This window comes from Battus philenor, unplaced genomic scaffold, assembly GCF_028537555.1.
Source record: "Battus philenor isolate CCGP_79_NKW_IND1 unplaced genomic scaffold, ilBatPhil1.0.hap1 SCAF_12, whole genome shotgun sequence".
Taxonomy (NCBI): Eukaryota; Metazoa; Arthropoda; class Insecta; order Lepidoptera; family Papilionidae; genus Battus; species Battus philenor.
In genome coordinates this window covers 742,960-858,088 of record NW_027181674.1, presented here as the reverse complement: position 1 = coordinate 858,088, position 115,129 = coordinate 742,960, and the positions used below count along the sequence as shown (strand labels likewise).

General features: G+C 33.9%; 5 protein-coding genes across 7 annotated transcripts; 2 read left to right on the top strand and 3 right to left on the bottom strand.

Annotated features, from left to right (window-relative positions):
* The first annotated feature begins 24,491 nt into the window (after positions 1–24,491).
* On the top strand, positions 24,492–34,567 carry wap (DDB1 and CUL4 associated factor wap). The gene is made up of 7 exons (XM_068776438.1): positions 24,492–24,626; positions 25,003–25,105; positions 26,192–26,327; positions 27,758–28,008; positions 29,047–29,172; positions 31,315–31,496; positions 33,412–34,567. Exons 1-7 carry the CDS (start codon positions 24,562–24,564, stop codon positions 33,608–33,610), a joined length of 1,062 nt encoding a protein of 353 aa, XP_068632539.1. The 5' UTR covers positions 24,492–24,561; the 3' UTR covers positions 33,611–34,567.
* Positions 34,568–39,805: 5,238 nt separating this feature from the next.
* LOC137932800 (ATPase family gene 2 protein homolog A) lies at positions 39,806–43,834 on the bottom strand. The gene is made up of 2 exons (XM_068776476.1): positions 43,412–43,834; positions 39,806–41,722 (listed from the first exon to the last, which is right to left on the bottom strand). The coding sequence occupies exons 1-2, from the start codon at positions 43,758–43,760 to the stop codon at positions 39,834–39,836; spliced, it is 2,238 nt and encodes a 745-aa protein (XP_068632577.1). The 5' UTR covers positions 43,761–43,834; the 3' UTR covers positions 39,806–39,833.
* A 409-nt stretch (positions 43,835–44,243) lies between these two features.
* aph-1 (gamma-secretase subunit Aph-1) lies at positions 44,244–46,649 on the top strand. The gene is made up of 3 exons (XM_068776684.1): positions 44,244–44,608; positions 45,033–45,206; positions 46,252–46,649. Exons 1-3 carry the CDS (start codon positions 44,387–44,389, stop codon positions 46,576–46,578), a joined length of 723 nt encoding a protein of 240 aa, XP_068632785.1. The 5' UTR covers positions 44,244–44,386; the 3' UTR covers positions 46,579–46,649.
* Positions 46,650–49,957: 3,308 nt separating this feature from the next.
* LOC137933028 (uncharacterized) lies at positions 49,958–52,334 on the bottom strand. Its single transcript, XM_068776764.1, has 3 exons — positions 52,216–52,334; positions 51,822–51,932; positions 49,958–50,273 (listed from the first exon to the last, which is right to left on the bottom strand). The coding sequence occupies exons 1-3, from the start codon at positions 52,293–52,295 to the stop codon at positions 50,066–50,068; spliced, it is 399 nt and encodes a 132-aa protein (XP_068632865.1). The 5' UTR covers positions 52,296–52,334; the 3' UTR covers positions 49,958–50,065.
* Positions 52,335–56,290: 3,956 nt separating this feature from the next.
* Positions 56,291–114,620, bottom strand: LOC137933069 (embryonic polarity protein dorsal-like). 3 transcript variants are annotated; one of them, XM_068776822.1, is made up of 13 exons: positions 114,154–114,620; positions 94,505–94,579; positions 82,662–82,827; positions 78,883–79,035; positions 77,066–77,250; positions 72,963–73,192; positions 71,230–71,385; positions 68,043–68,118; positions 65,474–65,524; positions 60,541–60,588; positions 59,031–59,098; positions 57,517–57,984; positions 56,291–56,651 (listed from the first exon to the last, which is right to left on the bottom strand). In XM_068776822.1, the coding sequence occupies exons 1-13, from the start codon at positions 114,167–114,169 to the stop codon at positions 56,460–56,462; spliced, it is 1,884 nt and encodes a 627-aa protein (XP_068632923.1). In that variant the 5' UTR covers positions 114,170–114,620; the 3' UTR covers positions 56,291–56,459. The 3 variants fall into 3 exon arrangements, with proteins under 3 accessions (XP_068632923.1, XP_068632922.1, XP_068632924.1); XM_068776821.1 differs by lacking the exons at positions 56,291–56,651; positions 57,517–57,984; positions 59,031–59,098; positions 60,541–60,588; positions 65,474–65,524 and having other exon boundaries at positions 66,854–68,118; XM_068776823.1 differs by lacking the exons at positions 56,291–56,651; positions 57,517–57,984; positions 59,031–59,098; positions 60,541–60,588; positions 65,474–65,524 and having other exon boundaries at positions 66,854–68,118; positions 114,374–114,384.
* Positions 114,621–115,129: the final 509 nt, after the last annotated feature.

Here is a 115,129-nt window from a genome sequence, read left to right as displayed (position 1 = left end):
TTTTTAAAAAACCTCTAGTAAATTTTGACAGATGACAGTTATTGTTGTAATTAAAAGGAATTTTTAAGCAGTTGTATCAATTTAAATTCTAGCGTTTTTTCATTGAGAATCTCACATATATGTATATATGTCATACCATTCATCGCCCCCTTATAAAAAAGATACCAACTGTGGCAGAGGTCGCCAAGCTCCGTGACAGTTGAAGCCATTGTTCGAAATTTGAAATTTTTTGCAAACCACAAATTAATACGCATTTAAAACACGCAAACCAATATTTTTTTAAAAAACTTATATTTATTGAAATTATACAACAAAAGTACAAAATATGTGTATTGAAATTAGATATAACATGACAGCGCTCCTAATAATACTTAAGACACCGTTTAGTTAATTATGATCTCTGTTTGGATTTAGCTAATTTTATATATATTAAATCTAATATTCAAATTCAAAATATCTTTATTCAAGTAGGTATTTACATGCGCTTTTGAGTCGTTGATTATTTTATCATTATAAGCAATAAGAACGCTGTTCTGGTAAACGCCGGGCGGAAACTCAACAGTTGCCATTTCAAAATAAAATTTTACAATTTTTTATATGTTCATTATAACATCAACCATGTAAATACGTCAAGAAACCAAGTTCCACACATTTACATCAACTAAAAACTCTTCAATGCTATAATGAGATTTATTTAAATATATACTTTTAATTTTAGATTTATTACTAATTAACGGAAGGTCAGAGATATCTAATGTAGTTTATATATGCGTACACAAATCCAATGATAATTTATTAACCTTTTTAAAACAAAATTTTAGGCGTAATGAGTTCATTTTTTATTCTTGTATTTATCATGTGTATCTCACTCTATAAGATTTTAAATAATGATGCGTAAATAATATATTATTATAAACATATTTCAAAGCAAACGTTAGAATACCAAAGAATTTAAAAATATTTTAGGGAATCTCTAACTTTTAATAATTTAAGTTATAAATAGTCCGTACTGTTCTTTTCTGTAAAAATAAATATAGAATTAATATTTGCGGCACTGCCATTAAATATCTTCAAAGATGGCGCAATGAAAATAACTAGAATATACGAGTCGAGATGTATTTAAAGTTAATTTTTACATTTTTAATTCGAAAACCTGCTCCACTGAGTTTAATAATAATAATAAATAAAATGCTAATGATAATAATAATAGTGTTGGTAATAGTAGTAGTAATAATTATTATTACAATAATAATAACAGTATTAGTAGTAGTAGAAGTAACAATACTAATGATGGTGGTAGTGACGGTGATGATGATGATGATGATGACGGTGATGATGGTAGTGGTGGTGGTGGTGATCGTGATGATGGTGGCAGTGATAATGGTGGTGGCGATGATGGTGGCAGTGATAATGGTGGTGGTGATGATGGCAGTGGTGGCGATGATGATGATGGTGATGGTGGTAGTGATGGTGATGGTGGTGATGGTGTTGGTGGTGGTGATAGTGGTGGTGATAGTGGTGGTGATGGTGATGATGGTGGTGGTGGTGGTGATGATGGTGGTGGTGGTGGTGGTGATGATGATGATAATCATGACTATAAAATAATGGTAATAATAATGTTAATGGTAATAATAATTATAATAATAATAGTAGTAGTAATAATAATCATGATAATAATATATATAATAAAGCAATTTTATTTTATTTTATTTAAACAACTTAAAATAAGTTATTTTGAACTTTATATAATACTTTTAATAACTTTGTACTATGTTTGTATGGACCCCCTCAGGGTAAAAGCCTCCTCCAAAGCTTTCCATTTTTCTCTATCTTTGGCAACTTGAGCCACCCGTGACCTGCCGCAGCCACGATCTCGTCAGCCCATCTGGCATTAGGTCTACCTCTCGCTCTGGTACCTCGTGGTCCCGTCCATCTTATAACCCTCCTGTCCACCTGTTATCACCGTACCTCACCACATGACCTGCCCAGCTCCTCTTTTTTTGGAGGGAATAGGTGATGAATCTGTTAAACACGATTTTTGCGGATGGATGTGTTTCTCATTTTGTTTTTTTATTTGATATCCAAGTAGCTTCTCTGCATTCTTCTCTGAGTGGAGAAGAGTTCACCCTCCGAACTTTTACAGTTTACAATTTTACTAACATTTTTTTATTTATATGGTCCCTGTTTCAAATTTTCTGATAAGGAAATTTACATTTTATTCACATATTATTCTTTTCGCATACTTTTAAATTCCTTTACTCTTCTATTATTTTTCATATAATCTAACTTTCCTCTTCTTTCTTTATAATTCTCTAGCATTATTATACTAATTTCCTTTTAATGCATCGTCTCTCTTACTTCACATCGTTTTTCGTTTACATATATAAGTGAAAACTGAATGCATTTGTGTTTCTACGCATTTGATTTGTTTGTCGCTGACTTCTCTCTGTACCGGACGTATTTAAAACCTTCACAGACATGTAATAAAAATGAATAAAGGATGCCATTATTGGAGAACGATTTGAATTTAGTTTCTATCAGATTGTCGTTTTCCTGCATTCAAAACATCCGTTTTTTCTTTTTTTTATTAACATGTATCAAAAACTAAACATTGTAACCTGCCAATACGTTAACAATGTAATTTTATAATCATTTTATTATTTTATTAATGAATGGAAACGTAAAAGAGGAAATTGAGACTTTTATTAAATAAATATAGTGTATTAAACAATATTTTGTAAAAACAAACTCACTTTTTGATCTAAACTTTTGATCGTTTTAAGTTATATCTTCATTTCAGTCCATATCTCTGGGGATATATACTGTAATAAGAAAAGGACCAATATTTAGCCACTTCCACACATGCAGTGGTAGTCGTGCAACAAAGTGCACCGCCCGCCAGCACGCTGATAAATACACACTGCCGCTGTTAAACCACTCAACACGTGTTTCACACCTCCACGGGGCATCTTCAGGAGTTATGTTACACCGATTAGTGCCAAGAACAGAGTCATCAGACTCTGTTCTTGGCGGTGCACTTTGTTGCACGACTACCACTGCATGTGCTGAAGTGGCTAAATATTGGTCCTTTTCTTAATATATGTTTCATTTAATCCGGCTAAATATAAACCCGATCATAATATAAATGACCACAACACGCTGTAATGTTTACGAAATAACTTTAATTATTCAATGAATGATTTCTCCACATCAAAAGATAAATTTAAAATAACATGATAAGACATTTATCACGTTCAATCTATGTACAAGTAAACTGTTCTATAATTACGCATTATAACGATTAGGAGGTAGGCAGAATGGGCACAGAATTGTATTACGAAACGCAAAACATTGCACGTTGTTCGTTATTCATTCAGAACGCCGAAGCGCCTACTTCGGTGGTGAGATGTCTGTTAAATATATTAGGCGTGTGAGACCTCGTGGGAAGCTAGCTAACGTTACCTGCATACTGTGTGGGCTGGTGACCTGATGGTTCAGGAGTTAGTTGCCAAGAATGCTCAGGGTTCTATACCAGACACATCCCTCGCCATTTTATTCATGTAAACGCAGGTTTTCTATCAGTCAAAGAGGTACATACATAAATAGTAGATAGGTGTGTCAAATTTATTTAATTACGTAATACTAAATACATGATAATGTATATATATATAATTAAACTATTTGTCGATGCCATGACAACCTCTGTGACGTTTTGTCAGTCGTTGTATATCGTGCGACAGAGATAACGCTCTACGAAGTCGATGTGCCATATTTATAGCCGGGTACTGTAAGTAGTAATATGCTTTATTAAGTAAAGAAATAATTAGCGTAATTAATTTAAAGTGTTAATAGAATTTAAACTTTATATGTATATATATATATATAAATATAAATATATATATATATATATATATATATATATATATATATATATATATATATGCTTAGCACAAGAACAAGGGTCACTGGCATAGCTCGCCCGAATTGAATTAGCTAAACTTTCCATAGGCTTAAACAGTAGACTAGGCGAACAGGAAATAGATTCATTTTAACGTCCAAAGAGGTTTAATACATCTCAATTTGAAATAAGAATTTTCGAAACTTAAAAGCATTGTACGTATTTATGGAACGCGTATATAATTACGGTATATAAATCTTGTTACAATTCCACAGTAACCGGATACATTAGCAACATTGCCACCCCATACATAACGTCCATTGGCTTCGTGCCTCACTTTCACGGCACAAGGTCAAGTTACAGCTGACAGCATTTTCGGTTCGCGGACTCTATGAAATGTATTTGTAATTCATAACCCGGTTTTATTTTTAGCTACGCAACAATAAGAGAGTCAAGTTAAAAAAATTATTGTTATCATATTTAACAATAGATACTTCTTGGTATATTTCAACTCTGTACTACAGTCTATTCCAGTGGTGTTCAAACTTTTTGATATTTCTAGATTGTTTATAAAGTTAAAATTATTTTTATGAGCCGCAATTGAATAAGCACTTCAAAGTTATGCAAAATTTTATTTTTTTAATTTAATTTAAATATTAAATAGTTCTTTAAAATTTGATGAATGATTGGTGAAAGAGTGTGAAAGTGAATATTGATAAGCCAAAAAATAATCATTCAATCAGCCGTCACGGCATGTTGGCGTCACCTGGTTCATTCGTTGAATTTATTAAAAAAAAACTTTTAACCCTTTTCTTGATAATGTATCTGTAGAGATACATAAGAATTAAAAAAAATAGTGGCATCAATTTTGAACGCAAAGTAATCATTTCTATGTAAATGTTTAGGTAATTTCTTAATTTTCGAACGCTTGTTCAGTTTTTTCTGTTGATATCCTTGGGTCTTAAAAGTCAAGTGGTATGAATATTAATGTAACATTTAAAAAAATCTGCGAAGTTAAGGGATAATAATAGATACATAACCAGAAATAATAAACATTTTTCAAGCTGTTAAATAATAATTCTACTATTGTAAAATAGGTAATTTGACGAAAGCAACCGACATAAGCAAAATAACAACCCGATATTGACAAAGTACTATAATCAATATTTTATATTAATTTGCTGTCTAGAAAGTGACACTTTGGAATTTATTAACAAGCGGTCAATTGTTCAACGACTCATGGAAAGCTATGCTCGGAATCCCTCTAAAATATAGATTCAGGAATATGGAGACGTAAACAAACCAGACTGGCAAGTTCAAGCCACAAATTTAATGGTAACATTGAGTGAGATTAACAATAGCTGCGTTGGCAACATTGTTAATTTTAAAAATCATCAAATATGATATAATACATGGTGCAGCTTGTCTTTTTTACACTTTTTGTCGCTCATAATTTTTGTAGACATTTCTTTTGAAGAAAACACCCACTTTGAAGATTCTTTTGAAATTCAAAATATAAACAGCCTATGAGTGGAATAATCTGCTGGCGTCATTATTTCCAGAAAATTATAATTAAGGAGTCTTTAAAACAAGATTAAATAGATTTCTTCTAGGCAAGCATGTAGCATCGAAGATCGTCATCGCTGACGTGAGGTCTAATGTTTCGCCTTTAAATGAAACAAAAATGTTTTGTAACATATTACAATATCAAATAAAACATTTCGGGCACCATTGCCGAATTTATATATCATTTTATGTTATTAATGCGAAGGCGTTTTGGAATTTCTGTCAAAATATCAAGTATTCATCTAGCATAATACTCCTAAATCCTAAATGATGGTAAAAATGTTATATTTTAGTGATTAATACCAATGACCAAGCTTTTCAGAATTTACTGGAATAAAAAGCTCATGTCAAACAATATATGCTGCACAACTTCAGTGCTTGTTTAAGAGGTATCTGTTGAATGACGTCTTTCACGCAAATGCAGCACAGATATGGTACGATTGCGTTTGAACAACGTAAACCAGTTGTAAATAGCAAGATTTATGTCTGAAACCCCAACGAAAATCATAAATATTATAAAAAGAAATTGTTTTCATGTTTAATCTATAATGACGTCGACACGTTTGCCGCCATTTTGTGAAAATAAATAAGAGAATGACGTATGTAAGTAATGTCATGCGTTTTTAAAATTAAAAAAAAACTGTCCATTTTTAAATTTTATTGTAAGTTTAATTATTTATCCATTATTATCAATAATTTAAACCTAGATTGAATACTAATATGAGAACATAAACATAAGAAAGCGAAATATTTATACATGTTAAATTCATAATGTCGTTGAAACGTTATTTAATTTTGCCGCCATTTTGTGAAAATAAATGACAGATGGACGTACATATATGTATGCTGTCAACCAATTCCAAATTTTACAAAGAAAATCTATTTTTACTCGACATTTTTAAGTTTCATTCTTTATGTAATAATATGGGAACTTAAATGTAATAAAACGTAATATCTCCATATCTTAATTTCATAATTTTTAATTTGCCGCCATTTTGTGAACATATGTGACAGAATGACGTAATGTATTGTTAAAAAGATTTCTAGAATGTTCTATATTCGAATTTTAAATTTATCTCTTTCATATTATTTAACTAGCCAGCTTTTAAAACTTTCAATGTGGCCATTAAAATATTATATATTAAATTGTTTTCTGAAGAAGGGGGTATTAGAATTACATGATCAAGAATTAAAAATAAGTTAATTAAATAAACGTTAATTAATTTTTAACAAGTTCATAATAATACAAAATATTTAATACAATATTTTACATATCGTACACTATTGAATACATAGATTAGGTTGTAAACGTTATTTGACATATTCCTCTAGTCTTCCTTTCCTCTCTGTTTAAAGCAATTCTTCTTTCGATTGAATAATATACATATATAAAAAATATTTCTACAGGATATTTAAGTTTGTAGATATACATGAAACCTATTTCGAGTTACAAAGCTAATAATATTTCTTCGCAGGTTTTGTTTGCGTACGATCTGCAAGGACGTGGTAAATTACCATACAAAGCAAGGCCGTCTTCGTGTCGCGTTGTCCGGTTCACCGTCCGGTCCTGTAAGACCGTCCGGCTGTGTATATATGACTCACAATATACGTAGACCAACCCTGTTCCGTAGCAAATCGTATTTCTTCGTCGTATAAAATGTATTTTTAAGGTTGTAAATGTAATCACTGTAAAAAAACGCATTTGGAATGGCTAGAATGCTCCTAAGCAGACATTCTATAATGGCCCCTGTTTTTGGGGCCTATCGTTCCCTCTATCTAGCTTATAGTTATAATAGGGTTGGTGCGGAATTTTTTTATTCAACTTTTATTATTAGTCCTTCAAATTCTCTTTCATTCTATCAAATATTACATTTTCTTACATTCTCTTTTCATTCATTCACAATTCTTACATATATCGTCTCTTTCTTCGCCACTATCTTACGTTTTAAAATGTTTTACAATTTTCTGTACTCTTTTTTCATTTTTATCTTATCTGTATTTCTATTCGTATGTCTATTTTAGGGTAAATTTTTAGTTTAACGTTTATTTTACTTTTATCTATCCAACCTTTTTCAGTTTTTGTGTTTTTGTTTTATTTACGAATTCTTCTATTATTTTTTGGTTAAGCTGTCTTCTTTTTAAGCAGATTATCCTATACTTCTGGCAGCCGGCCCGCCATCAGTTCATGATTTGCCCGAGTGGCCTCTAGTCTTAATAAGTCCGTGCAACCATGGCCTATACCAACATCCCCTGACCTTGACGAGGTCATCTGTTCACCTTGGACGTGGACGTCTTACGCTGTGCCTGTGGTCTCCACTCATAGTACTATAACATCGATTAATATAAATATTTTTACACAGTGATATTTTTATTCTGTGATATTTTTACACTGTGGTATTTTTACACTATCATATTTTTACACTGTGATATTTTTATACTGTGATATTTTATACTGTGATGTTTTCATACTGTGAATTTTTATACTGTGATATTCTTATGACCGTTTTTATTTTAACTAACCAAAAATAACTAGGCTATGGCATAGTAATTTTTTTTTAATAATTCCGATAGTTAAATTCTTCTTAACACAATGAAAGCTTTATAAAGTCGGTGATATATTCATTCTGTGATATTTTTACATGGTGATATTTTTATTCTGTAATATTTTTCCACTGTGATATTTTTATAGTATGATATTTTATACTGTGATGTTTTCATACTGTGAATTTTTATACTGTGGTATTCTGATGCCCGTTTTTATTTTAACTAACCAAAAATAACTATGCTATTGCATAGTAACTCTCTTTAATAATTCCGATAGTTAAATTCTTCTTAACATAATGAAAGCTTTATAAAGTCGGTGGTATATTTATTCTGTGATATTTTTAAACAGTGATATTTCTATTCTGTGATATTTTTACACTGTCATATTTTTACACTGTGATATTTTTATACTGTGATATTCTGATGCCCGTTTTTATTTTAACTGACCAAAAATAACTAGGCAATTGCAGGTAACTCTCATTAATAATTACGATAGTTAATTTCTTCTGAACACAATAAAAGCTATATAAACTCGTTTTAGAAGCTGCACGTGGGAAAACTTTTTTTTTTATTATTAAAAGCGCTTTGACTTTAATTGCAGTCACCTTGACTCTGACGGATCTTTCACTCACGGTTTTCGTGAGTTCCCTTGCAACCGGATGCAGGTCACAGTTGAAACTAGATCTAAATAACTGTATATTAAATCATTAAAGATAACTAAAAGAAGTGAAAGATGTACATGCAAGAAGATATATAAGAATGGTTTAATTTGTTAGTTTATTTATTTTCAAACATGCGCGTTTCTATCGTTCTTCCCCTTTCTTGGGTTCACATGGAATATTTTTACAAAAAAAATTGTCATATTATTTGCGTCACGTTTTTTACTTCTCAATGTCATTTATTTACCCATCTTTCATTATTGACTAATTAATCATTATTTCCTAATTATTTTATTCGTCACCTCACTTTTCGTTTCCACCAGAATAATACAGGTTTGTCGTAGTTGTTTGATACAGCTAGTGCAAGACAGGTCATATTTGGAAACCTATGTCATGCAGTTGGCGTCTATCGATTAGTTTTTTAAGACGTCGTGTATTATTGTATTGATTTAATTTAGGCTATATCTGATAAAGTGTATATGTATACATATGTGTTAAACTTTATTAACCCTTTCCACTCCAAGGCTGTTATGTAGCATCGATAAAATTTAATTGAATTATAGTATCTTGCGATTCTAGAATATGTTTCATTCATTCGTGATTCAAACATTTTAGTAACAAAAATCTTTCCCGTTTTAAAATTTTCCGCGAAAAGAAGTATTACACCATGTCGAGTATCACTCGACAGTGGAGCTTGTGGAACAAAATCAGTGTCGAGTGACACTCGACTCGACATTGGAGTGGAAAGGGTTAAAAGAAATATGTTGTTGTTGAGTTTCTTCCTGCTTCTTATTCACAACTATAACACACTGCGAAGCAGAGTAGAGTAAAAAATAAAATAGATTAAATAAATAAATACATAATAAGTTGACGATCAATAAGGGTTGTTAAAAGTATTAATGTTGAAATCAAAATGCAACAATATATTTCACAGTTTAAAAATCTTACATAATTTGTTATTTAAACTATACTTTTAACTATAACAGAAGCGGTATACTATTAACATGTATACAATTGTTTCCGTAATGGCGTTTCATCCGTTTTTTTACCTTTAAACCTAAATTTAAAATTATATTCATAAATAAATCTTATTATAGCATATAAGAGTTTTTAGTTAATTTCATTATGCTATACTTGGTTTGTTGAATCATTTACATAGTTAATATTATAATGTACACATCAAATAGTGTTACATTTCATTAAAATCGAGCAATTGTTGAATATGTAGTAATTTATTGCTTATAATGTTTAAATAATTGACAATTCAAAATTGCGTTGTAAATGTTTACTTCAATAAAGATATTTTGAATTTCGAATACAGTTTTAAAATGAATTTGTGTCAAAAAACAAATCTTACGAAAATTTATTTCTCAATTGTTAAATTTTAACATTGTTTCATAAATGTCATTTTTAGATTTATCTTTCTGACGAATCTTTGACACGTAAAATTCTAAATACTCTCTTGCAACAAACCAAAAAGTTTTCTATGACAAATAGACAAGAATAAAAACGCAATTTAATAAGACTGCAATCTAGGACTTTCTACGAGATATTAAAGTCAACGGAATTCGTTGGAAACAGGCCGCTTTGTCCAGCTGTGGATGTCGTATAATGAAAATTATGGTGATACTGACATACATCACACATACAGGATGATTGTTTATATGCGTAAAAGCTATAAAAGGATAAATATATAACTCATTTGTCTGTTATCTATAAATATATAGTGCAACATATCCAAAAAAATTATTATGATAATATACTAATAAAAAGTGCTTTCAATATTCGAATTTTTACAAAAATAAAATTTTATTATTATTTATTATCTGTTCCTGTATACTTTGTACTAGCTGAAGTTATTGACATGTCGTCATTACAAAAAAAATAAGTTAATGTATTTCTAAGTCATCACTTTATAAAGGACGTTTTGAATTAGATGTAGTATATATATATATATATATATATATATATATATATATATATATATGTGTGTGTGTGTGTGTGTGTGTATGTGTGTGTGTATATATATATAGATTTAGCTTTTACACTTTAACCAATCACCCTGTATATGTAATATAAAATATACCATTTGTAACATGAGGTATACATATGTACAATATAATTCTACAAACAATTTCAGATCTGCCACTGGAGAGATTTAAAACCGATATTAAAAAAAATATTATTGAAAAAAGTATATCATTCTATCCAAGAATACTATACTGATGTTAATGCGTGGAATTAAATGTTGATGCTCACTCGGGAAGCTAGTTATTGTCGCGCGCTCTTTATAAAACTATATTTGTAAAGAGCAACTGTTGAGTTTCCTGTAGCTGCAGCAGAACTGCCTTCCGAACAGAGCAGCTTCCTGTAATGACAACAATGCCTATTTACGATGACGAAAGTACCTGTAACATAATAAAGGGTGTTTAAATCAGAATACCGTGCTGCAGTTTGATCCAATTACTAAAATATTTTGAGGCGGGGCGAAACAATAGGTGAAGGTTCGTTATTCGTGTCAAGAATTTATGCCTTTGTCCAGTTCACATAATGCCAGTGTCTAGTGTTGTATAAAAAAAAATAAAGTCAGACCACGCCCTCTATCGAAAAAAGATACACTTGTTACATCTCAATGCGTCCACTATCGTCTTCTAGCCGGCTTAATTATGTCATATGTCCACTTGGTCGTCACTCGAGTGCCTTTTTCCCACTTTATAATAGCAATGGATAATAACTATTGTTTCTATCTATGAATATTAACAAGAAAAAATTGCAAAGAAATAAGGTATAGCGCATGCCTACCGCCTATCACGCCCCACCGCCTTTATGATCGCCATGAACCAGCGACGTCTCACAACCTACACTACGTTGGCGATCTACCTAAATCACTTAATCACGCTATATCCATTGGCTCATATTTGCCATTCCAGAACCTTCGAACCCCAACAGCCTGTGTACCACAATGCCACTTAAAACGAGCAATTCTTCGAGCTAAGTCCTTACTTTTTCTAATGCTCATTTCTTAACTGATCTCGCAGCGAAACTCTAAGCATAGCCATCTCTGTTGCTTTATTTAATATATTGTCAGTAAGAAAAGGACCAATATAAAGCCACTTCCGCACATGCAGTGGTAGTCGTGCAACAAAGTGCACCGCCCGTCAGCTTGCTGATAATTGCGCATGCGGCAAACCGATTAGAGCCACTAACCGGTGTAACATAACTCCTGAAGATGCCCCGTTGAGGGGTGAAACACGTGTTCAGTGATTTAACGGTGGCAGTTGTGTAATTCGCATTGTTTGCCGCATGCGCATTTATCAGCGGGCGGTGCACTTTGTTGCATGACGACCACTGCATGTGCGGAAGTGGCTAAATATTGGTCCTTTTCTTACTGACAATATATCAAATCTGAACGTCACCACAGGCAATATATACGTATTAAAGACCTTCGTTATTAAACATTGCACTATTTTGGAGAAGGTATTTGAGAGCTTTTCGAACGCTGCCATTCCGAGAAATGGAACTTGATATATTGACTCATTTACATGTTTAATATTATAATGTTCGCATTAAAAATAGTTAAATTTCATTTAAAAGAGCAAATGTTGAGTTTCCACCAGAACAACGTTCCGAGATGATGGTAACTTACTGCTTAGAATGTTAAAAATATAGAAGATTATAAAGTGCGTGTTCAAAAGAATTCATCGTAAACATGACATACATTAAACAAATTAAATTACTGGCCAAAATACTTCAACCATAAACTTCCATGCACTTAAGGTCTAGATGAGTACGTGCATCGAAAAAAAAAGTAAATTTGCAAAACAGTCCTTGACATATCTAGTACAGAAACTCGATGTTGCAATACGAACGCATGTCCTAAACAAACAGACCTACGGTTCATTAACAATAGCTCTTAACTCAACGACATAAAGACGAAATTATAAAATGGAGATGTAAATATATAAATTTGTTTTGTTTTACTTACGATGCGGCCCGCGGCAAAGTTATTCGTCGCGGTTTCCGAACGTCTCGTAACGAACCTACTGGCTGAATAATCAATGCATTTGCCTCGACGATATGTCAGATTGACATATGTCAAATGCTAACCATTGTTGCCCGCCAATTTGTAAACAGTACAATTTAGCAATTCATATATTGTTATAATATTTCGAGACTGTTTCGTTACATTTAACTGGAATGTATTTTACAATTTAAACAATTAACTGGCGTTTATTACAGACGTGTTAATAACATTAATATGTTGCATTATCTTAACCTTAACATAAATAGTTAAGTAAAATGACAAAATAAAACTTTCATTAAATGGTAACGATATCGATAAGTTTCATATACAGGTGTTTGGATAGATTTAAAAGCTTTAAAAATTTAATGTCTGTTACCAAATACCCTGTACATCATCACTCTAAAATATGTTACATTAATATATTTTCTGTTTGGAATTCGATAGGCCAATAGCTTATGTCAATACAAAGACTGCAGCAACAGACAGTAAACAATAATTAAAATGTCGTAATCATATTTTTATATATTAATATATACGTATACATTATTTGACAGCTAATTAATAAGTTATGCAATAACCTCTTTAAAGTTTTTACACCTGTAACAAATTGCCATATATGTATCATATATTTTAAGATGAGGGGGAGTATGGTTCCTTGGTAATTTGAATTTTGAAACCAATTTTTCATACTTTTTGATACTCCTGATTTTTACTGTAAATTCACCCCTTTACAACCTTTACATCTATAATTAATCAACCTGTATAAATATACAGATTATTTCTAAATCAAATTTTAAAAAGAGTTTTTTTGTCATTATTTGTCTATGGTAAAGTATAATTGGTGTAGAAAAATAAACGTATTTAAAAAAAAACTAATCGTTTCACGTCAAAACTGTGTCAAATATAAAACAAACATGGACGTGTGAAGATGTGAAAAATTAATTGTATTTCATACCAAATACAACCACAAACATGTCACAGATTTTGAAATGTTTATAATGAAACGCAAGAATCCATTACAGCAATAATAACATTGATCGAATTTCAACAAAATATACGTACACAACCTAACCTTCGTTTTGAAACTGAAATGTATTAGAAGAAATCCGAAGAAATAACGCATCAAATCAATGGAGAAATAATTAAAACAAATCAATTTTTAAAATATTTAATAACAAGATAACAAGAATATATCGATAAAATAAAAAAATTCTGTCACAGAAGATAAACAGATTAAAAAAATACAAACTAATCTGACATAACAGATTAAAAATATAAAAGGATATAAACTTATTCAATGAACAAACAGATTTCTTTCTATTTTAATGAAGTGATTAGTTGTTTTAACAGATTAAAATTATCTAAACCTTCGCAAATGGCACCGACAATCCACATGAAGGAACTACGTCAGATACATTACAAGGCACGTTTTGCGTTTTACTTAACATTGGTCGTGTTATTCGTGTTTATTTTAAAAACTGCATACAGGACTATCGTGAAGAATATATCGAGAGTGTATCTGGATCCTTATAACCGTTCGATCTGTGATTTGAGACGGTAACAACATTTCATAACAAAATATAACCTATTTTAATACGTAATCTTTTTTTCATTAAAACCATAAACATCATTTCAACGGTAGAACTTCCCCAGCTGGACAGTGGGCTCCCTTATAGATTACTACAACCGCTTATAACTTAACTTGCTTTAAGCGTCATCCAACGACCTTAATAATTTCTATTTAATGGAATCAGGCGTTACCTTGCGGAAGTCCATCCTAAGTAAGAAAAGGACCAATGCGAATTACACAACTGCCACCGTCAAATCACTCAACACGTGTTTTACCCCTCCACGGGGCATCTTTAGGAGTTATGTTACACCGATGAGTGCCAAACATAGAGTCTAATTTGTTTCTCTTCTTGCATTGTTTGCCGCATACGCATTTAACAGCGGGCTGTCGGGCGGTGGACTTTGTTGCACGACTACCACTGCATGTGCGGAAGTGGCTAAATATTGGTCCTTTTCTTACTTAATAATTTCGTCTAATGTCTTTGTGGGTTGTAGTTTATACGCCCTACGCTGGGCTTGCAGCCTGCTGCCACTTTAAGCTACCCATCTGAGCTGTATCTGTTAATTGTGTTCGTCTATAGATGTCGTTCCAGATTACATCTCTCAGACAAATCCCGTGGCTCGTTGAGAGACTTGCACGAAGAGAGATCACGTTTCACTGCCATGGGTCATAATTGGCAACACAAATTAATCATAGACTTTATTTATAAGACGCGGATGGAGTAGATGGGAAGACGTTCCATAGTTTTCCGAACGCTGACCATCTAAGTTTGATTCAACGTTCGACCTCGTTGAAAAGATCTACCTAACTCAAATGTTAAATATAGGCCATCCCCACAGATATCTTAGGGGAGACATACCGTAATCGCCACTCTTGGCAGGGCGGTTTGTGACTGCAATCTGGTATCACAGTCCTCTGGAAGCTTATTTGTGAGCAGTGGGTAATGGGTTGGAGATTGCAATCTAGTATCACAGTCCTCTGGAAGCTTATTTGTGAGCAGTGGGTAATCCTATGTAGTTTAAGTACAAAGTGTGAATTATTTAAGAATTTTTCCCAGGAATAGAAGCCAAAACCTATCGGAAGTCTCAGTCCTAACCGCATTTCTCACATTTACAGTCCATTTCTGCATCTAATGTTTGCGGACCGACCTCAAAATTCTTAATAATATATATGTATGTATATAGACAAATTTTTACATTTATATATGTATGTAAACAAAAATAATGTACAAAAATGTTGATACTGATAAAATATACTATTATTATCTCATACAATACTTAGAATAAATTAAAACATTTGTCACTAGCTGTCAAGCATTTTACAACAATCAAAATCAAAAATGGCACATTAGAATGCTATAAAACGAAAATTATTGCTGCTATATGTAACATAAAGCATTACATTAAAAATCAAAAATATAATCATAACTAATATCTTGCGTGTGAAAAATCTTGATTTTGTATGTACTCTCTGTAAGTTATTAAGACAATAATTATATAAATATAATAATCATTCTGAATCAATATTTTTATTGAACTGCGACAAGCTAATAATATTTGGACAGTATGAAAACAGCAGCTAGTTTTTCCTTTTAGGTCTTTATTAATACTTCTTAATAGAGCATTATTGAGGACCCAATTTTACATGCGTATATAACAGAATTTTTACGGCATGTCCTCTTTCGGAATGACGTTTACGTCCAATAACACAACTCAACACTATTTTTTAAATTTATTTGCGGAAACTAATTAAGGATGCATAAGTCGGAAATAACTAATAAAGCAGCCATAATAAATTAGAAATGATTAAGCAACATAAAATTTTATAAAGTTCAAGGTATTGATATTTTTATTTGAATATTCTAAATTATAATTCTATTTTACATAGATAATTTTAAAAGAGCAAAACCATATCAAGAACGGTGAAAAAAATTGCCGATAGCTCCTTGTGTCTTACTATTATATGGCTAATATCACAACTACTGCGTCGTAAAGCGTTAGCGCTTGAAGAAGTTGTAGAAGAAACTCCAGCACAGATTAGCAAGTTGAAATGAAAGTACTCCATATAGCAGAACCAAATGCCGCTGGGGTTTTTTGGTTCTAGAGGACCAACTACGGAATGGTAAGACCATAATATTATGTTCACTCACAAGACAGACAGACGAACTTTTAAATTCATCAGAAGAAGCTGAATAATGGTGATATCGATTTTATTCCAAATCTAAGGGAAGCCTTATTAGCAGGTTTTAAAATCCTAATTCTTTTTTTTTCTGAATGCATGGCATGGGTGTTCACCTTGCGCTGCCTACATCTAGTGACTTCTCGCAACATTAACTATATCGTCGGTCCTCCAAGAAATCTTGCAGTTGTAATTTAATAGTAATTTCGTCAAAATAAGCATGATGTAATAGTATTTCGTATGAAACAGTAACACAACAATATTCTATTTCTGTAGAGATATAGAACCTCGTTTTGCGTCTAAAATTACTATTCATGTTTTTACAATGAAAAAATACAATATGATCTAACTAAACTTTTTTTTCTCTGAACGATTCGTTGTTTTTGACGACGATTTCGAATTTAAAAAGAAATATGTAGTGTCAGATTCAGAACGTATCGTATTGCCACAATTCGTTCTTTAAAATGATTCTTGCGCGTTGATTTGAATTCAACCACCGCCAATGCTTCACAATCACCAATCACCTGTCAATGGCTAATTTTTGAGGAAATAAGTGTACGGAAAAAAAATAGACAAAAAATGTATAAGATTAGTCAAGATTATTTATCTTGACTACCTAAATCTGTGATAAATGTAAAGAAAATAAGAAAGTTTTAATGAAATTATAGAGGAATATAAATGTAAAAAAAACCTAAATAGAACATAATGTAAACCTATAGAATTCTGGTGAGAAGGTGAAGAGATAGAAGATGAATGTAAGAATTAGATAAATATGAAAGGAACGAAAGATTTTGTGAAGAATAATATATGACTCAAATAAAATCTGACTCAATTTTGAAGTAGAGAAAGATAAAAACACCCGCTAAAGGCGTAGGGATCCTTTGAATTTACCGCGTAATATCGTAAGTAGATTTTGTAAGGATTTCTCTCGTGTCTGGATCTGATACGCCCACGCCTTTGCCCATTACCCAGTCCACATAAAACACGGCCCTCAATAACCTCACTACAGTGTCCACAAATATGTATTTTTAAACGGTTTTATTTATTTCGACCCGTACGGAATTTGTTTGGGTCAAAATTAGAAATTGAAATTTAAGCACATTCCCGTTGTCAGATTGATCTGAAATTTGGTACGCACATTTAATTTAGATGACAATACAATATTATAAAATCAATAACATTATAAATCTAAGATGGCCGTCGATACAAAATGGCGGATTACATATTTTTCCTTAACCCCCTCAATATGGGTATCAAATGAAAGTGCTACACTAGTAAAACACGATGATTATGTCAAAATTTAAAATTCAAGATGGACGCCGTTCCAATATGGCTGACTAGGTACATATTTTTCCACAACCACCACAATATGGGTATCAAATAAAACCGTTTAAAAAACCGTTTAACTTAAAAGTTTTTTTACCGATTTTAAATTACATTTAGACGTGCTCTGATAATAGCCTGGTGGTACAGGACTGTGACTTGCGATTGTAGTTCGCTAGTTCAATTCCCGGGATACAAGATTATATAATTCACATTTTCTACATTAATTATATAGGATTAACATTGCTAAGAAATAAGTTTCCAGAGGATGGACAGCATCGTCCTCTGCGTACCATAATACCACACGATCTCCAACCCGCTTGTCAAATGTATCTATTATTGTATATCCTTTCATAGATATCTTTGGAGAAAGCCTTTTCAGCGACATACTAACGACAGTTTTGATGCCTGAAACATAAACTAATTAAAAAAAACTAGAAATGTTTTTATTCAATGATCTTCCCCAAAGATATGTATAATAATATATCGAGTACAGACAGACAGACATTATTTTATTTTTTGTAGCTAGCTGTACCCCACGACCGTCCGAAAAATTTATTAAATAAAATATATATTTTTATTCCGTTTTTATTTTAATTATATAAGCCCGGCCTGAATTTCAAAATTTACGTAAATACTTACATCACCCACAACTCCAAACGTCCTCATTTGCTGTTTTCGTTTCAATTCAAATCAACATGATCTGTCACGGCGATATATGAAATTCATTGGAATGACAGTGGCGACATCTGTCGAAAATTTGTTATACCAACTTAGAAACCTTTGTGGGTTCATATAGAACAACTTTGCTAAAGATAATTACATTATCAAATGCATAGTATATATACATATTCTTGAAGATGTTACTCAAGACTTTCAAAATTATTAAAGTATGAAAAGGACCAATATTTAGCCACTTCCGCACATACAGTGGTAGTCGTGCAACAAAGTGCACCGTCCACCAGCCCGCTGATTAATGCGTATGCGGCAAACAATGCGAATTACACAACCGCCACCGCCACTCAACACGTGTGTCATCCACGGGGCATCTTCAGGAGCTATGTTACACCGATTAATGCCAAACACAGAGTCTAAATTACTTAACACTCATTTAAGTATTTCTATATATTGTATCCAAAATCAACAAAGGATAATTGTTGTAAAAGATAATCCTCGTCAATAACAGAAAAATATGGTCAACCCACTCGCAATTGGTCAGCCTTTCATCTCGCCGTAATTGTTTTAGCGCCAAACCAAAGGCCGCCGGTTCAAGGTTCGAGTCCGACAGTCGCCTAGCATTGTCTTCCATTACAATCTGATCTCTTGGAGGTCATTTCCCGTAGCGGCAGCTGGGTTATTGAAGCCATTTATGAGTATCCAATTACCTCAATAGTTCGCCTCTGAATTTTTTAAAAATATATATCTATATATCAGTATTTTTAATATATATGTACACATTAAACTGCCCTCTTCTTCATATCTCGCATCTCCATCAAAAGGTTGTCTGGAAAAAATCGCCTCAAGCGATAAGACTGCCTCTTGTACCTCTGTATAAATTGTTCCTTTTTTAGATATTATCTATGATTTTCAATAAATTGTACCTGGCCACCTAGGAAGGCGATGAAAGCAAGAAGGAATGAAAGACCAAAAAAAATTGCAAGATACTGTGAAGGATAAAAGGAAAGAATAAAAGAAATTGAGAAGAATGAAAGTGAGTGTAGAATAAAGATAAAACTTTGAAAAAATTATTTGTAAATAAAGTCCCTGTCCCAAATAAAATAGGGATACGAGAGGCTCCTAATAGCGGGGGCCATTTAAAAAAAAAAGTAAATATACCTCTAGAATTAACTTTAAAAAGTAATATTCATACAGACATTCATACAACATATCAATACATATATATATATATATTAAAAATGTAATACAGTAATCTCTTCCATCAATTCAGTCGTAAGATGTCCACAGATAGACATAAACCTCGCCATAGATTTTCAATATGACCGCTTGACACCATCCTGCAATGTATCCAATGAAGTACTAAAGATAAATAAATAATTAGAGCTTATCAATTATATCATCAGTTCATAAACGAATATTTAAGTGATAAAAATCCTTGGCTATATCTGATAAAGTGTATATGCATAGATCTGTGTTAAACTTTATTAAAAAATTTGTTGTTGTGCAGTTTCTTCCTGCTTTTTCTCCACTATAACACCTTGCGAAACAGAGTAGAGACATAAATAAAATAGATAAAAAAAATGATAAATTCACGATCAATAAGAGTTCTGTTAAAAGTTCATCTTTTTATCTGTTATATAGTATCAGTATAAACATAGACATATATTAATTAATGTTTATCTGCACTAAATACTTTGAATAAATAAGAAAAGATCATTGATAAATTTCCTCCTTATCACAACGAAATTCGAAAGTAACAGAAACAGATATTTTTTTGGACAGACAGATCACCAGAGTTCCGAAGGTCGGACATCTTTTTTACCAACAAATAAAATACGTAGTTAGGTTAGAATAATCTTTTAATAAATTTTAACTATTATTTACAGACGAATTAAAATATAAAGATAACATTTATTTTAAAAAAAATTACTTTTAAAATGTCATTTCAGTTTTATTTATCCAAGTAATATTTCTATATATATTCAATTTTATCACATTTATAGAAAATAAAATCCAAAACGTTGCAAATAACGTTTTTAATTGCTACACAATCAAAATATCCGTATCCGTGAGATATTTTTTATAATCTATTAAACCGCTAACCTTTTAAAATTGAAGCTGTCAAAATTTGACAGATGGAGAACCGCCACGGACAATAGGCGCGAACCCACCTTGACCTAGCAAACAGCAACGCCCTCTTATTATTCTAACATTAAACAATATATTATATTGTGGTCATGTGTTGACGTGATGCATTAACAATAACCCACATTGTAATGTTACCCCAGCACGAGATAAACCGGTTACTAATCGGATACGCGAATCGATAACATGTAAAAAAATTACAGATTATTTATTAATAAATATTCGTCGTAATTTAGATTGCGATTTAAATTTGGAATAAAAATATTTTGATTTTATTTTTGATGGTGGCCTATGTTCACCATTAGATTTACGGCTATAATGATGATGATATTGTATCTGCCGCTTGCACCTTCATATTTTATTGGCCATTGTTAAACGATGTATCCCGACGGACGTCAAATAAATCGTTTTTTTTTAAAAGACGATTGAACAAAGGCTTAAATGCAACAGGACTATAAAATAACCATGTTTTTATTTCTGCCCATAGACAACCCTTCCAGGCATAAGCCTTCCCCTGAGATACATATAAGGAGATATAACATTTTCGCCGCGATTGGCGGACGGGTTGGCGACCTATCTCTTGAATCATAAGGTTGAGAAACTAGAAATCGAAAAAGAAAATTATTTATGTCAAGTAAAAATTAGGTAAGATGGAAATTTTCGAAATTCAAACAAGAGGTGTTAAGTGAGGTACATTGAAAATAAAATGTACGTCGTCAAACTATATTATTACTATACTACGGTAAACGCTCTATGGAGTGACAAAGCTTGAGGGTCCCCACGGGCAGACCTGGGCTGTGGATGTCACTCGGCGCCAGGGAGGGCTTTCTCTCCTCGGTTTGGCAGGTAATTATTGCCTGACTAATATCACTACTACCACTTCCAGAACGCTTCTGTCAAATATGATCGGGAATTGGCGTCCCCTGTGTTGTTTTGTAACGATCCAACCTCGTTTCCGATGTGACGAATTGGTTATGAATGGCGAACATGACGATGTACAGTGTACCTGTCTTGTCTTGTTGTTGTCGCGTCGTCTGAAAACTTGATTATGTATCTCGTACCGAACTAAAATCATTTTCAACCGATGTTCTCAATGTAACAATATGATAAGCAAGTTCCGAGAACGTAGCATTTAAAATACTTAATCCATTAGTTAATAAACTAAGCATTATTTATTGCTTAGTGTACACGTTAATCTCTAAAAATCGATCTTTGCTTTTATAACCAATTATTTCATATGTATTTAATGTCCTTTTATCAAACAATGATTATTCACAAAAAAAATTATATTCATGTCAAATATTTGACAGCGCGGGAAATTTGTTTTATTTTTATCTGTGCTTTTTATGTGAAATTTGTTTTTAAAGAAATTTTCGGATTAGTTTTTTATTAGAAACTTATTCATATCTTAATGATAATAATTACTGAAAAAACAATATCTGTTTAGTATACTCGAAATTTTCGTATTAAAAACTGCTCATACAGTAACCTGTGGTAACCATAATAAAAAAAATATTACATTAGTTTTTAATTTACAGCAAAAAGTTTTTATTTAATGTGTCAAAGTTATACTTTTCGCACGTAGATGATATTTGTTCGACAATGGCAATATGCCAGAAGTCAAATCGAACACAAGTGGTATCAAAACATTGTGTAACGCGGGCAAAGTAATACTGTCGGAATTTACGCAATGTGTATCATTTGTCCCTATACGAGAGGCCGCAAAAGAAAGCGGCGTCCTTATACGCTAGCGGCGCCTGATCCGAATCTATAAGTTCTACTGCCGAATATGTCTTGTAAGAATTGGAATGTGGGTTGCCATTATTCAAAAATTACGTCACCTGTTAAAACGTATTATATCTAGTTATGTCAATAGGTTATGCGTTTAAGTTTTAACATTACCTTATAACATCATCAAGTGTTATTATTTATATTTTATACTTTTCTAGTATTGTCACAAACATACAAAAAATAGAAATTAACTAATTCCAATAAAAATACATGCCTACTCTCAGAAATTAGCGTGTGATATTTCTAGCAGGCTTGGTGACTGACAGATGTCAAATATCTTTTTGGACTTATTATATACCAATTCACACGTTTCTCGTAAACATTCGTGAACAGTGGCAATATTTAATATAACATAGTTATGACAAGAAAACTCTAGGTGTAAAAAGAGGTTCTCTATCCTACATAAAATTAAAAACGAGTGTCAAGTAAATTGCATGTTTCTTCCATGCATATTTTGATAGAATGCTTTATTTAACAATGCTACATAGCTATTTATATAGCTACATAGCTATTTCTACAGCTACATAGCCATTTATATATATTTTACATCATACCTGCTTAAATAATATCATGAAGGGTAAATATGACGTTAGTCAGGATTCACAGTTTATCAAAACCTTATATAAGTCTGTAAGTCTAGTGTTGCAACTACCCGCATGTTAATATTGGAACCTTTTTTACATTTTTAATGTATATATTTTACTATTGCCATAAACACAGCTAAGGCTGTATTGTGCGTTTTTACAAGGAAAAAAAAATTACATAAATCTATGTATGTATACATAAGAAATGTTTATTAAAAAACAGAATTTTTATTATATTTTCAGAGAGCGATTTCACTCATATGTATAGAATAGTAATTCCTTTTGGTTTATGATTTTCGCTTCGCGCGTTTACGATACTTAACGTTGTATAAAATTATCTATACAAATAGATAAAATTGAAATACCTATTTGTATTATTAAAATTACCACATATTTCTATATGGATTTGAATAAACATATGGTACGTACTATACTAAGATGCAATCCTTGTTAAACATTTGTCTGTCTGTTTGTCCCAGCTAATTTTTGAAATTGCTGGACCCATTTTGAGAGGACTTCTACTAGTAGGTAAGTGATGTAAGAGGGAGTAACTTTGCCTACTTTTATTTAAAAAAAACTCTTAAAATTATTTAACGAAAAAAAACTAAATAAAGTATTATCTTTGTTAAGTTCATAAATTTATGTATAGTACAAAATTTTGTGCGAAACCTGTCCTCACATGTATATATGGTATTTAAAAACATGTTTTACTCGCACATATCTATACCAAAATGTGTGCATCCAAGACAATTCTGTTATATATTACATACCTCTACTATTATTATTTATTATATAATTAACTTTCCTGTTATAGTACCGAAAGCATAAAGGAAATATGCTAGCGTAACCGAAAGTATAAAACAAAATCTTTGAAAACATAAAATCACACGTACTAAATTCTTTAAATTATAAATTTGCGCAAAATTGATAATAAAAGAAATACCATTAGTAATAACAACAAAATATGTATATTTCCATTCTTAGGTTCTAAATTCAATTAGGTTAGGCTCATGTAATAAATAATTTTGTTTTACTGCCATCTCTTGGTTAGCAAATAAACTATAATTAACAAGTATAAAATTTATAAATTTATTTAATAGAAAAATTATATATTAATGCTAGTTAATATCAATTAATATTTTTAATAAAATTACAATTTTATATAATAATTTAGAATTTTAGCATTAACAATCTCCATTAATAGTAATTATAGTTTTGAAATGTCACTCATGTCATTACACATGTCAAAGTCTGTACATCGATTCGAAATGATGCTTTGCATGTGTTTAATATTGAAATAGAATTTTATATAAATAATAACAACAGGGAAGTTTTTAAAATAAATCATATTAGATAATTACATAAGATCTATTGACTGTGTTCTTTCACAATTGCTTGCGATACGGGTTATTTTTACGGTACATTGGATTATTTAATTGATTTTGAACCAGGAAAACAAAATTGTGGTCTGCATTTTAAAGTCTTGTTTCTTTCTAGTGTGAATAATTACAAGTAATTAATATATGCCATTATAAGTACGCATGTGTATTAAATAATCGAATATTGTTTTAATAGTTCCAAGTGTTAAAAGAGATCGTACAATGTCGATGCCACATAGCAGTTCTAGTACCACCAGCTCTAGTACAAAACGCAAAGAGATTTACAAGTAAGTTACTTTTAATTTTCACAATAATTCTTATGACATATGTTTTGTGTATGGTAATCTCGAATGGTTTTGTGATTAAGTATTGAAATACAAATATTTATTTTATCCTTTCCCGTTTTATAAATTCTGAAAAAGGGAAAATACGCCAAATAATCAACACTGCACTTCTTCTTTCATCTTTCTTCAAAGTTTCTGTCTTGCGGTCTATACATTATTTGTAATTTAAACATTTATATCTTGCATAAACTTAATTGGATAAAATGTAATAAATTTTGCATATTTTTCTTAGATTTAAAAATGTTGTGGGTAAAAATAAATAGTGTTTGTAGCAAATATTATTGTCTTAGGACTAAATAAAATGTGCTTATACCTCTAGATATCAAGCACCATGGCCACTGTACTCCATGAACTGGTCAGTGCGACCAGATAAAAGATTCCGGCTGGCGCTAGGGAGTTTTGTTGAAGAATACAACAATAAGGTAGATTTTTATAACTATTTATAAAAAGTAGGTAGGTTTAAAAAATAAAAATAATAATATAATTTCATGTAGAAATAGTCAACAAAGGTTCTTAAGTCGCAACCACTAGCTGGTAGACAAGGTTTGGGTTTACCAACCACTAGATCTGTTTCCAAACTTTTTGGTACATGCTCCACCTTAAAATTCTTATGCCTACCTATGTACCATAATTTTTATATTAAAGCGAAAGGATTAAATTCATGTCCAGTCCGCTTTCCAAAAGTCTTCCTTAACAATTAAAATGCCCCCTGTGATGCATAAGCCCCACTTTGGAAAACACCCCACTAGTTGTGCCTATTCCTTGCAGTGGATATTTATCTACTCACATAAATGATTGAATCTATAAAGGTGATGGTACCTGGATATAGAATCATCTTCACCCTCTCCAATATATGAAAAATACTCAGACATTGAACAGCAGCATCTGGACACTTAAAATATTTAATAAAAACTACATTAGCCTGCATGTTAAGCAAGGCAAGAATTACAAATACCCTCTTTATAAGTAAATCTTTGAGAAGAGGCATAAGTTTTACTCAATGATGATGAATTGAATAAGGCAGCCTATCACAGCTCCAATCAATTGAATTATGTTATTCCTCTAACAAAGAGAAACTAGGATCAAATCTGGTTCAAAGGTAAAAAAGAAATTGTTTTGTGCACTATGGAATATATATTCTCTTATAAGAGATTTATTAACAGTTGTAATGAAACATTATTTGCAACTACCCTTACTTACTCCTCTGGCTCAGTGACCCAAAGTGGGTCTTGGCCTCCGAAGCGAGAGACTTCCACTTTCCTCTATCGTGCGCCATCATCTGCCATTGGTTGACATTCAATTCGCGCAAGTCTGCCTCGATGCGATCGATCTAGCGATACCTGGGTCTACCTACTGGTCTTCGACCCCTCGGTTTTTCCAGGTATGCTACCTTCACACTCCGATCCGATCCCATTCCCTCCAAGTGACCAAGCCAGCGGATTCATTGAGCTTTATATTCGCCAATGACAATGCAACTACCCTATATTTATATATATATTTTTTACTAGGTGCAAATTATATCACTTGATGAGGAGACAAGCGAATTCAGTGCCAAAAGCACCTTTGACCATCCATACCCCACCACCAAGATCATGTGGATACCGGACAGTAAGGGTGTATATCCTGACCTGTTAGCCACTAGCGGTAAGTTATTCATTTTTACATTTGCAACACAGAAATTTCAAGTGCTAAGCAGTTAGAGCAGTGGTAACTTAGTAGAAGACTGAGAATTGTGATTGCAGGCTGTAAGTTCAATTCCAAGGATAAAATCTTATGTAACTCACACTTTGTCTATTGTCTCATGTGAAGTTTTTGCTGTTAATCTTGCGGCTTTTACAGTTTCATCGGAAACAAGTTCATGGAATGGTCACACTTTGTGCATTAATTATATACCTTTGCCACTGTCCATAAACAAAGTTTCTAAAGGATGGACAACAGCATCCTCTGGATACCATAACACCACACTGCATTGTCTGCAAAGCATGGCGATTATGGTATCCATGATTGTGGAATTTGCTCGGAATTTTTCTGGAATATGTTTTTCACCAAATATTACCCCCAAAAGGGGTGTTCCTTAAAAAAAAATCCATTTTTTAGTATGTTATAGATTACTCCCAAGTGACTGCAAGTATATGTACTACTGTGATCAAAAAGTAAGATGAAATTGTCATTTAAAACGCTTGGGTATTAGGGATGCAGTTAAAAATTTTTACTAGATTGGTAGGACTGTCTATAATATTTGCCGAGTTTTTCAAAGGACTGTTTCCGACTGTTTGTCAAAAGTTGGAATATCATTTGGCCCAGCACAAACTACTGATCATATCACTATCACTATCACAACTATTCATCATCATATGATCAAGATTTTCTCGATTGGTCAATGTCACACTTCATTGGTTGTTCAAAAACTCTACTCATATCATTCTGCAACCACCATATTTGCCTGATTTGGCTCCGTCTGACTTCTGGCCATTCAGCAAACTCAAAAGGCCAATATGGGGATGCCGTTGTGATACGTTTGAAAGTATGGCAACTGAATCAAAGAAAATCGTGAAGGCTATAGGAAATATAAATAGGAAAGATTGTTCTGATTGTTTTGAGAACTTGAAAAATTGTTGGCAGAAGTGTGTTTTATTGGACAGGGATTATAAAGAATTTACATTTTATGAACATTACTTTTTGATTACAGTATTATATCTAATATATAAAATTCTTGTGTCACGGTGTTCGAACTTGAACTCCTCTGAAACGGCTTGACTGATTTTTACCAAATTTTACATGCGTATTCAGTATGTCTGAGAATCGGCTACTATCTATTTTCCATACCCCTAAGTGATAAGGGTGGTCTACCCCTAAATTTTATTTTTAATTTTTTAGACATTTTTTTTGGTTTTTATTTTATTATGATACAGCTTACAAAAATACATACAATCCTAAATTTTCACACCTCTACGATCAACCCTTATCTTACATTTGTTAATTAAAATTGGTTAATTGTTTGCGGGATCAGCTAGTCTACTAATAAAGGAACCTTATTAAAAATTTCTAGAGTATAAGACAATATTTATTTGCAGGTGATTATCTACGCATTTGGCGAGCAGGTGAACCCTATACGCTGTTCGAATGTGTATTGAACAACAATAAGAACTCAGACTTCTGCGCTCCGCTCACTTCGTTCGACTGGAACGAAGTCGACCCAAACTTAATCGGCACCAGCAGCATTGACACCACCTGCACCATCTGGGGACTTGAGACCGGACAAGTGCTGGGCAGGGTGAACGACGTATCTGGACATGTGAAGACTCAATTGATCGCTCATGATAAGGTGAAATTAGTTATTAAATAAATATCTGTTCCTTACTAAGTACACCGAAGACATGATTATGATAACATGCCTGCCAAGTTTGGCAATTAAGGTATATCTCTCCGTAGATATATTTGGAGGAGACCTATACCTTGCACATATCATTTTTTTTATGCCCCCGCTATTGGGGACCTCTCCTTCCACCCCCTATTTTATTGGGAACAGGGTTTTGTATTTCTTAATATTTTATTTCACTACAATTTTTATTTTCTTTTTTGTCTTCCATAGTACACAATATCTTTTTTCCTCCTTCTATCATTCTACAATTCCATCTTCCTTTCTCAATCATTCCATTCCTTTCGTACATCCTCAAACACTTCAGTTATCCATTTCTATTACTGTATCACAGTTTTAATTGGTTTTAATTCAATTTTACAACTTTTTTTTTAATCGACAATATGGTTAGGCACTCTACTAGGAAGACCGAAAACATAATCTTGATCTCGAGAAGTCGCTAGACTGGTCATCATAGTGATCTTTGGGGACTATCATGTGTCTATCATTTCCTCTCTCCGTCTTTCCCTTTCTCTTACCGTCTGTGCAAAGGTGATCAGAGGAAGGATCAGTGGCCTTCGAGCTGAATAAAACTCAAGTTTTATACTGACTATCACACAACAATCACATATCTGGTTACATTTGTTAGTTGTAGTATAACTTGTGGAACTAAATTATAGAAATTTAGGTCCTATGAAACTGATAAAATCTCTGGACTAACAGCATGTACCTCATGAGATACAATAAGCCTAACCTATAGCTTTTCAATGGGACTGGTTGATACTAGCATGCTACCACAGTCTTCTACCAGCCTTAACGAAATGGACTGTTCACCGGTTTTGTAAATCTTTGGAAGTGATCCAGTGATGAATGTTCTATAACTCAAATAATGATAGATCATTAAATTAATCAGATATATAAAATTTAATAATGTATTAAGTTATATTGTTAATGTAATAATAACATTCAGGTTCGGATAGTTCTAGAATGTTCTTGAATTTTCAGGAAGTATACGATATAGCGTTCAGCCGGGCCGGCGGTGGACGGGACATGTTTGCGTCGGTTGGCGCAGATGGCTCAGTTCGTATGTTCGACCTGCGCCACCTGGAACACTCCACCATTATATACGAGGTGTGTACAATATACTTTGATCCAGTGAAACTGTAATATGTAACGGCTATAGCCAAATATCTCAGGAAGCTGTCAAGGCCTCAAGCCATTTGCTGCCTTAAAAGGTTTTAGTTTGTAAAAAAAATATCACTGAAATGTTCTGAAATAAAAAAAAAATTAAGAAATGTGTCAGATAACTTATGCATTAAATAAATAACAACTTAAAAAGTGATTATATCACCAGGGCAAGAAAAAAAGGAGGATTTATAATTATAATTGGTCAATACAGCCTATAGATGCATATTGCAAGGCATATAGGCCTCTCCCAAAGATATATGTGGAGGGGAGATATACAATAATCGCAGTGATGTGCTATAGTATGCAGAAGATGCCCCTCTGGAAACTTGTTTGCGAACTCTGTGTTTGGCACTAATTGGTGTAAAATAACTCTTGAAGATGCCCCGTGGAGGGGTGAAACATGTGTTGAGTGATTTAGCGGTGGCAGTTGTGTAATTCGCATTGTTTGCCGCATTTATCAGCGGGCTAGCGGGCGGTGCATTTTATTGCACGACTACGACTGCATGTGCGGAAGTGGCTGTATATTGGTCCTTTTCCTATGTAGCAATCATATGTAATTAATGTACAGAGTATGAATTATATAAGATTATATCCCGGGTATATCTCAGTCCTCTACCACAGGGCTACTTCTGTTAATGTATAGATACTACCAATTTTTACGAGCATGGAATTAAAAAAATATATCTTACCGTTGAAGCCACTAATTGGCGTCAGCCAGTGTGTAAAAAAAGTGATGGCAGACCACATAAAGTGAAAGATGGAATAGAATGGAAGGAATTGAAGAACCCTGAGAGGCATCCAGGATACAGGATACACCACATATATCTAACACATAAATTAATTAATTAAAAAAGCTTTATTATACTGTTGAAATAAAATAGTACAGTAGCTGGCGATAAATATTACACATCGACCTTAGGAAAGAGACAGTCGGCTAATTTCGGCTTCGTAGAGCACCATCTCTGTCCCACACTACCTATGTGACGTTTTGTGAGTCGTTGTATTTTGTGCGACAGAGATAACGAAGCCGAAATTAGCCGATTGTCTCTTTCCTAAGGTCGATGTGCAATATTTATGTCCGGGTACTGTAGTTGTTGACTTTAAAAACACTTTTTCTTACTTCAATACATTATTTATTATTTCTGAAACCATTGATTTATGGAAAGAGTGTACCATATAACAAGGGAAAGACAGTCTTCGCACGGCTCCGTTCTGTACGGCAATCACAGAAGCTGACTAGGAGAGTTAAGCTCAAAATATTCCGGTCCAATGTGAAAACCGTTTTGCTATATGGATGGGAGACGTGGAAGGTTACCAAAGATATCACGCTTCGGCTCCAAATCTTCGTTAACTGTCTTCGACGTATTCTCTGTATATACTGGCCTGAGAAAATCTCCAACGTAGACCTCTGGAAACGCTGCGGTGATATACCGATCTACCAGCATATCACACGTTGCAAGTGGAACTGTATAGACCACACGTTCCAAAGGGACCCTGATCACATACCGAGACAAGCTCTAGAATGGAATCCTCAAGGAAAGCCAAGACGTGGATGACCAGAGCAAACCTGGCGGAGGAAGATCACTGCAGAAGTGAAGGCAGTTGGAATAACGTGGAGCGAAGTAAAGCGCGAGGTTCAAGACCTCTCGGGATCTAGGAATAAATAATGTAATATGTATTTATTGACAGAAAATCTAATATATAAAATTCTCGTGTCATGGTGTTCGAACTTGAACTCCTCCGAAACGGCTTGACCGATTTTTACCAAATTTTACATGCGTATTCCATACCCCTACGTGATAAGGGTGGTCCACCCCTAAATTTTTTTTTTAATTTTTTAGACAATTTTTTTGGTTTTTATTTTATTATGATACAGCATACAAAAATACATACAAACCTAAATTTTCACCCCTCTACGATCAACCCTTATCTTACATTTGTTAATTAAAAACTTTAATTTTTTTTTTTGCAAAACAACGTTTGCGGGATCAGCTAGTTGACTATAAATTCCGTTTAAACCTTTGTGCACTCATATTTAACTTTCTGTTTGTAAAACTAAATATGAATAATCTCTTATCAAACCAGGACCCGCAACACACTCCGTTGCTGCGTTTGGCATGGAACAAACAAGATCCTAATTACTTAGCCACGGTTGCCATGGACGCGTGCGAGGTGATCATCCTGGATGTGAGGGTGCCGTGCACGCCCGTCGCGCGGCTCAACAATCACCGCGCCTGCGTCAACGGCATTGCCTGGGCACCGCACAGGTACCAGTTCCAAACACCTCCGACTACAACTACCTGATTATCTCTTACTCTGTGTTTGGCACTAATCGGTGTAACATAACTCCTGAAGATGCCCCGTGGACGGGTGAAACACGTGTTGAGTGATTCGGTGGTGGCGGTTGTGTGATTCGCATTGTTTGCCGCATACGCATTTATCAGCGGGCTGGCGGGCGGTGCATTTCATTGCACGACTACTACTGCATGTGCGGAAGTGGCTAAATATTGGTCCTTTTCTTACTTAGGATGGACTTCCGCGAGGTAACGCCTGATTCCATTAAATACTTGCCTTATATCGCCACTCGGTCACAGCCAGGACAATCACACTTCAAGGTCTGAACCACTCGACACCACAGTATCTGAAGCACATTGCTGAAGACCGGCATAGTTGGGGTAACATAGTGTACTACAAAGTTTCCAGGGTCACGACCATGCCCATAGATTACCTGATTCCATTAAATACCTGATTATCCTTCAGTTTTTACAGTATACTCATGATAATGACGGCACAGGATGTCCACTGCTGGGCTTTACCTCCTCTATAAATTAACCTTTTGCACACAAGGATGTATATGGATGGAATACTTTTGATGAAACCACTACTTCCATTGTAAAATAATTACACACCCAATATTTCTGTATTGTTACACAGCACGAGTTACAGAACCCTCTATAATAGAGTTCCCCAAACTTTTCTGTGTCGTAGACCCCTTGCCATGTTTTTCCGTGTTGGGCCTACTTACCTGATATTGATTTCCTGTAAATTTCTAACTGTAGTGAAGTTTAGTGTTAAAAACTGTAAGTAAAAACACATGTTTATTTATACATTTATTAATTGAATTTAAATTAAAACTACTAATCCTACAACTTGCACAATTTTATAAACATATATTATAACTTTTTTACTTCATAGGTACTTTTATAAATAATGTAAATGTTTTGATATTATAAGATAGTATGATGTAAGTAAATAGGTACTATCAGTGTATGTGTTGAGATCCACTATCGTGGACCCCCATTTTAATTTCATGGACACCAAAAATTTTTTTCTCTGACGTTGTCCCCATGCAGGTTGCCATAGACCCCTAGGGGTCGATATAGACGACCTTGGGCATCACTGCTCTAAACAATAAACACGGAACCCTAGGATCAGGAAGAACGATAGAAGAGCGCTAAAATAAAAATATAACATTAAAAATTATTAAATAAAAATAAAGTCCCTGTCCCACAATAGATGGCGGTACGAGGTGTCCCAATAGTGGGGGCAAATAAAAAAAACCCTAGGATCAAGAAGTGTTGTAAACACGCGAGAGCTTGAAGTTATTTATAGATTTCTGTGTACGGTTCTCGGAAATTCTAACCGTGTACGAGTACTATCTCGAACTTACTAGAACCTTTCCGTAGTATAAATAGATGTACTCCCCATGTCGACGGCTCAGTGTTGTTTTTCGAGTTATAAGATTAAGATCTACGATCAGTGATACAGAGTGACTATTTGGTAAGTTATTTGGACAGTGATTTTTTGAGCGAAAGTATACTTTGTGTTAAAGTAGGGTGACCATCTGATTTGTGAATAAAGGGCTCCTTGTGAAACAGTGGTGTTTCATTTCGAGTCAGAATCCACAGTGCGTAACAATATTTTAGTATCTTGACATCTTTTTGTACATAATTTCTTAAGCATTAGTCTTTGTATGATATTTTATATAACAATTGTCGAGATGTATATGTATATCCAGGTTTTCAGTATAAATATTACAGTAATATGCTGTTTGATGAAGAAAAGTAAATATTTAAGCAAAATTTTATTTTTTCTCTTGAAAACTGCACCAAAATAAATAATTTAATAGATACAAGTGATGAGAGTGAGGTTCAGGCTATTGATGAGAATTTAAATTTCCAGCTCATGCCACATCTGCACCGCTGGCGACGACCACCAAGCACTTATCTGGGACATCCAACAGATGCCACGCGCTATCGAGGACCCTATCCTCGCGTACACGGCTGCTGAAGGCGAAGTAAATCAGATCCAGTGGGGGGCGACGCAGCCCGACTGGATCGCCATTTGTTATAACCGACACACGGAGATATTGCGCGTCTAAACCAACGTAACACACCTGAACATCACGGTGAGGGCCAAAACTAAATCATCATAATATTGACTGATTCATCACCTAGCTAATTGAACAACTAGATCACAGTATACACAAGTCCTGGTCAATGTGAATACAGCTTTCTTACTATGAACCAATTGATCAAGCGTAACTGTGTGATAAATATTAAACACTGATATCCAGTCTTTAAATTCGAAAAGACTGTACAGCACCATCACCTAGCTAATTAAACAACTAGATCACAGTATAGACAAGTCCTGGTCAATGTGAACACAGCTTTCTTACTATGAACCTATTGATCAAGCGTAACTGTATGACAAATATTAAACACTAATCTCCAGTCTTTAAATTCGAAAAGACTATATACAGCACCCGACGATAAATATTGCGTATCAAAATTTGGAAAGAGACAATCGGCTTATTTCGGTTTCGTAGAGCGTTATCTCTGTCGCACGAAATACCTGACTAAACGTCACATAGGTAGTGTGGGACAGAGATAGTGCTCTACGAAGCCGAAATTAGCCGATTGTCTCTTTCCAAAGATCGATGTGCAATATTTATCGTCGGGTACTGTACTTTAGTGTTTTTTTTTTTAATTTAAGTGTATAAAACAGTGATGGCGAATTTTTGATACGACAATATCACAAAATCTTCGGTGATATTGTCACAGATTAAAAATATATATCCATATATCTGTCAATTTCCAAAATTATTTAATATATTGTGAAACCAACAGAATCTATTAACAAATGTGACAAAAGGACTTTTAGGTCGTGTAATATATCTAATATAAAGCACAAAATCACAAATGTTTCACGTAAATCTTACATTGTTTTTATATTTTAGTTTTCTTATAACATATGTTTCTAGGCTCTTCGGTCTAAATTACTGTTGGTTTGGTTTGGACGAGAAACAATAATGCGCTACCATTTATAAATTATTCTTATTAAATAAGATATCTAATAATTATCATTTTATAAATTGTCATTAAATCATTGGTCGTATCTTGATTTATGAAATGTTAACATATATATTAACCGAAATGTCTATATGTTTTGTTACGTTAAAAGACAATGGATAAATAAAACAGATTTAAAACAAAAGATTCGCCATCACTGATATGCATTTTAAAAAATAAAATATCTCATAATTTTTCTATCTAGCGGACTGTTGGCAATTTCTTTACCTATGTATAACTATAATTTTGTCTAAGCAGTATCTTTTGGTTACATACGAGTATTAGATCGTACAAGGAATGTTATCGATGGCATTTGTACGAATGAATAATGACACAAAAAAGCAAAAAAAATCAGCATTAAAAATTTAATAATTATAAAGGATTTAATGCACTGGTCGTATTTTTTTTTTTAATAAAAAAATCGATATTTTCAAAGTATCCACAGTTATGTGAGATTGCTACCCATTAAAATTATTTTATATATTCCAAAACCACTATAGCATTTGTGTTGAAAGATTATTGAAATTTGAATTTTATATGGTACAGAAATAACTTTTTTCTAGTACTGGTGTGACCAATTCATATCTCTGGCCTGAAAAAAAAAAACAAATCTTCAAACCAGATGATATATTAGGGGAACCGGAAAGTAATGTAGTTTCTATCGACATATTTTACAGAAGGATTGATTTGTTACCGCTCCGGCATTGATTTTGTATACTAGATGGCAAAAGGTTGTTGATAACGAAGGTTAATATATTGTTGATTAGAAATAAAAACTTGTTAAAAACTTAGTCGTGTGAGTTTAACTTAAGAAAATATGCAAAGATTTTTTTTAATTTAAAACTAATTTTGCGATCCATTATTCGGTACATATCAGAATGATCACTTTATTTAATGATTAAATTTCCTAAAAATACACAATGTTTACTTATAAAAATAAAAGTAACATTTATGGTAGATTATATTTTTTGTTTGACATCCTTACTAATTTGACAGATGACAGACATGTATTTTTGTTTAATCTGTGGTTTATATGAGAAACATTTTTTATATTGTTATTCGAATTTTTAAAAAAAAAAACCTTTCTAGGGCCTTGACCAAAATATTTAAAAAAAAGCCTTGATCAAACCATTTTAGACTTTTATGTTCAACATAACTTTAATTTGTTATATAAAAGTGAAATGTTTCAAGTAAATAATTAATTTCTGCCATCTTTGTACTTAGGGTTGTCAGTCACATCAGGTATATTAGTTATGGATGTAATAAAAAAAATGCATTTTTAATTTCATTTTTTTCATTCAATTTAATAATCAAAGACTGATTTGGAATATATCTATTCATTTCTAACATTAATATAATTGTAAATTGGATTGGAAATTTAAATAAGCTTTATTACTATGGAGCCTTTGTTTTGGTATACATAGACAAGACCAAATGTTAGCTTTTTCGCTAACCTGGTCTCAATTTAAATCAACAGTTAATCTCTTGTTAATCTTTGTTTAAAGCTATTTGGTTTGCTAGAAACAATTATTTGCGATTAATCACTGATCAATTAAAAATCTAGTTTCTCAAAGCATTTCATTGATTAACAAGTTGTTAGATTTTTTGATTAGGGAGAATAAAATTAAAAATTTTCAACTACGTACTTCTTCGCTATAGATAATGTAAAAACACTTGGTGATTTTAACTTGACGAGAAGATTTATGTGCAATGAATCTCTAAACTACTATAATAAACCTTTACCTTCCAAAATTCGAATGATTTCCACCATGACAGATGACAGATAATTCTGAAGTATACCCACACTCATATATATATATATATATATACACCGAAACCTTGCTTCGCGTCGTTACGTTTTGCATTTTTTTTAAATTAGTACACATTTTCAATGTGCATTGTTAGATTTTTGGGTTCGACTCTAGTTTTTGATTAAAAATAAAAGGCTGTTAAGCATACATTGGACAAATTTTATTATGAAAGAAAGCCTTACGACAACAGCCACTGTGGACTCAACAGACAGTGATTTATTTTAATTTTGTTTCATAAATTAATTGAGTATTTTGTGTAATATTTACGTTGTTCAATTTTCTTTTTAAAAAGTAATATTTTCGTTACCCTGGAACCTATCTATGATCTTACATGGCTAGCTGTATAAAATTTTAATTCAATTTCCGTCGTGTTTTTTTAGAACGTAACCAAGACGCAGAGGTATTGGTGTATATATTAAAGACCTTTTTGTCCCTTCATTTTTGGGGGGTAAGTTAATTTTCGAAAGTTGTATCCATCTTTTTCTGATTCCATCACCAAATAATTTGTTTTTTTCGTTTAAAAACAAAAGTCTTTTGAAAAAATATTAAATACCTTTATTTTCATTATGTTTTTCAATGTTTTTTAGTTTTTATGACAACTTTTCGAGAATTTTCTTGTCCCAAACAAAATTCCTTATAAATATGTGTGTGTAAAGGAGTGTAACTTCCATGTTTGTATATGTAATATATATTAATCCGTTTTGCATTTACATATAGGAAAGTAGATATATCCCATTATTTAATTTCCTTGTTTGTAGGGCTGTTATATTGGAACTAAGCAATAATTATAATTTGTATTCCGGAGTGATGGTAGAATTAGTGTGACATTCTTTATTTGTATGTTCCGTGTGGAATTGTGTAGAATACATTTGTGCTGTAATTGACATATGGATATGGCATTGTAACTGGAAACTATATATACAGGGTGATTGTTTATAGGTTTAGAAACTTTAAAGGGGGTGAATTATTTGGTGCCAATATATGTCCAACAATAATGGTTTCAGAAATAATAGTGTAATAGTATAGTACGGAATTTTTTCATAGGGATTCCTGGGTCTTGAACAACACAAAGCCTGAAATAGAAGTGTGTATATTCATTCCAACTTTTCCTGTATTTATATAGACATAAATGTACAATTATATTTCTGTGGGATTCCCCTTTTCGATGCGCCGCTAAGGATGATGTAATGTTACCTTTACAATTGTAAAATAAAGCGTTTTCAAAATTCATATCAATATATATTAAAGTTAATTATTGTTTACTATGTGTGCAGAGTATACTGCCAGAAGTTATTTTCACATTTTATTAAATAAAAAAAATTCAGAGTGATTTTCACCTCTTACAGCTTTTATATCTATGATCAGTCATCCTGTATAAGTACATCCATCTAGAATGTTCTAGACGAAGTAACAAAGCACAAAGTTTTCTGCAAAGTAATACATAAAAATATTTCACAGTAGATGCGTGTATCCGTAGAATTGAAATTGGATAGTTATATGTGATAATTAAGAACTAGATTTTTTATTTAATTTATAATTGTATTATATAAGCTTCTTAAATTTGTAATAAACTATTTGGGAACACGTTCATTTTTATTTATTTACTTCTCCTTATATATGTATGCTGTCATAGATTACCCGGCGAGAAATATTGCACATCGGCCTTTGGAAAGAGACAATCGGCTAATTTCGGCTTCGTAGAGCGTTATCTCTGTCGAACAAAATATAAACAGTCCGGTATCTATTAGCTTTTTACTTTTTTTATGGCCTTCCTTTTTTTGGAACCTCCCGTTCCCCCTGTAATGTGTGGTGCAGGGGCCTTATTACTAAAGTAAATACTTTTTTTATTTCAATCTTTTTTATTTTACTTTCATCCTTCACAATCCGTTTCTTTACATTCAAATCGTCTCCCGTTCCGTTCGTTGCATCAGGTTTTGAGATTGACACACCTGGTGTATTTCATTATTAAACTAGAAGAGCCCAGATTAATCGAAAATAGATTTAGACTTAAGTCCTCTAAGCATCCTTCAACTAAAACCTTCAAAGGATCCAAACAGGTCCTGATGAAGAGTCCATAATAAAAGACTTCCTTTTGATCACTTTTAAGAACCATCATATTAGATTTTTTTCATCATTTATATTCATGATATTTTGTGTCGAGATTTGCTTTAATATAACTAACCCAACTCCTCAAAGAGTCACAGCAGATCCTTGAAATAGCCAGCTATAGTGAGGGTGGCACTCCTATGGATCAAGGTGGGTCGTATATTACCATACGCTGGACTAGTTAGATACAGAGGACTGTCTGTAACATCTTAAAATAATGAATATGAAGAAAGATAGAGATTGTGAGGGAGAGGGAAATTGTACTATAAAATGGAAAAATATTTACTCCATGACAGGAAGGAACGAGGTTCCCTAAAAGAAGGGTAATTTAAAACAGAAGTTCCTAAAAAATACCATTACCAGTTAGGATCCTTGGCACCAGCTGCAGTTGAGGTCACGACAGCCGGAGCAGGATTTTGAAGAGCCGGCAACTTATGGAAAGTATGGTCACCTTAGAAGAATAGAGAAAGATTCTCTATCCTAATTAAAATAAAAGATTGTTGTGTGAAGTAAACCCCATGACTGTTCCATACGGAACACCATAAAGAAATGCTTGTATTAATGAAATTATATACTTATTTATACACCTGCGGGAATTACATGTTGAACTTTGATCGTTACTCGAAGTCAAAACGAGATTCTTTTAGCGCAGTGACTCTTGGGATAGAACACGGCCAATAAAATATGAAGGTTCAAGTGACAGTTACACCTTAACTTGACGGCATTCTTAATTTGTACATTGTATCAAGAGGGTAGATCCAAAAATGGGCGGATAATATGGATGCAATAGGATGAAGGAGAGGCCGTCTTTGAAAGGGTCCAATGCTATCATAATTCAAATTTTGAATTACAAAATTCATCAAAAAAATTTCGAACCTTTGTCTAATACAGAGTAGTAAAAATATATGCTAACATTATATAGCCTATAGTTATTTTAGCCGGTTCATTGTAACCAAACAAGTAAAGGTTTAGTACTATGGCGCGCTTGAATCAGAATGCTAGCTTAGCCCAGCCCCACCTTTGGGCTCGTAAAGATAGTCACTCCATAGAACGGCCACCAATCCGGTGACACTATTGTAGGAATCCGAGTTGTGGCCCCAGAACTTCACAACCTCAAAGAAATGGGTGTCTTCTGCATCCTACCTCCATGAACCCGCGGAATATACAAATGCCACTTGCAATGTAAGCCACATAAAGCAAGACTTTATTTCATTTTTATTACACCTGTACAAATATAATAATAACTAAATATAAAATATACAAAATCCTGATATAGGCATATTTTTTTGTAAAAACATGTATTTACATAAAACATTACACTTATTAAGCACTACATTCAACCAGATCTCTGGCCTAACGCGAACTCTTCATATACTTTCAACAGAGATGGTGGAGTCCTCGGTTTAAAGTCCCTGAGAACATGCTCAAAGTGCTCCATGGTGACCTCCGGACAGTTGATGTCTTTCTCTAAAGCCCTCAATGCTGCCTCGTGGCACAGTGCATGGAGCTCTGCACCTGAATACCCCTCGGTCCTGACCGCCATGATGTCAGGGTTCACATCATCGCTGACACTCATTTTAGATAGCTTTAACTCTATGATCTGCAATCTGGTTTCCAAGTCTGGAAGAGGGACATAAATAAGTCTATCCAGTCGCCCGGGTCTTAATAGAGCTCTATCCATTCTATCAGGTCGATTGGTCGCAGCTAGAATCGTTACAGAGTTCAAAGGCACCACACCATCCAGCTCAGTAAGGAGTTGGGCAAGTACTCGTTCATGTACCCCTCCTTCGCCACCCCCTCTTTCGCCCCCAATGGCATCCATTTCATCAAAGAAAATTATTGATGGTGCCACCTGACGGGCCTTAGTAAATAAATTTCTCACAGCCTTCTCCGACTCTCCCACCCATTTTGAGAATAGTTCAGGTCCTTTAATAGATAAGAAATTCAGGCCACTTTCAGTTGCTAGAGCCTTTGCTATCATGGTCTTTGAGCATCCTGGAGGACCATAGAGTAACACTCCGCTTGGAGGGCGAATACCTAGGCGTTTGAAGCTTTCAGAGTGCTTCAGAGGCCATTCAACAGCTTGTCTTAGCTTTAGCTTCAAATTATCTTGTCCACCAATGTCTGACCACCTGACATTGGGGACTTCTATTAAAAGTTCTCTCATAGCACTAGGTCGGACAATAGTTAAAGCTCCCATTAGATCCTCCTTCTCGATAAATTCACTTTTTCTTTTTATACACTTCAATGATGCCTGTGTACATAGGTTTACAATATCAGCTGGGACATAGCCATGGGCTAAGTCAGAAATTGCATCAATGTCCTGTGAAGATATTTTGCTCGGTAAACTCTTTAATAAAGCATAGAGTATATCTTTACGTTTACATTTATCAGGAACTGGTACTTCTATTTCTTTGTCCAGTCTACCGAACCTTCTTAACATTGGATCAATAGCATCAGGTTTTCTCGTAGTCGCTAAGATAAAAACTTGGTTACTCTCCTCGTGAAGGCTGTCCAAGAGTGAAACGAAAGCTGATGTAACTCTTCTTTCTTGTTCTGTGCTGCCAGATGTTCGTCGCGGACATATTGTCTCAATCTCATCGACGAGAATTATAGAAGGTTTATTGTCTATTGCTTTAGAGAATAGACTTTTCATTGTGGATTCAGTTTCTCCAAAATATTTGCTAAATATAGATGGACCTTTTAGTTCTACACAGTGACAGTTTAAGTTATCAATTATATATTTGCAGATTGCTGTTTTGCCTATACCTGAATGACCATAGAGAAGTAGACCTCTCGTAGGTTGAAAATTGCCAAAGGAACCATCGACATTAAATGAAATATCTATTAAGGTTTTAATCTCATCTACAATGTCATCAACACCGCCTAATATAACAGGTTTCTTCTTAGTTTCGGCAACCAATTTCTCTTGTTCCCAAACAGTAGTATCGTTCAATATGTACCATACCTTATTATTCAATTCCGCATCCTCTGAATTAATTCTTTTTACAACAATTTCAAGTTTCTTACCAAAGTAATAATATATAAAAACGCTTCCAATTGAAGCAATGCTATTGTCAAATTGATGTTTTATAATCTTACTAATGTCTGTATCAACTTTATTGTTTCTGATCTCGTATAGAATGTGGCTTGCCACATTCACATCTTGCTTTAGTAAAGACACTGTAACATTATGGCTTCCTTCACTCCATGACTTTGTTAAATCTGAAAAAATAAAAACTATGGTTTTTTATACAATTTTACATAAATTAAGCTTAATGTTAATTTGAGCACTGGTAGTTGAGTGGCATAGAACATAGACTTGCTATTGTAGGTTGCAGGTTTGATTCCCAAGACACAGTCATATATATACATTAATTATATAAGATTGACTCAACTCAGATATAAGTTTCCAGAGGATTTGCAGCAGTGTCCTCTGCATATCATAATACCATACTGCAATCTCCAACCAGCCTGCGAAGCATGGCAATTATAGTATAACCCCCCTCAGATATCTTTGTCGGAAGGATACACAGTGAGCGTTAAAGGGCAGAAATTATGAAATTTAATATTATTATTGGATATTTTTTACTTATGAAACATGAAGAAAATATTGTAAACAATAAAATTCCACCAGATAAGTTTGATTTTTCTTTATTTAATCTTTTTAGAGCCGGGAACCGCTATAACGGCTCCTGCTACACTGGTGAAAAGTGCCAGAGCCGATATATTGAACCATGCTTCGCAGCGCTTTACTATTCGCATTGCAGAAGAACTTAATTTCAAAATAAATTGGTAATACGTTACAAATGATCTAATTTAATTAAGAGAATTAAAAAATATAGTCTTTCATTTTAACTCTGTGGAAGAAGACCGAATATGGAGGTACCAAAATCTAACATAAACACCAATGGTTGCCTCTCCAGCGACATACAAGCTACGGTGTCATTTGCTGTGGCTTTGGGCTCTTATTGAACCATTTCCAGATATACTTTATATTAATTAGTCCATACTAAATTATGATGAAAAAATGATGGCTTACACAACCTATTTGCATATAAAAATAGGTTGTGTAAGACAGAACTCAACTTTTCCTATTTGTATAGTTATTTATACCTTTTCCATTTACAGAATTTTTAATGCGTAGGGAAAAACCAGTCAATGTTTTGTTCTCTACTTTATCCAAAGTACATTGCTTTTGAATCATGTAAATATTGTTTCTTCTTAGGTTTTTATGTGCATTTTTCCAAACCCTAGTAAAACTATGAAATTCAATTGGTTATTTACACATAGGCACATCTTTTTCACCCAACTGTAAATGGGTTAAACTATAATTAAAACAGACTAAAAGGGCGCTTTCAAAGTAATTCAACAAGAGCATTAAAATATACAAGTATTAATTTCATGTCCATCAAATTTTTCTGTAAGCCACCCAAAAATATTAAGAATACTAAAAAAAATTAATCACTCTGGAACTCTTCAAACATTATTACAATAGTAATTTAATAAATAGGGTACTACATCAATATACTATATTTAAAAAAAGAATACTTTTAGTTCAAGATTAGGAAATAGTGCGAAAGACTAGAATAACTTAGTTCGAAAACATTGTAGCATGCAGAAATGTGAGCAAAAATAGATACAGAACTATTAATTGTAAAAACCATGGATGCCGGACATAATCCGTGGAATATTAATTAAATAAAAAAACATAAGAAATACAGAACATACATTTTCTGTTCATGAGATTTTATTATGAAATGCCTTGAATTGGCTTGTCCATCTATATAACAACTTACACACTTGATTCTAATATTTGATGCTAAACGAGTCGATAATTTGTGGCATAGATATTATGAAGAGTTGGCGGTTTTGTACATTTTTTGAAGAGTAAACAATAGATAAATAATGTACCTGCGGCAGGCAAGATAATAGCCGCTGGAGCTGATGACTTAGACGGCCACATGCGTTTCACCAGTTTCGGGGCGCCTTTCCTTGAAAGTTCAACAGGTGCTCCAATAACTGCGCCGATTAGGGCGCCGGCTGAAGGGTGAATGAGGACTGCGTCTCGAGGAGCACCATCCGGTGGCGTACCAGCTCTTTGTAACCATGTGAACAACTTGCCGTCCTCCACATATGGACATCTTACTTGATCTTTCGCACAATTCAATTCTACATGCACATTTCTGTCGTTAGAGGTTATGATGCAACGGCAAAGTTCGCACTCTACCCAGAGTGTCTTCTTAACTTGTTTTGGTGGCATTTTATAAAATACCTAAATAACTTTAATTGATATATATCTTTATAAATAACATTTGTAAAAACTTAAATGGTTATTTTCACTGACATATGTCAAGTAATATTTTCGCTACACGCATATATTTGCCTTACTAAAGGTCAAAATTACTATTTTGGATATCCAAATAAATAAAAACAAATTCTTTGCTTTTGAGGACGGTACTGATATAGTAATTTATTAAACCTAATGGTTATATGGGTTCACATAATTAATAAAAAAATTGAAATTAATTTTTTTGCTTGGGTATTTAGAATATTTATTAACCACATTAAAGTAAAAAACAATTACCTAAATTATTATGTTAAAAATCTTTTTCCTGTATTATATTTTCTACTAATTTCTCCAGACTGCCGGTTTAACATACTTTGTCTCAAAATTGAAAAAATAAAATAAAATTGACATTCTATTATGACTTATTTTCTTTGAAATTGTCACTTCCTTGTCATAACTGTTGTATTTTTCAAGTGGATTAAAGTTTTTCTGATGAAGAGTCTATCGCATATAGACCAATAACTAATATAGTACAATTACGAACGATATATATGAAGAAATAAAAAAAATAAGTTATTTAGTAACGTAATCTTGTCAAAATGACGCTAGCAGAATTCTTTGGTTGCTCACTCCTTGCCTTTGGGGCCCCGGTGGTAATGTTTGCGCTGACGGTTGCCAACGATCCAGTTCGTATAATCATCATGATAGCGGCAGCGTTTGGATGGCTGCTATCCGTGTGCGTTTCGTCGCTGGTGTGGTACGCGGTGGTGCCGCTGCGTTCGTACTTGGCATTTGGTATGGTGTTTGCAGTTATCATTCAAGTAAGCTTAGTATTATGTACCTTAATGAAACAATTCACGATGATCATCATTGTAACAGTCGATAGACTTCTGCTACAAGGAACAGACCTATCCTAAAGACAGCCATGATGATCAGTTTTGTGCTGGCTGCTTCCAGCTTACTTCCTTAATAGAGGTGCTACTCACACCTCATCTACCAACTCTTAATCGCCACTGGAAAACCTTTAACCTCAACAATTATACAATTGTTTTACTATGGCTCATGGATTTAGCTCAAATAAATGTAAACAAAATTCAAATCTCAACCACAGACCTTTAAGAAAATTGAAAAGAGTGGTAGCATAACATGCTAGAATATATGCTGTGATAATCTTTGATGTTCAATTTTTTCAGTTTAATTTGATTTTTGACTTAAATATTTGAGGAATTATTATTTCTTCTGCAGGAGGCGTTCCGTTATGGCATCTACCATTTACTGAGGAAAACTGAGGTAGGACTCAAAGAGATCTCGGAAAACCATGACATTGGCACTAACAAGTTGGAGATGGCTTATGTTTCTGGACTAGGATTTGGGACCATGAGCGGAGCATTTGCTATGTTCAATGTACTTGCAGATTCGGTAAGTTTATTGTATATTCTACTACTATTGGTCCAGACAGACTGTACTACCTGAAGGTAATGGTTTATTGAGTTTCGCATGTTATAACTTCTACCTAGTTCTCGCCTTATATACTTTAGTTATAACAAGTTTTTTTATTAACCATTTGAGTGTAATGTGGGTCAAAAGTTCTGCATTATTTTGTCTCAAAAACCACATCACAACACCCTGTGAGTTTTAGTATTTTTGCTGCTCTATGGGGAGTAGTATAAAGATGATAACATTGTTGTAACTCATTAAAAAGTTTCCAAGTCAAAAAAAATATTACAATTTATTGTAATTTGTCTAAATGAGAGATGGTTTATTGACTACATCAAGAAAAGGAGGGAAGGGAAGAAGGGAAATGTTCATGCGATCTTGCAATATATACTTAGTAGTCAAATGGTTAAACAAATCTTATACTATTCAGGACTTCTTAGATATTTGAAACATGTGACACTTGTTATAAGAAAATTGTTAAGTTTGATCTAAAAAGAGCATCTGTTGAGATTCTGGCTTGCTCTTAGCATGTCAGCATTGGAACCAGTGGTAACTTACTAAATATAATATTAAAATAATTGACATTACAAAAGTGCATGTAAATGCCCATTTGCATAAAGATATTTTAAATGAAAAAAATATATATATAATATACCATAGACACCATGTGATGACTTAAGAATGCAAAACTTCACTTATGATGTACATGTGAATGTGTGTATATGCTTTAATATGTGAATGTGCCCTTAACATACGTAAAACTGTTACATAGTTACATTAGCGTAATGTCAATGGCATTCCAGGCCAAATAGGACTCAATCATGTGAAGATATAGGGCTGACTTTCTGTTTATGACCCTAATAATATTCACATCTGCCTTTTAAAACATAGTTTTAAAACACCCTCTATATAATTAAAATATTAATTACTTTGAAAGAAATTTATCATTTTGTCGATGTCTTTTCTGGGTCGCCAATGTAAAGACCAAAGGCATAAAGAAATAAAATATTTTCATTCTTTGTTTCAGGCCGGACCTGGAACCTTAGGCCTGTATAAAGGAAGCGAATTCTTTTTTGTATCAAGTGCCTCAATGACATTATGTATGATATTGCTTAATACATTTTGGAGCATTATATTCTTTAGTGGTCTAGACGAGAAGGACTACAAGAAAATAATTTGGGTTATCGCTTCACATTTCTTTGTCTCTGGATTGAGTCTACTGAACCGCAATCAGCTATACGCAGCAACTATTCTGCCATCTTATATAGTTTTAGTTGTAACCGCTATCATAGCATTCAAGTCAGCGGGTGGTTCGACAAAGGGATTAATACAAACACTCGCTCCTAGTTCATAACTTATTTTTTTATTGTAATATAAAAACATGACATGTAATTGATTACTTTGCAGAATAGATAATCCTTGTTTTTTGAGTTCACGTGGTCACGTGGGTTTTTTATATTCTAAAAACTTTGCTTTTTGCTAAAAAGTTTTGAAGGTCTATTAGACGATGCCTTTTGCCTATTCATTTCATGGAGTGTTCGCTTATGCAATCTAAGTCCGCAATGGCCTCTATCTGGGTAAAATGTAGTTACCCATGCTGTGGATCCTCAAGAAGCTTTGTTACCTTAAGAGGTTTAGGGTTCATTGCTTTCTGCATGCCATCAAACCAGTATTTTCGCTGATTGATAGCCGAAGCTGAAGTACCCCATAAGGAGCCTTTAAGGTTTAGTCATTCCATGAAGAATCTGCCTAAGTCATGTAATAAATGTGCGGTTTGTCAATCCGGTGAACTTGCATGTAGCTAGCCCAGCCGAGGACTCTCAAGGAGTCAGCAAGCTTCGAACTTGTAGAACTTGCAAATACCACTCGAATAGTACAATACCACTGGACCAAAAAACCGCTAAAAGGAAATTTGCGGAATCAATATTTATGGTATAAATGATGTAAATGAAGGTATTTCTACAAAGAGATTTCTACCCTCAAAAATCTGAACAGTGATCATTCTTACTACTTTAAAAATGCTCCAAGATCTCATACAGCGTGAACTTTGATATGATTAATAATTTTAATTAAAACATTAGAATATTTTAATTATTATATTTATCATTATACATTGTAATTTTCATGCAAAGCAAATATTAATAAAGGAAAGATTATTTGATTATACTGTGACATTGGATGTCTAAATGATAGGCCAAGACATCTAATATATTATTTTATAAAGGAGGAGGAAGAAATATAATGTCCAATGCTGGGCAAGTGGTATACTGAGCTGCAAAGCAAAATGGTAGTGGACGAGCGTGGCGCAGAGAGGCACGAAGACATACTCAAGTCTGTACTTTGGACCATGGAATGCAGATAGTTCCATGCCGGAGCAGAAACTTGGTCTCTCATTTAGACATCCAATGTCACAATATAGCTCCATGAACTGCAGGTATGATAGGATTAGTTATTCTGCAAAATTTTCTTTATTTTCCATTAGTTTAAGAAATTTTTAACAAATGATTAACTTATTAAAAATTTATGTTGTAAGTTGTTTGTTTTTGTTAATGCTGATTAAAAAAATGCTTCATATGTCTCTAAAAGACTATATCTGATGCTCTTACTATTCCTTATACAAGAATTCATAAATTATAGGCAAAAGATATATAAACTGCGGTCTTACAGTTAATGGCAATTTCATGCAGACAATAATTAGATAAATTTATTTACTAAGGCAAAATGGGGTAGGTGATCAAGTGTCAGAAGGTAATAGGGATTTAAAGCAAGTATTAAATGAACAGGGACCCAATAATACATTTATTACGAAAACACCTACACTATTATGCACACTACAAAGTTGAAATTTAATATACAGGATGATTAGTTAGAGATTTAAAAGCTACAGACACATACCATGTGCAGTCATCTTATTTCTACAAAGGCATTTACAAAGCGACTGGCTTCATTTACCAATATGTTTTTAGCTGTCAAAAATGGTCAATATAAAGCAAACAAAAATTTCGGATTCTGGGGATGGTCTCCAAAAATAAATTCTGTCTCAATGGGTTAAGGGTAAAAAAAGTTAAACCGTATAAAGTGGTCACTCTGATATATATTTTAATACCCGGCGATAAATATTTCACATCGACTTTTGGAAAGAGACAATCGGCTATTTTCAAGTTAGTAGAGCATTATCTCTGTCCCACACTACCTATGTGAAGTTTTGTCAGTCGTGCGACAGAGATAACGCTCTATGGAGCCGAATTTGCTGTACATATGTCATGTTTTTTATTTCTATTAGCGAGAGACCAATAAATCCTGGCAGCGAAAATTGTGCAGAGACAGATTGTAAACTATTGTTTACAATCTGTCTCTGCACAATTTTTAATTGTAATAATTTTTCAATTTTTAATTTTAATTAAATATTTTTAATTGTAATAATAATCCAAATTTTATGACGCTTTTTCTTACTTCTTACTTCTTTTTGTTTAAAGGGTGTACCTTAAACAAAATTGACAGCAAATGGCCACCTAAAACTTTTACACATATAATGAATCACCTGTATACATATGTTCACCAATAAGCAAAAGTATATGTCTACTTATCACAGTATCTCATTGTACTATGACTTTATGGGTTATTTTAACCCACACTATACATTGGTTAAACAATGAAGATGAAGTACATACCATTCTTATATAAACATCTTGTTACTCTAAAATTTAAAACATGTTATTGTGGTCATCCTTAGTGTATATATATTACCAAAAGATAACAAAGAAACAGAAAGAAGGATAGTAAACAGTTGGAAAAGGTCTTTTAGACCCCAATGCCCAAAGAAAGTGATGAAAGGCTATTTATAATGTCCGCCATCCAGCTAATCTTAATAAAATTTGGATTCTAACAGAAAAGACAACTAAGAGAAATGTGTGGCGTTTATTAGAACGCGCCCCTACTCACTATTTAAGAACGCATCTATTTTCCTATTCTCTCTGTGTACTCTATGTATATCTCTATCTATCTCTGTCTCCCTCTGGCACGCAGCCTTGATGGCTAGACGCGTTGGCGAATGTACTTACATTTGTATGCAACAATGTCAATAGATTTAATAAGTCAAGTGAACAAGGACAGTAGGACAAATAAATAAAAAAATCACAATAAAAGTTTTGTTACCCTTTTTAATAATTGTACTAATTTAATTATTTCCTTAAAATAAAGTTTTATTAATAAAGAATAAATTTTAATTTGATTGTATTATTATTTACAATTATGTTTGTCGTATGCCAAATATGTTGTTTATTTGTGTAATTGTTGCTAACCAAACCAGATCGCTGTCCCCAATTCTTACATCGACAAATTACGCTAAACGCCTGAAAAAGCACGATATCCTGAAGCTGCATGAATGGATGTAGTTCTGTTTGAAATGGGAGTATCTTTTCTGGTAGCTACCATTATCCTGACACATTACACAAAACTTTCGTTTATTAGTCATCCTGCTGATTGTGAATAAGCATAGTGAAAAAAATATAACAGGTTTAAGGATTTTATTGCCTCTTTGTTATGACAATAAATATTAAATGATCTTACCAATGCTACTTTTGAAGTCCATCCCATGAATGTGGTGATGTTCTCTCTTGATAGGTTTCTTAATGGGAGGAGGGGATCTCAATGGGGTCTCATTGCATATCCATGGATGATGTGTGGGTGATGTTCTCAGGCGAGTAAATACCCAGTATTATGCGAATAGTGGTTGATGAAGACTTGTAGTCGACACATGATAGCAATATATGCTAAATAAATAAATATAAAAGTTGAATTACCCATTTCCCATCTTAAACAATTTAATATTTTTATTGCCTTTAATTACTGGATCCATTATTTTCAACACCTGCTAATTCACTGAGCAGTGACTCCACAGTCCACACGGTGTCGGCAACATCTGACTCTTCCTGGGGTATATATGACATCAACACATTCAGTACGGCCTCTACACCTTCAGTTGAACCACCGATACCACTGCCGACTTCGGCTAATGTGTTCACAGTTTCCACATCATTTTGATCAGGGCTAAAAGATGCAATAATCAATGTAGTTTATATTAAAGAAAATTTTACATAGAAATGAATCATCTAGGTGTCACCCATTGATAGCACTGATAACAAATTTATTGCAAAATAAATAATAATTTACGATTGAAAAAAATAATCTTGTTGAAAAAAAAAACTTCACTGAGTTTCTTATTGCTTCTTTTCACAAGGTGGCACATTAGGAACAAAAATAAATGTAATTTTAAACTGTATTAATGATCTTATGAAGATGTTTTGACTTTTGAAATAGTTTAATTTGGTTCTACATTGTCTTGAAATAGTTAAGTTTTTAATGTTTCTTTGTAGATTTTGTTTTTGATTACCTTTTTTCTTTATTTCATATGACCAAATGTTTAATTAAGTATCCAGAAATTTTTATATCCTGTTTCTACCCTAATGGCATGGATTGAGTGGTGTTAGACCTGGGTTAGTTTTTTAAAAGACGCCTGGTTCCATTAAATTTTTAAAAGACCATTGCAAATGTATGTATATGTTTTTGAACACATCTGGCAATATGTCAGAGAGCTGTGAAAAAGTATTCTATGGATAAAAGTAATAGACAAATTATTAAATAGAGGCATATTGAAAAGAACAAAGCTAATGGGCATTGTTACAAGAATCAATCGACAAAAATGAAGGCTGACTGGCTATATGCTCAGAAGCAAAAAAAGCCAGAAGATGGAGAGACAAACTAAGAATGGTGGTGAGCTCCATATAGGCCAAGGTAGCAACTGCTTCGAGGCAATGTAGAATGTAGAAGGAGGCCATTGCCCTAAGGCACATCGAAATCAGAGATTACATTAAATAACCTAAATTTGTTGGAAAAAATATAATTAACACTACTATGGTTCTAAATTAATTAATTAAATGAAAATGAAATATGTAAATTCTATTATATTATGAAATGAGGCTACTTATTTGCAGCTATTATTCTTTGTGAGGCAATGTTGAAGAAAGTGCCTGTCTTCATAAATCCATAAGCAGGCATAGCCTCTGTCATCTCTTTCTTCAACATTTTTGCTGTTAATTAAAACTCAAAAACACTGAAGTTATTATTAAAATAAACTGAACATTTTGCCGAATCCATCAATTTTTTAATTACAGTTTGCTAAACATGTGTCTTTTTATATAATTTAAACTAGCTGATCCCGCAAACGTTGTTTTGCAAAAAAAATTAAAGTTTTTAATTAACAAATGTAAGATAAGGGTTGATCGTAGAGGGGTGAAAATTTAGGTTTGTATGTATTTTTGTATGCTGTATCATAATAAAATTAAAACCAAAAAAATTGTCTAAAAAATTAAAAATAAAATTTAGGGGTGGACCACCCTTATCACTTAGGGGTATGGAAAATAGATAGTAGCCGATTCTCAGACATACTGAATACACATGTAAAATTTGGTAAAAATTGGTCAAGCCGTTTCGGAGGAGTTCAAGTTCGAACACTGTGACACGAGAATTTTATATATTAGATAGATATGTCGATTTAAAATCTTTTTAAAAAAGATTCTACAACTAATTATTACTCACAAAGGGGGCTTGGAGATTTCCTTGTCGAACATATCTTGTACATCATCTAAGTCAGGTATTGTTGGAATATCGTCAACAGATTCAGGTGATTTCTTCGGTATTATAAACTCTCTGAAATATAAATTCAGATTAAGCTATACTAAATGTTTAAATATGATGGTTAGTGGGATGGTGAATTTTGACAAGAGCTTGTTATTTTTAATAAATACTTTATCTATAATATATTGTCAGCCGATAGACGCAAACTACAAGGCATAGGCCTCCCCCATAGGTCTCCACGATCTTGCGCTACTCGCATTTGGCGACTTTGCCTATGTCGTCGATCCATATAGTGGGAAAGCCGCCCACGCCGCATCTATCGGCTTACTTATGATATATTTTTTAATCTTATTACTTCGCTTCTATATGCGTCCCTTCGGCCCAGACACCTACTTTTCTAGGTTCCGGAATACTTGAATTTAAAGCTTCAGCCATATTTTTAAACAAATTTATTATAAAAACCCAGCTCGAAGAACTTAGGTTGCTAAGCGGCGCGAAGTAAACAAACAGAATTTGACATATTGTTATTTTTTTTCTCATTAGAGACGTAGATAACAAAGGTCTATGATATTGTGAGAAAATATTTTGAAATATTTTTAATAGATTTCATTCCTTTATTAATTTATCAAGAAGCATACCATTATTTTATTCGAAAGAATAATGTTAGCATTATTGAAACAAATAATTGAAATTTTCACCATAGCTACTGCAAAATTGTATTACCGATATATGAAAATATTTTAAGAATATGAGTAACATTAGATTGATCACACGAGATGTGCTAGATTAATAAGCTGCATGAAATATTTAATATTCTCGCAAATATATATTTTCATTAAGTTCGAAGATTTTAACACTTGTTACTCGTAAGTCAAATTAATGTACAAGGTAATTTTGTCCCGGTCGGCAAACGCGTAACTGTATTATTTTGTTTGCTTAAATCGATCGGTCATTTGACATAGTATTTTTATTCAATACGTGTATTAATAAATACTGGGCGATTGGTTATAGATGTAAAAGCGTTTGAAGTTGTAAAATTAAAGAATGAAAACTTATAGGCATACCTTGTCCAAAAATCAATAATTTCAAAAATAATAACACTGTAAGAAAGAGAGTTTTTAAAATTCGGATTACTGCATACTCAAGTTACTGTTATCTGTTCCCGCATACAGGAACGGAATTAGGTATGAGCAACGTAGGCCCAGGCCTAGATGGCAAATATTTAAAGCTTGTTGAAAATTTCTTTAAAAATTATGCACAATTATTGTTTTTACTTTGATTTATATACTTATTAAAACTATAAAATTATACTATAAAACTTATTAAAACTATAAAAATATAAAATTTCAAATAGATTTTTTATACATTACATAATTTATACAAGAGTTAACTATTAGCGTAGGAATTAGTCGTCCAAATTAGTAAATCCAGATCTGCCTGCAGATTCTGTACTGTCAGAAGTTATTGCCCTGTTGCAATAGAAAAAAAAAATTATCATATTTCAGAGTGATTACATTATAGTGTGTTTACAAATAGTTGCAAAACCATTAAAGCTCTTTGCTAACAACTGAGCTATACACTTAACGCCCTTAAAGCTTTTACTCCTATATCCAGCCTGTACATTGTATGTACTAACATGGAAATTGCGATTTTAAGTTTAAAACATTTTTTTTCGACATGGTTTTCTAGTAATAATTACAGGGCTTCTGATCAATGTTTTTTTTTCTATCACATGTGAATAAGTAAACAAAGTTGAAAAAGCGGTTACGTATATACGTAATCTCTTTTTTAACCGCGCTCAAATTGGAAGGGCCTGGATATAATTTCTTTTTCATTAAATAGTTTTTTGTAGATTTTATAATAAAAGGTAAACATTTTTAAAGGACATATTTTTATTTCTATTATTTTTAATCTGTATTAAATTTGTGTATATTGAAACAAATTGGCGCCAAATTTGGTTATGCTGTCACCCCATTTCTTTCACACTAGATTCAGTATTAATATTTATAGGAATATACAATAAAATAAACATTGATCTTTAAAATAAATCTTTATTTTTACACTATAAAAATGATAACACAAAAACAAAGCACATTTTCAATGCACTAAAATCCACGTTTGACGCAACAACAGTGATGTATAGAAATATTAAACTTAGGCTTATTTTACATTTCATTTAATTAAATTCATTTTATTTCCGAAAGACATTTCCAAAATAATATGTACGCTTTTTAAGCGAGATTTGGTAACCACATTTTTAAAACTAAAAACCAGTTATTTTTAGCTGTCAATGTTGGGTATACAGCAGGCAGTCCATATTGGCCAATGTCTTCTAATTATTGAGTTTTAGTTTATAGCACCAGTTCTCAACGTGGTTCAAATGGATCTTCAGGGATCCATGGAAGACTTGATGGAGATGTATGTTGGCGTGACAAAAAAATGGGGGATCACAATTAATAAAAATGAGTCCAGGAAAATTAATCTGATCGATAGTGAAGGAATGAAATGTTGGTTTGATTTCACTTTTTAATGGCAGATGAAATTTTAAAAACTACTTAACAGTCCCTGGGCGAAAAAAAATTGTATATTTTTGAAAATTATTTTGATTTTGTATTTGGAACTCAGCCGCTACTCAAATTTTCATAGTTTAGATCTAGTCTTCACAAATTTTTATCTTGTCTGGAATATGGTGTAATTGTAGCTTCAGGAGATCCACTGGAACCAGTAACAATTTTTAAAGTGGTTTCTAAGAAAAAAAAGTCTGGCAACATCGAGCTTAAAGTTTACATGTAAAAAACCGTTTGGATGAGAGCTGATAAATCTTTAACCTTAATTCTATTAAAACAATTACAAATTACTGTTTATACAAGTCACTATTATAATCATTTGAAACATGTTGTATAGTGTTATAACACTACGTTTACAATAGTAAATTCGTATTATAAATATATAAAAATTAATCACAATTAAATCGTAATACTTCTACTGAAATAAAAGATAAAGTTGAATTTTATAAAAATGACATTAGAAAATCCTATATATAACAAATCTCAATAATTTAAAAGAAAATCTCAATGCAATCAAATTAATATCATATATCAATATAAAAATATCAATTACGACTTTAATATATTGCACACATATGTGTGGGATATGGCTGAATGATCAGTTACTTTTCTTTTTTTAATTTTAGGCGCGCTTTTATGACAGATGTCAAATGAGAAGTTAAAAAGATGACGTATTTTTTGTTGTAAAGACATTTTTATTATTAATAATCGAATGATTAATCGCCTATAGTTTTAAAATCGGCCTTCCCGCATAAATATAAATAACGTAAAAAGTAAGCACCAATATATAATCTATATATGAAGTGATGTAATAGCAATTATTTGAAATGTTTTGCGATAACAATAAAATATTTAGTCTTTTCTTGATGTCAATGTTAATATATGAAAATTAACCTATTCACGTATATTTTTTTTATTTTTGTATTTTCTACAGTAACAATCACCTAATTATAGAAAACAATAATACAATAGTCATTTCTATTCTTGTAGAAATGGTATTGTAATTCTATTGTTAACATTATTTTATGTACGAATGGCTTTCACTTAATTTTAAGTGATATGACCGTAATAGTGTTGCTATAATTTTTATCTCAAATTATACATACATCTGTGTTATTCAAATTTTAATTGTTATATGATAGTAGTTACCTGTATATCATTATCATGGTATAGCTATATATATCCTTGTTGTTGTTTATCATACTCTTCGAATATATGTATGAAGAGATATATCATAAATATATTTAAGTCAAATAATAATAAAAATACCAAATTTAAAGGCACTTGGGATGGTTTTATATATTTAAAATCAAGTAATTATGTTTTTTTATTTTATGACAGTAAACGGTGCTTCTGGCAGAAATTTTCTTTCTGTATTGCTTTTATGAGTGTAGTGTTAAATAACATGTTCGAATCACAGTAATTATTGAAGTTAATGTGAAAATTATTATTTAAAATTTAAAATAATATTACTTACTATGCAACATATGAATGATTAATATCATAGTACAGGATGTTTTCTAGAATACCTGTATAATGCTAATTTACTTACCTAGAATTTTAAATCAAATCAAATTTGACTTTAAACACTAACTTAATATAAGCTCGAAAGTTATATCTAACTAGGACTTAATGTAGCCACGAAGCTTTCGTGAAGCTGTCTTAGACTATGTACAGAGCTGATGTTGATGGCCAAAAAACTTCCATCCTGTCTTATTGACAAGGAGGATAAAACGTGTAAATATCGTCTACAAATAATTGTAAAAAACCGAGACATTTTATAAGCAAAAGAAAAGTTAATTTCAACTTGTGATTGCTATAATCGATTTTTCGAAACTCGATATATCGATTTTGTATATGAGTAATGTTCATCTTGTATAATCTGTGATAATTAAAAATCACTAGATCATTACCGCTCCCTTATATATTGTAAATTCAGACAAATAAAGTTTAAATTTAGAGAAATATCACTTATATGTCTTTATACCACTGCACTTTGTCACAAGTTGGTTCCCGAACCAGTCTGTGTGGTTTAACCACCACCATGCGATGGCCATTCGGTGTTGTTCAGCAAGTCTTTGGTGGAGAGCTCCCGCAGGCTGTCACTAAGGTCAGCACCGCACAGCGGGAAGGACAGGTCTGTGCTGATCCTCATCTCCTCGCCCTGACCTTGTTCGAGCAGCTTGGAGATCGATGGAGTGCTGTTGGATGTCACATCCAAATCCTGTTGGGAGACAGAATTTCTATATATTATAATAACAATCATTGCCATTGTTTCTGGACAATAACATCTGTTATATATAAGTCTCCAACATATATTTTTAGTATGACCCGTTGAAAGTGATCTTCATCTTGTAAAGATCATTGGAAGACACTATTCATAGTATATTTGTATGTGATGGCAGTAGCAGCTCTAGAGGTATAACAGAACTCTCTCTATAACCTGCCAAAGGTTTATTAAGTGCAAATACAAGATCATTTCTATAACGGACATCTAAAGTAGCATTTGAAGCTAAGCATATCTAAAGTAGCATTTGAAGCTAAGCTAAGCAATCAGCATGTCATTAGCCCCGAGTACAGTACCAAGACTCTTCCTATAACGCGATACATTCAGGCCACACATGCTTAATCATGAAATACTAAGTAATATCCCATGTTATTCGTTTATTATTATTTTACTTGAAAAATTCCAGTGGAGCCCAATTTGATAGAAACTATAATGAAATTTAGCTCTTCCTGTAATGGAATTCCAGATTGATATTTACGACGGCTTACAGGACCTGATCTAAGAAGACCTCACACCAGGCTAAAGGGTTTTGTGTTTGTGATAATTTTAATCATTATACAGAGAGATTTGTTTTAGGCGTCAAAAGTTATACATCAAAAATCAATGGTTTCAGAAACAATAAATAAAGCATAAGAAAAAGCATTTTAAAAATTGAGATCAATACGTAATATTTAATTAATGTTTACTATCTTTACCTTTGGCCTTTCGCATTGCAATAAAAAAATTATTAATGTAACATATTTTATAGCTTTTACACCTAAAACCAAACATCCTGTATACAAAAAAAATATAACACACTTACCTGGATAAGACTTTGTTGTCCGAGATTTTGGATGTATTGCCCTTGGCCGTGATTCAGACCAGGGGACACATGGCCCATGCCTGGTGACCCATGACCCATACCTGGCGACACGTGACCCATGCCAGGCGACACGTGACCCATGCCGGGCGACACGTGACCCATTGCCGGCGACATCTGACCCATTGCGGGGGAGACGTGACCCATGCCGGGGGATATGTGGCCCATTGCTGGCGACGGATGGCCCATGCCGAGCTGCTGGTGGGTCATACCAGGAGACAAGGGGGCGTGGCCAATCGGCGAATGGGACATGTGCGGCGACAGGGGCTGCATGCTGGGGGAGTTGGGCTGTAAGTGTTGGTTGGGTTGAAGGTAGTTCTGGTCCATCCAGCTCATGCCTTGCTGGTGGTACTGCTGCACCTGGCTCGGTCCTGCCATATTCATCGATTGTGGCATATCCATCGGCCATTGCTGTAGAATTAATAAATTTTATTTATTAGCTTGCCGAACCATTCATTAGGGTAAAAAATCACAATGGTCAACTCTTGGTATTGATCACGCCGTTAGGGACAAAAGGTTTTCGAGTAGTGACCACAAGCTGATAGACGCGGTATGGGTGGGGGTGGGTGACTAGATGGACCGATTAGTTCAGATCGGTCAAGATCGTCAAGTCGCTGGATGCAGGCAACGAAGATCGATCATCGTGACCATCAACGGGGGAAGCCAATGCCTTGCAGTGCGTATCTATACCCAGCCATAATGATGATGATTCATACATTATTTTTACACTTTATGTAATGGCGGACTGTATACTGCACTTCTGTTGCAGTCAACCCAATCATCAGCTACATGGATGTGTGTTAATTTTTTTTAATTTTCGTAACCGTTAATAAAACTTATCATTTATGCTTAAATCCATGCCGACACCAATGAGCCTCGCTGCTCGCGTCCAGAGACTTCCAGCGACGTATACTATGTCGTCGGTTCACCAACTTAGGGGGGGGGGGGGAGGTGGTGATAGCCACTCCGCGTCTACCGGCTAGACTATTTACAATTTCGACTTTAACGCAACGGCAGCGACCACATCCCTGATGGTGTCCGATTTCAAATTAGCGTTCGAATTTTAATTTTAAACGCGCAAGAATAACATGAAAAAAAATATTATGGGCGTAGTGGCCAGCAATAAGGACTGTAAATTGAACTATACTACCGCCTTTACGAAAATAATTTTTAGATAATCCATTGGTACCCTGCTTACCTATAGGTCAGTGTTTCCCAACCTTTTTTATGCCATGTCCCACCTAAAATTCTTGCGACCCTTATGTAGCATTTCAATATTAAAGCGATAGAGTTAACCTAGTGTCGAGTCCATTTTAGAATTGCCTCCCCCCCCCTTAAAACTCAAGTCGCCCCCCTATGGGGCGAGGGACCCACGTTGGGAAACACTGCTCAAACTTATACACTGACCTAAGGTTATTGAATGTAAATGATATTACAGGTGATTGTCATTAACATACCTGAACTGGATCACGTTCGTAAGGAGGGTATACGTGCTGGGGAGGGCTCCGCATGTAGCTGGGAGAATCTGGAACAAAAAAATCATGTTTTAAACAACAATTCCTGTGTTGGACACACCTGTGCATGATATAAAGTAACGTATCAAGTTGAGGGCGCTACTGCAGCTTACTTATGATAAAGCTTTTTATATTGTTCTAAATTTAAATCATTTTAAACATAGCATTGTAAGACCGTTTGTCTACAAGGTAGACAGAAGTGGTTAAGATTGTCGGAAGACGCTATATCAGGCCGGTTCCTACCTGTCCTATTAGAAATCAACGGTTGATAACCTATGTTCAGCAATAGAAGCCCATAAAACGTTTCTACTACCATCATACCTTTAAATGACAACCAAAAGTGATGGTATTTTTCTTTATTATATTAGTTTAAATAATTTTCAAGTAATAATACAGCTATTAATGATATTGTAAATAAGATCACAGAAAATGATCCATCTGAGTTTGTTCTCTTCACAGATTCGGGTGCGTTTGGAATGCACACGTTAAAAAGTGATTTAGTTCCTATCAAATTGGGCACATCTGTTTTTTTATGACGTACACTGGTAGGTATATGCCACCCCCAAAGATATCATTTAGGGGATATACCATAATCGCCACGCTTGGGATTAAGGTGTGCAGAGGACGCTGCTGTCCATTCCCTTGAAACTTATTAATGAGCAGTGGCAGTCCTAAATAATAATGCACAAAGTGTGAATTATATAAGATTGTATATACATAAAGTTTATAATTATTGTATATTGGCGCTGAAAGGTTTTCAAATGGCGACAACAAGCTGGTAGACGTGGTGTGGGTAGACCCTCCACTAGGTCAGTGATTCCCAAAGTGGTCTATATCGACCCCTAGGGGTCTATGACAACCTGCAAGTGGTCTACGTCAGAGGGAAAAAATTTGGGAGTCCACGATAGTGGATCTCAACACATACACTGATAGTACCTATTTACTTACATCATAATATCTTATAATATCAAAACATTTATATTACTTATAAAAGTACCTATGAAGTAAAAAATTTGTTTATTTAATGTTACGTATATTTTACATAACAGATACAAAATTTTATTTTGAGTAGTTTTAATTTAAATTCAATTAATAAATGTATAAATTAACATGAGTTTTTACTTTAAGTTTTTAACACTAAACTTTACTACAGTTAGAAATTTACAGGAAATCAATATCAGGTAAGTAGGGGGACTACCCAACACGGAATAACATGGCAAGGGGTCTACGACACAAAAGTTTGGGGAACTCTGCAGTCGGTGAACAGAAGACATAGAAGTCGCCGTCTGAGCGGTTATCGTGTCGAGCCTTCGAAGAGGCTTATACCTCGTAGAACGCATCCATCGGCTGGAATAAAAGTACCTGTGGAATCGAACCCGAGACCTAGGATCGCAAGTATCAGTACTCTACCGATGTGCTAGTGATAGAAAAATTGAAAGCAAGTAACACTCACCCCTTGGCTCCGATTTGATCTGACCGCCGACGTCCATGTTGAAAGTGACTGAAAAATTATTGAAAATTTTATATGCATCCAATATATAAACATATGAAATTAAGATATGTAAATTTGAGAAATGAGGAATGAATGGAAGGCGTCGCGAAAGGGGGAAATAGAATGAAAGGGAGATATAGACGAAATGTAGAAAGAAAGCAAATAAATGAAAGGATGAATGACAGAAGAGTAAGGCAATAAAATTTGATGTGAAAAAAACTATTAAATGTAAAAGGTCCCTAATCCACACAAATTAGGGATACGAGAGATCCACAACAGCGGGGGCCACAAAAAAAAATATAAACGTAATTATTGATAAAAATAAAAACTGCGTCAAAATTAAAAACAAATTAAAACGTCAAAAAAATAATCGTCGCTGTCAAATTTTTTTTTTAAATTGTCTTTGTTCAATTCTTCTCAACTTTACATAACAATAGATAGTCCACAGCTGGACATACGCCTCTCCCATGTATTGCCAATATAATCAGTTGAAAACAACCTGTACTCATCTTCCCACAACCTTAGAACTTTTGGATAGACAACCTTATTGAGACAATTAACCCTTAATAGCCTGATTTACGAAAGTGATTTTTTTTATATTACTGTGTTATCTTGAGGGTCTAGATGAAGGGAAAAATAGATTTTTTTTAATTTCGTAGGAAAGAATATTATACAACAGTAAAATTCGTACAGCCAACCTATATAAAAAACCAATAGTAATGTGAACATTCGGTTTAAAAGATTGGTATCAAAATTGAAACTAGGCTATTAAGGGTTAGAGACATTGTAAACGTCGAAAGATAAGTATTGAAATTAAAACCACCCATGATAGAGATTGATCAAGAGGCTTCAAAAACGTGGCCTTAAATAAAATAAGACCTTATTAAAGTCCAATTGGCAATATATAGGAGATGATGAAATAAAATATATTCATTTGTCAACGACGAAAGACAATCGAAATTTGTTTTTATGCGGTGTAAGTAAAAAAAATTCTCACGTTAAAAACAATTATTAACCTTAATAAAGAACTAAGAGTTGATAAAACATAACCATTATCTTTCAAACTCTGACAATACGCTAACTTATATATATATATCACTTTCGTTTCAAGGATATCAACCTCAAACCCACATGGTTGACTTTGTTTTAATTACCATTTAGTCTGCGATCAATCTGCAGATAAAATGTTCTATCTACAATTTTTATATACCGCACAAAAACAGGTTTCATACCACAGCATGCAGTTAATAATACAAATAAAATTAAATATAAAAATAAATAAACACACGAGGTGCGGTAACCATGCATTAGATAGAAACTAAAGCGCAAATATGTATATGTGTGATAAAACAAAAATAAAACAAAGAGAACAAGCCGAGACATTTAACTCGTTTGTGCACTAAAAACAAGACGAGCTATATATCTAGAACATCGGAGCACTAAGAACATGACGATCTAGATATTTAGATCGTAACATCACTAAAAACAAGACGAACTATATGTATAGCTGGTAGGAGCGCGAAAAACACGACAAGCTATGTATCTAGCTTGTCGTAGCACTAAGAACAAGACGAGCTATATATCTAGTTCGTCGGAGCAGTAAGAATAAAACTAGCTAGGTATCTAGCTCGACGGTGCACTAAGAACAAGAGGAACTAGATATCTAGATCCTAACAGTACTAAAAACAAGTCGAGCTATATATCTTGCTCGTCATAGCAGTAAGAATAAGACGAGCGAGATATCTAGCTCATCTGAGCATTGAAAACAAGACGAAATATATATCTAGATCGTAACAGCACTAATAACAAAACGAACTATATATCTAGCTCGTCGGTGCACTAAGAACAAGACGAACTAGATATCTAGATCGTAACAGCACTAAAAACAAGACGAACTAGATATGTAGATCGTAACAGCACTAAAAACAAGACGAGCTATATATCTATCTCGTCAAAGCGCTAAGAACAAAAAGAGCTACATATCTAGCTCATCGGAGCACTACGAACAACGACAGCTACACAACCATGCCACACGTCGTACCTTATTCTCGATCCTCCTTGTCAATATGGATCGAAATTAAAACATCGCTTCCGTTTTAGATTTATTACAAAATTTCACATCGTCCCTTTCAAGCGTACCGTACAAAAATGTAAAAGTCATCTAAACAGAGGCCGTTTGTAAATACATCTAAATCTCTCTTTCTCTGTACAAGTGCAGCGAATGATCGTACCATATACAGCGTGTTTTAAAATCTATACATATTTATCTGGCGAATTGTTTCGATCATTTTCAGATTTAGCGAATGGCTTTTGCATAAACGGAACATAGTTCAGCTGTTACTGTTTATAACTTGCACTATATGAACATATATTATTACATGTATACAAGGTGTCCCATAAATCAACGTCAAATTAAAAAAGACAAACTAAAAAATAAAATTGTGGTTGATTTTTACTTTAAAGTTATAGTAAATAAATCTTCTATACACTACAGAATCAATACAATGTCTTGAATTATAAAAGTAAATAATATTTATTGGAAAATAATGTACTAAGAGTAACTATTTTCTTCATTGTTAAGACTGTTTAAAAAAATATACAGATTTTTAATTATTTTTCTCGTTAACGGAACACCTTGTACATATACACGAAAAAATACAAATTTCCTTAATCTGTACATTTAAATTTCAAATAAATGTACACGCCTTCGCAAATAACTATAGAAAATATACTTTAACAGAAAGCGAAGAAAGTTGATTTTAATTTTTTTAACTATTTTTGATATTACACCCAAAACATGGCCAGCATAGAAATAAATATTACAATATTTGTATTTACTTTAGAAGTATAGCTTAAAACTAGAATTTATCAGCATAAACACCCTGAAAATTTTTGCACTCGGGCATTTTCCACTTAAAACGGACAATACAAATTCTGTTATTATTATATATAGCTGTATGTCACTGATATCATTATTTCAGCAGTAAGACAAATACTGGACCTAGGAATCCATCATAGATTTACAATAAGACTGGAAATGGTCTGGATTCAGAGTATATCCTTCGTTGCATTTGTTGGTCTGTGGTGTCCAGTCCTTCCACCTTCTTTCCACCTTAAGGCTCCAGATGTTATCTGTTCTACAAGCTTCATAGTCTGCCCAATGTTGGACTTTAATAGTTGCTTTCCTTCATCTCATAGAGAAATTTAAACCATAGCCCTCTCAATGGCTTATTTGAGTCTGTAATATTGTCAATAAATACCATAATGTTTCACAAATAAACTAAAACTGGCCACTAATATTGAAACATGGGATCTGTGGACACCCATTCCATTTTTAAAACTTTAATGGCTCTTCGTCTAAACTTCTAGTAAATTGTAGCTCGAAGAGTACCTACAAGGGCCTCAGATTAGGCCGGTGCTTCACAACACCAATGTGTAGTCCCATAACAAAGCTAAAATTAAATTTGATCAGTTATTTATAACAGTAATCAGCGTTAATAATTAACTAAATATATTAGTAGTTACACTACATCGTTGAAAATAATTTTTAGAACATGCTGTATATATTTTTTCTTCATCTTGTCTTACAAATTGACATATTTGAAGTCGTTACGTGGATATGCTTGATATATCAGTTTTATTCATAAATATATTTTGACAGCATAGATTTGGAACGGAATGATGTATGTAAACTTAATTTTCTTCGCTATATAAGAAAAATAATGGTGGGCAATATATACAAAACAATATATATTTCACCTACATATGTTATAGTGTATTCTCCAGATATAGTTAAAATCAGAAAATGTACAACTATAATTGAAAATAGCATAAGGATGTGTTTACAAGGAGACAAAATAATTGTACATGTGGCGAGGAAAAAAAATATTTCCGTGTTTAAGGATTTACACCTTTAGCATACAATTTTTAACGCCCATTATAATCATCTGTCTCATTCATTTGCTTCCAACTCACTTGAGTAAGCGATATTTTAATTCTATTCATAGAATGTAATGTATATTTTTTCTCATGTAAATTGAAATATGGTTTGACCATTTATATGTTAATATATAATATGTATCAAATAGTACATTAATAATTTAGAACATAGCAAAATATTTTATTTTTAAAAATGTAAACCATATTTTTGCGGAAGTCCATCCTAGCTATATATTAGTCCTTTTCTTATATATCAAGCATGTCCACATTTTACAATTGGATATACATATGACCATTCTTTAATTTTATATAGAGATATATTAATATATCTTATAGTCTGATATGACTTTGTTCTCTTTAAACCACACATACTCATATTAGCACTAAATGACACCATAAAGTGGTATTAAAGAAACTAAATAAATTAATTTTAAGTTGTTAAAAATCAACAGATTGAAAATTATAATTTAAATTTTTAAATTTCCTTAACACCACAGACAATATATATTTTTATAAAATAATAACAGATCGAATTCATCTATCAAATTTTGAATAATAATATAACGAAAACATCTTAATATGGTAACATTTCGATTTCGAATACACAAAACATTATCTAAGACAAAGACAATTAATTTCTATATCAAAACAAATATACTTAAATTATAATTGAAAAAGCCAACATAGTTATTTTAAATTTAGAATATTTTTGTTAGTAATACCATAAACCTCTGACAAAATTTCAACTACCCTACATACATAAATTAAAAACAATACATATACAAACATATATATGATTTTTAAAACCAATATTAATGTCCCAACATATCCCGATTCCATATAAATAAGCATATAATTCACATTAACAATTTATATAAAAGCACTTCCCAACTATATATGTATACATATATATTTGTTTAGATATATATAAACATAAAAAGAACATAAAACTTACTGTTCTGCGCGAATGGCGACAAAGGCTTCTTTCGCTTAGAGTTAACTATATCTATAAAACATTAAAAATATTAGAAAATATGCAACAAATTCATTTAAAACTCAAAATAAATTAATAACAAATTATATATAAATAAACTAGATAAACACGAAGTAAATACAAAAACAATTGATGTAAATTTGTAACAATCGGATCAATATTTACCTAAAGATTATGCGTTGGCTTAACATGGAAAGTGCTTCTGTATCGGAAAACAATTCAAATATGTTTTTGTACTGGACATGGGTATTGAATAATATATGGAAATAAACTTCACGAGTAGCTATGAAAATTCTTATGAAAGTATTGCAGCACAGATAAAAAATATTTTCATGCTATGAACAGATGAAATAACTAGAAATCTCTAAAATGTACAACCATAATCCTTCATAGTTTGATAATACCAGAACTTTCTTTTTTCTTTTAATGATATACTGGTTTGAATACCATTTCCTTTTAAAGATACTACAGAACTCGGCGATAAATATTGCACATCGATCTATGGAAAGAGACAATCGCCTAATTTCGGCTTCGCAGAGCGTTATCTCTGTCGCACACTACCTACGTGGCGTTATAGTACTTCGCACTTGTTTAGAGTTGATCTTTTTCAGTTTTAACAACATATTTTGTTTCACCTTGTACATGTTCCGATTTGATTAAAATTATCATATCTTGCACAAAAAAATACTTCTTATATATTCACCATTTCTGGTTCCAGCAGTGGAGATATACTGGGACAGTAATACAAAAGGTACATCCTAAATATCTTATGTATTGGTAGCTTATTTTCCAGTTTGACTGAAGTATATATAGCACAAATAAAATTGCACAAAAAATTAGCACAAAAACAGATTTGAGTGTCATTTTGTTAATTTTTTTTTCATTACATATTAGAAATTTAAAGAGGCAGTCTCCATAGTTTCTTAGCCTCTACTTTAGGTAAACATTCAAGCGATCATTATAATAATTAAGTTAAAAGACTAGATTATAAGTCTATAAGAGAATTATATCCATTTATATAAATACAAATAGGCAATTCCCATCAATGGTTTATTATTTAAGTACTGGAAAATGTATGACTAGAACGCTATGAAAATTTGGCATCGTTATACAGACAGAAGTTTAACCAAAAGTTATTTTCAAATTTGTATATGTTATTTAGTTAAGTCATTATGTGTTATTAATTGTGTCTATATGTATGTATGTTGTGACTTTCACACGGGACGGCTTTGGAAAAATATTTTTGGTTAGATATAAAGGAGGATACTTCGAGTTATTAAACCTATTTTCCTTTTGACTACGAAAATTAATAGAAAAATTATTTAAAAGCGATGCCATCAAGGCTTTCAAGGTCAGTTGTTATTGAATTTACTGCCATCTACCGGCGAATAATAGCAACTTGTCTCGTCAAACTCTGAGGCCGTGGCGTGAGGTGCAACTGCCATATACAGGGCGTAATGTTCAGCGTCAGTCAACTCCAGGTCATCGCGGAGCTTCTTGAAGGCAGACGCGTCTAATGCCAAAACACTCTCTGCCACTAGTATCGTGCCATCAGAGGGGGGGATTGGACCTGACTTCCTCAGCGAACTCTGTGACATCTCATCCGGGTCACCGTGTAATGAAATATGTGTGATACTGTCAGCATAACTCAACCCAGCTCCTGATGCATTGTCCTTCAACGAGGTATGAGATACCGAGGACTTGAACCTGGAAGGACGCTGCCCGGAGACACTGCTCACCGATCTGCCAACCATTTTACTTCTAGACTCCTTCTTCCCTTCAGACTTGACGCTTGGAGCTGGGGACTTCTCCTTTCGTCTGAACAACCTGGAGAAGAAGGAGCGCTTTTTCGGAGCTGGTGGCAAAGCTGGTTCGCTTCTAGCTACTGTCAGCTCGGCTTTCTCCCTGTTCCTCGTGATGGGAAGTTGTTTTCCGGGTTTGAGGATGCTGTCAACGGATGTTTGGCTGGTTTTAAAGGATTCGGTTGTTTTGCGTACTCTTTTAGGAGGCAAGGGAGGTGCCCTCTCGTCTTCCGTGTCTCGCTTAAGAGGAGTGAACTCTATGATTGGGCCACGGTATGTTTGGACTTGCACGTCCTCGTAGGACATTGGGTCGGGCTCTGGTTCGGTGATGGTTATTGGGTTCTTGAATGCAAGTTGTAAGCTGGTGTAGGTTCCGGCGTCGTTGAAGTCCTCGAGGTCGTCTGTGTCGTTGAGAGCTGATACGTTTTCCAACCGCGTGCGGTTTTCCGAGTATATCTCATCGAGCTCCGCGACCTGGTCTAGTAAGTCGTCGAGGCTTTTCTCGTTGGAGTCAACGGTGTCGATTCCATTCGTCACGACTGAAACGTCACCGTTTATTTCGTGAATGGGTTCGGTGTCGTCGCTGGTGGAACTGACGAGGTCTTTATCCGTGTCTGTGTGTGCTTGTTCTGTGTGCGTGTTTGTGTGTGTGCGATTGTTGTTAGTGTCGGGCTTGGTGCGCAGCAGCGAGTAGATGGAGAGATCGGGCAGCGGCTTGCGTGCGGTACCTGGCGGCGCGGTGTACTCGAAGTCCACGGCGTTACTACGCGCGTTGTCCGTCACTCGCTTCAGCTGAAGGTACACCTGTGCACACAGTATAAACTTTTAATTTATTGCACTTGTAACGAGAACGTTTCGAATTACTGGCCACTTCGACCGCAATACCTTTTACAGTTTATAGCTCTAGCGCATTCCAATTTAAATTCGAATGCCATAACATATTCGTTGCCATTGCATTCGTGTTTAACGCAATAGCAGCGACCTCATCACTGATGGCGTCCGAATTCAAATCGGCGTTCGAATTTTAAACGCGCAATAATGATTTAACATACAAGCATTGTGGCCGTGGTGGCCAGCAATACAATAGCGTGGAGGCTACAGTACAGATAATCAAAAACCGAATACCACAGATAATGTACTGTTAGGTGTAAATTTGTGAAAATTCATCACCTTCACTGCAAAATTTTTTTACAGAGATCTCATATGATGAAGGTGATTTGAAACTTGAAAACGGTGCGAACCATCATCATTGATTTATTATTAAAAAAATAAATTTTAATACTTTCCAATTTTTAAATTTAATATTCTTCCTACTACGCGCTAGAAAATATATACATAGTTTTATAATAGTAAAGACAAAAGTACAATGGGTGGTTTCATCACACGAGGCAGTTTCTTACATACAACTATAGTATGGAAACAATAGAAGTATAAATAAGGGGTCGTTGACTTGCATATATAGATAAATGTATATAGCATACATTTATTCATATATAATTATAATAAATGAATAATTAAGTTTCAACGCATGTTTATTTTAATATTTTATATGAATTTTTTTTAGCACTGTCTTTATCTCACACTACTTATGTGACGTTTTGTCAGTTATATCTCGTGCGACAGAGATAACGCTCTACGAAGTCGAAATCAGCCGATTGTCTCTTTCCAAAGGCCGATGTGTAATATTTACCGGGTACTGTACGGACGGATGTCTGTGGAACATAGATTCTAATAACAGTAGAGATATTACAGTACAAGTTTTTCAGACATTAGCAACAATGAGTAAATCACGTGCAGTTGAGACGAAACGGTTTGGCGGGCGGCCAACGAGACCGCAACTGATTTAGACGAAAGCGGACAAACCGAACCACGTCTGAGAATATAACTCAACGGAGCATGTTGTACTAACGTATTTATTCATTTCAATATTAACCCTTCGTTTGCTATATGACGCCTGTCATTATCGTAAATTAACTTTTTTATAAATGGAATATTACTATGATCTTGTCGTATATCCAGAGCAAGCGATTTTAAACTGTATTTATAAGGTGATTTGATATAATATAGCCTACTTTATTTCGGACAGATATCTAATGGATTCAGGCGTTATTTTGCGGAAGTCCATCCTAAGTAAGAAAAGGACCAATATATAGCTACTACCGCCAATGCAGTAGTAGTCGTGCAATAAAGTGTACCGCCCGCCAGCCCGCTGATAAATGCGTATGCGGCAAACAATGCGAATTACACAACTACCGCCGTTATATCACTCAACACGTGTTTCACCCCTCCACGGGGCATCTTCAGGAGTTATGTTACACCGATTAGTGCCAAACACAGAGTTTTTGACTTGTATGCCGCACGCTACACCATACGCGCAATACCTCACTTTGCGTCGTGGTTACGTTCCAAAAAAACACGACGCAAATTGAAACGCCGCAAAGTGAATTAGGATTTTCTATAGCAAACCATGTAAAGATCGAAGATAGGTTATGAAAATACATTTTTTTAAAAAGAAAATTGAACAAAATAAACATTTAAAAAACGAAAATAGTATAACTCTACCAATAAATAAACTGAAGAACAGAAACAACACGTAAAAATGTATAAGCGCAAGACTACATAATTGAAATTGAACTCTTAAAACAAAATGAAAATAAAACCGTATTCAAATTGCGTTGATTTTTAGTTAGAAGGGAATTCCCGAGTTTTCATGGCATGGCGCAATTAGAAACATGTGTTGCCATCTTTTAGAAAAAAAAACTTAAAGACTCGAACCCAAAACAACGCAACCTCGAAAATCTAACGACGCAGTGAAAATTAGTGCTAATTACGCTAATTAAATGACGCAAAGCGATGTATTGGTGTAGTCTGAATCCAGGGTCTTCCTTATCAAGATTCCTCTGCCCACCTTGGGCATGTCTCAACTTTAAGCCACATCTCTAGTCTGTTCTACATGCTATGTGATCGGCTGTAATATGTCTAGACCTGTTCTTATGCCGGTATGTTTATATGTACAGATTATAAAAATATAAACTTGGTTTAATTGTATCATCATTTCAGCTATAGAACGTTCACAGCTTGATTTAGAAGCTTCTAGAAGCAATCTGCTTAATTTCTATAATTGTTCAAAAATCGAAACGATATTAATGGAGTTTCTTCTTGCATCTTCAAAACTAAAATACCTTGCGAGGCAGGGTTAAAATTAAATTAGATTAAAAAAAATTACGATCAATAAGAGTTCTGTTAAAAGTTTTTATGTGTGTGTAATATTTTTGTGTATGTCTTTGTATAGATCAGAGATTCCCAGAGTGGTCTATATCGACCCCTGGGGGTCTATGACAACATGCAAGGGGTCTACGTCAGCGAAAAAAAATTTGGGGGTCCATAAAATGAAAATGAGGGTCCACGATAGTGGATCTCAACACATACACTTTTTTACATTTTTAATTTCCTTTCCATCGTCATACCTAGTGGAAATGGGGTTCAGCGCTGTTACCAATCTCCTAACGAAAAAAATAAACAGACTGGACATCTTTAGCCGAGGAGATTTAAGATTGACCCTTACAAAATTGACGCCAAATGTTGATAATTTATTATTAAAGCATCAGGTTCATCCTTCTCATTAAAAATATTGACTTATTGCTTATGTTATTTTATTATATTTTTATTTAATGTTACGTATATTTTACATAACAGATACGAAATTTTATTTTGAGTAGTTTTAATTTAGATCCAATTAATAAATGTATAAATTAACATGTGTTTTTACTTTAAGTTTATAACACTAAACTTCACTAAAGTTAGAAATTTACAGGAAATCAATATCAGGTAAGTAGGGGGTCTACCTAACACGGAAAAACATGGCAAGGGGTCTACGACACAAAAAAGTTTGGGGAACTCTGGTCTAGATAGTACCTTGACGTTGGTCTGTGTGACTGGATTGCGGTAGGGGGGTATGTCGAAAGTAATGGCCGCCTGCTTGTGCACGTGCACGTTGGTTGCTGCAGCCTCCCAGACCACCTCGTCGTTGGCCTTCTCGAAGAACACCACGGCGGTGTCCTGTCCCGTCACCTGTTCACGACAGTCACTTGGTAAAAAAGTACTTGTGTAACAGATGCGCGCCATCTGTTGACGGCTGGCGTTACTATTTATTACATGAAAGAAGTACAGCGAGAAAACACTTTTTAACTTTACCTAGAAGACTGGTAGCGAACAAGATCTTATTTTTAGCACTCTTATAGCTATTATAACAATGAACTTTCAAGTACTGCGCACTATACTTAGGTGGACAGGCGATAAGTAACAATAATAATAATAATGCTTTTTTATTTTTATTTTCATTCTATACAAATGACATAGAATTAGTAATTTTAAATATTACTTTTGATAATTTTGTATTAAGTTTGTATGGACCTCTCTAGGTAAAAGCCTCCTTCAAAGCTTTCCATTTTTCTCTATCTTTGGCAACTTGGAGCCACCCGTGACCTGCTGCAGCCACGATCATCAGCCCATCTGGCATTAGCTCTGCCTCTCGCTCTGGTACCTCGTGGTCCCGTCCATTTTATAACCCTTTGTGTCCACCTGGTATCAGCGTACCTAGCCACGTGACCTTTCTAGCTCCACTTTGAAGGAAATAGGTAAGTGCATCTGTTCTACACGTATTTTTGCGGATTACCCTCACTATAATGTATAAAAAAATTCAAAATCGAGCACCTTCTTGAAACAGACACAATCACTGAACGGATCGAAATGTAACCACAAGACATTTTATTAAAACAATTGCAAAAACAATACAAATTTTATCAGCTTTTATTTACGACATCTAGCGCTGAATAGTGGAACTACATACATACTGTAAGAAAAGGACCAATATTTAGTGCCAAACACAGAGTCTAATCACTAATCGATAATCTAAGCACTAATCGGTGTAACATAACTCCTGAAGATGCCTCGTGGAGGGGTGAAACACGTGTTGAGTGACTTAACGGTGGCAGTTGTGTAATTCGCATTGTTTGCCGCATACGCATTTATCAGCGTTCTGGCGGGCGGTGCACTTTGTTGCACGACTACCACTGCATGTGCGGAAGTGGCTAAATATTGGTCCTTTTCTTACAATAGGATGGACTTCCACAAGGTAACGCCTAATTCCATTAAATACACACATACTAATAAGGTTGTTTATTTATAAACTTGTATCCAAATAAAGATGCCTTAAAAGCAATGGAGAGGGCTATGCTTTGGAGTTTCGCTGAGAGATCGAATCAGAAATATCTGCAGATCCAGTCACCGATGTAGCTTGAAGAATTGCTCGTAGACCAGGAGTCGGCCGACGCGGCGTGGGAAGGTTCCCCACTGGATGATCATAACATAGTTAAGGTTGATAGAAGTCGTAGATCTTTGATGGCTTTCGGCTAAAAAGAAGAAAGACGCCTGAATGTACATACGTCTCTTCCTTCCTGGTTTTTCCTTTAACTCCAGCACATTTTCAACAATTTCATCATTATAATTAATGCCGTGTGAGCATTCTCTACCAGGTAAATAATACAATAATAATGTAGAAAATTAATAATATCCTGATCATTTCAGGCAAAGGACGTCCAGATATGGACAATGGCCTCTTAAAGGCTATTAATGAAGAGTGGATCTACCTTCTCACACAGCAGTATCATGGTCATGCGACCACCAGCTGGACCAGCGCAGTGCGACACTCGAGCGATATGCAGGTCGCTCATCGCCTTCTTATCGTAGATGATGTCGGAGACAGCTGGTGGTAACGCCAGCCGAACCTTTCCACGTTCTCCTGTCACGAACACTTGGAAGCACAGCCGCACTGCGTTCAAGTCGATGCTCTGCGGCTGTCCACGATGGCTGAACCCAGCTGTGGACAACGATATTTTATTAGTCAGGTTAAGAAACAATATTGAAGTGGTTAAATCTTAAGTAAGAAAAGGATAAATATTTAGCCACTTCCGCACATGCAGTGGTAGTCGTGCAACAAAGTGCACCGCCCGCCAGTCCGCTGGTAAATGCGTATGCGGCAAACAATGCGAACTACACAACTACCACCGTTAAATCACTCAACACGTGTTTCACCCCTCCACGGGGCATCTTCAGGAGTTATGTTACACCGATTAGTGCCAAACACAGAGTCTGTGGTTAAATCTTGTTAGAGATTAAACATTCCGACATTTTATGTTTGATTTGAAAGTGTTTGCCTTTTCGAATAAATAAAAAGAAATCTTCTATTCAATTTTGAGGGTAGTGTATATTAGTCAATCTATATATTTCCGGATCAAATGGAAGCGGTATGTATCCATCGGTAAAGGTAAAAGGAGAACCTTTGAATTCTTGAAGGTCTATACTATACCGAGCTTACAATACATAACCTGACTGACATAGTTTTATATATATATATAAACTGATAAAATAAATGCTTTATTATCATGTCTGTTAGAAATGTTAACATCAGGAGAATCTATGTGGTTTATTCATCCTTCTGAAAATGCACGCTTACGATATTTTATTATAATTACATCAATAAGGTATACGTAATATTTCAATGTAATATATTTTTGTATATTCAATTGTGTTATATATTGTATGTGTCGACGTATTGGAATTTCCGTTTCGTTGCCGTGCGTTTCTTTTTAGACCAGGGACGCGTGACGTAGACGCCGTCGGCTCGTCTGGGAGTAACACCCCCTCTTCCCTCTCTACAACTCTCTTGTCGTTTCATCACTGTCTAGACCAGAGTTCTTCAAACTTTTTTGTGTCGTAGACCCCTTGCCATGTTTTTCCGTGTTGGGTAGACCCCCTACTTACCTGATATCGATTTCCTGTTAATTTCTAACTGTAGTGAAGTTTAGTGTTAAAAACTTAAAGTAAAAACACATGTTAATTTAATAATCCTACAACTTACACAATTTTATAAACATATACAATATTTTTTTTACTTCATAGGTACTTTTTTAAATAATGTAAATGTTTTGATATTATAAGGTAGTATGATGTAAGTAGGTACTTTCAGTGTATGTGTTGAGATCCACTTTCGTGGACCCCCATTTTAATTTCATGGACCCCAAATTTTTTTTCCACTGACGTAGACCCCTTGCAGGTTGTCATAAACCCCTAGGGGTCGATATAGACCACTTTGGGAATCACTGGTCTAGACCTCAAAACGAGGTTTCAATTTCATGATACAAGTTAGAGATCTTTGAGATCATCAGAGAGTCTGAAATTAAAAATGCCGGCCTATTCTTCTTTGTTCATGCAAATCTTTTACCACAAATATAAGACGTGCCGTCACTACCTATTTTTAAGAAAATGGTTTAGAAATATTTACTAGATCATTGATTATTTATCTGTTTATTCATTTCTTCAATTTCCTGTGTTTTTTATTATTTCTGAGGCAAGTGGGATCTAAATCAGTTTTATGTTTTTATTTATTATAAGTATATATGTTACATACATATGTATGTATGTTTATGTAGGTATATTTGTACACATTACCTACCAATTATTTATACTTCTACCCATTCCATACTATGGTTGTCTATTAAAGATTGCCTTGTGTGATAAGACCGCCCTTTGTACATTTTTGTATATTATTATGAAACTATTTTAATGTATTCTAGCATGTACAATAAAGAATATTAATTAAATAAATAAAAAATATTTACTAAGGTGTATAAAGATATTTAAAAGTTTGTAGAAATCTCGGATCACTAAAAAATCGATTCTTTTCGACGAAATCGATATATTGATGATTTTAGATCTCATCGTGGATTCTGCAGATTAGAGATGGCAAAACGTGGTTTACGAAAGAAATTCTACGTGATCACAGCAGCCTTGGTCGCAGGTTTTATTCCCGACAATCTATAAATGTATATATAACATCACTGCATAAATATATAATATATCTTACATTGACTAATCACTGGATCTAGTATAAAAAATTATAAAATTTAGTTCTGTATAATGGCATCCTTCAATTTATATCACACGGTTACAAATTTCTCAAATTCGTCTAAACATAGATCATAGCACATAAGTATTTTTTTGCGATCGCTTTCACGAGATTACACTGCCATTGGAATTGAAACCTTAACTGTATTACTACATAGAATATCCTTTACAATATAAGGTTCTTCCGGCATTATATATGTAAATAATATTAATCTAATATATAAAATTCTCGTGTCACGGTGTTCGAACTTGAACTCCTCCGAAACGGCTTGACCGATTTTTACCAAATTTTACATGCGTATTCAGTCTGTGAATGTCTGTCTGAGAATCGGCTACTATCTATTTTCCATACCCCTAAGTGATAAGGGTGGTCCACCCCTAAATTTTATTTTTAATTTTTTAGACAATTTTTTTGGTTTTTATTTTATTATGATACAGCATACAAAAATACATACAAACCTAAATTTTCACCCCTCTACGATCAACCCTTATCTTACATTTGTTAATTAAAAACTTTAATTTTTTTTGCAAAACAACGTTTGCGGGATCAGCTAGTAATGTATAAATGATTTATTTACTGATGTAAGTAAAGGTTATCGAATCATGCGCATGGAAAATCGATCAGTACACGCACGCATACGTTCGCAAGGAACAAAGAGTTTATTTTTGGAAGCAACTATTTACGACGCGGCGTTTCTACACCGTCTCTAACGCCCCAATTATAACGTACAGGGAATAGTTTTAACGCGAAAGAACTAGATCTATACATGGTTTCCTGTATTCAAAGTTTTATTCTTACATCATTATTAATTCAAACATTTTTATTTGTAGTTTAGGGTCGATAGACATGGCGTGGGATCTCCGTGACGAGAACCAACGGTATAGGTCGTGTGAAGTCAAAAGATGCTAATGTGTATAATAATATAAATAAATGCAAGTGTTTTGTAAGCATATAAAGAAAATAAAAATTTCCATTAATTAGACTGATTTTATGTGACTACTAGCTGATCCCGCAAACGTTGTTTTGCAAAAAAAAAATTATGTTTTTAATTTACAAATAAAAAATAAGGGTTCATCGCAGAGGGGTGAAAATTTAGGGTTGTATGTATTTTTGTATGCTGTATCATAAAAAAATAAAAACAAAAAATAAAAAAAAAATTTTAAGGGTGAACAACCCTTATCACTTATGGGTATGGAAAATAGATAGTAGCCGATTCTCAGACATACTGAATACGTATATAAAATTTTTGACAAATCGGACAAGCCGTTTCGGAGGAGTACGGTAACTAACATTGTGACAAGGAAATTTTATATATTACTAGCTGATCCCGCAAACGTTGTTTTGCAAAAAAAATTCAAGTTTTTAATTAACAAATGTAAGATAAGGGTTGATCGTAGAGGGGTGAAAATTTAGGGTTGTATGTATTTTTGTATGCTGTATCATAATATAATGAAAACCAAAAAAATTGTCTAAAAAATAAATAAAAAAAATTTAGGGGTGACCACCCTTATCACTTAGGGGTATGAAAAATAGATAGTAGCCGATTCTCAGACCTACTAAATACGCATATAAAATTTGGTAAAAATCAGTCAAGCCGTTTCAGAGGAGTTCAAGTTCGAATACCGTGACACGAGAATTTTATATATTAGATGTTACCTATTATTTCTGAAACCATTGATTTTTGGTGTATAATTGTCAGAATGATCGTTGCAATGCCCCGATCGGTTCTAGTGCTTTGGGTAGTCATGCAGCTCGGTGTTTAGTTTCGTAATGAAATTATCTTACTCTTGAAAGGGTCGACGCGAAGCTCCTCTCTTGTACGTAGGGCTGCTTCGACATCCTTGCGCTTGACGCACTGGATGCCCAGGTTGCTGAAGGAGACGAGGGTGCTGTCTCCGGAGAGCTCCGCCTTCACTGTGCACACGCCGCGCTCGCAGCGCTCACGTCCCACCAGGTTGTGGGGATGCGGCCTGCAACACACTCCATTACTATCCGATCCCCAGTGGCGTAGTCAGGGGGTGGCGAGCGGGGCGGCCGCACCAGGCACCACAAACAGGGGGGGCACCAAAGTAGAAAAAATTTTTTTTGAATCATGGATAATGAAATGTTAAAAGAAAAATGAAAACCATAATTTAAAGTAAATAACATAAAAAGATTATCGATTTTTACTATTTTTGTGCTAAAAAAGTTGTTAAATAATATGAACATTAAAAAAAAGTAAACGGTTACAAATTATAACATACACAGTGTTTAAGCCTTTCATTCGCAAAACACAAAGTGTTTTTTAAAAGGGCCCTAAATGACAAAATAATAAATTATTACATTATTGCAAGATTATTTAATGATAAATAGATTAAATAATCTTGCAATAATGTCAATAGAACATGAACTAGTCGACACTATTGATTTAGAAAATGCGATAAATGACTTTGCAGGCCAAAAAGCGAGGAATGTTCGTTTTTAAATTTTCCCAATAAATTTTATTAAGATTTAATGTTATTTTATATATATTTATTATTATTTTGAACCCAAAAAATATATATTTACTACATTCTGTTCTGAATTTTGTAATTAATTAGACTCTTTAGGGGGGGGGGGGGGGGGGCATCAAGCCCCAATCTGCCCCAGGCCCCAAATACCATAGCTACGCCACTGCCGATCTCACTTCAAGGATACGAGTATACTTAGTTAATTACACAACTGCCACCGTTAAAAACGAATTGTGACTCTCATCTTTGTCTTATTTATCATGGATTCCTGGGGTCCTCCTGGACCACTTTAGCTAGTGATGATATAAATAATACACTGTTGTTAATGAATGAACAAATTATAATCTGTATTTCACAGATAGAGCATTGCCTTTGTTTTTACGTTCTGTAAGAAAAGGACCAATATTTAGCCACCGTTAAATCACTCAACACGTGTATGTATAACATAACTCCTGAAGATGCCCCGTGGAGGGGTGAAACACGTGTTGAGTGATTTAACGGTGGTAGTTGTGTAATTGTCATTGTTTGCCGCATGCGCATTTTTCAGCGGGCTGGCGGGCGGTGCACTTTGTTGCACGACTACCACTGCATGTGCGGAAGTGGCTAAATATTGGTCCTTTTCTTACTTAGGATGAACTTCGGCAAAATAACGCCTGATTCCTTTAAATACGTATATACTTTACAATGCTATCTGCGACCCAGTTATGATAAAAGGGTAAATTTATAAAGCAAATTTCAGCAAAAAGTTTTTACATCAGTTTCCAATCAACTTGTATAAACTTGATTACTTTGAAATATATATATATATATGAAATGCTATATTGGAATGCGGCAAGCCAATAACTTAATCGTAACAAAACCGCGTAACCTGAAATGTGGCTTGGGATAGAAGGCGATGCGTGAATGTAAATGAATGTTGTGAGGATGATAGAAAATATGAAGAAGGAAAGAGGGAAGAAAGAGAGAAATTGTGAAGGATGAGAGAAGAGAGAGAGAATGGGTGAAAATAGGAATAGGGTTTTATTAGTTTAGATTATATATAGATTTTGATTATGTACGACATTTTGGGATCATTATTGCTGAGAGCACCAGCTCGTCTGACAATTGACTCACTTGTACGGATGGTCCTTAGTGACGCAGGAGACCACGACGATGGCGTTGCCCGTGCAGCCGCTGATCTCGATGGTGGGGTAGGTCTTCCTCTCGCTCGTGCTGTTGACACCAGGAATCGAACCCGCTGACCGGCCCTCGCATTCATATCGAAACCTGTTGTATATACAAAACATATTGTAATTGTTATATCCTTCATGGGTATGGCTGTATATATAAGGTTCCACGAAATACCTTAAACATACAATACCCGGCGATAAATATTGCTCATCGACCTTTGGAAAGAGACAATCGGCTAATTTCGGATTTGTAGAGCACTATCTCTGTCCCACACTACATATGTGACGTTTTGTCAGTCGTTGTATTTCGTGCGACAGAGATAACGCCGATTGTCTCTTTCCAAAGGTCGATGTGCAATATTTTTTGGATGTTAATTTAAAATTAAATCTTACTACAGCATTCTAGAGTTTTTTGGTCGATCGAAATGCAACTTTATATGTTGATTTGTTTGCATGATTGATATTATAATAATAAAAAATTGTAATAAATTCATTTAAAAAAACAACTGTTGAGTTTCTTGCCGACTGTTCTCAACAGATCGGCGTTCAAACTGACAGTAACTTACTATTTATACTGTTGATATAATTGATATATAATGAAGATATATTTAATTAAGTGATGATGTAATATTTCGAGGATGAAAATGTAAAATGAAAAGAGGATGAAAGAATGGTAAAACAGAGCAAAAGGGAAAGAAAGCAGAATTGTGGTATAAAAGAACAGAATGAAAGATTATGTGAAGAATGAAAGAGAAGAGAATGAAAATAAAATAATTAAGTGAATAAATTAAATGCTAATAAAGTCCCTATCCCACCATAAATAGGGGTACGAGAGGCCCCCAATAGCGGGGGTTAAAAAAAATTCAAGGAGGTAGCAAAATTGTTACTTGATATGACAGGGTCGGTGGTTAGACTGGTTTAGAAAAGTGAAATTTCTGATGTCGTATTTTATGAAAGACATCTATATTGAATAAATAAAAGAAACGTAGTTTAATATACAAAACTGGTAAAATTTACGTTATGTACGTTCCGTAATTACGTAAGTATCGGGCACGTAAAGCTTTCATCCCGTGACCCCGATATCTATATATAAATATAAGAAACTGTGACCCATTTAGCGCGCCGGCGCAGATTAGCTGTTCACGTATGTACTTATAGAAGAATTTATAATTTTTATCTTCTATATATATAAAAAAATAAATTTACTCGGTAGATAATTATATATATATATATATATATTAATTACACTACACGTCTAGTGCAGTGATTCCCAAAGTGGTCTATATTGACCCCTAGGGGTCTATGACAACCTGCAAGGGGTCTACGTCAGCGAAAAATTTTTTGGGGTCCATGAAATTAAAATGGGGGTCCACGATAGTGGATCTCAACACATACACTGATAGTAACAATTTACTTACATCATACTATCTTATAATATCAAAACATTTATATATATGTTAATAAAATTGTGTAAGTTGTAGGATTAGTAGTTTTAATTTAAATTCAATTAATAAATGTATAAATTAACATGTGTTTTTATTTTAAGTTTTTAACACTAAACTTCACTACAGTTAAAAATTTACAGGAAATCAATATCAGGTAAGTAGGGGGTCTACCCAACACGGAAAAACATCGCAAGGGGTCTACGACACAAAAAAGTTTGGGGAACTCTGGTCAAGTGAAACAATTGTTGTCGCAAAAATTGGTCACTTATCTTAGTCTTTCTAAAATTTTAACGTTCTCCTATGTAACATATATATTTTTATATTGAAGCGAAAGAATTAAACTCGAGTCGATACCACCTTTGAATTGTCACCCTTTAACCCTTTGAGGCACGGAATTTTAGAAAATTAAAATACCCATGTTGCACAGAAATTTTATTTCGTTAGAAATTTAACAAAATTAGTGTGCTATTATTTATAAGGATATACAATGATATAGAAAAATAAAAAATTTAACTCTGTTATTAACTACTTAAAATTTTCGGTTTCAACACTTGATGAACCTGTCATATGATGATAAACCTTGCCAGCCGCAATCGAGTACAGTAATACCCCGCTTTACGCGAGAGATACGTTCCAAAAAAAATCGCGTTAACTGAAATTCGCGTATAACGAGCTTTATGTCATTTTAATCAATCACTTTAAATTCTAGGAACACTTTATGCAATACATACTCTTATTTTTTTACGGAAAAATACATCTATTGCCTTTTGGGTAACGTTTTGTTTACGTTCTTGTAAAATACGTTCATAACACCCAACACTGTTTTTAATTGTTTGACAGATGGTCAAGACACCATAGAGAAGTTGATGACTACATTATATTAATATACACTCTTTCGCGTAATTCGAGGCATTTGAGCGCGAAATTTGCAATTCGCGTTATAGTGAAACCGCGTATAACGGGGTCGCGTAAAGCGGGGTATTACTGTATATTTTTAACAATTGCTAATGGTGTTGCCACTTACTTTAAATAATAAAGTTCGAAAAAAATGTATGAGCGTGCAACTATTCCACTATTTCCATGTGGGTCAAGAAATGTCCCACCGTGTGTTATTATGCATCAAAAAAGTGGTAAATTTTTAATACTAGCGTGCCCCAAAGGGTTAAAATCAAATTGAAAATGGCATAAACAAATATATAACAAAAATTATGTGATCTTTGTGGAACTGTGTTGAAGTATATTTCTTTCTGGCTTCCCATTTTAATGGAGGTATCTATTTCGCGTGGCTACTAACATTGATGGATTCCTTGTTATATTAAGTACTAGCTATAAGTATATATACTTAATGTACGTTTGTTCACTAACTTATTACTTAGGTTGCAAATAAGTTGCAAAAATAAGCGTGCGTTTTGCACCAGAGCATGGTTAACAATAAACGCTAGCGTAAAGTAGATGCGATCTTTTTTATACTAAAACTAGCTGATCCCGCAAACGTTGTTTTGCAAAAAAAAAATGGATATTATAATTTACAAATAAAAAATAAGGGTTGATCGTAGAGGGGTGAAAATTTATGGTTGTATGTATTCTTATATGCTGTATCATAAAAAAATAAAAACAAAAAATTTCGTTAAAAAAATAAAAACAAAAAATTTCGTAAAAAAAATAAAAAAAATTTTTTAATTGTGAACAACCTTTATCACTTAGGGGTATAGAAAATAGATAGTAGCCGATTCTCAGACCTACTGAATACGCATATTAAATTTGGTAAAAATCAGTCAAGCCGTTTCAGAGGAGTTCATGTTCGAACACCGTGACACGAGAATTTTATATATTAGATGTCGACATATATATGTATACAAGGTGTTTATATACGATTATTTTAATCTAAATTTGATTTTAATTTTTTTTACCTACCCTCATTAACGGTTAACTGGTAGAGAATGTTTTTGGCATTAAGTTCGCCGTTATACAGGGTGTGTTAACCCTTAACTTGACAGATTTTCTTTTAATGTTACATTAATATTCATACCACTTGACTTTTAAGACCCAAGGATACCAACAGATAAACTGATTAAGCGTTCGAAAATTAAGAAATTACCTAAACATTCACATACAAATTACTTCTCGTTCAAAATTGATGCCACTATTTTTTTTTTATTCTTATCTATCTCTACAGATACATTATCAAGAAAAGGGTAAAAAGAATTTGTCTGCTGCGAGAAATAGTGTGTTAAGGGTGATGTTAGGCGTGTTTGAAACAGTTGAGGTGATATGTTACCTGAGCGCCTTGCTGGCGGGCTGTTCCACGATGCGCACGGCTGGCGCGGCGCCGGTGGTCGCTGGGGGCGCTGGGGGCATGACGGCGGCGGGGGCGGGCGCGGGCCGCGGCGTGCCGCCTACGCACCGCGCATCGAACGCCGGGTCCGCGATGCAGATCGCGTCCACTGCGCACAAGGGGACACTTTAGACCACAAACAAAAAAAACATCGTCACAGCTCCTGTAAACCGCTGCCGTGTTTTTAACAGGACCTAAGCAACATTGTACATACATACATATATACATGTATAAATACATACGTAACTTTGTCTTCAATCAGTCAATCAAACTAACTTGCCAATACATGTTAAATCTACATACACATATATATATATGTATATACCTATGTACTAACTCATCAAGATATCTCCGGAACCTTAAGACTTAAAAACTTGACATTTAGTAGTAATATTCCTTACGTGTGGTAGAAGTCAGTTAAGAAAGGGTTTCACGAAATTTCACCCACAAAGATGTTGAGAGGCCATTCACTTAAAAAAAAAACATTAACATTAACATTTACAAACTTAACCTCTTAGAGGATAGTATATATACATATAGTAGGTTGCCCACAATTGAACATACGCCTCTCCCACTGATTTACAGTAGGACTGGACTAGGAGAAGCTACCTGACGGTAAAGTCATCTGTCCACTTACATATATATATATATATGTATAAATATATATATATAAAATATATATATATATATAAATATATAGGCGGATTGGCATATGTAATGGCAGTGCGTAGCCATCTAGGCTTTTAGATGAAGACGACAGACTGACATACATTCACAAAGTGGACAGATATATATAATATAGTTATTTTTTTCCGTCTAGATATCTTATTTCCGATTGATACTCACATAAATCCCGAGCATGTACAACTCAGAGAATAAAACACGTGCAATATACTACTGTGTCTATGTCTGAAAATAGATTTTAATATTTTTCTATGAAACTCATATTATAAACGCATGGTATGGTCAACCACGTGTTCGGCATACGTCAACCAACACATTGCGATATAATTGCGGATCGTTTTGTACAATTATTTACAATGTAATTATATTGTTTACGTCTGTATATATATAATAGAGAAATTACTGACATATTTCTTAAATAATAATATACTTAGTTATTAAACACAATTAAAAAATAAAGGACTTGAAATAAACATTCCTTTATACGTACGGAATACACCAATACCTCGCTTTGCGTCGGTTCGTTTTGCGTTTTTTCGAAGTTTCGTCGCTGCTTAATTAGTACTAGTTTTCACTGTGCGTCGTTAGATTTTAGAGGTTGAGTTGTTTTGGGTTCGAGTCTTTAATTTTTCTATAAAATTTTCTTTTTTTGCCAAAAGATGGCAACACTTGTTTCTAATTGCGCTTTGCCATCAAAACTCGGGGATTCCCTTTCTAACTAAAAACAACGCAATTTGAATATAATTTTATTTTCAATTTGTTTTGGTAATTTTAGAGTTAAGTTTCAATTACGTAGTGTGTATTGTCCTTTTTAAAAGAGGACAATAAATTTATATAAATTTATACGTGTTGTTTCTGGTTACAAGGTAAATATTTTTCCAATTTATTTATTGGCAGAGTTATATTATTTATGTTTTTTAAACGTTTACTTTGTTCAATTTTCTTTTTAAAAAGTACTATTTTCATAACTCTGGTAACAATCTTCGATCTTTACATGGTTTGCTATAGAAAATCTTAATTAACTTTGCGGCGTTTCAATTTGCGTCGTGTTTTTTTGGGACGTAACAACGACGCACAGTTAGGTATTGGTGTAGTTTTTTTTCAATCGCCCCCGCTATCGGGGGCCTCTTGCTGACCCCTATTGTGTTTATGGGACAAGGCATTACAATATAATTATAACATATTACATCCTTAATTACAATAATTATTTACTTTCACAATAACGGTATATTTTACGTGTGTGTTCATGTTTTTGTATGTTTCTGTAGGCGAAACTTTTCATTTCACCGCAGCGCACTTGTCTTCCTATCAAAAATATCGATGTAAAACTTTTGCAGGACGCCTATATTATGACACTACAGATATACTAAGTCCACAGGTGGATATTACATTGGCAACTAATAAAGGGACTAATATATAGCTACTTCCGCTATGCAGCAGTAGTCGTGCAATAAATTATATTCACGTATGTATATCTTTGAAATTTCATAAAAGTAAGGGAACAGGGTTGAGAACGCACGAGAACTAGCGATGTGTTGATTAAAACTTTACAATTCATAATTTCCCTATAATGTCAAAAACGGCCGGCGATAAGCTAAGCGATGAGTTGATTAAAACTTTATTAAATTCATAATTTCACGATAATGTCAAAAACGGCCGGCGACATGCCAAGTAATCCGAATTAGCGCTGAAGGCGCCAAGCGAATAAATTTTCACGAAAAGTGCGGAAGGGAAAATATTAATACAATACTGCGATCGTCGACCCGCCTGCAAAGCGATTATGGTAAATCCCCCATAGATATCTTCGCGTGAAACCTTGCAGTGTCTATGGGCTAAATAACTGACGATACAGGGTGTTTGGTTATATTTGTGAGCTTTTATATCCACTTCTACTCACCCTGTGCCAAGATATAACTCTGAAATATATAGGTTAATTTATTTTTTCTAACGCACGTGAAAGGTCAGCTTTGGAAATAAAATGTCTACACGGACAGATGATAAACAGTAATTAATTTTAATAATAATATTCAGAATTTTGAAAATACTTTTTACATAAAACTGTCGATTTTTATTTGACAGTAAATTAAATATAAATTCCTTTTTTAAATATATTAAACCTACTGGATTAAACATATGTACCGTACCTTTTAACCTATCGAACACTTGATATGTTATATCACAAAATATAAAATCGCCAACAGTAAATGCCTTATCACTGATTTAAAAAAAAACTCACAATGTATATATCGCTCTCTCCACATAGGCCGGACGAGAATTCGATGCGGCGAAAAGGTTTTCATTGTAAATAATTAAAAAAAAAAATTACAACAAAGTCGAGCCTATTCGACGAAGTGACATTACGAACTGATGAACAACGCACTACAACTGGTTTCCTCAATCGTTGGTACGCGTCACAAATCTATGGACTTTCCGTAACACGCATCCGTTGATAATAACACTGTTTAACCCTTTCGTTGCCAGCGCTGAAGTTAGACGGCATCCTTGTAATGTGGGCTTATGTGTAAATCCCTGTTTTAAGATTTATCACAGCCAAATAAATTATTAACAATTATTATCACTTCTATTTTTAATTAAAATACTAGTAAAATATTTAAACATGTAACACAAATAAGAAAATTCTAACATCCGTTTATCGACATGCAATGTACACACTTCTCGGCACAAATGCCCGGTTCAGTAGCGTCACTTCGACGGAACGAACTGCGGTAAGGAAAGGGTTAACAGCGACATTTTTATGTATCAAATTATTTTCTTATGTCTTAGTGTTTTCATTAGGGTTCGGCAACTAGTGGGTATTTGAATACACTAACGGATCTTTACAAAATCTGGTATGTGCTACAATTATTTAAAATCTTACTTTTAAACTCCTATAAGATTTTGAGATATCCATGATGAGATATACCTTAATCACCACATTTGGCAGGTGAGTTGATGATCGCAGTGTTGTATTATGGTACGCAGAGTACGCTGCTGTCTATCCTCTGGAAACTTTTAATGCCTCTAAATTATTATGCAATAATTAATGTTGATTGAATAAAAATTATTATCACAGTAATGTGATAATGGATGATAATGGAACTAGTTAAATCTAAGACAGACATAATCCCGAGAAGTTGGATGAGGGCATCGCAAAACCAGTTATTGTGGCGATCTTAGAGGGTGGCGATCCTGGGGGGGGGGATCTTGGGGGGTGGCGATCTTGGAGGGTGCCGATCTTGAGGGGTGGCGATCTTGGGGGATGGCGATCTTGGGGGTGGCATATGAGATCAGTAACCGTTTAACAGGTGATATGATGATGAATACAGGTTAGGAAGAAATTAATTTATCTACTGTATTAAACATAATAAAATATAAACCATATTCTTTTGTCTATACAAGCAAGTCGCATGCAAGTAAAAATAAATAGGTCTAAAAACAACGAGAAATAGGGTAGGAGATATATGGAATATGGTGAAGTGTTTAGATTATAAAAGGAAAGTGCTAATAAAACTATCAAGTAATATTAAGGAATTGTAAAGAATTGTAAACATTAATAACAATTTAAAACCGTATTAAAGAATTTTTTAGATAAAGATATGATAAAAGATAAAATTCATTTATTTAACATTAGAACTTTTAACAGAACTCTTATTGATCGTCAAGTTTTTTTTTTTAACTCTATTTTATTTTTGTCTCTATTCTGCTTTGCGAGTATAACAATGCAGATTTATACACTTTATCAGACATAGCCTAAATTAAACTGCCCAGGATTCCTGTCATTTATATATTCGTTTTTTTTTTACTCGTACCCCTTATCTATTGTGGGACAGGGACTTTTGTTTTCATTTACTTAATTTTTCACAACCTTTTTTAATTTTCACTCTCTTCATTTATGCATCCTATGTTCTTTCATTCGGTGTTCATTCCACATTTCTTCTTTCATTCTCTGTCGCTCTGTGCCTTCCATTCCTCTCTCATTATACATTAGTATTTTATTTATTTTATTTCAGTCAGTATATATTCGTTTATTAAATGATAAGCCTTTTTTTTTAAATTATCCGTTAAAGTGACTACAAAAAAAATCTCAGAGTTGCGGGCTCTTCTCTGACAGGACACATTTGGAATCTACGTATGTTTATTTTAAAATGAAGGATGTATATTGAACCTTTGGTTTCCGTACAGAAACGAGTCAAGCTGTTCAATGGTGACAAGGCTTTAGTGACTTAGCAGTCACTTAACATAGAGCTTAACTAGCTAGGAGCACGGCGAAAAGTTGTAAGTTTATCGATGTACTACAGACCTCATAGAGAGCAAAAAAATGAAGTCAAAAAGCCTCCAAGTTATCTCAACACATTATATATGTCGGTCGGTCAGTCGGTCGGTCAGTCGGAGCGGCGGATTCTGGCGGACGAGATCGGACAGGACCTTTCCTTGCCAGCAGTCGTGTCGGCGATGCTGAGTGGGTCAACGGCATGGAGGGCCGTGGCCTCTTTTTGTGAGACCGTCAAGGTCCAGAAGAAGGCAGCCGAACGGGATCGGCAGAGGACAGATCCCGCTCGGAGACGACGCCGTCAGCACAGGGACGCGTCTCGCGACGGCCCTCCGGTGAATGGTGCTCCCCTACCATAAACGGGGTGGGGGCCCTAAACTCCCACTAGCTTCGGCGACTCTGAGGCGGACGATGGTCCGACGTGGTCTCGAACCAATGTGATAGCACCACGAAGGTTTCTGGGGTAGCGTATCCACGCATACCCCGGGACGGGCTATCGAAAAATAGCACGGCGCGAGGGAAGACCGCGTGGCGATCCCTGACCGGGAGATTCCGCGGTCCCCCGTTTAGCGCAGAGGGCGACCACGGGGGGGGGGGGTAGTGGGTAGAAATCCCACATACCCCTGTCCTCCCCCTAGAGGCAGGACATCTCAAATACCGGAAGATTTCCCCCACCGGAACAAAAAAAAACACATTATATATTGTGATTGGTTATAGATGTGAAAGCCTTAAATGGGTGAATGTTTTTAATTTCATAAGGCTTTAAAACTTTTACACATATTCCAATCACACATGAACACTCTGAAATATGTTAATTTTTTTAAATATTGAAACAGGCAAATGACTTCTGGCAGTACAAAGTATGATAGAGCGTTTCCCAACTTGGGTCCCACGCCCTATAGGAAGGCAATTTGATTGATTGGGCCAATTCGAAAGTGGACTTTACAAGAGTTTAACTTTTTCGCTTTAATATATCAAATATATAATTTACATAGGGGGGTTGCAAGAATTTTAGTTAGGCGAAGATAGCGCATGGCACTTAATTTAATAAAATACTGTTATATGTATTACCCCCTTTTTTATACTATTTCTAAACCAATCATTTTATAGTATGGACTTATACATGCACCTTTCTTTAAACCTTTTTCCAACAATAATGTGATTCTATGTGTATAACAAAATCATTTTCAATCGACTAAACAGACAGACTTGATCAAGATATATGTAGCTATGTGAATAGTTCGGTGCAAATAAAAATCGACTGTATATGCAAATGTTTATTGACCATAATATATAATGCATTGTTGTGTATAAGGTCACGTGTGACGAGCGCAATAATGGAGTGTATAATTGATAATTATATCAGAAAAACGTTTCTGCTCTAGACATTGTATGTTTAACCCTTTCCTTACCGCAGTCCGTTCCGTCGAAGTGACGCTACTGAACTGGGTATGTGCGCCGCAAAGTGCACATTGCATGTCGGTATGCTAATGCTGTCCATAAGCTGGACTCAGAAGGTGACCAACGTCGAAGTTCTGAAACGAATCCGCCATATACGCGCACTAATGCTCACAGTAAAACGAAGGAAAATCGCTTACTTGGGACACGTTCTTCGACACCAACGATACAATCTCCTTCAACTTATCATGATGGGAAAGGTCGCTGGTATAAGGAAGGTTGGTAGGAGAAAGAAGTCGTGGCTTCGTAACATTAGAGAGTGGACCGGAATCGCCAGCGCTGCTGAGCTATTACGCAGAACCAAAAATAAGGAAGAGAGCAGGAAGCTGATAGCCAACCTCCACTAGTTGGAGAGGCACTTCAAGAAGAAGAAGAATGCTAATGTTCGAATTTTCTCATCTGTACTACATATTTAAACATTTCACTGGTGTATTAATTAAAAATAGAAGTTAGGATAATTGTTAGTAATTTATTTGGCTGTGATAAATATTAAGACAGATCTCTAAGCCCACATTATAAGGATGCCGGCTAATTCCGGTGCTGGTAATGAAAGGGTTAATATTTTTTATATTTCAAGACTGGACTTTATCGATTTAGTTAATCTATGGGTATGGTCGTGACCCTGGAAACTTTGTGGTACACTATGTTACTCTATCTATGTCGGTCTTCAGCAAGGTCTTCAGCAGATAAGTCTCCAATCAGGGAGGTGGTGCTTGCGCCGCTTTATCTTCCTCTCCATTTCCACCACGGCGTGTTTTTTGGTCTCTCTTTCTCAATATACTATTGTATGGGGTACAGTACATATGTACAGGGAAGCATTTTGCAATTTTTTTTCATCATTTTTTTTTCCAAATTCTCTTCTATATTTCATCCTCTTTCAAACTTTACAATCTCTAACATTTTCTTTCTTTCATTCACGGTCCTTTCACACGTCGCCTCTCTTTTTTGCCACATTTTATGATATCACATTTGGTTACAATTAGCTCCTATACTTATTTCTTTTTTTGTTTTACACTTACATTTCCTAGCGTTTTACTTTACCAACCTTATTATTAAGTTATTTTTTCATCTACTTTACAATTCTGTGACAATATCTTAAGAATATATGACGGCCGTTCTCTGTCCTCATCAGGGAGACGAAAGTTTCACTTCTCACCTAGTCTTCCAGTTCCATTTCGGATTCTAATCTTTGCCTAGCGAATACGGAACAGCTTGATGCGTGCACCGTACAGCTGTGTCACTGGTGCACGAGGGATTCTGGAGCCTAAACCTATATAGATACCCAGCGAAATCCATTTCCATAGTAAACATTTGGGACTGAATCGTATCCAGCTCTAGGACCAAGCGGTTACATGTCGTGGAATCGACTCTAATAAACTCAAATTGCGATGTTTGAAGACGACCGCTTTTGACCCGCGCCCGCACATGAGGAAAAACACGTGTGCCATTCATTGTATAAACCGATATTAGATAATGGCTTCCATTCCAACATGCCAGCACCCAACGACAGTCGCGACGACTCGCGAATATCGACCTTATTCCCCTGGCATACGGCGCTGGTGCAGCCCACGCATCGAGCTAAAGTCAAAACTAGAACGCGTAATATCGGAACACCGCAGCCGCTGACATATACACAGGGAAAGCGTATTAGAAAATATAGATGATGATGTAAGCCAGGGGTGTCAAACTCAAAAGCTAGCTGGGGCGAAATAAACAAAAAAAATCTATGTTCATAGCAACAAATATTTTTATTTCAATCAAGAATTTGTAATCTATCTAATATATCAAATTCTCGTGTCACGGTGTTCGAACTTGAACTCCTCTGAAACGGCTTGACTTATTTTTACCAAATTTAATATGCGTATCCAGTAGGTCTGAGAATCGGCTACTATCTATTTTCTATACCCCTAAGTGATAAAGGTTGTTCACACTTAAACATTTTTTTTTATTTTTTTAAACGAAATTTTTTGTTTTTATTTTTTTATGATAAAGCATACAAGAATACATACAACCATAAATTTTCACCCCTCTACGATCAACCCTTATTTTTTATTTGTAAATTAAAATATCATTTTTTTTTTTTGCAAAACAACGTTTGCGGGATCAGCTAGTATCTTATAAAATTCTCGTGTCACGGTGTGCGTGATTGAACTCCTCCGAAATGGCTCGACCGATTTTCGTGAATCTTAGCGCGCATAGCGGCCAGGGTGGAGAATCGGACAACATCTATATTTCATCCCCCTAATTGTTAAGGGTCCACCGTTAATTTTTTTTTTACTTTTTTAGACAATTTTTATTTTATGGTACTGCATACAAAAATACATACAACCCTAAATCTTCACTCCTCTACGATCAACCCTTATTTTTTATTTGTTAATTAAAGCCTTTAATTTTTTTTGCAAAACGTTTGCGGGATCAGCTTGTAAATATATTTAAGTTTAATTATTGTATACGTCCTGATACTTGACATTTCTTGACCCAATTATATTGGCCGGAAGCCGAAAAAATGTTCGTCTAGAGCAGTGTTTCCCAACCTTTTTGTATACCATGTCCCATCTTAGCTTTTTTTTAAATTATGCCCAGCATTTCAAATTTATTTTTTGTACATTTATATTTAATTTAGAATTTCCTTTTAACTTTAAACTTGACATCTGGCATTGCGTTTAAATGGCCCGGAGTGCAGCTTGCGGACGGTGCACTTTGTTGCACGACTACCACTGCATGTAGCGGAAATGGCTAAATATTGGTCCTTTTCTAAAATAGCCATTACTCTCTGGTTGACAATCAATTGGAGAAAAAATAATCGTTTAAAGAGCCACGTGTGGCTCGCGTGCCGCAATTTGATCACCCCTGGCATATAGTATTAACTATCACTCATATAAATATGAAGTCGGTTTTTCAATAATAAAATGTTTACGTTTTAGTTTGTATGAACGTTTTCAATTGATTCTGTGAAGTCATATATAAATCTTTGATGAAGAAACTTTAATATCACTCTCGAGAGAACTTCATATGACAGGTGCCTTAAACGGAATAGTGTTATCAAGTAGCAATTAATAAGGGAATAAAGGTTATCAATTGTCTGACACCGCACTCATGTTATGTGGGTAGGTATACATTTCCTTTGCATTATTTCCTATTTAACGTATTTATTTGAAGTAGCTTATTTCTCGCTTTTATAAGAGAAGTACATATATTTTTTATTTACATTTCTTCTAGATGCCCACCGGAAGACATAGGGATTTCCGGAAATTATTAGCATTACCAGAAAGTGATGTCGTTTCTGCGTGTCGATGATGTCGCTCATTACATACTTGATAGACGTTGTATACTAGATGACAGAGGATTGTTGATGAAGGTGAATACATTGTTGATTAGAAATGAAAACTTGTTAAAAATGTAGTCGTGTGAGTTTAGCTTTAGAAAATATGCAAAGACATTTTTTTATTTAAAACTAATTTTACGATCCATTATTCGGTACATATCAGAATGATCACTTTATTTAATGATTAAATTTCTTATAAATAAACAATGTTAACTTATAAAAATAAAATATATTCCATTTCCCATATTGTAAACTTTAAGGTGGACCATATTTTTTTGTTTGACATCATTACTTATTTGACACATGACAGACATGTATTTTTGTTTAATCTGTGGTTTATCACCATCTTTTTTAATAGGGTTGTCAGTTGGTCACACCAGGTAAACTTGTTAAAAATGTAGTCGTGTGAATTTAACATAAGAAAGTTACATTACTTTCCAGTTTCCCTGACATATGGCAACATTTATGATAAGTACTAAAGGTTTCCGGACGACAAATCGGTTTGGTTGGAAACCAGGTCGGTTCCTATATCACAGGGGATACCAACCCCTGATCATACTAGATAGAAACATTTCTGGAGTAACTTCCGCAACTTCTGGCAGCGCTAACGCTTTCCCAAGTGGTAGTAGTGATATTAATCAGACAATAGCATTTGCCCAGGCCAAGGTTCAAACCTTTTGGGTGTCTTGTGTCAAAATGCTATGAGGGTATTGAGTGACAGCTCATGAAACCACATGATAGAATCTCTCCAATATTTAGTGGAATCAGGCGCTACCTTGCGGAAGTCCATCCTAAGTAAGAAAAGGACCAATATTTAGCTACTTCCGCACATGCAGTGGTAGTCGTACAACAAAGTGCACCGCCCGGCCAGCCCGCTGATAAATACGTATGCGGCAAACAATGCGAATCACACAACTGCCACTGCTAAATCACTCAACACGTGTTTCACCCCTCCACGGGGCATCTTCAGGAGTTAAAATTTAAGTTAAGTTAAGAGGCTCTCCAGGTTGGTCACTCCATGGAGTGTCCTTCGAAGCGATCAGAAAGCTCGGCGGTCTCCTAATTTAAAGTAGTAGTATGTAGTGGTCAGAGTTGAAGCTCCCTTGGAAATCTCCGAGCTTCTACGGAAATCTCCGAGCTTCCACTACTTTAAAAGTGACTAAACTTATGCCAGACGCCCATTGCCCCTGCAACTTGAACTCGCGGAATATATCGAATGCCATTTGGGCAGCAATGGTAGACTAAAAAAAAGCTAGTAGAAGATCGCTTTTTCGCCACGATTTGGAGAACATTATAAAAAGGTTGTATAAATTGTGCAATAGTTCTCGACTACACAGAGCCGAGCCCGAAAAGCCTATATGTGTATAATGCTATCATTTATTTACATATATAATTAATCTAATATATGTTGTGATAACGACGGACATATGTCAATGATATAAATAAGGTTAATAAAATTAGATATCAAAAGTTTTACAGCAAAGAAAATTATTATTATAAATTTAAAAAATGTAAATAAAGGTCATTTGGCTCGTATATGACCTTTTTTACACAAACTGTGATACTTTGATCTAGTAATGAAAACGAGGGAAAAGAGACTGTGTGCGAAAGAAGAAATGAAAGAGGGAAGAAAGAGATTGTGATGAACAGAAGGAAAAGATATAAGATGGAGAATGATAAATAAAATTAAAATCTTTGAGAAAGCGGTTTAAAGGTCAAAATTCTAACCGAGTACTATCTCGAACTTACTAGAACCTTATCCGTAGTATAAATAGATGTACTCTACATGTCGACAGTTCAGTGTTGTTTTTCGAGTTATAAGATAAGATCTACGATCAGTGATACAAAGTGACTATTTGGCAAGTTATTTTGACAGTGATTTCTTGAGCGATGTCGAAGCGTAGTGTGGACTAGACGAAAGTATAATATGTGTTAAAGTAGGGTGACCATCTGATTTGTGAATAAAGGACTCCTTGTCTACCTGTGGTGTTTCGTTTCTAACCAGAAACCACACAATACGTAACTTTATATTAAAATATATATACTCACGAATATCGCTTATGTTGAGGTCAACTGGAGTTTTATCAGCTTCATTTTCAACTACACCGAGCGGGGACCCGATCTCTGCAACAGAAAATTTTGTTTATTTATTTGTTCTTATTACATACACTGAGCTATAAATTTTTTAAATTATATACACATAGCTTGCGTGGCAATTTTTTTAAAAATTATGTAAGTGTAAACACAGGTTTACAGTACATTAACATCGTTATAAAGCCGCGATCACATAGCTTGCAAAATTTTTTAAAAATTACGTAAGTCTAAACACAGACTTACATCGTTTTGTACATAGGTTGACTATTTCCAACTGTCAACTATTTCTAATCATCCTGTACAAAGTGTTCAATCTAAATTATATTTTTTTATAGGAATGCGACAAGTCAATCACTTCGGGTCGTATAGTATGCAAGGACAGACAGTAAACAATAATTAGTTTTAATATATAGTAATCTGAATTTTACTATATTAATTTTAAACCCTTTTGATTTTTGTATAGGTTGTATCATATATATATATATATAAGTGACAGCGAATGAGCCATATATTTATCTCTTTAATGTTTTTACACCTATAACCAATCATACTGTATATGCAGAACATTGCGCAATATATTAATAATGTTTCGACTGCAAAAAGTCTATAATACATTTGTAATAAACGGTATCACATTTTTTTAATTAAAATCCACAAAAAATTTTGGACTAGCATTTGCAAAATTAAAAAAAAGCGCATTTAAAGTAAATTGACGGAAAAGGCTTATTAATAAACGAATGTTTAATGACAAGAGTCCTTGGCAGTGATGTCGCTGGATTAGTTTGATTTTATTTAGGCCATGGTTGCACAGACTTATTAAGACTAGGGGCCACTCCATCTACGTTTAGTTGGATTTTTGTAACTGGTGTAAAAGCTTCAATCACCACGTGTGAAGCGGTGATCACTTGATCAGAAGTATGTTATATTAACTTAAATTTTAATCACATCACACTGCGATCGCCAACCCGCCTGCTAAGCTTGGCGATTATGGTATATCCCTCCATATATATATTAGAGTAAGGTCTATACCTTGCAGTGGGCATCCGTGGGTTGATACAAGGAACTTATTTTTTTTCTATACGAATTCTAAAGGCCCGTATTTTCTAGCATAGGAAGTTATTTAAAAACGCTTTTTCTTAATATATTATCATTACCTTATTTATTATCTCTAAAACTATTAATTATTGGTTTTATATTACTATATTTATATGTATACAATAACATGCCACACATTTACACCTTGTAAAGCTTATATATTTATAATCAATCACCCTGTATATTATGGATGCACAGACCGCGGCCCGCCGGTCAAATACTGGTGGCCCGCCGGCAGCAAAAATAATACTCTCGTACATTCGAAAAATATTAAATTTTATTCCAAAAAAAAAAAAACAAAAAAAAATTAATTACCTATACTTCCGGCCCGCCATCAGTTCATGTTTTACCCGAGTGGCCCCTAGTCTTAATAAGTCTGTGCAACCATGCTGTATATCTTGCTTACTTTTAGATACTTGTACAAAACATGTATCGCCAAAACGCTAACAGGTTCAGGCATGCGCATAATCAGATTATCCTTATTAACAAAATTCAAATAATAATATCGATTTATTCACGTTTCGGTTGCAACAGATAAAAAAATATACCAATTGGTAATATACTTAGTCTGGCCATAAATACTGTTATGATTAAAAAAAAAACAAATGTCACTTTTGAATTTAGAACCTGTCATTTTCGCGCGAATTTAAAATGTAAGGGGGCGATAAAGAGAACCGAATTGCTGTGATTGTATTACATAAATCACATCTATCATTTAAATACTGTAAATTTATTATTATACAGGGTAATTGGTAATAGGTTCTATAATAGTTTCTCCTTTTAGAACTTTTACACTTAAACAAATCACGATGTATACGAGATTTCCATATATATACTCATCAGGATATCTTTGGAACCGTAAGGTTTAGAGATTTGAAATTTTGTAGGAATATTCCTTTTGTCGAGTACCTCTATGCTTAGTTTTATGAAATTCCGCTTACAAGAGGTTTAGAAGCCAAATTTGTATATAGGGTTACTCTGTGTTTGGCACTAATCGGTGTAACATAACTCCTGAAGATGCCTCGTGGAGGGGTGAAACACGTGTTGAGTGATTTAACGGTGGTAGTTGTGTAATTCGCATTGTTTGCAGCATACGCATTTATCAGCGGGCTGGCGGGCGGTGCTTTGTTGCACGACTACCACTGCATGTGCGGAAGTGGCTATATATTGGTCTTCTTCTTACTTAGGATGGACTTCAGCAAAATAACGCCTAACGCCTGCTTCCATTAAATATGCCAAATTTATAACTACCAAAAATGGATTTTTTTAACAATACCCTCAAAAAGGTTCATTAAATTCGCGATACTAGCAGGGTTTAGTAAATAAATGATATAGCAATCACATCACCATTTTGTTAGTCGATATCTATCCACAACGCAGAAGTTTTCCCCGATAGCAATATATATTTTATAGAGAATATCTCTGTAATTTTATTATTATGATACATATAAGTATTACGAATAGAATAAAAAATCTTTCTAACAAAATTAAAAATTTCTATTCATATAAAATTTTATAAACAATAATAGAAAGGTACAGACGTTCTGAAATGTTTCAATGCACTATTTACCTTTACGTTTCCCTCTCGAAATGAGTTGCAGGATTTATATCATGATGATCGGAACAGGATGCATAAAAATATATTTTATAGAGAATATCTTTGTAATTTTATTATTATGATACATATAAGTATTACGAATCGAATAAAAAAGATTTCTAACAAAATTAAAATTTTCTATTACATTTAAAACTTTTATCAACAATGATAGGAATGTACAGACGTTCTGAAATGTATCAATACACTATTTACCTTTACGTTTCCCTCTCGAAATGAGTTGCAGGATATATATCATGATGATCGGAACAGGATGTGCGGAGACGAGCGTGCGTGATCAGAACGCGATTGTAACTGGTCGCAGGACAATATTTACTCGCATACGTTTGAGGAAAATTATGGAAACTTAATATTTGCATCCACCAGCGACCCATTACGTCATCGGCAAGCGTTAAAAAGCATTTTATTGGTCAATTTTTATATAAGGATTATTATTTGGAATCCTTAACTTGCGTGCTGACTTCGAGTTGGTTGACTGAGAAGGAAAATATTGTTTTCTATGACTTCTTTTTTAAATGATTCATCGCTTTACGATTTAGATGATATAAGTTGTGGATAGTGAAGAATGCACTATGACGATTGACTTGTGCAATGGTTAGATCTGTGATCTGTAACGGTGAGGTTTTGAATTCGATTCTCGATTCTATTCCGCGACATAAACTGTCGGAAAATCAATTGTTGAACAAATATCACTGGTAGTTTAATTCACATCCAGAAGAGTCACAATTCAAAGAGTCACACAGATTCACATGGCCAGAAGTCCCCTACGTACCATAATACGACACTGTGAATGCTACCCATAGATATCTTTAAGGAAAGTCTAAATCTTACAGCGGACTTCTATTGACTAAAAAGAAAATAATATTATTACATTAAATGTTTATAAATAGATACACCTTCAAATAAAGAATGCGTACTAAACCATAGTGGTCATCTATTATTGGGACCTGAAAGTAATGTTTTTTTCGACATATTTTACAGAAAAACCCGATTGATTTGTTACCGCTCCGGCATTGATTTTGTATACTATATGGCAAAAGGTTGTTGATAACGAAGGTGAATATATTATTGTAAAAATGTAGTCGTGTAAATATAACTTAAGAAAGCGACATTACTTTCCGGTTCTCCTAATAATTTGTACAAAAACAAAAAAAATATCTAATAGATTCAAGCGTTACCTTGCGGAAGTCCATCCTAATTAAGAAAGGGACTAATATATAGCTACTTCTGCTATGCAGCAGTAGTCGTACAATGAAGTGCACAACTACTGCTGCATAGCGGAAGTAGCTATATATTAGTTACTTTCTTAGTTAGAATAAATTATTTATATCAAAAATACATAGTGGGCCAGAAAGCGTGCGAATTTCAAAATGACATTGCAACACAGCAACATTATTATATATATAACATATATTTTATTCTACAACGCTGCGTAAGTTAGAAGCTTACAGCGGAATAGGCCGGTATTCTATAGTTGTTAGCCGACGAAGGGACATTCAGAGGCAAAGTTTCGGGCAAACCTCACCGGAGTCCAGACCTTAGGCCAAGATTTATTTTCTCCAGGCTGTACCCTAAAAGCTGAGTTTAGGCTGTATACCAACAACCATTGTGTAGTTAGAAAATATTCGCATATGTCCGCTATTGAGACCAAAGGCCACGAGCGTTGCGCTAGCGAGTTTTCACGTTTTGATGATATAGACCCCAGTTACATTAAAAAATAATTTGTTTTTCAAAACTCGCTAACTTAATGGCCCACTTTGTATAACACAAAATTTAATTTTTGTACTATCGTTGCACAATCAAAATATTGGCATAATAGACGTGATCATTTACGACGGCCCTCATACGAAAGCTCAGTCACCCAAATAGATTCGTTAAATAGAATAGGAATAAGATTCACAGAAGCCAGATCACTGACGTGGCTCGAAGAAATGCTCGTCTTCAGTGTGGAGACTACAAGCTGGTAGATAAGGCGTGGATAGGTTTCACTAAGTGGACCGACGATATCGTTCTGGTAGCGGAAGGTCGCTGGATGCAAGCAGGGCAAGACCGGTCATCATGGCGAATTTCGGGGGGAATAAATACATTTAAAAAACTTTTAAGTTAAACGGTTTTTTGATACCCATATTGTGGTGGTTGTGAAAAATATGTACCTAGTCCGCCATATTGGAACGGCGTCCATCTTGAATTTTATATTTTGACATAATTATCGTGTTTTACTAGTGTAGCCCTTTCATTTGATACACATATTGAGGGGGTTAAGGAAAAATATGTAATCCGCCATTTTGTATCGGCGGCCATCTTAGATTTATAATGTTATTGATTTTATTATATTGTATTGTCATCTAAATTAAATGTGTGTATCAAATTTCAGATCAATCTGACAACGGGAAGGTGCCTAAATTTCATTTTCTAATTTTGACCCAAATAAATAAACAAATTCCGTACGGGTCGAACTAAATAAAACCGTTTAAAGAAAAGAAGACTCTGTGTTTGGCACTAATTAGTGTAATAGAACTCCTGAAGATGCCCCGTGGAGGGGTGAAACACGTGTTGAGTGATTTAACGGTGGCAGTTGTGATTGGCATTGTTTGCCGCATACGCATTTATCAGCGGGCTGGCGGGCGGTGCACTTTGTTGCACGACTACCACTGCATGTACGGAAGTGCCTAAATATTGGTCCTTTTCTTACTTAAGAAGAATAATGTTCAATGCATCTAAATGTCCAACAAGACCTATAGACAAACAACATCTACATTATACAATAACTTCATTCACAAAGCAATTAAAACTGATGGGTAATTGGTGTTATTAGTGCAATTAGTTAAGACTAGAACAATAGCAGAATCTTACATTTGTCAGATGTGATACTTTTAGCTGCTTGTCTTATCATAATATTTGCCCTTTGTGTTTAAAACCTTCGCAGATCAAACGCTCTTCACCGTTTCGTATTAATTTTTTTTTAATAAGCCGTTATCTATTTGTGACGTCTAAACTACTTTTTACGTACATCTAAAATCTATTTAGCAGTCACTACCCCTCATCCTTAATTATGTATATGTCAGCTATATACACCTCACTGAAAATCTGTATGTATTCATTTCATATTTGGACTACGAAAATATACCCATAAGGCTTCGCCGACATCCTCTATCTACTCTATAATACTCTTTTCAATCCACTCACTCCCTCTCATCTCAAATAATTATTTCAATTTCATCACTAAACTTGATCGCTTTCAAAACTTCTGTATGAATTTCATACTTGTACTACGAAAATATATCAATAATTAAAGCCGTTCAATTGTGTTCCAATATAGCGTCCCGTCACACGTAGAAGAGATCAATTAAATTCCAGTTTTTATAAAATACTAACTATAATAAATGACATGAAAATATTATTAATGCGCATAATAAAACGATGTAAGAAAATTTAAAAAATATTTATAGCTACATATGTTCGAATAAATATATGTTGCCAAACGCATATGTTCCGCTCGCAGACAGCAACAAAAGGTTCGTTTGGCAACGTACCAAAAAACTATGCCACGGAATATAAAAGTAGAGATTTTTGTCAACCTAACTATATTTACGAACGCTAACAAAAAATATATACACCTCGCTTTGCGTCGCTTCGTTTTGCGTTTTTTTTTTTCGAAATTGCGTCGCTGCTTAATTAGTACTAATTTTCACTGTGCGTCGTTAGATTTTCGAGGTTGCGTTGTTTTGGGTTCGAATCTTTTTTTTTTGAAATTTTATTTTTTTCTAAAAGATGGCAACACTTTTGTTTCTAATTGCGCCATGCCATCAAAACTCGGGAATTCCCTTTCTAACTAAAATCAACGCAATTTGATTACAGTTTTATTTTCACTTTTTTTTACTAATTTTGAAGTTTAGTTGCAATTACGTAGTGTTGTAATGTAGTGTGTTTTGCTTTTTTTAAAAGAGAATAATAAATTTATATACATTTTTATGTGTTATATGGTAATATTATTCCAATTTATTTATTAGCAGAGTTATATATTATATTTGTTTTTAAATGTTTACTTTGTTCAATTTTCTTTTTAAAAAGTAGTATTTTCGTGACCCTAGAACCTATCTTCGACCTTTACATGATTTGCTATAGAAAATGTCTGGAAAGTAATATCATTTCTGTCGACATATTTTACAGAAAAAAAAAAACGATTTATTTTTACCGCTCCGGCATTGAAAACTTGTATACTAGTTGGCAAAAATTTGTTGATAGATAAATACTTGTTTAAAATGTAGTCGCGTGAATTTAACTTAAGAAAATATGCAATGATATTTGTATTTAATATAAAACTAATTTTATGATCCATTGTTTGGTATATACCCAAATGATCACTTTATTTATTGATTATATGTGTTAAAAAGAAACAATGTTTACTTATAAAAATAAAATTATTCTATTTTGCATATTGTATCACTTACGGTAGAACCCATTTTTATCATCAAAACATTATACCTAACACATTCAAAAAGCCAGACATTAAGACAGGCATCATACAAAACATAGCCGTTTGGCCAATCGGCCTCGTCGGAGCTGACGCCTGCTCGTATATTCCTCGGGATCTCCAACCTTAGATCATTCTAGATAGAAGTTGCTGGAGTTTCTACCGCTACTTCTACCAGCGCTAAAGCTGTCCGAAGTAGTAGTAAGTCAGATAACATCTACCGTTGAACAACAGACACCCTCGGGCTGTATAACAGTGACCATCACGCGGCGGCAGCAATATCACGTCACACACGTGCGTGTATTGCACGGACAAGACTCAAGACGCGATCGCAAGATTCATCGATGTCAATACGACCAACCGCCGCACAGATACTGGCGCACAACCTGAAGATGCCAATATGGAGTAGGGATGAGGAAGTGGTCGCATCAAACGTAATTAAACGGTTTTATTTCGTTCGACCCGTACGGAATTTGTTTATTTGGGTCAAAATTAGAAATTGAAATTTAAGCACATTCCCGTTGTCAGATTGATCTGAAATTTGGTATACACATTTAATTTAGATAACAATACAATATAATAAAATCAATAACATTATAAATCTAAGATGGTTGCCGATACAAAATGGCGTATTACATATTTTTCCTTAACCCCTCAATATGGGTATCAAATGAAAAGGCTACATTAGTAAAACACGATGATTATGTCAAAATTTAAAATTCAAGATGGACGCCGTTCCAATATGGCGGACTAGGTACATATTTTTCCACAACCACCACAATATGGGTATCAATTAATCCGTTTAATTTAAAAGTTTTTTAAATGTATTTATTTTAACTGTACATTGTTAGGGCATCACTGACATGTAAAAATAAGATCAAAAAAGTAATTTGAAAGTATTAAACTTAGTAGTTGTATCAAAACGCTTAGTGCAGGTCGAAGTGATCTTAAAGGTGTACAGATGTCATAAACCCGTCTTGTTATCCATTGGAAAACAAACGTCTACCGGCTTTTGTTGCCATTCGAGAACCAAACAAGTTATAGTTGTGGAGAAGAAGCAGGAAGAATCTCCACAACATATAGCAGCATAATGTGTTATATTACATCATGGATGCACAGACCGCGGCCCGTTCAATACTGGTGGCCCGCCGACAGCAAAAATATAACTCTCGTACATTCGAAAAATATTGAATTCTATTCCAGAACAAACCCAAAAAAATTATTTACCTATACTTCTGGCGGCCGGCCCGCCAATATGTCATGATTTGCCCGAGTGGCCCCTAGTTTTAATAAGTCTGTGCAACAATGTATTACATTATTTATAAATTATTTTTTGACAGTGAATTTGAATTCAAAATGTACAAAGGTAATTAAAATGGATTTGCATGACGCGATAATAGATAGTTCTATGTTACAGTTGAATCACCTTATTCGCACTTCTTTCATACGCGGATTTAAAAAAATGCGACCCAATTCCCATACTCACGGCTTAAAATTTCTTTATTCGTGGATCTAACAAGTATACCATCATTATTTCAGTTTTAAGATAATTAATCAAAATGTTCAAAAACTTCAATTAAATTGATCTTTTATATATTTTTTTTATTTTCCTCTATAATCCCATATAAACTAGCATTCCATATCTGTATATGTCGCGGTGTCTGTATTCGCGGCCTATTTATGGAACACATGCCCCGCGAATAAAGAGGTTTTACTGTACATATAAATGTTCTTCAACAAAAATAAAAATCAACAACACATTATTGTACTAATTGGAGACATTTGTTTTTACATGATTCATTAGGTAATTCCATTAACAGAAATTCAAATATTAATTACAGATTATAAATTTCCCCGCCGTTGTGAAATTTGGTGTAATTAAAATGTAATTATTCGAACGGTTTATCTAATGTGTGAAATTCCTTTATCTTGTGTTATATTTTCGTATTTTGTGTATCTCTTTCAAATATGTAATTATTTTTTATTATATTGAATATTAACGAAGATATGTATTGACTCAGGGTCGATTCGCGTAAATCCCTATTACGCGCGGTAAAACAAAATTTGACGCCCGTACAAAGAATATATATATATATATATATATATATATATATATATATATATGCTGCTGGTGGAAAAACGCTAAAAGTAGCATCGAATTCACACCGTAAATAAATGAGTATTTTTTTTTACTATTATTGCAATAATGATAAAAATGCTTAAAAAATTTATATCTCATAAAAGTTAACAATTTTAATGAAAAAAAAAAGGATTTAAAAATGAGTTGTATTTTTATATCCGCTCCTTTATCTGGTGCTATATACGGGGTATGATAAAAAAATACGATGACGTCATGTTTACATCAAATTTAAAAGAATGTCCTTCAAAGTACTCTTCTTGGCTAGCGGTACAATTATCCCGACGTTGATCGCACGATTAGAACAACTTCTGAAATGCTTTTTTCAGAAGGCTTTTCAGGTGCTCGGTTAAGCCTCTTTAGATGATGTAAGAGTGTAAAAACCGTTTGTAAAAATAAGTGGAATAATGGAGAGGAACAGAGTAGATTTATTTGTTGATTAACAAAAATATGGCGGTAGAACTAAAATCGAAGCAAAGAAATTGACCACTAAAACTATAAACTATTTTGTTAAACTTGATATTATTTCGTAACAGTATTATTGTAAGCAAAATAGCTTAGCTGTTAACTGTTATAGTATTTTATAAATAGCTAATAGCGTTTATTATTTTTAGCCTTATCTATAGTATTTAAATTAGACTTAGCTTGTGTGTTAGATAATATAGAATCCCTGTCCATTGCATTGCACACTATAAATGTTAAGTAAAAAAAAAAATTCGATCACATAGATCAGCGAAAAAAAATTAGGGGGTCCATGAAATGAAAATGGGAGTCCACAGACTGGACATCATTAGCCGAGGAGATTTAAAATTAACCCTTACAAAATTTACGCCAAATGTTGATAATTTATTATTAAAGCATCAGGTTCATCCTTCTCACTAAAAATATTGACTTATTGCTTATGTTATTTTATTTATAGTTTATTTTATGTTTATTTAATGTTACGTATATTTTACATAACAGATACAAAATTTTATTTTGAGTAGTTTTAATTTAAATTCAATTAATAAATGTATAAATTAACATGTGTTTTTACTTTAAGTTTTTAACACTAAACTTCACTACAGTTAGAAATTTGCAGGAAATCATTATCAGGTAAGTAGCCCCCTTCTACCCAACACGGAAAAACATGGCAAGGGGTCTACGACACAAAAAAGTTTGGGGAACTCTGATATAGATAAAAAACAGTAAATACTATACTTTTTTTATGAACCACAGAGTATATTAAAACAGACGAAGCTAGCTGTCAAACTTTTGGCGCCAAGATTGACAGGATGAAATCGAACATAAAATATCATATGCCTTAAAAACCAATTATTGATTGTTGTTTATTATTAAGAAAATAAAACAATAAAAATATAACAGTGATAGCCTAGCGCTAGAGGACTGAGGCCTGTGATTATATATCGCGTGTTCGATTCTCTAAATACAATCTTATATAATTCTCACTTTGTGCATTATTTATATAGGATTGCCACTGCTCACAAACTAGCTAGATTATTAGCGGGCTAGCGGGCGGTGCACTTTGTTGCACGACTACCACTGCATGTGCGGAAGTGGCTAAATATTGGTCCTTTTCTTACTTAAGATGGACTTCCGCAAGGTAACGCCTGATTCCATTAAATGCTCACAAACAAGTTTCCAGAAGATGAACAGCAGCGTCTCCTGTATATCGCAATATACCACTGCGATCGCCAACCCGCCTGCCAAGCAAGGCGATTATGGTATAAACTTTAGGCAACTAAATCTATGGAACGCCAAGTTACGCCTGTTCCAGTACTGGGATTTTGGTCTATCAGACAAATAATAGGAGTAACAGATTGTCATAATATGTTTCACATCTTTCATTCTAATATATAATGAAGGCATGGCAATATTTTCTTTTAACTTTAAACAGCGACAGTGCTGTTCACAGATATTCAAGCACTTTCGAATCGTCATTTAACATAAAATGTCGGCATTGTTGTCGCTGTATGAAGCTACCAGCGGCTCGGAAGGCAGTTCTGGTGTGAGCCGGCGAGAAACTCAACAGTTCCTCTATACAAATATAGTTTTATAAAGAGCGCGCGACAATAATTAGCTTCTTAAGTGAGCATCGATAACATTTAACGCATTAATATAAGTTTAGTATTTTTAGATACAATAATATAATTTTTAATATATATTTCTTTAATATTGGTTTTAAATCTCTCCAATGGCAAATCTGAAATTGTTTGTGAAATTTTATTGTACATACGTATACCTTGTATCGTACATGATTTATTTAACTTTTGAAGACCAAAATTCATTATTATTTTTAAAATAATTTCGGATGTTGTTGTGAGCGAAATAGCGGTCTTCCTTTCTAACGGGTTTATAGATTTCATTTATCTTTTTTATATCTTTCCTAATACGTTTTTGATTTTATATATTACTAAAATAAATAATACTGTTTAATATATTTTAACCGTCGATCAACTATCAACTACTACATTTAAAGTTCATCAATCAAATCTATTGAACCGATGTAAATGCCAAGCTTTCCACTATTTGCTACAAGCGGATTCCCGTCTATTTCCGCCACGTAGTTCCGAGGTAACCAGACAGCTTAGATAAGCTGGTTGTAGTAGGAAAAGTAGAAGGATAGAGATTGAGATAATGATCACTAAATAGATGGGGGTACTCTGTTCAGTTGGTGACAGGCCTGTCCATAACAGAAGCACTCAGAAACTCAAGACGTACGGATATTTAATGGAATCAGGCGATACCTTGCGGAAGTCCATCCTAAGTAAGAAAAAGACCAATACTGAGCCACTTCCGCACATGCAGTGGTAGTCGTGCAACAAAGTGCACCGCCCGCCAGCCCGCTGATAAACCCGCATGCGGTAAACAACGCGAATCACACAACCGCCACCGTCAAATCACTCAACAAGTGTTGGAGGGGCCACGGGGCATCTTCAGGAGTTTTATTACACCGATTAGTGCCAAACACAGAGTAACCCTCTAACACTGTGGCGGTTGTTTCACGACTACCACTGCATGTGCGGAAGTGGCTAAATATTGGTCTTTTTCTTACTTAAGACGTACGGATTCACGACTTCCGTACACGGTTGAAATTCATTCCACCCCCACTAAGCGTTTTGCTAATACTAGTGCGAACAGCCAAGGAGTGAACAACCTACCGGTGTCATATTTCCAGACAATTATAACTTAGAAGTCTTCAAAACAAGAGTGAATAGGTTTCTTCTAGTCAAGCATGTAGCATTGTCGACCTCGTCATAGCTTAACATCAGGCGAGACAGAGGTCAAACTCTTAGCCTATAACTATAAAAAATATCAAACAGACCTGTCGACCAACTCGTCGAATCCTGAATCAAGGCTTTCCAGAAGGCGACCAAATTTTTAAGCTAAAAGTTATTGGTATGGTACATTCTAACAGAAGAATTAAAGTTATCTATCTAATCTATTTGATAAATTTTCTAATATTTTAAAAATTCTTATTGAAAAACATAAGTGTTTGTAAATTGCGAAGAAATAAGAAAAATTCAATAATGAATATTAAAACTTTGCATGTTTGAGACTTTGCTAAAAACTTTGCGGGTTTGACAGTCCATATAAATTTATATTGTCGTTTTACATCAGCATCGGTCAGTATTCAACAATCGCAAAATTAATTAATCTACTACACTGAAATAAGTTATATTAAACGATTCATTTAAAAAGTCTGAAAAAAATTAATTATGATAATAATTATCTTTCTTCTTTACAGCTTATAGACGCTTTTGTTTTTTGGACTTGTATGTACTGGCAACATACATTGGTCAAAAAACCTTCGTCTTAATCATTATTTTTATATTATTAAATAAAAATAAATTAGTTTTTATATCTATTGCCAATAACATTAACCGATCATTCTGTTCAATCATTTCATATTAGAGTAATGACATTGTATGTTTTCAAGAGCTCTTCAGAAATGAATATAATGTGCTATCTAATGCAAAACATATATAATTAGATGCTACATATAAATACAGAACTTCAACTTAGATAAATTATATGTACAATTTCATTCTTATTAAAATATTTAGATATTATTTTTCGCAATTTATTATTGAAATTTATTATAATCCTTGTAAATATTATTAAAGTTATTAAATTTAAATAAAACAATAATAAGAACACCTGTATGATAAACCAATATTTTTTCATGGTCATCCGAAAATACTAAATGAAGGCCGCTTGAAACCAGTCTTGGATATCTATGGTTGAGACTTATTCTTAACATGTCTAAGACTTGAACCTAACACTCTTTATAAATACCTTTATAATCTACAAGTTATAGGCATCTCCGATGCTAAGCTTGAAATGCCTTGTATAAATTCACAGGACATTTAATGACAGACTTAAAACAGCTAAAAGCCATTGTAATGCCTTTAGGATTTGACTTGAACAATTCCAGACCACCTCTAAGATATTAACACTTGTTCAGTTTTAAGAAAAATATATTAAGAACTACAATTAACATAGTCTTAATTGCAAGCAGTCCACTGTATATAAGCCTCCCCCATAGATTGCCAAATGGACCAGATGGATCCATCCCATATCAGCTTAATACATTTTAATAATAAATAAAACAAAAATTAGTGTAGTGTAGTGTAATTAGTGACCATTTATCAGTTTTCACATCATTGTAAGTTAAATATATATATACATATATAACATATTATTATGCTATATCTATTTATTATTGTCAAAGCAAGGCTTCATTACTCCTTTCTCTATAAGTCAGAATATGTTTTAAGAGTATGTATGATTCTTTCATTGTGTTTACTTCCATCACTGCATGTTTTCTTAAAATAAAAATACTCTTCGGTAACCAGTTTCTATTTGGGAAGCTAGAAATATATTAGGGAGTGAGGCAGGTTTAATTATGAATTAATTATTCTTGAGGTCTTTGAGATCAAAGAATCTGGAATTAAAAATGACAGAGCATTTATAGCCAAATCTTTTACCACACAGGCTTTTCAATTGAGAAATAATTTACCTCTGAATATGAGATGTGCCAGTTCACTACCTATTTTTTAGAAAATGGTTAAGGAAAATCTACTAGACCTATGACTATTCATTGTTTTATTCGTTTCTTTATTCTTTCTGAGGCAAGTGGCATCCAAATCAGTTTGGTGTTTTTATTTATTATTGTATTATATTTATTATATGTACTATACCTTATTTATTATTAGTATATATGCTACATACACATATTCATTTATATATGTCTGTGTATGTTTTATGATATGCTAACTATCCACTATTTATACTTCTACCTTTTCTATAGCATGGTTGTCTGTAAGAGATTGCCTCGTGTGATAAGACCTCCCATTGTACTTTTTAGATGTGTCCTAGCATGTAAAATAAATATTATTTAATATTTTCGTTCATGTCTAGGTATGCATAGAATTAAAGATACCTGAAGACATCCTTGGATGAACAAAACTAAATCACATAGCCTGATGGATATGCAAGTTGAAGTGGTATTATACAGGCCACATAATACATAGTGCATAGAACAGATGGTCACAGGGCCCTCAAAATTCTGGAGTCTGCCAACAATATGGACAGACAACCTTGTCAAGGTTGTTGGAACATGCTGGACATAGACCGATTCCTACCGGTACTCTTGGAAGTGAGGATGGCCTATGTCTAGATATACACATAATACTGAACTATACCTACATGTATATGTCAAAATACATAGATTTATAATTGTTAAAAGGCTGTAATTAGAAGTTTTATAATAAACACAGATATAACAGACACAATAATACAATATTTTTATTTGGTGTTTTATTGTAATGTAATGGAGGCATAAAACAAAGAATAAAGCTACACACAAGCTGCATTGATAATTAGTTCAAAGTTCAAAAAGTATCTATATACTATATTTAATATACCATTGAAAAGTTCACAGAACATCTGCGATCAATTTAATGCCCACAATTACTATAAGTATTTTATGAATATTTAGTTTCGGCAGTCAATAATTAATTCATTTTTAAATTAGTTAAATAATCACCTGTATTCTTAAATGTTAAATATTATGTGATCTTGTATTGTATTTGCAAATTAAATATATAACTACTGTTCATTGTTTGTTTTACGTCATTACACCAGAGATAAACAGATAAAAAACAAAGACAGTCCAAAAAAGGTACAAAAACACACTTGACCTATGTCATGTAAGGTTTATTTTTAATATTATGGAATTTTTTGGACCAATACCATCAAAATACAAAGTGATAGATGCCCATTACAAAGCATAGGCCAAAATAAGGTTCGTCACACCAGCACTGCCAGCAACCTTTACTATGCCGTAAGTCCACGGTTCGAGATCATCTTGTAAAAAATTTTCAGTCTCAAAGGCCATTAATCGCAGGAGTGATGTGACGACCACTTCTATCAAGCAATTCTTTGAGCTACATAGATGACCTTTTTGTGGATTTGCTTATTTCTAATTCATTCTGGCAAAGCTCCAAGCATAGCTCTTGACATTCTTTTCTGGGCAACTTTGAACCTCGATATGAGGTCCATCATAAATAACCCCATCTTGGTTCCTTAGGTCATCACTGGCAACACATTTTGGTCTAAGATCTTGATCATCTTATGTATACTAGGCAAAACAGATCTTTTCTGATACAAAACCAAAGTTAAATAAGTTAAAGTAAATTTGATAAATATCACCAGTCTCAATACAATTTGTGTAATGCTAAAACAAATTCAGTTTCCTTCATTACTACACTACTACATTTTAATATCACAAAATTATTTAATATTCATTAGTGTGAAAATAAGAGAATAGAATAAAGATTATCTATCAGATTCCAAATTAAAATGTCTCATGTTTTTTTTTATTGTGATAGTACTTATGGCCAGTTTTTTTTTATGGAGTCTTTCTGATTCATTTGTAGATTTCACAAGAAGTTCCAATTAAGTTTATAATTAAATTTATACAAAGGTCCTGATAAGTCAAGGCTAGGTAGTAATAGGGTAATTTTAAAACCAGGAAATCATGTAGAAAAACACAACAATGTTTTTAATCCTACCAGTTTAACTTTGCACATATAAAAAAATTTGCTACCAAAGCAAATTTTTTTTTATTCACCGCAGACATAATCCCACACATTCTCTCCCATTTCAACATTGTATAATAAAGTTACAAATTCAGTTTACATCAACATTAACCATTCATTTATATTCTGAGCTGAACAATGGTGGTATGAGAGCAAAAAGCGTATTTTTTTATGTTAAACCTACTTGAGCTGTGTAAACCCCGCAGTAAAGGACAGAGTCAAAGTTTCAATCTCCGGGATACAATCTTATGTAATTCACACTTTGTACAATAATTACATAGGTTTGCCACTGCGCACAAGTTTCCAGAGGATGGACAGCATCATACTCTACCTATCATCTTACCGCACCGCATTCTCATATATCCTTCCATAGAAATCTTTTGTGGAGGCCTATGTATTGCTGTGACTAAGGACTAAAAAATGCCTGCTTTAAAAAACATTGGGTTACCATAGATAAATGGTTCGATGAACTAAAGAGTATAATAATTATTTTATTATACTTTTAACTTTTTAGCTAGCTGATATGCTGGGCAGCCAAGCAGACATACCGGAATATTTATATTTAAAATAAGTTTTTGCTATAAAATCAATATATAATAAGCAATATATTTACTAAAAGGATATTTAAATTCATTTATATGTGGCAAATAAATATTATATACAAACAGAGGAAGCATAGAGTAATATTTACAATTTAATTTTCACTATAAGAAAAGTCCAAGTGCATAGTTCAATTACAATTTCATTATCTACATTAATTATTACAAGTATCTTCAATTACCATATATTTAATGTAGAAGCTAGTGATATGTTGGTGCAATAAATGTTATCTCTGTTGACTAAGTGTGCATTTTGTGGATGGTTGAAAATGATTCATTTAATTATGAAATATAATCAATCCTCAGAGGTTCAGGGAGAGTTTGTCAATAACTGTTGTCAGGGCATCAGCAACAATGAGGTTGTTGCTGATGCCCTGACAACAGTTATCTTACTTGATGGCTATCATACTTGATGTCTGTCAATCACGAGTCAGATCCACATAGTGGGCAATACAACCCTAATTGAGTGAACTTGGTTCTCTTAAAAAGAAAAATAACCGTCTGCGATGCATAATGTAAAATTTGCATCTTCATTATCATTTAAATTTTACAATTTTTACAGCCAGATATAGGCTTACTCTAAAGATGTAGCACGGCTGGTTGGTGATCAGTCACATACATTTAGCAAGAGAAAACCCAAGTACCCCTGTACCACTTGTATATCTTCAGGACAGGACCTTTAGGAATATGGAATTATGGCTATTGAATAATTTATATACCAGGGGTAGCCAAGCTCCTTGAAAGTCGGAGCCATTATTCTAAATTTGAAGTTTTTCGCAATCCGCAAATAAATACATAGTTAAAAAGTATACTAAAAAGTTATTAAAAAAATTAGATATTATGTGCATTAAATTTGAAAATATTAAGAATTTACCTCTGTTACTTCTCGAGATATTTCTTGAATATTTGTGTCTGTAAATTATTAGTGACAGGACTTCTCAGTGATTCTTTCAGATGCAGGTTAGTTATACTGATCTGTGGTTGGATTTAAAATCACTTAAAAATCTTAAAGTGGAATAAAAAATGATTTATGTATGTTTTTCTGAATTTTTTTTTACATAATACCTAAAGCCCTAAATAATCCTTTAAAGAACCGCAGGTAGCTTAAGAGCCGCAGATTGGCAGCCCCTGGTATATACTTTACAACTGGACAACCCAGCATTATGTATATTGGGTTTTATGAAGAAATAGATAATGTACTACTGGGATCAAAAACTAAAGAGATATTGTCATTTGAAACCAAAGAAGATTTGGTGCTTGACCTTGCTGATGGTGTTGCAACATAATTATGCTCAGCCCAAACCATTTTGACAAATTTTACCTATCTCTAATGTGTCGTCTCAATTGGTTGATGTCATACTACATAAGTTCTTTGCTACTTTTGTGGCAAAAACTCTATTGACATTGAAAAGTAAAAAATATTAGGTCTTGATAAATTTAATTTGAGGTTGAAAAAACATAAATATGAATTTAACATACTCCATTAATTTCGAAAAATGTATGTAAATTATATTTAAAGTCAATTTGGGATCAGTTTTAATTTAAAAAAAAAATAATGAAATTCCATAATTGAGTATTTTAAATATTAAAAAGATAATATTTAAATTAACAAAAAAAAAGGTGTGCCATTTATATAGCTGAAATTACCAGGAAAGTAAATTTGTTTACATTTAACTTTCCAGTATGTTTCTAAATAATTTTTCAAGTCCAATATAACAATTCTTGAGAGCTATAAAAATTTGTCAGTGTCCTAGATAACCAACCCCTGGTTTAAACAATTGTATGGTAAATTTTTCCAATTATTCACATATATATCCTTGTGGAAAAAATATAACCTGCACTAATGCAATCTGATACTTACAAATTTTTTCTTCCTTGTCTATTTCCACTTAAATAAGTTTAATCAAAAATGTTTAATTGCCTGCTCATTTCTATATTAAATTTATAACGTAATACATTTTCAAACTTATTTCAACAATATTTGCCTCATAACAAGGCCTGTTTGAAGTAGTTCTTGTTATTAATGGTAATAATAAAACAGAAATTATTTTGAATGAAGCGAGTTAAATTTAACAAATAAATTTAAAAAGAGTATAAAACTACGAAATTTATTTTAATAAAAGTTTATAGTTTTTAATTTGCTAAACAAATATGGCGAAAGAAAGTTTTAAATATGGAACATAAAAATTATTGTATCACATGTTCCCTTAACCTTATACTTCAAATAAAACTAACAAAAAGTGTTAAGTTTAACGAACAAGAGATGAAAAGTTGAAAATAATTGCTAATAGAATAAAATATATAAACTGAACGTGTAAACTACATCGGACGGACCGAGCCGCGAATAGCGGCCAGCACAGGATATTTATAGTAGCACACTCACCGAATAGAGCTACAGAGGGAAAGAAGCCATTACATACAGAACCGTCTGAAAATGTACCATTGAAGAGATCTATGCACCAATGCCGACATAGCTAGCGAAATTACTTAAGAACTATGTGCAAAGTGCTAGGCGCCAGTGCTTACTGCCAACGAACAACAAATACATGAGACATGCAGTTTCTTTCACACAGTTTACCTCCGTCGTTGTCCATTGCACTATTTAACGAACGTGTCTCGCTGGCAAACACCTCACGGCCGTCCTTCGTTAGCGCACACTTACTTTAACTTCGTCATTGTACCACTAAAACGCACTTTGCAGCTCCAGTTTTTTTTCTACGTACTTTCAACACGTTAGTAAGCGATCAGGAAATAAAACACGCACGGCCGCCTTTACAATGCGTAAACTAAAGACGTACCTCCTCGGGCATGATCCTATAATAACTGGCTCTTCGATACTCCAAGGAACCAGTTATCAAGGTCTCGTTGAAAACAGCATGCACGCATCCATGAACTTTCAACACAAAAATGACCCGGCACACACGCACTGATTTCGATAAAAATGACCACGGTTAACAACGTAATAACAATTGTGCACAAATTTTAATGGAAAATTATTCGAGAGACGTTCGTCTGAAGTTAACACTTCTTCTGACGGAGTGAACGTCAAATGGTGATAATCGGTTATTGTGTGCGTTGGCTCCGAAAATATACACATTGACCGGACGGTTCCTATTGGCGATTGTGTGTCACGTGGGCGCTGTGACGTATGCGGATGCCGCGCATGCGTACTGCAAATCCAAAACTTTTTTACACAAGTATGAGCGAGAGGAAAACAAAACATATAGGTACGAAACATTTTCCCGCGTTTTATTTCCAATTTATAACCACAATATATAGTTAGCATAGAACTTTAACTTAAGACGTTTTAATATGTAGAGTAAGTATAACTTGCAAATAATGTATATAATACGAATAATCAAACTAAATAGAGACCATTAGCAGTATTGGTATAACCATTTCATTAACTTTGATGATATTCGGGTACAGCCTCAATTTTATAAATATACATATTCACATGTCCACTATACAAACTTTCTGTAATGATGTCATTAGAGTCATTTTTTTACCTGTAAATTCCGACTTAGCTAAATTATATTATCATGTACATATAA

What these genes read in the sequence shown, in the direction of transcription:
- wap (XM_068776438.1), top strand. Translation starts at nt 24,562, where the DNA reads ATGTCGATGCCACATAGCAGTTCTAGTACCACCAGCTCTAGTACAAAA. An exon ending in AAACGCAAAGAGATTTACAA is followed by an intron (nt 24,627 to 25,002) that starts GTAAGTTACTTT and finishes TTATACCTCTAG; the next exon opens with ATATCAAGCACCATGGCCAC. An exon ending in ATTGCCTGGGCACCGCACAG is followed by an intron (nt 31,497 to 33,411) that starts GTACCAGTTCCA and finishes TTAAATTTCCAG; the next exon opens with CTCATGCCACATCTGCACCG.
- LOC137932800 (XM_068776476.1), bottom strand. Translation starts at nt 43,760, where the DNA reads ATGCCACCAAAACAAGTTAAGAAGACACTCTGGGTAGAGTGCGAACTT. An exon ending in TATTATCTTGCCTGCCGCAG is followed by an intron (nt 41,723 to 43,411) that starts GTACATTATTTA and finishes TTATTTTTTCAG; the next exon opens with ATTTAACAAAGTCATGGAGT.
- aph-1 (XM_068776684.1), top strand. Translation starts at nt 44,387, where the DNA reads ATGACGCTAGCAGAATTCTTTGGTTGCTCACTCCTTGCCTTTGGGGCC. An exon ending in TGTTTGCAGTTATCATTCAA is followed by an intron (nt 44,609 to 45,032) that starts GTAAGCTTAGTA and finishes TTTCTTCTGCAG; the next exon opens with GAGGCGTTCCGTTATGGCAT. An exon ending in TCAATGTACTTGCAGATTCG is followed by an intron (nt 45,207 to 46,251) that starts GTAAGTTTATTG and finishes TCTTTGTTTCAG; the next exon opens with GCCGGACCTGGAACCTTAGG.
- LOC137933028 (XM_068776764.1), bottom strand. Translation starts at nt 52,295, where the DNA reads ATGGCTGAAGCTTTAAATTCAAGTATTCCGGAACCTAGAAAAGTAGGT. An exon ending in GGGACGCATATAGAAGCGAA is followed by an intron (nt 51,933 to 52,215) that starts GTAATAAGATTA and finishes TTTATATTTCAG; the next exon opens with AGAGTTTATAATACCGAAGA. An exon ending in GAAATCTCCAAGCCCCCTTT is followed by an intron (nt 50,274 to 51,821) that starts GTGAGTAATAAT and finishes TGCATCTTTTAG; the next exon opens with CCCTGATCAAAATGATGTGG.
- LOC137933069 (XM_068776821.1), bottom strand. An exon ending in CCCGCCAGCAAGGCGCTCAG is followed by an intron (nt 79,036 to 82,661) that starts GTAACATATCAC and finishes TATATACAACAG; the next exon opens with GTTTCGATATGAATGCGAGG. An exon ending in TCACACAGACCAACGTCAAG is followed by an intron (nt 68,119 to 71,229) that starts GTACTATCTAGA and finishes CTGTGTGCACAG; the next exon opens with GTGTACCTTCAGCTGAAGCG.